At 40.2% G+C, this 144,179-nt stretch overlaps 1 protein-coding gene across 10 annotated transcripts; it reads left to right on the forward strand.

Moving 5' to 3' along the window:
- The first annotated feature begins 14,263 nt into the window (after positions 1-14,263).
- Positions 14,264-115,448, forward strand: NCEH1 (neutral cholesterol ester hydrolase 1). Of its 10 annotated transcripts, none has more exons than XR_016393076.1 (7): positions 14,264-14,684; positions 58,371-58,599; positions 60,580-60,649; positions 73,754-73,925; positions 75,552-78,438; positions 78,566-86,182; positions 86,672-115,448. XR_016393076.1 is itself a non-coding variant. In XM_022572058.3 (5 exons), exons 1-5 carry the CDS (start codon positions 14,547-14,549, stop codon positions 76,167-76,169), a joined length of 1,227 nt encoding a protein of 408 aa, XP_022427766.1. In that variant the 5' UTR covers positions 14,264-14,546; the 3' UTR covers positions 76,170-78,498. The 10 variants fall into 10 exon arrangements, 1 of the variants encoding a protein (XP_022427766.1); XR_016393077.1 differs by having other exon boundaries at positions 78,566-83,954; positions 84,817-115,448; XR_016393074.1 differs by having other exon boundaries at positions 78,566-81,385; positions 83,790-115,448.
- The last annotated feature ends 28,731 nt before the right edge of the window (positions 115,449-144,179 follow it).

Consider the following 144,179-nt stretch of genomic DNA (forward strand, 5'->3'; position numbering starts at 1 on the left):
GTTGTTTGTTGGTGTCAGTTCAGGGCCAAATGGCCCTCTGCAACAACCCCTCCCTCCAGTTTCTGGTTATGACTTTTATTTTAAAAGAATACTCTTTGTTCAAATAATCAGTACAAATTAACAATGCTAAAATAAATAGCTGCACAGTTTCAGGCAATGCTTTCCTGAAGAGTCTCTAAATGTTCACTGATTCATCAAGGGTAGGTTCCCACATCCTCTTTTGAGGGGCTTTAACTTGCTGCAGAAGACCTTGGCAAAGTGATATGTGATGGTTCCCTGCTCTGCCCCTGAGTGTTGGGCTGCAAAAAAGGGCCAGGATCAGGCAAGAGAAACATGGGTTTTAGAGCTGAGCCCCAGCAGAAACTTATTTAGAGTTTGTGTCAGTACTCAATATGGGTGTCTACAGGGCATTCACTGTTCCCTAGGGAAGGGTTATATCACTTCAGCACTGAGACATGAATGGAGTTTCAGTCAGGCCAGTGGTCACTGTCACAAAACAGCTTTGACCACTGTGCCAATCATACTGTCATTCTTGTTGACCTAAAACAAATAGACTGCCAGTTATTTCACCAGCAGAAAGGAAGTGAGTTTATTCAGGATCAGCAGAGAATTGCAGTTTGGGTTCTACAACCATGATGAGCCACGGGCAAGTCGTTGCATGGCAAGGGAAGGAGAACGCTTTGACAAAGGGGTAAAGAAAGTTGGGAGGGCTATAGTAAACAAAGAGTCCATGGCTTTTCATTGGTTGAGTCCTTCCAGGAAACCAGTCTTTTTTTTTCCTGTTGGGCTCTGCTATCATTCAGGGTGTGAGAGCTCCCCCTTCTGGCTTCCCAACTCAATTTTTTTGAGGTTTCTGTTCATTAATATTTTAGTTGTAATAATTGTTATCATTGGATCAATACCTTCAAATGTATATCACTCTTTACAATTTACATTATACTCTCACTTGCATACTCTCAGATTGTTCTCCCAACCATCCTATGATGTGGGTGTTATTATACTCCCATGTGTCAAATGAGGAGACTGAGGTTTAGAGAGATTATCTCACAGCTAAGTCATTGGCATAGCTGGGATTTGAATTGAGAGTCCACGTTCTTTTTTTTTTTTTTTTTGGCCGTGTCACACAGCTTGTGGGATCTTAGTTCCCTGACCAGGGATTGAACCCGCGCCTTCGGCAGTGAAAGCAGGGAGTCCTAACAACGTGCGAGAGTTCATGTTCTTAACTGCTCCACTGCAACCATCTCAGCCAGAGCCTCTCCATCCCCAAAGCTGGTGCCAACCAGACTCTATTTGTTGAAATAGTCTGCTTTAGTGACTCAGCAGTCAGTGCAGTGGAGTGAAATGAGAATGGCTGTGCAGTCAGACCCAGGTTCAAATCCCAGCCATCTATCTGAGTAACCTTGGGCAAATGACCATGTCATTCTCAGCCCCAGCTTCCCGTTGCGAAATGAGGCTATTGAAAGTATGCCTCAGGGAATCGTCATGGGTGATGGGTGTGGGTGGGCAGGGCAGGAAGGGCAGAATTTGCTACTTCTTTTACCTTTATTGTAGCTGTGGCTATGTTGTATGTTGAATGTCACACATATGATCTGGTCCCTAACTTCAAAGAGGGGAGGGCCTTATGTAAAGTGGGAAATGAGTTAGAAAATTCAGAATAGGAATTAATTCTGCCAAAGGAGGCTTCGCCCAGAAGAGAGTATGCAAATACGGCTTTGAGAGAGATGAAGACACTGGCTGGCTACACTCACATCTGCACAGGATATGTGGTTGACAAGGAATCTCATACCTGTTATCCAGTTGATCTCCACAGTAATGCTGGGCTGAGAAGGGTCTTTAGCAGATTACACCTTTGCAGTTGGGGAAACTGAAGCAGACTATATTCAGTCAAGGTCACAAGTCAGCAGGGAGCTTCCTGCCTGTCTTCTGACTCTAGACCAGTGCCCAATGCCTCTGTTCCTCTCATAATAAAGTGACCCCAGGGTACCCGACTATCCCTGACCGGCTTGACAGAGCTTGTGTGCCTTTCTTTGGTCTCTGTTTGTAGAGACCAGGGTTATTCACATCTCCCTGGATTCCCACAGGGGACAGGCCCCACTTACTTCAGAAGGGGAAGGTGCCCAATTTGTGCAGATTCTCCTTCAGTTTCCCATAGTCCACTTCTTCAGTGTCAGTGGAGGGGGTGGTCATGGAAGTAGATGTTTGTGATGCCCACCTTCCTCCCCTCCCTGATGCCCAGCCGCCCAGGTTCCTAGACAAGTTCAGGGGCCCAGCATCTCTGCAGGAAGGAGAGGCCCATTTGGTCTCTGCCCCAAGGGAGGCTGAGTTTGGGCTCCTTCCTACCCCTATTAATGATAAATGTGTCTAATTAAAAATTTGCTACCCCCTGACTTGTCAGCCCTGGGGCAGGCCTGGGCTGGGTGGACTTAGAAAGTCCACATGGACTTAGAAAGAAGAGTGGAAAGGATAACATTTTAAAACAACAAAGAAAGTCGACATGGACTTAGAAAGAGTGGAAAGGATAACATTTTAAAACAACAAAAGTAAAAGAGTTAGCATAAAAGATAACTTTTAAAAACTAGGGAGATGCAGTTATTAAGTAGATGATCAAAGAATTTATAAAATTAATGAGACCTTCATTTAATAGAAATAGACCATTATATACAATAAAAAACTCATTTTATATATGTTTTTCAGGCTAGCCTAGGAAGTAAGTTTCTTCTTGCTTCCTTACTAGGACTAGAAAGAACACAACTTCCTTTGTTGGATCCTGAGATCTCTACCACTGATTATAGAATTGATCTTGTAATTCAATTCATTAAATCTCTATTTATAAAGTAATTAGTAATGAGTTAGTCATAAGTATTGCAAAAACTGAATGATTCATTTTACCTAAGGAAAGGAAAAATAACTTTAGGCCAGTGAGTCTAGAAGAGCTTAATTATGCTCCATGTTTTTTCCCAATGATAGAATTTCTTGCCAAATATACATTTCTGTGGATTATGATCACCTATTGAACTAATACTGTATATTAATGATTCCTTATTTTTTCCCACATAAATTACTTTTTTTGTGTGATAGATTTTGTATTTTTCTTATAAAAGTACATTTTTAGATCCTTAAAGTGCCTTTTGGAATATGATTAGCCTGTATTTGCATTCTCATATGACTGGTAGCTCTTGGAGCTAGAAGAAATCTTAGAGATACTAGGTCCAAACTATTATTTTACAGATGAAGAAACTGAGAGTCAAGAATGATGAGTAATTTTCCCTAGGTCATATAGGTAGCCTGTGATAGAGCCAAGTCAATAACTCCCAGCCAGCTTCCTTTCTATTAGGATAGGCTGTTTGAGGCAAATAAATTATAAAGAATTGTTTTATAAATAGAATTTTAAAACCAGATAAACAGATGTAAATAATGTAACTTTCAATGAAAGTCCAGGTTTATCTGGTCTAAGATGGTTCCAGTACCAATTTTCTTTGGCATCTTTGTGACTTTTTGTTTCTAAGTTATTTTAAAAACATTATAGAGTAATGAATGAAGAAAATAGAAAATTTCAAAGTAGTAAAAAGAAAATAAACGTATTCAAAGTTCTGTTATACAAACACAAATGCATTTGAGGTTTGGGTGTATTTCCCTCCATTTGTTGTATTTGTGGTGTTTTGGTTTTTTTTTGCGGTACACGGGCCTCTCACTGTCGTGGCCTCTCCCGTTGCGGAGCACAGGCTCCGGATGCGCAGGCTCAGCAGCCATGGCTCACGGGCCCAGCCGCTCCGCGGCATGTGGGATCTTCCCAGGCCGGGGCACAAACCCGTGTCCCCTGCATCGGCAGGCGGACTCTCAACCACTGCGCCACCAGGGAAGCCCTGTGTTGTTTTAAACATAATTGTTGCCATAATATATATTCATTCACTTATAACTAAGCAGTTGTTTGTGGTGGTGGTATCCTGTTTTTTAAATTATTTTAAGGAGGTGTTCTATTTACATTTAGATATTTATTTTACTATGTAGAAGAAACATTTTAATATGTAGAAGAAACTTATATGTATTTATTTTAAAATAAATATTTTTCTACAAGAAAACACTTACATAGTTTCCAAGGTGTTTTTTAAGAAAATGTAGATAACTAATCTGTGCTAAAGAATGTTTTCTACATAAAGATTCATAGCATCATTTATAAAAGGAAACTGGATACTGTCTATTTACCTACCTTCCCCAACATCTGTGTAATCTATTCTAACTTTATAATTTTTTGGAGGAAAAACAGGACCCTGGAAATTATTTTACATTCCTTGACTCTTGGAAGGTTAAACATTTTCCTATGTGTCTCTTTACTACCTGTGTTTTCTGCTACATGAATATAAACATTGTTAAAATGTACTTATTTTATCAATGGAGTTTTATATTGATAAAAATTTTTAAATAACAGAAATTTTTAATGTTTAAACAAATGCATCAAAAGTCCACCATATTTTTTACTATGTGTAGCAAATTATCATAGCTGAGTTATAAACTTGAGGGAAAAAAATCCTAAAACAGAGTTGACATGATACAATGCTGCAATAGTTGAATCACTTTTCAGGAGTCTTGAAATTACAACTTGCTGAATTAATTGTAAAACTCCCCCTTTAATGACACACATGCACAAGCAAAAAATAAAATCCTGCACATTTTAACAGTTTTTTCCCTTACCTTTTAATTCTTTGTTTCAAGAGTTTGTTTGTTTGTTTGTAAGGGTGGGGGCACTGATATTAATATGATGGTTCCATAGATATCCCTCATTTCTGTCTTCCCTCCCACCCCAGCAACAAAAAAGTCAGCATCCATCCACGGGCAGAAGTGCCTTTGAGGGGGCTGTGGGTCCCCACATCATATGTCAAGGGACCCAGGAGGAGTCTTGCCTACCCCTGTGTCAGGTAATAGGCAGATAAACCTTGACTACAACTGTGAACCTTGCAGTGACCCATAAACCATTTCCAGCTTTTCTCGGTCAAGATCTGGGAGTCCCTAGAGAACACTGACTTGGACAATCACTCACAAACCAAAGAGCCTTTGTGGAAGTCCATGTTTGCAGAGAAGTTCCCACACTCCACTGGAGAAAAAAAAAGTTGAGACACATTGAACTGAGCATTTAGTAAAGACTAGAGGAAATGAGAAGACAGCAACACAAAAACTCCAAGGAACATGAAAAATCAAGGACACATGATACCACCAAAAAAATCACAATAATCTTCTGGTGACTGAACAGAAAGACATGGAGATCTCTGACTTACTGAACAAACACTGCAAAATAACTATTTTAAGGAAACTCAGTGAGCTACAAGAAAACACAGAAAGACAATTCAGCAAAATCAGGAAAACAATACATGAACAAAATGAAATTAACAAAAAGATAGAAATCATCAGAAAGAACCAAACAAATTCTGGAGCTGAAAAATACAATGAATGAAATTAAAAATGCAATAGAGAACATAAGAGCAGACTTGATCAAACAGAAGAAAGAATCAGTGATTTTGAAGACAGGAGCTTTGAAATTTTCCAGTCAGAAGAGAACAGATAAAAAAGAATGGAAAAGAGGAAAGAAAGCCTATGCGAGTTATGGGATACCATCAAAAGGATCAGTTTGTGATCATTGCTGTTACAGAAGGAGAAGAGAGGGAGAAGGGGGTAGAAAACTTAATTAGAGAAATAATGCTGAGAAGTTCCCAAATTTGGGGAGAGATTTGGATATCCAAGTTCATGAAGCTCATAGGTGACTAAACAAAATCAAAGAAACCCTTCCAAGACACATTAGAATAAAATGTCAAAAATCAGACAAAAAAAATCTTAAAAGCAGAGAGGAAAAAGGGAAACCCTCAAAAGGCTATTAGTAGACTTTTCAGCAGGAGCCTTACCAGCCAGAAGAGAGTAAAATGATATATTAAAAATGCAGAAAGGGCTTCCCTGGTGGCGCAGTGGTTGAGAGTCCGCCCGCCGATGAGGGGGACACGGGTTCGTGCCCCGGTCCGGCAGGGCCCGTGAGCCATGGCCGCTGAGCCTGCACGTCCGGAGCCTGTGCTCCGCAACGGGAGAGGCCACAACAGTGAGAGGCCCGCGTACAGCAAAAAAAAAAACAAACAACCAAACATAAGAGGGGAGGAGTAAAGGGTAGAGTTTTTGTATGCAATCAAAGTTAAGTTGTTACCTGCATAAAATAGACTGTTATGTTTATATTTTATGTAAGCCTAATGGTAACCATGCAGCAAAAACCTAAAGTGGATTCACAAAAGATAAGGAGAAGAGAATAAAAGCATACCAATACAGAAAATCATTAATTCACAAAGGAGGGCAGCAAGAGCGGAAGAAAGGAATAAGGCAACTGCAAAACATCCAGGAAACAATTGATAAGATGGCATATGTAAGTTCTTACCTATTAATGATCTCTTTTTCACAGTCAGGCTTTCAGATCTAAATATTAGACTTTACCAGCTATAACATTTATTGAACTTCAACTATGTGCCTAGAACTGAGAAGAGACCTGGATGTAGGGCTCAGAGCAGGCACCGGAGTAGGTAATAACTTTAATTTTGCATTCAAATTTTTAAAAAGAATAACTTTCTGGGAATATGCTACAGAACTAACAAAAGTAAATGTCCAAAAGATCTAATCAATAGTTTATTTTTCCAAGATGAGTATTTAAAAACCATGAGGCAGTAGAGAAACCTAACTGTATACATAACTCACTTGATTTACTTTTAACATATCTAGTTGCTAAAATTAAAATGTCATTTTGACTACTTCACCAGACATTTTTAATAGCTAGTTATTACAAAGCATATTTTTATCATTATAAATCATTTATTCCTGAGAAGTATACACTGATTATGCTATCATTGATTTACATAAATGCAATTAAATCACTGAAACGAATTATGATTGTAAATCACTAACTCGGGTCCCACCAGTAGTTCAGTTAAAAACAGACTTGTTTATATGATTCATAAAATCAACAGAAGTTGCTCCTTGAAAGTGTCATGCTCTTGCACCCAAACCTTTGATTACACAATATGCTTGCATATGCCTTTCTGCCCTTGTCTGTGTACTTCTACTCAGATATTCTTTCTACACCTCTCCTATAGCACTTAGCAAGTTTTCTTCTGTTTATTTATTTTCTTTCCTACTAGACTGAGAACTCCTTCCCTACATGGATATTATCCCATTCCCAAGAATGAAACAGTGTTCAATACTTAGTAGGTCACCAGTAAATGTCTACAGATTTTGAAAATAAATGACATCTATGTCCAAAGATAATAAGGGAATTGTAACATATTGTGATATTATATAAGTTTAAATATTATCAATTCCTTTCTACATAGTTTCATGCATAGACCATGAAAAGATGTCTGGTTCTTGAATGCACACATAAAATGCAAGGAGCTACTTTATATCAAGAACTATGAAATCATTTTCTCAGGGTTTAAAGGAATATAAGCCTTAAATGTGTTACCCACAGTCGTTTGCGTCAATCTGAAAATCTGAAAAAAAAATGGAAAATGGAGAAAAGATACTTAACCAGAACCCTACTAAAAGGCTAGCTTTTAAGCAGGCAAATATTCAATAATCTTTCCGAAACAAGATTCTGAAATAAGAAAATCATGTTAGTATTTCAGAAATATTGAAAATTACTTTAAAATAGGTTTCTTCAGGATACATAAATCCAATAACATAACTTTCTGTCTAACTCATCCCCTTTACCCAGAGGCAGGTCCTTTAAGTTGGCTTTGTGAGAAAGGTAAGAGTCTTAACTGCTAACTGATCAGATAGCAGTTATAGAAGGTGCTTCTATGACAAGCTTCAAGGTCCAAATGTATTACATGCTTAACATTGTAAGATATTGTCACTCTGAGGAAGTGACATTTAAACAGATACCTAATGGGCCAACTAGGATGAAAAGTAGAGGGCAGAGAGTGCCAGGTAGAGGAAATGGCACAGAATGACACAAATAAAGACCCAGAGGCAGAAGAGCCTTCATAGAAGTGACTTACTGAAAAGAAGCCAGTGTGGCTGCAGCATAGAGGACAGGTGAGGAGGGCACTAGGTGAGTTACAGAGTAGGCAGAAGTGGACCAGCCAAGGTTGGTAGGCTTGGGAAGAACTTTGGAATTTATTTGAAGATTATATTCAAATTCACAGGTGACTGACTGGAACCCTGATTTCCAACTCATCACTTTCCATCAGATACACCCCAGGACCAACAACCATGCCCAGTCATCTACCTGGGTCACACCTTTTCCGGTGGATAGATCCACCAAGGACACCTTAATAACAATCAGTTCCTTGGAGAGCACAGAAGATTTTAGATAATGGAATGTGCCTGACTTTAAATAAGAAATACCTTTGGTCAAAGATCCCACCTTGTATCTTATTGCTGAGTACCTTTCTCCTTTGGGAGTACCTGAGCTAATGCTGACCAGATGCTGGTTTCAAAGAATGGTGTCATGTTTTCTACTGACCTTATTTACCTTCTGATTTTTAAATTTCTATCTTATTTTATTTTATTTTTTTATTTTTTTTAAAATTTTAAAAAAAAAAATTTTTTTTTTTTTTTGCGGTACGCTGCCTCTCACTGTTGTGGCCTCTCCCGTTGCGGAGCACAGGCTCCGGACGCGCAGGCTCAGTGGCCATGGCTCACGGGCCCAGCTGCTCCGCGGCATGCAGGATCCTCCCGGACCGGGGCACAAACCCGCATCCCCTGCATCGGCAGGCGGACTCTCAACCACTGTGCCACCAGGGAAGCCCTCTATCTTATTTTAGAAGGTGTGTGTGTGTGTGTGTGTGTGTGTGCGCGCGTGTGAACGCGCATGCACGCTGTAGATTCTTTGAGAAGTGCCATGGCCATGTTTCTGCAAACAGCCATCACCACTGGCCATAATCCTCCCCACGTATGCTCTTCTTGTATCAGCCTGAAATCTGAACAGGACAGTTTTTTTGTCTTTGTCAATCCAAAGACAAAAGACTGAGCTTCAGAAGATGAGCAAAGGGAACATCACCTGTATAGGAACTGCCCAAACTATCTCAGGAGGCCTGGGAACCACGTGGACAGCCACTGTGGGGGAAGGGGCAGGATGCCTAGCTAATGTGCTTCCATTACTCATCTGACTCTTGGGTACCATACTGGATTGAATAGTGCCACACACCCTTCCCAAATTCTCTTCCTTCCCAGTACCTCAGCATATGACCTCACTTAGAAATAAGGTTGTTGCAGATGTAATTAGTTAACATGAGGTCACACTGAGATAGAAAGGACCCTTAATCCAATATGACTGATGTCCTTATAAGAAGATGAGACACAAAGACCTGTACACAGGGGGATAGTCATGTGAAGACAAGAGGCAGAGATTGGATGCATCTACAATCCAAGGAACGTTGAGGATTGCCAGCAACCACAGAAGGTAGCATGAGCGAGGCAAGGAAGTATTGTCTCCTAGAGCCTTCAGAGAGACCATGGATGTCTGACACCTTGATTTTAGGCTTCTAGACTCCATAACTGTGTGACTGTAACTTTCTGTTGTTTTAAGCCACTCAGTTTGTGCTACTTTATTACAACAGCAATAGGAAGCTAATACATTACTGAGGGCAAGATCCAGGAAACTGGGAGATTGGACGTCACTGCGGTTGCTGAGTTGTGTGTTTATGATGGGAAGAGGAGGCAATATGATGCTCCCAATCAAGGAGCATCACGGCTGTTTTTGTGAAGTTGCCATAGGCTGGTCCATGCTGGGTTTGTGTGTGTGTGTGAAGTCATAGATCTTTGGATGATACCATAATAGGATGGTTGCAAGAAAAAAAAAAAAACTTCCTTTTGTTCTTTGAACACAAGCCAAGGTTTTCTGTCTTAAGAGAGTATAATGTCACAATTGGCAAGATCAAGGATGAGCTTCAAACCATAATCAGTAGAGGGATTATGAAAATTAGGCACATATATTATAAATATAGTAATTCACAAACTAATTTTCTTCAACATATCATGTAGTGGCTTTGACCTTAATCAAATATTTAACACTGAATTTAGATCATATTGATAAGGATGTTGCTGAATATAATTCTTAGTACATCACAGCACTGAACTCATCATCTTACCCTCAGACCTGCTTTGCATTCAATATTTCTTATGTCAGTTGATGACATTACTCAAACCAGAAACTTTGAAGTCATTATTGACTCCATCCTCTCTCTCCCCTTTCAAGAATCCAGTTAGGAAACTCCATAAATTTAACTTCTGAATGAGTTTCTCTCACTTTCACTATCCATCATTACTCAGTTGTCTAGATCAGACAGTCCCCTTTCTGACCACTTCTTCTTGGCCTCTGTTGTCAACTTGTCCTCTTCCTTCTCCTAATCAGTAAATGTCAAGGCCCTCAGGCCTGGCTTTCTTCCTTGCACTTCCCAAGCTCTTAGCTTCTCTCTCTTCCACTGTCAGGGCTTCAGTTATAGGATGAAGACTCCCACACTTACATCTCTAGCTTGGACCTCTCCCATGAGCTCCTGACTTGTTTGTCTAGGAGTCTACTCAATATCTCTTCTTGGATGTTCCATAGAAACCTTAAACCCAAATACTCCCCAGTGAATTTGTCATTTTCCCTCAAATCTTTTACTCTTCCACCATTCTTTATCCAGTTGCTTCAACAAGAAATCTGGGAAATCACCTTTTCCCTCCCTCTCCAAGTCCTTCTGATTCTACCTCTTAGATCTCTTCGGACTCTTCAACCCCATTACCAACACTTCATATAAGTCTGAACTACAATAGCATCATCTTTCTCGGACACCTTGGAAGCAACACACTGCCAGCAGCTTCCCCTGCTCTCCTCCAGACTGCATACCCTCTCCATTGTCACTAGATCTAACATAAATCATCCAGTGCCTCCCCACTGCCTAGGGGATAATGTTCAGACTCCTTGGCACAACCCACCAGGCCCTGCATCTCATGACCTCTGCCTAACTCTTCAGGTTAATCTCTCTACCTTCCTGCATTTGATACCCAAGAAGTACCTGAACTGCTTGCAGCTCATACCACATTTCAGGACTTTTGTGTGTGCTCTCCTCTCTGCTTGGGATGATCTTACCTAATATCCACCTGCACACTCCTGTCCAACCTGCCCAATCTGCTCAGTCATCACCTTTCTTGTAGGTCTTCTTACTCCTCACTCTTCTAGAACAGATCTACTCATGATTTCCTCCTCTCTATAGCTCTGGAATTTGTATATTTCAAATAATAAAAAGTTTATCTGACTTTCTGTCTGACTAGAGTGGACATTGTTTTGTGGGAAAGGGACCATTTTTATCACGACAGCACCTACCACAGTGCTTTGTAGACAGCAGGACTCAGTAAGTGTTTGCTGAACTAAAGTTCTGCTTGTCCTTAGATGAAGAAGCCCACTTCACATGGCATAGTATATGGCATTTGGGGTAAATTATTTCAAGCAATAAAAGTAAAAATTCTGTTAAGCAATGATATTATTATGTCATGTTATTAAGAGATCTTAATAAAAACGAATTTAAGATATTCTATATAAATAGAAACGTCAATTGCCTAAACATCAAATCACACATTATTTCCTTAGAAGCAGAGCATTTTATTGACTATTCTCCTTTTATCACCCTTCACAATCTGTGAGTATGTCCTGTCTCCACTATCTCTAAAATGTATTCTAAATCTGCCCCTTCTCTCTGTCCTACCGTTAACAGTGCCCATCCAGGCCACCATCATCTCTGATCTGGATGACTGAAAAAGCCTCCTGTTCTCTACACTGCAGCTGGAGTGCTTCTTTTCAAATACAGATCAAATTCTCTTGCTCCCCTGCTGCAAAGTCTTCAGTGGCTTCCCATGCCACCTCCTTAAAATGACCCACACAGTCCTAGATGCTCCACCCTTCTGCATCCATGCTACCTCTCTGACTGTGCCTGCTCTACCGCCCCTTGCACATGACCCCTACCTCTCTAGCACTCTCTCTGTTCCCTGACCTCGTTAACACCTCAGGGCCTCTGCACTTGTTCCCCACCCTCTAGATTTCTGCATGGCTGTCTCCTTAGTCATTCAGCTGTCAGCTCAAATGGCATCTCCTTAAAGAAGTCCTCTTCATCACCCAGTTTAAAGCAGCAACCAGCCACAAGGTATCACACTACCCTGTTCTATTTTCTTCCCAATCCTAACCACTCGGCAGCAGAGTTGAGCAGTAAAGCACATGAGCACAAGGGCCAAACTCCATGGGCTCAAATCCCAGCTATACTTCCCACTACCTAGGTGACTTGGGGCAAGCACTTCATCTTTCAGTGCCTCTGTTTTCAGAATAAGAAGAGCACATACTTCACAGGAATTGTTGTGAAGACTAAATGAGTTAATGCATTCAAAGTGTTAACCACAGAACCTGGCTTGTGGTTAGCATTCCATGTCTGTTAATTGTTATCATTTATCTATTGTTTGGCTCTCCTTTCTCTACTTTCCTTACTCTCACCCCACAACTATCATCACTACCAAGCATGCAAAATCAAAAAGAGCAGAGACCTTACTGCCTTGCCCCCACTCCTTTATTTCCTAGTGTGGACCAGGTGTATTTGTGGAATGAATGAAGTATTAGAAACAAGTGATGAAGCTGTTTAAATTTATCTCAGATTGGTTTCATTTTATAAAGACTCTCAGATCTACAGAAGAAGCACTGAGAATCATAGTGGTTTCTTTGTTTTTTCTTGGTTTCTATCTCTTAGTGCACTGCTGAAGGGAAGCTACAGAGCACTGAGAGGCAGGAGTTAATGCATTCAAAGTGTTAACCACAGAACCTGGTTTGTAAGTTCTATCACTTACAAACTAGAAGACTATGAACAAGCTGCTCTGGGCCTCAAAAGACTCATCTATAAACCAAGCTTGTAACTACTGGCTGAAGATGGAAGGATGGGTCAGGTGTGGGGTTGTTGTTGTTTCTTTATTTTGTCATCAGCTCTAAGATCTATGATTTTATGAATATAATCAAAATCCAGGAAGAAAATATTAAAGTCTACAAGGTAAAACTTTGAATTATTTTACAGATTACCTGAAAGAAAATTATGTGAATCATTCCAGTTGTCAATTTGGTTGGTAGCTCTGGGATTGTTTGTAATCACCCGTGGAGATTAGCTTCTAACTTTATGCACATACATTCACTCACAAACTTATATATCTCTTTCTGTTTAGACTTATATGCTTAACTAGTAACTGCAAAGAAAGATAAAATGATGATCTCAAACTTGAATGCTTGAAACATCATTGAAGTGTACCCTTCATATAAATGTTTTATTCCAAACTTTGAATAGGAAGCCAACTTTCTCCCAAGAATCTCATTTTCAGTCCCAAATTTATGATTATTTCATTACTTTGGATTAGGTTAAATTTAAATTACTATATTAAGTTGCAAAAGTATATGTACCAGGTGTTTTAAGGCCTCGATCAATAAGTTTGGAGTTATTCTCTAACCACCTCCTTAAAACAGTTCTTCCAATTTTTTTCTTCTGGATCTCTGGTTGTAATTCTGCTGGTGGAGTTCCTCTCCCTCTCTCTCTCTCTCTCTCTCTCTCTCTCTCCCTCATTCTATATCCCCTCCCCTACTCCCATCTTTAATAGGAAATCTGGATTCAAATGCTTTTTCTGTTACCAGCAACCCACTTGAAAGAATTTTTTTCACGTGATGTTTCCCTATTTATTTATATTAGTATAGACTCCTAGATATTTATTTTATTCAATGGTTTGTAATCCATTATTATTTATTTTGATGCTAAAATTATCCCAGCTTTAGCCATGGGAGACCCTTCAAGCTGCCACCTGTGTCCTTTTGACCAGTTCCCATCATTTTTTAGCACTTCCTTATCTTACAGAGCAACAGGTTCATCCTGTACTTTACCTGTCCCAGACCTATAATCAGGCTTTTCTCCACGGTGCCATGGCAAAGAGTCATGGTTCCTTTTATTGGAGAATGAGATCTGGAAACCAAGATTTGGGTGCTAGATGTACTACTGGCTTAGCATTGCTTGAGCTATAAGAATTTGTTACTTTCTCTCACCACATAACAGCTAGAATTTACATTCCATTGCAAATCTGGCTGAAGACAGTGGATTTTTATCATTATCATTTTATTATCTTTCTCACATGGACTCCATTTTGAGTCAGACTGGCCCACGTAGTTTGGACAGACAGAAACTCATCACACCGAAACTATTCCGGGCGTGTTTCCGTTTGGGAACCTTCAGGAGGGAGCCCTTGGTCACAAGGGTGCAACACACACCTGTGTCCTCCGGAGTGCGCTGTTCTCCGCCCAGCACAGCCCCAGAGCTTTCTCAGACCTGAAGTGTCTGCAACACTTTGCAAGGACACAGTGTAGGGGGCACGTCAGCGCTCCGACTTCCTCCCGACGCCGCCTCTGATTGGCTCCTGGACCTGTAAGAAACCGGTGAATGAGCTGCTGGCCCTTGCAGAAACTTGCTTGAGGTCTTTGGTGGCATTGCCTTTTCCTCGTCAACCCGTCAGGCCAGCCGATCCGGGGGAGGATGAGGTCGTCGTGTGTCCTGCTTACCGCCCTGGTGGCGCTGGCCGCCTATTACATCTACATCCCCCTTCCAAGCTCCGTGTCCGACCCCTGGAAGCTGATGCTGCTGGACGCCACTTTCCGGAGCGCACAGCAAGTGGTGAGACGTAGCCCAGCGCCGATTCTCTCTCCCTTCTCTTAAGCAATGTTTAAAGAGGGAAACAGAATTTCCGGACCTTGTCCCACGAGAATACAAATTTTTCTAACGCAATGATGCTATCGCTTTTTAAGGTGGTTCAGGCTGACATTTTCAGGGTGTCGCATTCGCCTCTTTGCTAGCAGAGGGTTAGGTCTATGTGTGTCTCTTAGTCTGTGTTGGTAATGGAGAAGGTGGAGTTCTTGAATAGAATTTGACGACTGTTTAATCCTTCGTCTTTCCTAAATGTCCCCCTCTTTCTTGGTTTGCAGCGCCAGAAACGGATCTTCCAGCCTTTTATAAACCACCCTCCTCCATTTTTGTTCTCCTATAGAGGGCGGCAGAGAGTGAGTTAAATATTTTAGGAAGGCTCTCGGAAAAACGGCTTCTGGTTCCTGGGAGTGCAGCCACCTTAAAAGCAGACTCGGGCGCGGGTGACCTCCCAATGTCCCCGACAGTGGAGCCCCCCATTCCCGGGGGCAGCAGGCTGGGCTCCTCCAAGTACTTGGGGAACAGCACAGATCTCGCTTTTCATGCGTGGCATCCATCAGCTCAGCCCAAGAAAAGAGGCCAGGAGACCTGGCTGGCTGGAGAGGCAGTGGCAGCCGGTGTTTGCGTGATGCATTTCTTTCCGGCCTGCCCTGCAGAATTTAGTTTGTCTTTAACTGTCGCGGAGATAACCTTTGCCTGAGCCAGGATACCCTGGCTTACCCTGTCAGGGTGACAGTTCTCTCTACTGTGTCACGGGTGTGTATTTCTTTAACCCCGTAGACAGGAAAATGTAACTTTCTGGTTTATTCTATGTAAGAGGCATTATTTTCAGTGCCAGACAATCTAAAATCTAAGCTACAATCTGTAGTCAAGGCTGAGCCCTATGACTGAACAGTATTTCTAAGCATCCTGCTTTATCTAAACTCCTAACACTCCTCCAAAACCGAGTCTCCTCCCTTCCCCCAACCTTGAGCTTTAATCTCGGGTTATTTTGGTAAACTCCTTTCAAGAATGACAACTAGAGAGAAAAAAAAAAACCCATGATTTTCCTAGAGGGTCGATGTTCCTTTTCCCTGTCCGTTCTAATTGTGTGTAGGATTACATAGTCTCTGAAGCTTTGTCCTATCAAAAAGTCCCTTGGGCTTCCCTGGTGGCGCAGTGGTTGAGAGTCCGCCTGACGATGCAGGGGACGCGGGTTCGTGCCCCGGTCCTGGAAGATCCCACATGCCGCGGAGCAGCTGGGCCCGTGAGCCATGGCCACTGAGGCTGCGCGTCCGGAGCCTGTGGTCCGCAACGGGAGAGGCCACAACAGTGAGAGGCCCGCGTACCGCAAAAAAAAAAAAGTCCCTTAACTGGGTATTGTAACACATTCCTAGGACTTTCCTTTTCTTGAATCCAGCATCGTTCTCCACCCCTAAGTCCCCTCTTGTCTCTTAGGTATGATCCATTGAGACTATAGAGCCTCTTCCTTCCCTCCTGCTTACTACAGTGTTGACGTGGTGAAAGAATTACCATTCCCTTCTCTAGCATTGGCTCCAAGAAAGGCAATTTTTGTACAGGAAGCCCTACAATCACTCTCTTCCTCCAGAAATTATGTAGCTGGGGAGTAAAACCCTTTAAAGATTCTCGGGTACAATGGTATTTACCTGGGTGGATTAAATGACCCTCTACAATAAAAAGAATAATGACTAATAACAATAAGAAAAACAGGAAAAAAAAAAGAGTGAAACTACTATGATGGCCACAGAAATTATTCTTCCTTTTCTGGTCACCAAGGAAATCTTCCCTATCAGAAGTAATTTGGGAAAAGCCAGGTTTGGAAAAAAGCTTTTCTTCCCCAACGAAGCAGCCAACCCATTAAGGCCTTTGGACCTTACAGTCCTCTGCAGAGTATGCTCTCAGCTGGTGTTTGGGAATGATAATGTTTGTAATGCCAGGTCACAGAGATAGATAAGGTAACAGAGTGTCCTTACTTGACACTGTGGCCGGAGGTGGGTTAGCACAGAAGTGGCTCTCATCACTTGTCTTCTGAATTGTAAAGTATCAGAAAGATCATTCAGACCACAAGGAAGCATATTCTACCCAGGAAGGCAATTTACCAATGTCACTTCAAATTGTCCTGGGGAAAAGGAAACATGGCTTGACACTTGGTAGTAAATAGAATATGACTGTTAAAGTTAAGAGTCCTGCTTCCCTGAATCCCACCTCAGCCAGGCCACTTGCTGGCTCTGAGGCCAGCCCATTTACTAACCTTCTCTGACCCTCAGCTTTCCTTGTAAAATAGGGCTAATGCTACTTTGTAAGAGTGCTATAATGTATTTAAATGGCTAGAACTGGTTGTAGTTATTCTTCTAAGAGTTGTCCCAAAGGGCCACTATGGGTTGTGGGGAAAATCTGTGGTACTGCCCAACTTTGTTGAAACAATAAAGCAAATGCAATCTGGAAGTAGTTTACCTCCTGGAATGAAACCTGAAATGCTGTCACTAAATTGTATGGCATAACATTTGTTACCCAAATCATTTTAGTTTGAGTTGATTAGCTTAACTACAAAGGCTATCAATACTTCAAAGATAAGGCTTGGCCTACTTCCTAAACACAGCAGGCACCTGCCTAGCATCAAGAAATGTGACTGCTCAGGACTTCCCTGGTGGTCCAGTGGTTAAGACTCTGCCCTTCCACTGCAGGGGGTGCGGGTTCGGTCCCTGGTCTGGGAACTAAGATGCCACACGGCCAAGAAAGTGAATGCTACTCTTATCCTGTTGTCGTTGGCAAATGATTCACCCCTAGCTGCCCCTTCTAATCTCCTTTATCTTCTGCAGATGAGTCAGATTATTGAGATTATGTTCCTTGTACTTCTTCTTCCTTGGCATCCTCCAGTATTATGTAAGAAGAAACTACTTAGGATCTTTCTTAAGTCATCTCAAACACAGATGCTACATTCGAGTCACCTAGGGAGGCTTCAAAAATCCTAAAGCCCAAGTCACACAGTATACCAAATTTATTCAGAATCTTTGGGAGATGAGTCCCAGGCAGCAGTATTTTTAACAGTTCCCAAGGTGATTTCAATGTGCAGCAAAATTGAGAACCACTGCCCTGTAAGTTAAATAAATGCATTGCTGATGTAGATGATATATTTTTGTTAAACTGCTCGAGTTATATTTCACACATGTGGCTGGAAATGAGCCCCTTAACATTAGCATGGATTAGTTTATCAGATTTGTTGGTTGATACTTTGGCTCTAAGAGGCTAAGGGGTTAAAATACTAGCTAGGCAACTTTCAGTGTTATAGCAAAGCCATTGTAAGACTTGAGCAGTGGAAAAGCACAAACAAAAATAGATCTGGAAAGGACAGTGGAGAGAGTTTAGATGAAGATCGGGCAGCAGGAGACTAGAAGAGCAAAAGGAGGGAGTTTGGGGGAGGTTCTGAAGACATTTCAAAGGGCTGTGCAAGCAAAGATTTTTTAAAAAATGGTAATCCCAGTACAGGTAGAGATATTGAGAAGTATACACTGCTGGAGAAAATGTAAATTTTAACAACTTTTTTGAGGGCAGTTTGACAATATCCATCAGAAACTGTAGAAGCATTTATTCTTTGACCCAGAAATCCCTCTGGATGAATTTATTTTAAGTAATTATGCATATAGTCAAAGCTGTAGCTATAAAGATAGAAACATTTCACAGGTGGTACAGAAATCTTTTTAAACTAGTCCAAAAGCACTGCCATTTATGAGAAATATGAGGGAGCATTCAGCAACCTTTCTCTTCTTTTTTCAGCAGTTATTTAAAAGAATGTAAGAACAATAAGAGATTAAGTAAATATGGTAAACCCATATTTTGGAAACTATGCAGTAAAAAAATTTAAGTTGTAAAAATAAAGTTTAATGGTCTACAAATGATTTGTACTGGGTGTTAAGTGGGAAAATGCTACAAAACAGCATATATGCTGTAATCCCATTTAAAATACCTATTTATCAAAACATACAGTTTTATATATCTATATATAGATGTATAGAAAGAGCTAAAGGATATAATTTAAAATATAGTGTTTTTTTTCTGGGCTATAAGATTATATCTTCAGTTTTCCCATCTGTATAGTCTAGTTTTTCTACAATGAACATGGAATAAGAAATTAATTTAAAACTGTTTTGTAGGAGGTTTTCTACTTCTAAAGCAGAATTGATGTGCAATGCATATCAATGTGATTAATATTTTAGTAATTGTTCTATGAAGAAAATAGATTTATTTATTTCTTTTTTTTTTTGGCTGTGCTGCATGGCTTGTGGGATCTTAGTTCCCTGACCAGGAACTGAACCCCGGCCAAGGCAGTGAAAGCACCGAGTCCTAACCACTGGACTGCCAGGGAATTCCCAAAAATATTGGGGAAAAGTTCCTTTGGTTTTTAAGTAAAAATAAAAGACACAGTTTTTATTTTCACCAAGAACTTTATTGAACAATGTATTCACTGTTTTGTTCTACTACCTTCTGTCATTTTTCAGGCAACTTCATAATTCCATCTTCCCAAAACTTTTAATCTTTTTTGAACAAAGAACTGTTCCAGGTGCCTTTTACAGTCTTCCAGGGAATTTTCCATGAAGAGAATTTTGGGGCTTCCCTGGTGGGGCAGTGGTTAAAATCCGCCTGCCAATGCAGGGGACACAGGTTCGAGCCCTGGTCCGGGAAGATCCCACATGCTGCAGAGCAACTTAGCCCGTGAGCCACAGCTACTGAGCCTGCATGCCACAACTACTGAAGCCCGAGCACCTAGAGCCCATGCTTCGCAACAAGAGAAGCCACCGCAATGAGAAGCCCACACACCACAACGAAGAATAGCCCCTGCTTGCCGCAACTAGAGAAAACCTGCACGCAGCAACGAAGACCCAATGCAGCCAAAAATAAATAAATAAAAGATAAATTTATTTTAAAAAAAGAATTGTGTAAAGACCAAAAGAAATGGAAATCCGAAGGTATAATGTCTGGTGAATATGGGGGATGAATCCGAACTTCCCAGCCAAGCTGTAACAGTTTTTGCCTGGTCATCAAAGAAACATACAGTCTTGCTTTATCCTGATGGAAGATTATGTGTTTTCTGTTGACTAATTCTGGACGCTTTTCGTCCAGTGCTGCTTTCAGTTGGTCTAATTGGGAGCAGTACTTGTTGGAATTAATTGTTTGGTTTTCTGGAAGGAGCTCATAATAGAGGACTCCCTTCCAATCCCACCATATACACAACATCACCTTCTTTGGATGAAGACCGGCCTTTGATGTGGTTGGTGGTGGTTCATTTCGCTTGCCCCACGATCTCTTCCATCCCACATTATTGTACAGTATCCACTTTTCATCTCCCGTCACAATTTGTTTTAAAAATGAAACGTTTTCGTTAGGTTTAAGCAGAGAATTGCACGCAGAAATATGGTCAAGAAGGTTCTTTTTCACTTGACTTATGTGGAACCCAAACATCAAAGCAATTAACAAAACCAAGCTGGTGCAAATAATTTTCAGTGCTTGATTTGGATATTTTGAGTATGTTGGCTGTCTCCCATGTGGTATAACATTGATTGTTTTCAATTAATGTCTCGACTTGATTATTATCGACTTCAACTGGTCTGCCTAACCGTGGAGCATCATCCAGTGAGAAATCTCCACCACGAAACTTTGAAAACCACTTTTGACATGTTTTATCAGTCACAGCACCTTCTCCATACACTGCACAGATCTTTTTTTGTGTTTCAGTTGCATATTTACCTTTCTTGAAATAATAAAGCATAATATGCTGAAAGTGTAGCTTTTCTTCTTCCATCTTCAATATTAAAATGAAAATTCACCAATTTTGATAAGTTTTTAAAAAATGCACGCTGATATGACAGCTGTCACAATACAATCTAACAAAATTGTTTCGAGTGAAGTTAAAGACAACTTAGCGCTACTAGAGCCATCTTATGGAAAAACTGAACAAAAGAACCTTTTGGCCAACCCTATATATACATTTCTTTTAAAAACACATCCTGGATCCTTTGACAGCTATCACGATAGCAGGCTTCATGCTCAGTCACTTGGATGTAACACAGATTGAAAGCTTACTGTTTGAGTCTGACCTACAAGAAATTGCAGTCTAGTACGATGAGAAGCCATGTTAATATACAGCTATTAAAAAGGCAAGGGACTTCCCTAGTAGTCCAGTGGTTAAGAGCCCACCTTCCAATGCAGGGGACTCGGGTTTGATCCCTGGTTGGATCTAAGATCCCACATGCTGTGGGGCAACTAAGCTCGTGTGCTGCAACTACTGAGCCCACCCCTCAACTAGAGAGCCTGTGTGCCACAAACTGCAGAGCCCATGCGCTCTGGAGCCCTTGCACCACAACTAGAGAGAAGTCTGCGTGCTGCAACGAAAGATCCTGCGTGTTGCAATGAAGATCCCGTGAACCGCAACTAAGACTCAACACAACCAAAATAAATAAATAAAATAAAATGTAAGAAAAGCAAGAGCTGACAAGTTTTTCAGAAGCTCATAGGAGGGAGTGGTTATGTACAGTTCAGAGGGGTGATAAAGATGGTGACTAAAGGTAATAATGGTATCTCAAAAGGATTCAGAGCCAGAGTGTGGCTTGTCTTACCTCGATCATTTCCTAGCTTTCTAGTTCTTACCGTACGTATCTTTTTGATGACATAATATAAAAGAGAGATTATTGAACCTGGTATTTCTGCTGACTTTATTTATTTCTTATAAATGGCAGTGCTTTTGGACTAGTTGAGCAAGGTTTTTCATCCCGTAAAATATCTCCAAACTTGTTGAAATCTAATGTGACCTCACCTGAATTCTCTGTGCATGTGCCTTTGGACTGTGTGGGTATGGTTTAAATGACAGCTCAGCTGGATGCCATGCAGAATTCCAACTTGGTAACCTTTTTCATAACCATTCATGAACTGGAATGTTTACTACTGTCACGTAAATTTAACTTTAAATTAGAGATTTCACTAAGCACAATTTTTAGCTGATTTAATGGGATTTTCTTTAAACACCTGGCAGCAGAATGGCTTTAAGAATAGCTTAAGGGCACAGTATTTAATCAGCATTAGTTCTGACAGGTGCTCAATGTGAGTTGGTCTCGGTAGACAGTACCTGCCGGTGAATCCAATCAAATATCAAGGTCAGATTGAATCAGCTACAAGTGTGTAAGACAATACCTAATTTATAATTCTCCTTTTTATTTTTCCCAGAACTCTACAAATATGGCCCTGAGCACAGAAATGCCATCATTATTACTTTATTTTAATGGGACATCCTATTTCTAATATGTGGCTTGAGCTTGATATGAAAACATTTCTCTGAGGTGTGAGAGTGTAATAATTGTTCTTAAACATTCTATTAATGTACAATTACTTCTTTTAAATTAGTGAGCATATTTTTATTTTACTGCCAAGTGAAACTATATGGGAACTATCACTTATTTTCTTCTTCATTTATATTTATAAAGAATTAAGACATATAATTAAATTTCCAAGTGGCAAACCTAGCTATATTCCCTACCTAATCTGTCTTATTATGAAATTTTAACAATCTATCTTTCAGTGTTTCCAAAATGAAATTTAAATCCTACTTTAATATTCTGTCCTTAACAAAATTAAAATTCAGAAGTCATCATTAATTCAATGAATATTAACTGAACCCTAATGCTAGGAGTTGGTGAAACAGAATAAGACACACACCTCATCTGGAGAAGTTTACAGTCCAGTGACGGGAGACAAACCTACTGACAGTTACAGATTGTGCACTTGACTGATAGAGGAAGAGTTATGATGGAGGCATTTGGGGGTTGCTATAGGAGCCTTAAAAAGGACATCTAATGTTAACCTGGGCATTAGGAACAGATGTCTCCCTTTCACATTGATTTCTACTGTGAATTATCAAGGTTGAGCATTTATGGTAAAAATAACATCTATTAAGGATATAACTCAGCATTTACTCTGTGCCAGATACTGTGCTATGTGCTTTACATGCAATTCATTTAATCCATGCTATAATTCTATGAGATGGACGTTCTTATTTTCCTTATCTTACAAGGGAGGAAACTGAACTGTAAAGAAAAGTAACTTGCTCATGATAACAAAGCTTGTAAAAGGTGGAGTCACGATATAACTCAAGCCTGTCTTACTGTGAGTTCAAGAGTTCAACCATTGTGCTAGGTTGACTTTCCGTAAGAGCTAGCTGAGTGGAAGAGGTGGGGAAGAGAAGAGGGAGAGAAAGGAGGGTGAAAAAGGCATTCCAGCCAAAGCGATTGTTCCAGTGGGAGAGGATGGTACAAGCTAAGTCTCTGAAAGTGGTTCAGAGTGGCTGGAGCATAAAACTCCGAAGTAAGAGAGATAAGGTAGGAAGGAAGCACAGGCCAGGTAATGAAGGGCTCTGTGGGCCAAGAAAGGAGCCACTGAAAAAGATTTTTAGTAGGGAAATCACATGCTCAGATCTGTGTTTGAGAACAGTCTTTCTCAGTGGCAGTATAGAGACTAGAGTTTAAGAAACCAAACAAGGGCAAAAGACCACTTGGAAGCAATTATCCAGGTAAGAGGGGAGGGCATGAACTAATAAAATGGGACTGGTTTGGAGTGAGGCTGACCAGAGTTGCTGATGGAGGGGGCGTGGGAGGCTAATATGGAGTGAAGGAGAGAAAGGAGTCAAAGATGACTCTTGGGACAGACTCTGGAGTAACTGGGTGAATGGTGATGATGACCCTGATTAGGAAAAGGAGCATATCTGAGGGTGAGGGTAGAGTTTGGCACCTTGCTTTGAAGTGTCCATGGGACTGGTTTAAGGATAGCTGTTCATAAATAGTTTGCATATACAAGACCAGAGCTTGGGAGTGAGAGAGAGACAGCTGGGCTCGAGACATGGATTTGGCAGAGGTCAGTGAAGGGGTGGTGGTGGGAGTGGTGGGAATGAATGTGTGTGGGGTGAGAGGAGGATTGGTGATCCTACCAAGGAAACCCTAGAGGCTCACCAGTAAGAGGAGGAGGAGGCTAACCCTAATAGAAATGAGACCCTAAAGAACATAATTGGGCTTCCCTGGTGGCGCAGTGGTTGGGAGTCCGCCTGCCGATGCAGGGGATGCGGGTTCGTGCCCCGGTCCGGGAAGATCCCACATGCCGCGGAGCAGCTGGGCCCGTGAGCCATGGCCGCTGAGCCTGCGCGTCCGGAGCCTGTGCTTCGCAACGGGAGAGGCCACAGCAGGGAGAGGCCTGCGTACCGCAAAAACAAAAAAACCCCATAATTTTTTGTTATACCTTATATGTATGTAGCACTCCAGGTTTTACAAAGGGTTTCCCTTACATTATCTCATTTTATTTTTACAATGAATAACTGGCTGGCATTAGTTATTTCCATTTTGTCAAGTGAGGAAACAGGTTCAGGAAGGGTCGATGATATCCCCGAGGTCACATGATTAGTTATAGTGGCAAAACAGAGCTAGAATAAAAATTCCTAGACTCTTCATTTCACGTTCTCACTGCTGGGCCTGGGTGACCTGAAAACAAAGTCCTCCATGATGGATTTGCCCATTTTTGTCCCTGCTGCTTGCTCTCTGACAGGCCCCTCATGGCTGTGGCCATGCACTTGGGAACGCTCATGATAAGTTTATCACAACTACACTATATCTTGACTATTTTTTGAGCTCCTACCATTAAATTAATCTACACTGGTGTTTCCCAGTCTTTTTTCATGTCAGAGACTTGATGACTTTTATATGCCAGGAAAAAGTGGAGGAAATACCAGGGGAATCTATAAGGGCTTGAATGACAGAATTCACAAGATTCAGAAAGAAAATTATACAAATGGCTCTCAAAGAGAATGCCAACTCTGATAAATTTTGAATAGTTATAAAAAATGGTTTTAAGTTTTTACCTCTGTAAAACACCTAACCATCAATCTCTTATAGCCCATCTGTAACCCCTTAGCAGCCTACCTGTTGGGAAGCTCTCTTCCTTACAGTTTGTAACTATTTAAATACACGTTTATTATTACTGCTATTAAACACAAAGATATAGTCCCCGAGTTACATATACCTAGGTAGCCACATAATTTATTGTCCAAACCATGACATTTTTGAGAGTGATAGGGGCTGCTGTTAGTAATCATGCCAGGACAACCGTCTTAAACCAGAACTATTCCCAGACAAATCTGGACATATGCTCAGCCTGCATTTATGTGACTTGCATTGATCAGCATAATCAACGCAAAGTTATGGAGTGATTCGTGTGCTCCCTGTTCTGCCCAGATTTGACTGTTAACCCTCCAGGGAACCAGCTCCCATCCATCACCCCCAGGCGGAATTCCTGTTCCCTAGGATAGTGGCCAAATAAAAGTACTAAGTTCCTTAGCTGGCACTTAGGGTCTGCTCCAACCTGGTACCACGCTGCTGAATCTAGCCTCACAGTGTTCCCATGATAATCCTGGCAGTTTTCCTCCTGTTGTCACCTCTGCCTCACATGCCCTCCCACCCTCTTACTTTAGCCAACATCCCACGTCTTTCAACACCTACTCAAAAATCATTTCTTTTGGAAACTTCCTCTTTTTCCCCAGTCAACCCTAATTTGTCTCTCCGTTATACTCTGTTAGCATTTCATTTTTCTTTTATGGCCCTTGTATGTTTCTTTCCTAATGTTGATATTTCTTTATGTACAAGCTCCCCACCAAATCATAAGCTTTCTCACCTATCATAGACGTAATTTTTCTCCTACTATTTTAGGGCTTTTGTTTTTGGGTTTTTGAGAGGGGAGGCTTGAAGATCATTCATGATAGAGGAAATAGGAATTCATAGTTCTGCTTTCTTTCAATCCTCTATGTTACTCCATTTGCCCCAAAGGGCAGACCTGGTGCTTTCTTGTGCTTCTGACTCTGAATTTATCCCCAAATGGCTTTTTGTTGTCCTTTGCAACTTTTTTTTTTTTTTGCGAGCCTTGCTGTTTTCTGATTTTCTAACTTCCTCATAATGTTTTTGTAGATTTATGGCTGTTTTTGAATTTGTAATGAATCATGTGTTTCTAGCTAAACATTAGTTATCATTACAGGCCATCCCCTTAAAAGATCACTAGCAAATTCCCACATTCATTTGGTATCATTCTACTTTTCTCTTTTCCTCCAGAATCGATAATTGATGAATGCCCCCTGAGAAATTAATCTGACCAACACTCTTCTGTGCTTCCTGTACCATAATATTTTCTCTGCCCTAGGTACCTTTTCCTTGACCATTCTAAAGTCTACTTTTCTAAAATGTAAGCTGTTTATTTCACTATTCCTACTTTATGCCATTTCATGGCATAGTTCTTCCCTGTTAGAAGCAAGTCCAGAGCAGCAATAATCCCTGCTTCCTTGACTTTCTTAGCAAAACAAATCAATTTTGCTTTTAAAAGATGATCTGCTTTTAATAGAATAAGATTACTGGCAGATATCTGCATAATAATGGACCCATTTATTGAATAATAAACACAGCCACCTTGTGAAATAGCAGTTAATGCCCTCACTTAACGAGAAGGGAAACAGAAGCTCAGTAAAGTTGGGTAACTGGTTCACAAACACATGACTGCCTGGGAGGCTGGCCGTGAACCAGGTCTGCTGGATTCCACAGCCCTTTCAACTGTATTCCACAGCTTCCTGTTATGACTGTTCAGTCTCCCTTCCTCTCCTTGTCACTTGCCCACTCCATTCTAAAATCTTTTGTGTAATCCACATGGAGCAAGCATCACGAAGGCAAGGAGTGTGTTATGTACTATTTACAAATTTTAGTCCTGGAGGGTTTTAATATATGTTACACATTGAAAAGTGTTCCATGATTAAATAAGACTAGGAAATGCTGAGTTAAAGAAATCAGGATTTCTTTTTTAACTGTGAAACATTTCAGAATTCCTACCATACTAACATGTATTTTGAATTTTAAAGAGAGAATATTTAGTGAGTCCCATATTTAATTGACTATAGATCCTTATTTGAACCTCACGATACTGATGGTATATTTGCTAAATTTGGGGGTCCAGTTTCATAGTGTTTAAGAGCATGGATTTTGGGGTTAAGAAGACCTGTGCTCAAATCCAGGCTTGAGCTATACTAGCTGTGTGACCTTGAAGAGTATATTTAACCTATGCGTGTTTCCTGATCTAGTAAGTGGTCATGATACTTAGCCCATAAAGTTATGGTGAAGATTGCATGTGATAATGTGTACAGAGCTTTATCGTTTGTCATCATCATCACACAGCAGTTAATACGTAAAACACTTGGAACAGTACCTGTCACATAAGAAATATATTTGGTCCAAGTCTGATTTTTGGCAATTGCCTACAGTATACTCCAATAGTAATATGCAGTTTTTTTATTTTTAACTTTCACCATCATTCTTGTCAATCAGCTACTGCTCTCAGGTTTGTGGATTTCTATACAGCTGTAGATCTTTTTCACCTGGACTGCTGTTGGCTACGGCTACTGGGCTTAAATCGTGACTTTAGCACTTACTAGTCGTGAGACTAATTGGGCAAGTTACTTAAACTCTCTAAGCTTTAGTTTCCTTATCTATAAAAGTGGGATAATGACAGTGCCTCCCTCAAGGCTTGTTATGTGGATTAAATGTGATTGTGTATATAAAATTCTTAGCACAGTGACTGGTATACAGCAAGAACTAAAAACCTCTTCTTGCAGTTAAAATTTTGGAGTCCATGGGCTTAGTTTGCTGATGTTCTAACTGGATATATGAGTCATCGTCGTCATAGCTAACACATACGGTCTAACCATTTCACATATATATTAATTCAATCTTTATAACAGCCCTGTGAGGTAAGTACTATTATTCCTATATTAGAAATGAAGAAACTGAGGCACAGAGGGGTTAAGTAACTTGCCCAGATCATACTCCTGGAGCCAGAACGCTAATTCAAGCAGTCTGGCTTTGAAGTTAGTGCTCTAAAAGCTGAAGAAATTGAATGTCTTTTAGACTGTCATTGTCTTATGTCAAAGATCTTCATCAGACTCTGCCAAGGTATCAATTCATTTTAGAATAATATGTGTCACCTGAAAAGAGTTCTTTAGACTTTAGGTACCTAAGATACAGTTGGTGACATGACACTTTGTTATATAAATTAAAGTGCTTTACTTGAATTCTGCCCTGATGGTGAGCTGTGTGCCACAATGTGAAGGTAGTAAAGAAGCACTTTACTTAACGGTTGATGCTTTCCTAAACAAAGGGCTTTGGATTTGCTCAAATGATTGCCATCTGTTGGGCCCAGAGATCTGGCCTATAACCTTGGAAAATATGACATTGACCTCTAAGGATACTAAAGACAGGTGTCTTCAGCTGACCACCATAATAGAAAAAATTCACCATGGCCTCTATCACCTGTTTAATTGAGCAATCATTAATTGCTGGGCACTGAGGTTATAGCAATTCACAAAACAAGTAGCACTTGGCCTTCCTAGAGCTACAACACTGAGCCAAAAATATGTGGCAAATAATTATATAATGGAAAATCCAGGAAATATGGCGAAATTTGTTGGCAGGTCACTGGTAACTGAAATCCCCGAAAGACATGAAAGTCCCCTAAGGAAACAGTGTTGAATAAGAGAATAGTTTTAGAGTTGAGGAGAAGAGGCGGAGCCAGCAGAGGAGATAGAGCAATCAGAGAACAAAGGAAAACTGGGGAAACAAGAGTCAAACAGGGCTCCCCTGGTGGCTCAGTGGTTGAGAAGCTGCCTGCTAATGCAAGGGGACACGGGTTCGAGCCCTGGTCTGGGAGGATCCCACATACCACGGAGCAACTAGGCCTGTGAGCCACAACTACTGAGCCTGCGTGTCTGGAGCTTGTGCTGTGCAACAAGAGAGGCCGCGATAGTGGGAGGCCCACGCACCACGATGAAGAGTGGCCCCCACTTGCCACAACTAGAGAAAGCCCTCTCACAGAAACGAAGACCCAACACAGCAAAACTAAATAAATTAATTAATAAACTCCTACCCCCAACATCTTCTTAAAGGAAAAAAAAAAGAGTGTCAAAGAAACCAAAAACCACCGAAGAGCTCCACTATGAGGGGTGGTCATCTGTGTCGAATTCTCTTGAGAAATGAGGAATCTGAGGATGGAATCAAGCCCATCAGCTCTGCATCCTGACCTCTCAGTGGACGAGCCACAAAATGTGCTTCCAGGCAACAGTGGCTTTTATATTTCAGTGTCTCAACCTGTAGCCTCTTCATTGGAATGGTTTCAAGGATGTCTGTCAAAACTAATGTTTGACTTTGGCAATGTTGTTATTGAGCTATCACTTATGACAGGAGATAGCCAGAATATCCTTTATAACTTGCGATTAAAAAACCTGAGATGGAAGTTACCGATGGATATTACTGAGGTACTAAATAGGTTTATCTATAAATATATATGATAATTATATAACTACTTAGTACATTAAAGAAGTAAATATATATTTAAAAATAAAAATGTATATTTAAAAAATAAAAAACAAGGGGAAAGAAAAAGTCAGAAACACCCCTTCCCCAAATAACTATGTCTAAATTTGTGTTGGTTCATCTATGTGGAAACATATTTTAAAATCTAGACTCTTACAAGCTAAGTAGCTTTTCCTGTCTGCTTCCCAATGAGGTTCACATCAGATGAATATTAAACTTGCTTCCTTGCAGGTTGATGCCTATTAATCCTATAGTTAGCAGTGTACCATTTAAATGCATGTGCTATACTTTTGTCAAGGATAGTGGGCCAGTATTTTACGGGACTCACAGTGTGCCACATTCAGGGCTTACTGGCCCCCTACTGACCAAAACCAATAACTTCTCAGTCTTATTGCCTCACATAGCTAATCCAAATGGCACCGTCCTGCAACTTAAATGAAGATATATCTTGGATGAAAAGAAGAACATTGTTATTGGTTAACATTGTTATTGGTTATGTCTACAGAAGGAACCTGTTTGGAAGTGATTTTCAGTTACTCTAAAAACAGTAACATGATTTCCTGACTCCATAAAAGCGTATTTTGGGGTAAATCATAGAATTTAAACTGCTTAAAAAGTTGGACTTTCATTTAGGTGTTGTCAGTGGTTAAATGTCTTCCACTATTATCTCCCCCACCCTCCTTTTTTGTTTTTGTTTTGTTTCATTTCCATTTTCAGATTTCAGAGAGTGGCAAGCAAACATGGGTAGCATTTTTTAAAGCATCCTTAAAGTTGCTGCACTACAGATTGGTTCCTGTGGTTTTTAGTGCATGTGGGAGAGCCAGGTTTCCTTAGGGTCTTTTTGTAATTATTGAGATTATGCTTAATGTATAGTGTTATGCTGTTTCACCTCTTTCTCTTTCTGTTCATGGAGGAAAATGGTGCATTGTTCATTCTCTAAAGTGCCGATATACTTTCAGCAATTTATTGAAAGGTGTCAGACACTGCAGAGACATTGAGGTGCTCACACTCTATTGTGTTTGGAAAAGCCAAGGAGACACTTCCAACAAAACCTACTAAGTGCTGTGGTTCATGGTACATAGTGGGTGCTGTGGGAACCCAGCAGAAGCCTCTGTGTGCCTGGGGAACTCAGGCAGAGGATCCCAGAGGAAGTGCTGGCTCAGCTGAGTCTGGAAGGATGAGAAGAAACACATCACACAGGTGTAGAAGGAAGGGCATTGCAGGAAGAGAACAGCAGGTGCATATCCCTGAGGTGGGACAGCATGACACATACAGGGAGTTATTTCTATTGCATTTCTGAAAGGTATAAAATGTTTGAAGGAGATCTTTGCATAACTGGGCCATGGGTGGAACTAGTCTCAGTCTTGTGTTGTTAAGCTTAATACATTTCACTGTTTTAATTATGGTAACTTTAAGTAAGCTAATATGATTATGAAAACACACAACCAATATATGATTCTTCAAGAATAAGTACTACTTGGTGAAATAAGCTTTAATCTACTTATTAAAAATATTCTCTGTTATAAACCAGTAGAATAGCATTAAATTCTGGTGCCCAAATACATTTTTTAAAAATTAATTTATTTTTGGCTGTGTTGGGTCTTTGTTGCTGTGCACGAGCTTTCTTTAGTTGCAGCGAGCGGGGGCCCCTCTTGGTTGCGGTCCGAGGGCTTCTCATTGTGGTGGCTTCTCTTGTTGCAGAGCAAGGGTTCTAGGCACGCGGGCTTCAGTAGTTGTGGCACTTGGGCTCAGTAGTTGTGGCTTGTGGGCTCTAGAGCTCAGGCTCAGTAGTTGTGGCGCACGGGCTTAGTTGCTCTGTGGTATGTGGGATCTTCCCAGGCCAGGGCTCGAACCCGTGTCCCTTGCATTGGCAGGCAGATTCTTAACCACTGCACCACCAGGGAGCCCCCAAATACATAATTTGATTGAAAATAAATTATCTTTCTGCTGTTGTTTGGTTTTAGTAGCTTTTTGTCTTAGACTGACTTAACAAAATTGTTTTTCTTGTTGTGTTTCTACTGTGCTGCTTCAGAAAGTCTTTCTTTGTTTAAAGTTTGAAACAGACACCGCAGTTGTTGGCAGCTATGGTGCCTTGAGACAAAAACTTCTTGCATGTTCATCAAAGGAGTTAGGTGTCTGGTTAGAGACCTCTTGTTTTAACCACCCAGTCTAGTTTCTGTCTCACCCCTATTTTCCTCTCTCACTGTACCCTGACTTTTCCCTCCATGGAACATGCCACTATTGGTGATTGTTTCTTTAATTACTCCTAAGTAATTTGTCTTTCTAACTAATCCTGTCTCCCCTGCTAGGTTGGAAGCTCTGTGAGGGGAAGGAGCAGGTCTGTGGGCTTCGCTGCTCCTAAAAGTACCTGGCAGAAAGTAAACGCTCGCATAATTGCGGAGTGAATCGATGATGAGTGATTCAACGTCCCTGGACAGCTTCCACAATAACGAGGGTTGGTGATAACAACCGGCCAGGAAGCTTTCCCTGTACATCCTACTTCTCAAATAAGGCATCATCATCAGTAGGACCAAACAGCAAAACGTATTTGCTTTTACCCTGGATTCCTGTTTCCTTTCCTTGAAGAGCCCAAGTAGGAAATGATAAGGGGTAAGCTGCCTGCTTTTTCTCAGAAAGCAGGAACTTAGAAGCAACAGTGAAGGAAAGCATAGTCAGCAATATAAGCCATTCATTCAGCAATTATACTGAGCACTAATTATGTACCAGGCAGTGTGATAGACCAAGCAGAACAAAGGTGAAGGAGATAGCTCTAGAAATTCATAATGACAATACAGCAAGTATCAAAAATAGGAACTTGAACCAAGTCCTAGAGAGCACTGAGGCAGGAGCAACCGTCTGAGGAGTGAGTTGGACAGGGTGTCACAGAGGAGGGTGCATTTGAGATGGACACTGAAGGAGGAACTGGAATTTGGTCAAGCGGGAGAAATTCCATTAGCAAATGGAGCCCTGCAGTGCAGCCTTCTGTTATCTTTGAGGAAAGTAAATACTTCATGGGCAAGACAGACAAGGTTTATAGGCAAAGGTGTGTACAGGGAAGTAGTGTGTAGGAATATGAATAGGTATAGGGTGTGTTTGAGCAGTAGGTGGATGTCAGACAGTGGAGAGTGTTCTTTAAGTTCTATAATCTCTGGCTATCAGAGCCACTTAAAATTTTTTCCCATAGAAGCATATTTCCTTTAGTAAATTAGAGGACTGGATTATTTTATATACAATAACAGGTACATAATTATGCTATAGAAAATTTAGAAAATAGAAAAATTCACCTACTCTAACTGTAACACAGCTACCATTTGCTTTTTGTTATATTTCCTTTCAGTCTCTCTTTTTGTGTATATGTTGTCTTTTGGTAGATGCTGTCATATTATACAACTTTATGCACAACTTAATTTACTTGTCATTATACCAGAAGGATATACCACATTATTACTGCATAGCATTCCTTTCTCTTTGTAATGGACGTATCAAAGAGCAGGTGCCATTTTTAACATAACTATTTCCCTATTACCAGAAACTTAGACTGTTTAGTTTCTTGCTATTATAAGTAATGTTACAGTGAACATATTTGTGCCTGTAATCTGTTTTGCTTTTAGGATTTTTCCTCAAGAGATTCCCCCAAATTAGAACTACTAGATCAAAGAGTATAAATATTTTTGCAGGTCCTCCTTCTTATTTCCAAGTTATTTTCCTATTTATATGATTAATAGCAATGTGAGAAAATGCCAGTTGTGCTATATTCTTTCCAGCGTGAACTGCTGTAATTGATTTTTTTAAAAACTTGTTAATTTAATAGCTTGCATGGATACCTTGTTTAATTGTAATTTCTTTGAAAACAGTTGACATTAGAATTTTTGTTCATTCCTTCAATGACTATTTATTGCATATGTATTTTGTATCAGCTCTACTCTAGGGAAAAAGTGGTAAACAAGTGTAATTCCTGCTCTCACGCTATATATTCTTACATTTAAAGAAACTTTCATTTAAAAAAAAATACTTGAGAGGTAAAATATTTTTTAAAAACTCATACAGCTGGTAAGCGGCTAAGAAGGAATTTTAACCTAGCCTCTTACTTCAATCCCTTGGTCTTTCCAATCTGCTACGCTACCCTTCGAAGGGAAATATAGTGACTTGTTAGTAGAGTGCCTGTTGCTCCAGGTATCTTCCTCTAAGCTTTAATCTAATGATGATGCCATCGCTAATACTCAGAACTTGTCTAAAATATTCTTTTTAATTTTATTTTTATTTATTTATTTTTGGCTGCGTTGGGTCTTTGTTGCTGCGTGCGGGCTTTCTCTAGTTGCAGCAAGTGGGGGCTACTCTTCGTTGCAGTGCGGGGGCTTCTCATTGCGGTGGCTTCTCTTGTGGAGCATGGGCTCTGGGCGTGCGGGCTCTAGAGTGCAGGCTCAGTAGTTGTGGCACATGGGCTTAGTTGCTCTGCGACATGTGGAATCATCCCGGACCAGGGCTCGAACCCATGTCCCCTGCATTGGCAGGTGGATTCTCAACCACTGTGCCACCAGGGAAGCCCTAAAATGTTTTTTAAGAAATTTCATTCCAAGCCATTTCTTGTGGTGCATGTCAACGTCATTCTCATTACTTTATAATCTCATCTTGTTTATGAACAAAATGTGATCCTCAGCTTCATCACACACCTTGTTATCTAGAGGAACTTTGGCTTTTCCAGAAATCAAATCCAACTTCAGGGAAAGAGGATTTGTCCCCATTAAGGGTATACAGAGGAGTGAACCAAGGTCTCTGAAAGCAGTTATAAAAAAATACTTTAGTCAGTATTCTTAGTCAGTTGGATCACACATGTGAACTCCCTACTTCTTTGCAAGGGTTAACATTTACATGCTATGGAAGCTGCTTTGGTTTTCAGTTTGTGTGAGGACTGTCAGCTTCCACTCCTGCTGGAGTTATAGGGCCCTCCATGTCCAGAGCACCTGTGGGTTATTACCAAGTATTTAACACGTCTGTCAACTTCAAGGAAAAGGGCCAGCGACCCTTAGCACAGTACTGGGCACCTATCATTGTAACACCCAGTTTTAAATAGCCCACTTCCTGGCATCCTTGGGGTGGAGGGGAGAAGAAGGAGGTAGCATTTAGGCAGCTTGGACCTTCTTTCATACTCATATCATATGTCATATCATATTATAGTCTCTTTAACATATTTTCCTTTTATCTTCTTACTCTAACCCAGCTAATTGTCTCAGAAAAATTAGTCTTTACCCCCCATTTCTTTTGTGATCTCTCAAGAATGACCATAATTACCTCTAACAAGACTATAGTCAAATCAAGGAAAAGGAAATCTGTGTGGTTTTAAAGGAAAATAATTTTTTTTTATTAAAGTATAGTTGATTTACAACACTGTATTAGTTTCAGTATACAGCAAAGTGATTTAGTTATATATCTACTATATATATTTTTCAGATTATTTTCCATTATAAGTTATTACAAGAAATTGAATATAGTTCCTTGTGTTATATAGTAAATCCTTGTTGCTTATCTATTTTACATATAGTAGTTTGTATCTGTTAATCCCATATTTCTATTTTATCCTTCCCCCCGCCCTTTCCCCTTTGGTAACCATAAGTTTGTTTGCTATGTCTGTGAGTCTGTTTCTGTTTTGTATATACCTTCATTTGTGTTATTTTTTAGATTCCATATATAAGTGATATCATATATTTATCTGACTTACTTCACTTAGTATGGTAATCTCTACGTCCCTCCATGTTGCTGCAAATGGCAATATTTCATTCTTTTTTATGGCTGAGTAATATTCCATTGTACGTATGTATTACATCTTCTTAAAGCAATCATCTGTTGATGGGCACTTGGGTTGTCTCCATGTCTTAGCTATTATAAACAGTGCTGCTATGAATATTGGGGTGCATGTATCTTTTTGAATTAGAGTTTTTGTCTTTTCTGGATATATGCCCAGGAGTGGGATTAGTGGGATCTCAATTCCCTGACTGGGGATTGAACCTGGGCTACGGCAGTGAAAGCCCAGAATCCTAACTGCTAGGCCACTAGGGAACTCCCTATTTTTAGTTTTTTAAGGAACCTCCATACTGTTGTCCATAGTGGCTGCACCAATTTACATTCCCACCAACAGTGTAAGAGGATTCCCTTTTCTCCACACCCTCTCCAGCATTTATTATTTGTAGACATTTTGGTGATAGCCATTCTGACTTGTGTGAGGTGATACCTCATTGTGGTTTTGATTTACATTTCTCTAATAATTAATGACATTGAGCATCTTTTCATGTGCCTGTTGGCAATCTGTATGTCTTCTCTGGAGAAATGTCTATTCAGGTCTTCTGCCCATTTTTTGATTGGGTTGGTTTTTTTTTGATATTGAGTTGTATAAATGCTTTGTATATTTTAGATATTAACCCCTTGTTGGTTGCATCATTTGCAAATAATTTCTCCCATTCTGTAGGTTGTCTTGTTGATGGTTTCCTCTGTTGTGCAAAAGCGTGTAAGTTTGATTAGGTCCCATTTGTTTCTTGTTTGCTTTTATTTCTTTTTCCTTGGGAGACTCATCTAAGAAAATATTGCTATGATTTATGTCTGAGAATATTTTGTCTATGTTCTCTTCTAGGAGTTTTATGGTGTCATGCCTTATATTCTTGCCTTCTTTGTCATAGATTAACTGACTGTAGGTGTGTGGGTTTATTTCTGGGCTCTCTATTCTGTTCCATTGATCTATATGTCTGTTTTTGTGCCAATATCATGCTGGTTTTTGTTTTTTGTTTTTTTTGTTTTTTTTGTGGTACGTGGGCCTCTCACTGTTGTGGCCTCTCCCGTTGTGGAGCACAGGCTCCAGACGCGCAAGCTCAGCAGCCATGGCTCACTGGCCTAGCCGCTCTGTGGCATGTGCAATCTTCCCAGACCGGGGCACGAACCCATGTCCCCTGCATTGGCAGGCAGACTCTCAACCACTGTGCCACCAGGGAAACCCCACCATGCTGTTTTGATTACTGTAGCTTTGTAATATTGTCTGAAGTCTGGGAGGGTTGTGCCTCCAGCTTCATTCTTTTACCTCAGGATTGCTTTGGCAATTCTGGGTCTTTTGTGGTTCCATATAAATTTTAGGATTATTTGTTCTAGTTCTGTGAAAAATGTCATGGGTATTTTGATAAGGATCACACTTAATCTGTAGGTTGCTTTGGATAGTATGGACATTTTAACAACTTTAATTCTTCCAACGTAAGAGCATGAGATACCTTTAAGGGAAAATAATTTTTAAAAAGAAACAAGTGCATCAACCTGTGCAGTCCTTGGGAGGACCCATAACTCCCACTCAGAGTCTCTATAATCCCCATTGCCATCACCTTCTAATTAAACTGCTTCTATGCATCACTGTAATTTAAAATGTAAAATGAAAACAAAAAAAGCCAAATATTTCTAATTTTATGCCTTAGTTTTGTTATTATTGTCCAGGTTTGGGGATAGAGCATTGTCAATTACACACATTGTCTGTCTAAAAAAGTGATCTGACTTTCTCAAACAGCAAGCGTGAGAGCTACAGATTGACATGCAGATGTTATTTTTGGTCCACACTGCTTATTAAACATTTAAAAATTCATTGCCAACATCTAAAATTCAAAATATCTCACACAATAATCTGGACTTCCTACTTTTTGAAAAATCAGATCATCTGACAGCACTGGGCCAGACTTTCCACATCACAGAATCACCTGGGGAGCCCCACAGCTTCTTCCTTATTCAGGGCATTGTTTTTCCAGTTTGCTGCAAGCCTCCCCACTCCCTGATGTTTACACCTGTTTTACTCATTTGCATGAGCTGCCCTGGCCCCTGAAGGCATGAGTTTATGACCTATGTTCTACAGTTAACATTCATTTAATGTTTCATATAATTGACAAGTATGTTTCATTTTGCACAAGTGTTCCAAAAGGTTCCTATGCTTGAATGGTTCAGAATTTATTTGGGGAAACAAGACATAATTGCATAGCCAATAAAGTCATAACAAGAGCATAAACCTAGAGATATCAGGACTCAGTAAATACATGGGTAATTTTCAAATGGGCAGTGGAGTTAACAAGGCTGTAAACTCCAAGATTGACTGGAATGACCTTGGGAGGGTTAAGATCAAAGCTGTACCTTAAAGAGCGGGTCAGAATAGCATTGCAGGGAGGCTAGGGGAAGGGGATGGGGGGAAGAAAAGAATAAAATATGTACAAAAGCAAGTTGGTAAGAATGAGCATTTGGGGGAACTATAAGCAGGCCTGTGAGTTTAGTTGGATAAAGGAGCTGTTTAGCAGAGTATGGGCTGCCCCTCATCAGTGAATACTATCTGGCATCCATCCTTTAATTCTTCCCATCATTATCTATTCACTTTACAGTTGTTCTGGAAATGCCCACACCAAAGGCAGCAAGCAATTTGTGCAAACACTTGGCCCACCACTGGGCCATGCAAATCTGTTATCCACTCTCTTAAAACTCCTTCTTTGTGTTATTGCTTCCTAGCTCTCCCTCCCTCAAGAAAATATGGAGAGGAAACCTTGATTCCTGGCCTAGTAAGGTCTCTAGAATCAACTGGGAAAACTTGGAGAAAATGAAAAGGAAGCACAGAGAGGAAGGAAGGGCAGTTTGACATGCACCAACAAACTTTTGGAGAGGCCCACGTTCACCTAACTCTTTTACCTAGAGACTAAGGCCCCCATCTGGAGAGTCTTACCCTCAAATTGCCTCCATGACATTTTGCTCAGGACTTGTTCCTCTAATTCCCTAGAAACCCCTGAGAAAAATCCTTAGGATGGCTTTGCGTGCCTGTGTCCCAGTGTTTAGTGTTGCACAGAAGTTGTATAACTGAGGAAACCCAGCACAGTCCTATGTTGAATGGATGTAGGATCAAACTGAAATAATATGATCAAGCATCCACCCTTCTCATCTCCCCCCACAGGCATACACTACATGAACATTTGTAGTCCATCCCGGGACAAAGGGTTGGATCTTGAGTGTGCTGAAGACCAGAAGGAATTGGATCCAGCAGAGGGGAAATAATACTTAAAGAGTAGGCCCTGGCCTGAGACTCAGAGCTGGATTGGAGCCCTGGCTCTGGCCCCAAAATAGAGTAGGACCCTGGTCAGTCATTCAATTGCAGATTCAGTTTTGATTGTAAAACAAGGGGGGGGTGCACTAGGCAAGGCCTTCCCCAATCAGTTTTAAGGGAATTTAATAGGTGGAAAAGATGAATGACTCAGCAGAGTTAAATAAATTTCTCATTTTCTTTTGGGACTTGTCAGTGTCTTTAAAAACCTGATGTGCACTGTGAATCTCTGAGAAAAGAATTGATATGCAGCATATCCTAAGCTTAGTTGATCACAGGATCACAGAACCCTTCACTCTTTGTCCTCTGTGAAATCATCACCTCAGAACTGCTGCTCCATAGAACTCAGTTTGGGAAAATGTGCTCTGTAGTTTTCCTTTCAGATCTCACATGCTAATATTCTAAGTATGTAAAGAGGCAACAAAAGCCTAGAAAGCCAGAGGTATCAAAGAGAGCTCAAGAATCATGTCTTTGGACAGTTCTGTAAAGACTGCAGATGGTGAGGATTTAGGAGGATGCTGTTGAAACAGGGATGCTCTAGCTGTAGTTCTGGGAGGCAGATGGAATGGTAAAGTGGGAGGGTGGAATTAAAACAACAAAAATAAGTGTAGAGTTAAGCAATTTTGCTAAGAAAGGGAAGCAAAAAAAAAGGTTAGGGTCTCAGAAATTTTGAGGTAAATTGAAACTTTTTTCCGTAGAGATGTAGTGAAAGAACCTGGGACTAGGACTCTGTTGACCTGAGTTGTGGTCCAAACACGTCAGTAACTGGATGATTTGGAACTTGTCACCCCACCTCTCTGTGCATCAGTTTCCTCAGTTTTCAAAGAAGACAGTCTATATGCATAGGCCCTTAAGATGTTAAAATTATATGACTTTATTGGCATCTAGTTTAAGTTAGTAAGGATTAAGTCCTTCAGAAAGGGATTTGGCGAGAAAGATGTATGAGTAAATGAGAGCAGAGACCTAGATTAGAGAGAATTAGGTCAACAGAGGCCCTTTACAAGTTCCACAGGGATGGATCTTTAATGGTACTCTGTGAAACAGTGTGTTCCAAGTACTGGCACTTCTCTGCAGCATTACACATAGACTAGATGGTATCTGTTCAGTTGGCTTTTTAATGTTAATGTGGTTTAATTTCCCAGCTAAACCCACCAGACATTTGAACTAGATGAGTTGTCATTAACTCTGCTGAAGAATTGATTTACTTGATTAACTTTCACCCTGATTTATTGAGTTGGCCAAAAAGTTCGTTTGGGGTTTTCCATAAGTTACGGAAAAACCCGAACGAACTTTTTGGCCAACCCAATATGTTTTTTCTGTTAGTAGAGTTTCTGGATAATGACAGTTTAGTGAGCCATTGCCAATTTTCATTGTTTGTAGTCTTGTGACGTTTTCTACATTTGATTTTCTTGGGTATTTGCTAAGGTAAAATTAGTTTTAGTAATTTCATAATTATGAGACATGATAATGCATATCTTGGTAAATAGTTTAGATATATGAGAAGTACCAGTGTATTTCTTTTTCAAGCATTAAACACATACTTCTAAGTGTGGTTATGGACACCCATTTGTTCCACAAGTGTTTGTTGCACATGTACTGAATGCCACGCAATGTACTAGAGATGAAGCAGTGCACAAATACATTGTTATTATCCTTACAACCTGTGTTGACAGGTATCTAGCTTCAAAGAACTGTTGCCTATGCAAACATTCACTCCCTAATTCATTTTTATTTAATGATTCTATTCATTTTGTGTTAGAATGATAAAGTGGCAACTTTCAGGGAAGCATTGACGGAAAGAAAATATGCTTAGTCACCTTATTTATCCAATACTCAGTAAGACAGGAAGAACGTGTTTGACAATACTAGGTTTTATTAATACCACAGTGGTAAATAACCTTATGTTTATGTTTTTTTAAAATAAATTTCTGAGTCACTCACAATTCAAAACCCACAAAGAAGACGGCCTCTCACTGCTGTGGCCTCTCGCGTTGTGGAGCACAGGCTCCGGACGCGCAGGCTCAGCGGCCATGGCTCACGGGCGCAGCCGCTCCGCGGCATGTGGGATCTTCCCGGACCGGGGCACGAACCCGTGCTCGCTGCATCGGCAGGCTGACGCTCAGCCACTGCGCCACCAGGGAAGCCCAGAAGCTGAGTCTTTAAGTTAAATGCACTCTTCCTGAGAATTCTTAGCTGCTGTGTCTATCCTTGAGCAGTAACATTTTATTATCTACCATTCAGTATCTACACAGCAAAATAATGAAGGCACAGCTAATGCAAGCAAACTTAAATCTTTTCTGCTTCTGAGCTGGGGGCGTGGGCACACACTGGGATTGGTGGTTTCCCTGGACTCGTTAACAATAATGTCTTGATCTCCATCCAACACAACCTTCTTCGAATCCATCACTCTCTTCTGAAGTGTAAGGCTGATGATCTCTGGGTTACAAAAGACAACATTTTTCTTGGGTTCTGCTTTTCCACACTAGGAAATTTCAGGGCTGAAGGCGTTGAAGAATTAAGCATCAAAAACATGTTCAGTTTTGGCTTGGTGTTCCATGTGGAGCATGCTGTTATGATGAATGGGTTTCAAAATGAAAATTTTTACCTTGTACCTACTTGACAACCTTTATAAGCCTCAATTTCCAGTCCTCCCAGAAGAGATCACGAAAAGGTCATCTCAAGAGTAAATCTTCTCCCACAGCTTTGGATATATTTATTGTGTTCAAATGAAAGTCAAATTTAAAACTAAGGGGCTGGCCAGGATCTGACTGCTTCCATTTCATATATTTTAGGAATGTCTGACCGGGTTCACGTTGTATTTTAATGAAAAACCTGGGCGTTTCTTAAGTTCACCAATATTTAAAATGCTTTAGTGTTTGTTTTTTTTTCCCTTAGTTTTCTTTCTCCTCTTCAAGCTCTGCCCTTTCTTATTTCTCTGGGTCATCAGACACTTCAGAGTGGGGATCCTGACCATTAAATACACCTCGTTATCATCTTCTTCATCTTCCTCCTCCCACCTCTTCGACCCCTTTAGGGGTTCATCCCTGTCCCTCCATTTCGCCTGTGGGCTCGTAGATCTTGGCAAATGAGACCTTAGAGATGTCATTGTACTTGTTTCCCAGGGACTGAAATTCCTTCATATATGGCTTCTATCTGATCTTGTTGCTTCTGCAGCTTTTGGAGGGCAAGGACTGGGCTTTTCACAGAGAGCATCAAGCTCTCACGGAAGCCATTTCTAGGCCTGGTACATTCTCCTCCGGGGCCTGGGGCTCCTCTTGCAGGTGACCAGTGCACCCTGAGTCCCCACTGTGCTCCGGCTGTTGTGCCACCGCCTCTTCCACCGTCTGGCTCGGCTCTGGGGGTCTCTTGTTCCCTGAGTCTGGGGTGTTAGAGAAGTGGCAAAGGGGAGGGGTGGCATTTGTGAGGGCCCAGCTGCAGGGAGAGAAACTGGGCCATGCCTGGGAGGGGCTGGAGGAGGTGGGAGGGGGCAGGCCTGTGACCGGAGCTCCTGTACAAAAGGAGGCTGGGGAGTAGAAGCCTCCCCTGTCCGGCAGCTTTGAGGCACATCTAACTCCCCCTCTGTATCCATTCATCGAGGCACATCTAACTCCCCCTCTGTATCCATTCATCTCTGCGCACCAGCTGCTTGGATATGCAGATTTCTTCAAATGGGTTCCTACTCTCAAAGAGTTGACGGGAGAGCAGGACACAAACCAACCCTCACACTGAGAAAGGAGAGGTGCAGAAATGGAGATACGTTCAAGCCACAAATTGACACACAGACTGTGACACACAGAACACAAAGAGATCAGTTCTGTGCCGAGGAGGGTACAGTCAGGGGGTCCTTTACAGAGGAGGTGTCTTGAAGGATAAGGGGGAGTTCAGAGGAGGGATCATTCAAGCCTGAAGGAAGCCAGTGTGGTCCTTCAGACATTCCACTGTGGCTTGTCATTGCCAGCCCCGCCCTTAGCAGCATTGTCCCAGGACTTTGACCCATTGCTGTTGCAAAGAAAATCAGTCACAACAAAAACTGCCTAATGAGAGACTGTTTCACACTTTGAAGAGTATAGGCCAGTGTTTCTCAACTCTAATGTGCAAAAGAACCACCTGGAGAGATTCCTGGGTCCCACTCCCAGAGATTCTAATTCAGTAGGCAAAGGTAGGGCACAAGAATTTGTACTCAGATGCTGCCAGTCTGGGGAACACCCTTTGAATAATCTTGGACTGGACAACTTGCCTGATTGTGTAATGGTGATAATAGAAATAAGAGACAAAAGAACTAGTTCTCAATGACTTTCTCTTAAAAACAGGTGAATTTTTAAACCGAATAACTTACTAACCTATTGTTTTGCCAAACTCCTTTAGTGTCTTCATTTGGGATTTATATCTTTTAGTGGAACCAGAGTTTTGCTTCCCTAGGTTTTGTCCCTGGGATTGAAAGGGAGGGGTGCGTGGAGAGGAAGAATAGATGTTCTTAAAAAGTATCATGAAGAGAGATGATTCAAAGTCATATCATAGATATGGACCATTTTCCTTATGATGGGATATCTAACCTATAAGTTCACCTTAGGACAGCAATACAATCAGTCCTCGGTTTCCATCTTTCCTCACCTGGATGGATATTCTATGCTTCAAGCCCTGGATGTAGAGAGCCTACTGCATTACGCCACTTTATATAAGGGGCTTGAGCATCCACGGATTTTTGTATATGCTGGGGGTGGTGGTGCTGGAATCAATCCCCCACTGGTACCAAGGGACCACTGTATAGTTATCTCATCTGTTTTACAGATATTTTGACTTAGACTTAATATGTTATACATTAAACACACTAGATTGTTATGGATCATGATTAAATGTATGTGAGGAGTAAATTGTTTCAATTTCCTGAATCTGTTAAATCGAGAAGCCCCTCCTGGGGTAAAAGTAAAACCTCCATCATTGGGGACTCCAGATTCTATCACAACAGCCCTGCCTTCTGCTTTCCTTCTTGAGCCTGGTGGTCCAGGCTGTCTCCTAATGCCTCAGGCCAAGGAGTGACTGAGCTGTATTAACTTGACACTGCTGGCTGTAGAAATTCTAATTGCTGTAAACACTGGCTTTTGCACTGATGCCAATTTTCTTAGTCACCGTTTACATTGGCAAACTTGTCCTGCTATCCAGCTCAGCAGATCTCCTGGCAAAGAGAGTATGTAGCCGGTTGGGTAGAGTTTGGGATACATTTCATTACCTTCTTCCCCTCTCTACCCTGATTTTACACTTTTTACTCCTAAGTGTTCAAAACCTGTGTGATGGGAGAAACTCAGCTTTAAACAGTGGTTTGATTGTTGATTTTCTTCTGAGCTCTGAGTAATAACATTCAGAGTGATGGGGCAGCCAGTTGGGCTTTTGGGTACCCGTACTCACTTTGTAACTTGGAGCTTTACGATCCTGGGTAAGGCATTTAACTTCTCTAAGCCTCAAATGAGCAAAAAATGAGTGTAATACCTGTTCTTCCTATTTCACAGGTCCTTGTGAAATTCAAACAAGTGAAAGCTCAAATGGTCATAAACTGTAAAGCACTGTACAAAAGAGTAATTATGATAAATATTGTAATTTATTATGTATTTTATATAGTATGTATTAATTTATTATAATCACATTCTGAATGTGCCAAAGGGGTCTTAATTTATTATAATTATTATCTGAATGTGTCTCTTCAGACATGAGTAGATATCTATAAAAATCACTTGCCTTTTATCTTTTGGGTTTATATACCACTTAATAAACATTTTTTCAAAGAGACATCTAATTTGCTGCTTTCTCCACTTTACATAGAGCAGAAGATTAACTCAACTCCTGGAGCATCCTGTGTAACACACTTGTGAAGTCAGGCAGAGGGCATGAGTGGGCAATCTCTGAACTGCCGAAAGCAGAAGGGAGTTTAGGAGGTTTTGTTTAGAAGTTTAATTCTTTTGTGCTGCCTTGATTCAGCTGCTATTTGGAACACTCAGGTGAAGACAAATGCTGCTCGTCCTGACAGTGGAGGCTTTTTGCAGCTTGAGTAGCCTCATGAAGGACATTTGTTTATGACCATGTACATGGGACACTGGAAAAAAATGTGATCTCCAAGCCTCAGACCTTGCCCCAAGGAGCTCACAATCTAGTTATTGCTATTGTAGGTAACAGAGATGTGAGTACAAAAGAACTCTAATTTTTTAAATCAGCTCTCATGTGCGTGTGTATGGAAGGTAAAGGGGAGTAAGATAGGAACAGGACTGAGAAAGGTGTTAGCAGAGAAGGCTTGAGAGAGAAATGTGCTGGTGAGGAAGAGCTGGAGGACAGGGGCAGAGGGGAATGCCTTCTCAGCCCAGAGCCGTCAAGGCTAAGCTGCTGATCCTGGGAGAGTCATGTGTCCATTCTGGGCCTCAGTTTCCCTTTGTGTAATATGGGAGACTAAAGGGTCATTCCAGATGTAAAAATCTTCCAGTTTTCTGAAGTAGGTTTGAGAGTCAATTGACTAGTGAATGGCTATAGAGGATGATGGCTGAAGGTTCTGGAGCCAGAGGGGGTTCAAATCCAGCCCACCACTTTATGCCTATGTGACGTTGGGTGATTCACTGGAGCACTCTTGGTCTGAGGCTCCAGACTAAGAACAGTGACTGGCAGAGAGCAAATGTCAGTACATGTGAGCTCTTATCCCCCTTGAACATAGGAGGCTTTTGGAGCTAAGCAAATATGTTGGCAATACAGAAACCGTCGTCTGTGTGATAGTAAAAAAATAAACAAAAAAGTTTAGGGACTGAAAAGGGACAAGCCTCTCCTTTTTGTGTTCCCCCAGCTTGAATTGCAGTGAGAGAACAAACTGAAGGCTTTAGGGTGAAGGCGTTAGGGTGTCAGATCCCTTTGAGAACTCTTGCCTTTCTCTCTTCTAGATTAACCTTATTAGTGAGTGGTGGTGAGGTTCTCCTCAGGTTTGCTTTGTAACTTATAATAAAATCTTCCATAGAGGACTAAACAAGCGTGAAATTGTAATAGAGCAATCTCGTCAGAGAACCCTACTGTTACATAATCATATTTGTGCTTCACAGGTTGGCTTCATAATTCCCTCCAGTGCTTTGCTCTATGGAGAGAGTGCCCTGCACAGAACTCTTTTGGTCCCTGACTATTCTCAGAGAGTGGGCCAAAAGGTTTACTTTATAAAAATAATGCTGACTAAAGGAAATAAGGGAGAAAGGTCAACTATAGGAAGGGTCCTTAACTGGATGGGGATCTACCAAAGGGCTGAGCAAGAATCCTGCCAATTCTGGGCCTCTGGAGAGAGGGGACAACGATAGATAACGTGGATTTACTCCTCACGTGCACTCTTTTTTACTCCTTTATCTGGGAAACTTGGGCCCAGACAACTGGGGAAGCTTGCCCAGGTCACGTAGCTAATAAATGAGGGAGCCAGGACTTAGCCTTGGGCTCTGTCCAAATTCTGTGCTCTTGTCTCTCTATCATATTTTGTTAAGCCTTTCTGCCCTTGCTCAAAGAATCTCAAGGCAGGATAATGAAAAGTGATTCTTCACAACCTTTTCTTCTGAGGAAGCCTTGAAGATGGGGTTTACGTCACTTAAAGGGCTCTGCTACCCAGAAGTCCTTATATAGCTCTCAGTTTAGGAACATGCAGCTGGTGATTCAGCCTGGCTCCAAGCTACTGTGAGACTTACTTTGTGAGTTACCAGAGCTGAGCTAAGGTAGCAGGACTTCATTACAGGACAGACTGAAGTGCTACGAAGCCCTGACATAAGCAAATAAAAAGAGGTAACATTATGAGAACTTACGTACTAAGTTCTATGCCAGGTATCCTTTACAAATCACTATAAAATATAGGTATTATGATCACCCCAATTTTACAGATGAAGAAACTGAGGCATAGAGAAGTTTGTGACTTGCCCAGAACTACCCAACTAGCAAGTATCAGAGCCAGGATTGAACCTTGGCTGACTGCCTTTATCATCCACACCCTAAAATGCTATGCCATGCTCTGGATGAGTTGGGGATGGGGAAGGATGAAGTAGAGGCAGTGGAGTGCTCTCTGGGGGTGCGGCGTGGGGAAACGCTGATTTGGAGCTATTGCTGATTTCCATGATATAAATACCCACCCTACCCCCATGGTCGCTTTCAAGCTACTGACCTGATGTCAGCTGACTTGTACATTTAACAGTTGGTTTTCGTGACATGGCAAGAGCTGGCTCCAGCACAGAATTGAAGGGTATTGCCAAAGAGAATAGCAGGTACTGAAAAAAATTGAGTTATGCAAGTTATACCTAGATACGTTTGACTCTAGAGAACTAGAAAGCACAAGGGATGGGGTAGTGAGAAATGGAGCTGGAATGTCGAGAGGGACCAGACTGCAATGTCAAGTTCAGATTTTTTTTTTCTGTAGGAAACTGGAAGTCAGTGAAAGTTTTTAAGCAGCCAGGTATTGTGATCAGTCTTTTAGGATAAGAACTCTGACAGCGGTATGGAGCAGGTTATAGAGAAAGAAAGTGCTATCTAGAATTCAAGTTAGTAGGCAAATAATGAGCATCTAATCAAGGCAGCTATGGGAGTTGGGGTAGAGTCTTAGGGTAGAACTAGATTCAGAAAATGTTGGCAGGTAGAGTTGACATGAATTGATGATTGATTAGATATCATGTGAGAGAAGGAAGGAGCTGAAGAAAATATTAAGATTTCTAGCTTGGAAGCTAGATTTACGGTCAGTTCGTTAATTGAGAATTTAATGGAGTGAGTTGCTGAGTCAGGAGTGGAGAAGCAAGTGAGAACATGTTCATTTTGAAGAGCATATAGGCTATAATCCTGGAGATGGTTGGAAAAGTGAACCCAGAGCTTAAGAAAGACAGATCATGGATGGGAGATGTGGAAGTCATCAGCCTATGGATAGAGCTCATAGCCATTTAATTTATCAGGCTGCTAGTAAGCACTTCCTATTTGCCACGCATTATGGCATGGTGGCACATTGGTCTGCTCAGGGAAAGCAGGAATTATGTAGCTGAATAAAATAAAAAATGGAACCTTGGGGAAAACCATCATTTACAGGGCCAAGGGACAGGAAAGGAAGAAACAATCAATTAAAAACCCAAAAGAAAAAAAGGAGGAATTAATTACTAGCATGGCAAGAGACTACAGAAGTTCAGGAGGAAGAGAGCTTCAAGAAAGAGCAAGTTGGGCTTCCCTGGTGGCGCAATGGTTGAGAGTCCGCCTGCCGATGCAGGGGACGCGGGTTCGTGCCCCAGTCCGGGAGGATCCTGCATGCCGCGGAGCGGCTGGGCCCGTGAGCCATGGCCACTGAGCCTGCGCGTCCAGAGCCTGTGCTCCGCAATGGGAGAGGCCACAACAGTGAGAGGTCCACGTACCGCAAAAAAAAAAAAAAAAAAAGAAAGAGCAAGTTATTAAATGCTCGCCAAGTAGGTCATTGGTGTTGGCAGTGGGGGTCACGGTGTCATTGGTGAACCTAATAAGTCCAGTTTCATCAGAGATATGGGGCTGAAAGCCAGATTGTAATGGGTTGCCTTCAAAGAGGGTAGTCTTTGAAAAGTCACTGTCTTCTCTAGGGTAAAGGCAGAACTGACTCAACAGAAATCAAGTTGTATTTAGAGGCAGATCTTCTCTGCTTTCCTCCCTGCTTCCTATACACTCCTCTCTTACAGCTTCCCCCAAGTCTAACCCTTCCTTCTGTTTTCTATATCCTATCTCCCCTTCATCCTCCAGGATCGTAATTCACACATCATTTCTTTTCTCCTCTGTAACCTTTGTTTCTCCTTGTTCACAGGCTCTTTCCCTAGAAGTGTGCTTAAGTGTCTCTCATCTTGGGGGAAAAAAAAAAAGGTTTTTCTTTACTGTTTTCCTCAGGCTGTTGTCCTATTGCCTTCTTTATCTCTACAGTGAAAGTACTGCCTATATTCACCGTATCTATTTCTTCACTCCTATGTACTTTGCAACCCGTTACAATCTGGCTTCCAGGTCCACATCTCTGACTAAACTGTACTTGTTGGGTTCACCAAGATCCCATGACCCCATTGCCAACACCATTGACCTACTTTTCCTCTCTGCTGGCTTTTTTTTTTTTTTTTTGCGGTACGCTGGCCTCTCACTGTTGTGGCCTCTCCCGTTGCGGAGCACAGGCTCCGGACGCGCAGGCTCAGCGGCCATGGCTCACGGGCCCAGCTGCTTGACGGCATGTGGGGTCCTCCCGGACCGCGGCACGAACCCGTGTCCCCTGCATCGGCAGGCAGACTCCCAACCACTGTGCCACCAGGGAAGCCCATGGCATTTTAAAAGAAAATAAATTTATTAATTTATTTATTTTGGCTGCATTGGGTCTTCGTTGCTGTGCACGGGCTTTCTCTAGTTGCAGCGAGCGGGGTGGGCTACTCTTTGTTTTGGTGCGTGGGCTTCTCATTGAGGGGGCTTCTCTTGTTACAGAGCATGGCCTCTAGGTGCACGGGCTTCAGTAGTTGCAGCACGCAGGCTCAGTAGTTGCGATCAGCAGGCTCTAGAGTTCAGGCTCAGTAGTTGTGGTGCACGGGCTTAGTTGCTCTGCGGCATGTGGGATCTTCCTGGACCAGGGCTTGAACCTTTGTCCCCTGCATTGGCAGGCGGATTCTTAACCACTGTACCACCAGGGATGTCCCTCTGCTGGCACTTAACAGCTTGCCCTTTCTTGAAACTCTCTGCCCTGCTGAACTTCTCCAATCTTTGTTTTTTCTTGCCATGATAATAATTACTTCCTTCTCTTTTGGGGGCGGAGGAGGGATCTTTTAATGATCGATTCTTCTCTCCTGCCTGCTATCCCTCTAAAGGATGGTGTTCCCTAAGGTTTCATTTTTATTTTATTCAACTTTAGGATTCCTCCTTTCCCTGAGCAAATTGACTTTCCCTCTTTGGTGCAAGTTACCATGTGGCCTAAAGCCTGCCAGCAGAGCCCCATCCTTTCATCAGAGTTGAGTTAGAGATCCAGCCCCCAGCAAATAAAGGGATGTTTTTATCCTTGTAATCTGGGTGGGACTAGGAAAGAGGACTTTGATGCCTTCTTATCCTTACTGGAGGAGGGTGATGCTGAACACTTGCAAAGCAAAGTAAGATTGACTGGCAGAAGACTGAAGTGTAGCCCACATGTCCCACAACCACAGACATCTGTGTGCCTTTCCCCACCCTCCTCTCCTTCACCAGCCTACTGGTCACTCATTAAACTCATTTCAGTCAGCTGCTACTATCTCCAGGCAACCAGATGGGGCCGACTCTGTCCTCTCCTAAGCTGGTTATACTGATACATACCTTTGTACTTTAAGGTACATATCTCTACTTTTTAAGTTTCTACATCATATCATAATCATCTATTATGTCTAGGATGTTCCCACGTTTATATGTTCCTCAAAAATAGGCCATTGTGCTTTGTTCATCCTTATACCCCCAATACGTAGAACAGTCATGACCAAATAGGTACTTAAATGTTGGTTGAATGAATTTGTTGATTTACATAGTGATTCTTAACTTTGCTAGGTATGCAAGGAATTCCTCTAGGAATTTACCTAGAGAGCTGAAAACAATACCTATGCCTTAGGTCACATTCCCAGACATCATTATATAATAGGTGTGGAATGGGACTCAGGCATTGGTAATTTTTAAAAGTTTCCAGGTGATTCTAATATGCTTCCAGCTTTGAGAACCTCTTCCAGCTTACTCCTATGGCTTAAAGGAGTAAAATAAGATACACCAATGCCTGCTATGTGCCAGATGTTTTAATTACATTCGCACAATAACCAAATGAAAGGGGATGAGGTTTGATTTTGTTAACACACGGGAAAAACCTGAGGCTCGGAATGACATAATAACTTTGCATAAACCACAAAGTTGGTAAGAGGCAGGGCTAGGACCTGATTCTGTTACCTTGCATTACCTTTCCAGCTTCCCAGGCAGCTTTCCTCCAGTGGTGAGGAATCCATTCAATCTCTTATCAATTCTCTCAGAGGTGGAGCATTGGCCAGCTGGCTGAATTGTGTAACATTAGAAGAAATGTGTGATTAGCTCTATTCGACCTCCAAAAGTGAGGTTGGATTGGAATCAGCCCATGTAAGAATTTATCTGTGTCACAACTTCGTGTCTTTCACATTTGTAGGATAGTTATGCCTTTTTTTTCTTTTTTCCCTGGGCTGGGCACTCAATCTTGCCTCTGGGTCTCTTTCTCTGAAGGATGGCCATTCCAGTAGCTTCTTGGTCAACCCTTTACACACCCCCTCTTACCCCTCCCATCTCTGAAATGAGCCTATAGATCTAATTTTTCTTTCTAGGTCACTTGCAATTTCTTTAAAGTTCTGACGCTAACAGTGTTTCTCCTTCTACAAGTTCTATATGATACATATTTATTACAAAGAGAACGAAAAAAATCACTTAGAGTTTTTGGAGAATTTTATAATATCTCAAATTCATTAGAAGATATGCTGGGATCTTACAAGTTAACCATAAATTACAAGTTCACATAAAAGTTACTGATGGCCAAAAGCAAGTCAAGTTGTTCTAAACATTTAATTTGTAAATTTTAATAAATTAAGCAAACATTCTCTAAATACTCTAGTTAGTCTTAATTAACAGCAAGTTAGACCTAAATATTGTCAAGTTTGTTCTGTGGGATAAAAACTAAGTAACACTTTCACAATATTAATTGTGAGTTGGTAATCATCATAATTAATAGTTACGTAGTGTTTGCTATGTGGCAGGCACTGTTCTAAGTGCTTTCTACATGTTAACTCATTTAATCTTCAGAAAAACTCTGTGAGTTAAGTACTATTATTCCCATTTTATTTTTTATTCCCATTTTATAGATGAGGAAATTAAGGCATAGAAACATTAACTAAGACATACAACCAGTATGTAGTAGAAATAAGATTCAAACCTAGGCAGTCAAGCTTCCTAGTCTTTGCTCCTAACCAGTTTTCTAGATTTGCCTAACACAAAGCTTGGAAATTAGACCAGTTTTGCACATGAGTGAGGAAGACTGATATGGTGCTGTAATTCTTGAGTATCACTTAGCCTGGACTGACACTTTTACCACTTGGCTTGAGCAACCGTGAACACAGGAATTCTCTGCAGGTTGGAATGGGAGGCATGAGAAGATCTTGACAAAGCCAAAAGGTTGGTACAGCCATTAAATCTTTAAGGGAGCAGTAGTCGGAATGCAGAGCTAGCAATGACGAGGCTGTTGAAATAATTAGATTATGCCTCCGCAATGTGCCTAAAACTTCTCCTGGCTAGTAGTGATGACTTCCTAATTATGTTAATGGCCATTTTTTTAGTCCATAGCTCCCTCAAATTGCCAAATAATCAGTCTTTTTAAAAAATTCTTCCAAATTTGACTTTTACTTTCTGATTCACTCTCAGTTTTCCTCTTGCCAATCTCTGGATTTCTCCCTCTAGATTCTTCTTTTCAGCCTGTCAAAGAATGTTTTCCTCCCTGGTCTATTTCTTTGTCACTGTGTTCTGTCTCTTCACTAAATCTCCTGAGTCTTACTACTGTCTGAGTTGTTAACAGTTACCTCTGAGCTCTTCCTCCAGGCCTGACCTCCTTGAATCTCTGACCCTGCATTTGCTATCTGTCTTTTGGACCTATCTGCCTAGATGTCCCATTGGCTTTAAATGGAATAATTTTAAAATGGAACTTTTCTTACTTTCCCTGACTGTTCTGCCTGTGTTCTCTGTTTCTCATACTCCAAGTGAGGACCCTCCAGGATCTTTCAATCCTTTCTCTGTGTCCTACCAGCCTGCCTACCTGATCCCATATACTACTCTGTGAGCAGTTACCAAGGCCTATCAACTCCGTCTCAGTGATCTCTCTTGAATATATTCCCTCCTCTATATTCTCCTGGGGCAGACCTTCATTTCTCTCCTGTGGACAATTGCCAAACTATTATAGCTGTTGCCCTCTAGTGTCTTCTCCCACCAATCTACTGTGTACACCTCAGCTGTATAATTTTTCCCAAAGTATAGTCTCATTAAAGAGTGTCCACTGTATAGCACAGGGAATTCTGCTCAGTATTCCGTAACAACCTAACTGAGAAAAGAATTTGAAAAAGAATAAATACATTTATATGTATAACTGAATCACTTTGTTGTACATCTGAAACTAACACAACATTGTTAATCAACTATACTCCAATATAAAATAAAAAGTTAAAAAGAATGTCCAAAATCTTTGTTGTTTAACCATTAACAACTGAGAGCATTTCATTTGCCACCACCTTTCCAGCTGCACCTGCAGTAAGACTGGATCATCCTCTACATCAGAAGTTGCAGCTTGCGCCCCTTAGTCCAGATTTGGCCTGCAGGCAAGTTTTGTTTGGTCTGCAACTTAAAAATAATTTAATCTGAATCAATGCTTTCAAACCAGAGGATTTCCCTTAAAAGTTAAAGTCTTAGAGAAAGTTCAGAGAACTGTGAAAACTTAAGGACAGATGGAAATTTGCGGGAGTCAGGCAAGATTTAAATTCTTAGCTACTTAAGTTCTCAGTCCATCTGTTACCCATCCTTGTATCCTTGTAACATGTAGCAGAATCTTTACATACAGTAGGTGCCTAATTAACACTTGTTGAATTATAGTTACTTGACTTTTGATAGTTCCTTGGCGCAAACATTGAGGTTGTTTGTAGAACAAAAGTGCTGCATTAGTGAATCACAGGTGATCTGTACAGTGGTCTTAAGTGAAGGTCATATAATTTGTGCACCAATAGAAAAAAAATAAATCTGCATTTTAAAGTATACTCAAACTTTACAGTGTTTAAAAAAATGTGACCATAAATTTTCATACAGGTAAGTGTTCTATGAAATTGTTTTCCTGTAATAGGCAGGAATAGAGCAGAATCTGGAGGGGAGAATTTAAAAGCTGCTTGACAGAATGAAATGGCCATCACTGGAAAAGTTGGGAAACCACTGGCATGGAATACAAAACTTTGAATGTGAGAAACGAAGCAGGTAGTGAGTTATAATAGATGCTCTAATTATTTAATGTGGTTGGTTCATGTTGAAATTTGATCACATGCTAAGTTATTGATGTGTATGGAATATCAGAGTACTATGGCTTTTCCCCACCTCTCCCTCCCACTTTGACATGAGCACACAGATGAACTTTTTAGAAATAACTATTTGACATCTTTTTCACCTGTAGTAATTTCAGAACTTGGTGATCATTGGGGTCCTAGTAACAAATGTACACAATGGGAGAAAATGATAGTCTCAACTTCCCTGCAAACATTGAGCTATCTGTCCCTGGGCTCACATTTCTTCATGCAGTGATCTTCCAGATCAGAGGTGTGACAGTAACGATAACCAACTCATAGAAGGCTTGGTATGTGCCAGGCACTGTTCTAGGGGTTTTTACTTTTTTAAGTTTCACAACAGTATTTTGAACCAGTTAGTATGTCATTTCTGTTTTACAGATGAGAAATTGAGGCACAGAGAGGGTGAGGAACGTGCCCAAGACCCCACTGCTGGAAAGCGGGGGAGCTGGGCTTTTAACCAGGTATTCAGTCTGCAGTCTGTGCTACTGACTTTGGCTTCCTACCTGCCTCCTAGACTGAGCCTTTTATTGCCGGCTCCCCCTGCCTACACTTGCCTTACTTAGCTTTTCTTCCCATAGGCATTTGAATTATAACACTTGCCCAACACTTTGGCATCTTGGATTCCTATCCTTTTCCTTGCTACTCGCACTTCGTCTTCTATTAAGGCACAATTCAGAATAGATGCCGTATCGGATTTCATCCCAGAACGAACAGACACAAGTAATTCCTTCCTTCTCTGGGCTTGTGCAACCCTTTATCTAGGCTTCTCTTACTAAGCTTGTATTGCTTAACTAACATCAGCTATCCATTTACAAGTCTTGGCTCTCCTCTGTTTCCCTGAGCTCCAGAAGATGGTCTTTTTCTCCCCCTTAAGTTTCCCTGCCCGTTGAATAGATTTTCTAATTTGTATGGTGAATGAATTAGCAGAGAACAACCCCATTCATAAACTAACAACGAACATATTTTAATAAGCAGAGTATAGATTCTGCTTGGCTGCCTTTGATTTTTGTTTGTCTTCTGACCTTTGGTCATCAGACCTGGGTAGGGAGCCAGTGGCCACCTATTTTGCTGTATCTGGTTCTACTGAGGTGTAATGAGTACCCTTCATCCCTTCCACCTCCTCAGGCAGAATTCCCTTCTAGAGCCTGAAATGGTTATGGGGCAAGTTTTAAGACCTCTAGTACTGCCCTGGAGTACTACATCTAGCCAAGACTGGGTCAGTTCACAACCTGTGAAATTCTTAACACTTGGCTTGCTTCTTTGTGCTACTGGAGTTTTCCAGCTACTTCTAAATAGGTTTCAGGAAACTTTGTTAACTAGAGAATGTTCCTTGGGTGGATCTGAATCTCATTTCACAAACTCAAGGATGCAAGAAATATAACTTGATCTATATTTTGAGCCTTCATTCTTTAGGTAGAACTTAATTCCAGTGAATTTAGGTATTCCTCCATCACTGTTTTCTTTTAGGTTTTGAAGTGTCTCATGTGATGTTGATGCATAATGCATGGGGGAAGCCATGTGGGTACTCATCCTTAGCCCACATTCATGTTCCACCTGGTCCATGGTGTTTGGCTTCTACAAGTTGCCCTGGGATATCCTTTGTTCTTATTAATAAGAGCCCTTCAGGTCCATTAGTGCTCTCTTCTATTCCTGTTGGACCCTTGAGAACATGTAGTGGGCCACGGATAACGGAGAAGTTGTCTCAGACCCATCTGCAAGACACTCATGCAGCCTTCCTGTTTTTATGCCTTTTTGGACACATGGAGTCATTCTGCTGCTCCTGCACAAGCTAGAGCCTGAGGGGGGCTCTCTGAGACCTTTTGAGGCACCACCTTCCTAAACATACCTTGCGGTCACTCTTCCCTAGAGTCTTGCCTTTTTCCACGGTTCTGTCTGGGCATGGGGTACATGTCTGTTGCTCTCAGATTCCATAGACATATCTGAGGGTTGCTGTGTCCCAAGGTTCTTTTTCCATTGGATCTCAGATATCAATCCGTTCATTCTTCATTTGATCTCTAATAATTTCTCCTCCCCTCTTCCACCACCTAGCTCGGAGAATCACTTCCTATTCTAGGAGACTTCTTATTCATCGTGTAATCTCCTAAATCAATGTCTTTTTTAATTCTCCAAAAGATATAGGCTTTTGAAAATCAAAAGCAGGAAGACATTTCTGTTTCTTTGCTATTTGTTCTCATATCCCTTCCCTGAAGTAACAACTACATAAAGGCTTGGCTACTGATTTTACCTGTTGGACAGTAGGGATGGGAGGGGAGTAGTGAGAGGAGCTAAGGGAAACAGATATTAGGGAAAAAAGTTAGATACCATTCACAGTTTTATCATGCCACATGACAGCACATACACATATGAATGTCATCCTATCCTGGATAGGACTCAGAGCAGCTTCCTGGGCCCACACTGTTCTCAACCAGCATCTCTAGGGTAATTCTGTATGTCCTGCAGCCCTCGCATAATTCCAGGAATCCAGCTTCTATACTGGTTACTTAGTCTCTAAACTTCTCTTCTCTCTTCTTCACAAGGAGGAAAATAACAGAATTGTAGCCAGAATTCAACAACCTCTCCTCATACTGTAGGCACTCAAGCAGTGATAACTATTATTATTAATAATAGTAACGATAAATTGGCTAATGACAGATTACTGCTTGATTCTCTTCATTTTCAAATTTTGAAACAAAGTCAGTATTGTCTGTAGGATAATGATTTTTCATTCTCTAACTTATCAATACAATTCCAAACATTAGCACAATTTTATTTTAACACCTTTCTGGATTCTTCTTTTCCCACCCATCCAGCCTTTCTTACACCCATCTGCTTATCTTTTTCTCCTTCATAAACAAACTGTCCCTTCTCCAATCAGCACTTCTGCTCCCACACCACCCTGTCAGTGTTGTGAACAATGCAGACAGTTGTTCAGAAATTCTATTAATGCAAGTGCTCATAAGCTAATACAGCAGAGGTGCTTCTGGAAAGGTATGGGCAGATTGAGGCAAGTCTGCATGCACTCAGGGCATGCAGTACACATAAAGGAAACCCGGGGTGGATTCTATGAAAATGAATACTCTTCTCTAATCTGCCTTGTAAAGACAACTCACTTGTTTTACAGCTTTCCTTTAGTTGAAGAAACTCATATGATTTGTCTTATATATTCAATGAAGTCTTCATTTAACTAAAAACAAAAAATGTAGTTCAAAAAGTAACAGAGCCAAGCCTGCCATGTCTTTGTTCATAGTTTATTATTTGATGCCTATCAAGCTACTTGGCCTGTGAGAAATGGAATGGATCTTGCGTGTTCTCTGTTCATTGACAAGGGTTTATTGTGTGAACTCTAGAAATCTTAGTGAGTACATTCTCGGCCATGCCCTGGCAGATCTCCATATTCCCCAAGTTAGACTGACGTGTTACCACAAAACTTAAGTGATGATTGCTTTTTCCCAATTTGCCAAAGACCTTAAACCCTTAAACTTGTGGTTAGGGTGCGCGCACACACTCACATTTGTTTGTTTTGTATCGAGAACGTTAACAGTTGTTTTAACTTTTTCAATAAATCGGTCAATTGTACATATAGAAATTGAATTATTTTCTTAATATTCATTTGCTTTCCTGTTGCTTATATTTCCAGCAAATGAATATTAATAGAATTATTGGAAAAGCTGTTCATGGTTATATAAATTGCCTCTTGTTCTTGTTTTTCATGAACACTCGCTAATGGTTTTATAATGCAGTCTTTCCAACTCTTCACAGCAGGGCATATGTATACAATTTTATATGGGACACTGGGGTAAACAGCTCAGGAACTTGGCTGCCCAGGGGCTGAGGGGATCAGTGTCACAGCACATCTGTATCCTCTTCAGGGCATACCAGTGTGCCCCATGTACATGCTGGGAAGCTGTATTATGGTGTATTGCAGACTGCACACAGTTCTCATTTCTATTAGGAACATTGTTTTCTTGATCCTATGAAGGCATTAAATATTTCACTGATCATCAGCGTTCTGTTTCATATTCTACAGAAGGGCACTGTTACTCTCCAACTGCTCCCCGTCAAGGTTTGAGAGCCACTAGGCGATACAAGTATCTGAGTTCACGCGCCTGTACCGGGAAGGTTTCTAATTGCTCTGTGACACTTCTGGGCCTCTCTACCTTAACTAGTCACTGGCTTCCAGGTGGCTTCTAATTTTCTGACTTTGAAACATGGCCAGTAGGTCTTGCAGGGAGGTCAGTTTTATGAGCGTACTCAATAGGAAGAGCTTGTATAAGAAGTAGAAAGAGGGAATACACTCCACAGGGTCTTTGCTGGGTGGATGGCCTGGGTCTCCTCTCCAACCAGATAACTTCCTGTGAACACTTAATGCAGAGCTCAATGCCCTCAGGGCTCAGAAGGGAAGAGACAACAGGCTGCATGTTCTTTGTACATTTCTGCAAAGCTCCTGGTTGTGTCTGAGCTGTTCTGCCAGGACTGCAGTTGACTCTGCTCCTTCCCTCTCACACACTCATTCCTTTCTCTTACTCTCAAAACAACCAGACACACTTCAATATATAAGCTTAAAAACACTTTAAAAATACTTATAGTAAATATAAAACTCTCTTCTCTTCTATTTGTATTCAAATAAAGTATTCTTCCTCCGTTCCTAGTATGTTATTGGAACTGTGATGTGCTGATTTAGGGTGGGCAGGGGTCGGGTGAACGGACTGAATCCTGGAATTCACAGTTCCTAGGTTTGAGTCGCAGAACTGCCATTTATCCAGCGAAATGGGCAAGTTCAGCTAATTTCTAAACCTTCTTGGTAAAATGAGACTGATGACACATTTCCCTCTCAGAGACTATCTGAAGATCAAAGGAGATGTACTCTGATATTTTCAGATGAAAATACTCTCGAAGTTCTGAAAACGAAAGGTAAATATGATTTGTTATTGTATTAAAAGTAGCCAGTGAGTCCTCAAGGGCAGCGGCAATTGCTTGTAAGAATTTGAATACTGAAAGGTTGGTGAGTGTGGCTCAGGTGATAACTTAGCTGACACACGCTCTCCCTCATTCCCCCCTCATCCTGCAGAGTAACCTGATACACTACTTGGGCCTCAGCCATCATCTGCTCGTGCTGAACTTCATCATCATTTCTTTTGGCAAGAAAAGCGCATGGTCATCTGCTCAGGTGAAAGTAACAGACACTGACTTTGACGGTGTGGAAGTCAGAGTGTTTGAAGGCTCTGCAAAGCCAGAAGAGCCGCTGAAACGCAGCGTTGTTTACATTCACGGAGGAGGCTGGGCCTTGGCAAGTGCAAGTATGTCCTGGTCACGTTCAGGTTGTTTGGGGTTGTAGCTGGCCCACAGAGATGTGTGATTGAAATGACTTTCTTACTGGGTAAGGAGAAGGGAGCCATTGGACTTGGTTCCCCTGGCAGTCCCAGTTATCCCTATTGTCTCAGCAAAATTATTCATAGTGCCCCCCCTTTCCATTCTTGAAAGGGTCCTGGTTTGGATGATTGATTATATAGCTACCCTATATGATTATATAGCTACCCTACATCAAGGGTTTTGCCTGTTTGTTTGTTGATTCAGGCAGACTGTTTTGAAAATATTTCCTGTAACCTAAATCCTAGACTAACTTACTGTGAAGTACTGAAGTTGCTTTCTGCACCAAAACAAGGTAAAGTTTCCCTGAGCCAGAATATGAGGCAATTATCTGTAGCTCTATGCCAACTTGTGTTTTGAAGACACCTTTCTATGAAATAGAACAAGTATTTCTGAATGCACGCTAACTCATCAATATTTCATCTGCTTGTGAAAACAAAGATGAAAATATAAAACATATGCCACAGTTAAAAGGAAACGACCTTGCAAAATTCAAGAACATTCTCTTTGGTATTGGAAAACTTTCATGAACAGATCACACATTAAAAATGTCAGGCAAAAAAAATAAAAAAGTCAGGCAGCCAAGGGGAGCAGCCTAGTGAAAAGCATACTAAGGAGGAAATAAGGGCCTTATCTCTGCTTGTAATTATTATGGCGCTACTTTCTCATCTTCAGCCCAGAGCTTTTGGCATCCCCTAAGTTTAAAGGCGATGGCAGCTTGTTCTAGTTTGTCTTTTTTTTTTTTTTTTTAATGCAGCAAAGGCCAAAAAGTATAACTTTTTCTAGTAATCTCATTTCATTTAACTCCATATTCATCATTTATTCTTTTATTCATTGATTTGTTCACATTTCCATAAGATGATTACTGAATATGTAGGTTTGCCCAGGACTGAGTAGTTTCCCAGGGTGCAGGACTTTCAGTACAAAAACTCAAAGAGTTGTATGCAAACCTGGACCTCTGGTCACCCTAATGTGTGCTTGGTGATGGGGATACAAAACTGAGTAAGACAGAGTCTCTGCCCTAGAAAAGGTTGCATCTGTAGCACTGGACACTTGCCAGGTGAGATAGTATCAATACATCAGAGGCCAGGAAGTATAAGTGCCAGGAATGGTATGGATTATGAGTCAGCCTGGCCTTTTCCACATAATTTTGGCTGATCACTTCTGCCAGAGGAAGAGCTGGAGGTAGGTGTGCAGGTGTTTATGTAGTTATTGAACTTCTGGTTCTTAGACTGCCTTGGAAAACCTATAAATAAGGTAGTATTTGGCTTTCTGTTGACGCAATCCAGCTCTTAATATATTATAAAAACATTAATATATTAAAAGAACAGCCTAAGGGATTAAATTTTTACATATTAAAATTGCTTCTGTCACTGCAAACCTGTGGATTCTCTTTCTAAGAAATGCTAAGACTTCCTAAAATTCTATTTGTTCTGTGTTGGTTTAAACAGAATACCATATTCTTCAGATTGGTGACTTTTCTGAATCACAGCAAATGATGGTGTTAAAAGAGAAAAATTTTTTGGTTCTAAGGAGGAAACTGCTTATTTTCTGTGATTTCTGGAAAGGCATACATTTGAAGAACTACAAAATCAGAATGAATCTGATGCACTTCATATCATCCATTATGAAATAAATTTTTAGTCAGTTAAAAACACATTCAAAGGTAATCTAATATGGATTTCCTGTTATTTTATAGTAATTGTATTTTATGGGAAACCAGATTAATTTTTTACATTGGTACATGTAGCTCTGTTAATGAGGTATATGTTCATATTTACTTTTTATTGTTTTTATTATTAATAACTTAAGTCCAAGTCTAAAAACAATCCATAGTTAGCAGAATTTAAGAACGGACAGTATTAAATAAACTGCTTTATAGTGAGTGTTTGCTCCTTTGTCTCTTTCAGAAATCAGGTATTACGATGAACTGTGTAAAGCAATGGCTGAGGAATTGAATGCTGTCATTGTCTCCATTGAGTAAGTAATTAATAATAGTCATAGAAAAACATTTAAGAAGGAATCCTAGATAACCATCTAGTTATTTTATTTTACAAGTACTAGAGTGTAAAATGAAAGTCCAGAGAGGTGAAGTGATTTTCCCAAAGTCACAGAAAATGATTTCTGATGTAACTTAGAATTTCTTGAACTAGCTTTATAATGCCTCAAACTATCTTCTTATTTTAGTTTTGGAATCTTCTGGAAATGGAATTAGCTGAAATTGAGAGAAATATATAATCAGTTATTTATAGTATATAGTTTGATTACTGCCTTTTTTTTTTACTTTAGTATAGCTCTGTATTATTAGACTATTGAAGTGTAAGAAAGCCATGCAATGCCTTTCAAGAGGAATTAAAGCATAGCTAACTAAGTTTAATAAGTTATAGTTGAATCATTAACCTTGTGAACTGCAAGGTCAGACAGTGCTCATAGAATTTCAGGAGAAAAACCCTAAAGGGAAAGATTATTTTGTTATGCTGTTATGTGGAAATAAACTATGATAAAAGCATAAAAGAGAAGGGATTTTTTTCCATCAGGTTTTTTCTTAGCCAAGTAAAAGCATATTCTAAAAATTACCACTATAAATTTCAACTAATGTTGAAGTTAAAAAAATTCCTGTATAGTGTGACTGTTTTCTGTGTTAATTCTCTCACTTTACCTTCACAAGTGCTGAGAAAGCAAAGGAAGTTTGGACATACCAGATAATTCCTACTATTCCATCAGATCCACTCATTTAAAATTAAGTGGAAATACAGTTAAGTCCCCTACAGCAAGTCTCAGAACGAACAAGCTCTGTTCCGAGAGTGCATTCCTAAGTCCAATTTGTTCGTAAGTCCAACAAACACAATCGTTATCACTTGGTGCTTCTTAGCAGTGTACCAGCTACTTCACCGCTGCTTTTACACTTGCTTCCGGACACCCTGGGCTTGAAATAAAGATACTGTACTACTGTACTCCATACAGTACTGTACATGATTACTGCCTTTTTAAATCTAAAAACCAATCAGCATTTTAAGAGAATCTCTCCTACACCAAGAGTTGGAGAAGTTATCCTCCTGGAGTTAGGTTCTGTAATTCAGACCTTGTAAATAATAGTGTGTTCAACCAATCTTAGTTAATGTAGCTATTATTATCACTATTAGTATTAATATTAATATCAGTGTTTTGAGTTGTTTCTACCAGTTCTATATTAGCTATTTTTCTGGGACACTAAGAAGAAAGTGAATAATAATTATAATGATTGCGGTGATGGTAATACAAAAATCATGGCACCTATTCCATGGCAGGCATTGTGCAGGTGCTATGTATACATTGTTTCTCCTCCTTCAGATCTCTGTTCAAGTATCATCCTTTCACCAAGGCCTTCCTTGAAACCCCTAAAATTGCAGTCCACTTTTCTTCTGCTTTATTTTTCTCCAAAATTATCATCAACGTCTGACAGACCATATATATAACTTCTTACGTATTTATTGTATTGAATATAAACAGACAATGTAAGTTTTATGAAGGCAGAGATTTTAGGGATTTTTGTCTGTTTTGTTCATTGCTGATCATTAGTGTCTGGAAACGTCCCTGGCAGATAGTGGAAATTTATGATATTGTGATTTGTAGGAAATATATATTTGGTCATTCAGATGACCAAAGTGTATTTTTCACGCGTACTTGGTCTTCGTCCAAAGTTCCTGGCTCACAGCTCCCCAAATCCTTCAAATTTCCTAAGTGTTCAGAGAGTTAAAGGAGTCTTTTGTGGGACTTCTCTGGCAGTCCAGTGGTTAAGACTTCACCCTTCCACTGCAGGGGGCAAGGGTTCAATCCCTGGTCAGGGAACTATCCCGCCCCTGCCCCCCTTGCCAAAAAAAAAAGGTGTTTTTTGTTATGTGAATGAGGTGACTTTTGGAAGCACCTAAGGATGGGGGCTGGTTGCCAGGAGAACCAACCATGTGATTAGAGGGTTGGGACTTTCCCACCCTGCTGGCCTCTGGGGAGGAGAGATGGGCTGGAGGTTTTATCAATCACCATTGGCCAATGATTAAATCAATCATAACTAGGTAATGAAGCCTCCATAAAAACCCAAAGGACAGAGTTCAGAAAGCTTCCAGTTGGTGAACACATGCAGATTTGGGGAGAGTAGTGCACCTCCAGAAGGCATGGAAGCTCTGCACCCCTTCCCACCTACACTGACTTTCGTATCTCTTCCATCTGGCTGTTCCTGAGTTGTATTCTTTTTATAATAAATCAGTAATCTAGTAAGTAAAATATTTCTCTGAGTTCTTTGAGCCACTCTAGCAAATTAATTGAACCAGAGGAGGAGGTTTTGGGAACCTCTGATTTATAGCCAGGTGGTCAGAAGTACAGTAACAACCATTGGCATCCTGAGTTGGAGGGGATTGTTGGAACCTCCAATCTATAGCTTGGGGAAAAGCATAGGTGACAACCTGGGTTTGCGTCTGGTGTCTGAGGTTGGGGGTGATCCTACAGTTTTGCAGGACTGAACCCTTAATCTGTGGAATCCGCTGCTATCTCCAGGTAGATATTGTCAGAATTGAGTTGAACTGTAGGACACCCAGCTGGTGTCCAGAGCATTGCTTGTTGGAGGTGTGGGGCACCTCCCCCATCACACACACGTTGAAAATTAGCCACAGAACACCAAAAGAGCATTTAATACATATTTATGGAATGAATGAATGAAGAGTCTTGCTTAACTTTCGTATAAGTCATCCAAAGTAAGTGTTTTGATATTTTCCTCATAGATGAGGAAATTGAGGTCCAAAAAGTTAAGTAGCCTGCAAGAGGTCACATAGCTACTTAGTCACATATGTGGAGTGGGGAATTGAGCCAGGTGGAATCACTCCCCAGGCTTCTATGCTTCTTTGACCCAGTATCAAACTAATATATATATATTTTTTTAATTTTTTTTGCGGTACTCGGGCCTCTCACTGTTGTGGCCTCTCCCGTTGCGGAGCACAGGCTCCGGACGCGCAGGCTCAGCGGCCATGGCTCACGGGCCCAGCCGCTCCGCGGCATGTGGGATCCTCCCGGACCGGGGCACGAACCCGTGTCCCTGCATCGGCAGGCGGACTCTCAACCACTGCGCCACCAGGGAAGCCCTAAACTAATATTGAAGGAAGCTGATGATGCTGAGTGACAGGGTTATGGCAACATCAGCCACTTTGCATGCCCTGAGCTTATGTAGCTCTCCCCTTCCCTCTGCCTCTCTCTGCCAGCTGCACTCCCATTCATAACTCATCTCCTTCTTGCCCCTACTCCAGATCGCAGACCTAAGAGAATCCTTGCTTCTCCAGTTCCTTGGAAGGGTTGGTCTCCTAAGTCATTTAGGCAGCTCTGACCCTGTGAATGGGAGCCTTAGAATCAGAGTGATGCTGTGGCTTCCTCCTCTGCAAATGTGGCACTGGACAACTCTGGACAGCTCCCCGGCCTCCCTGGATCCTCAGCTGGGCCTCCCAGATCACTCAAGGGCCCTTGATACAGTTTTATAATGCAGGAACCTTCAAGTAAACGATTGTATCATCTGGCCTGGGTAGCTGGCCAGAGGAAGGCAGGGCTGTTTAAGCAGCTGAACTCCATTATGGAGCAAGGCCCTGCAGCTTGGTGCTGGTGAGCTGGTCTCAGGGCCTCTTCAGTGGTTTCCTGTGTAGCTCCAGCTCCTCAAAGGCCTGAGGAAAGGAGAGAAGGTGGACTTGTTTTACTTGGTACCATAAGGATTCTCCACACAAGCCTTATCCTCCAGGGCTAATGTAAGCAACTGGCAATATGCCTAAGCTCTTCCTACATGCCCTTCTCCACCTGTTAGCATCTGTCTCCAGTGAAACAGGTGTTCTTTTAAGTCTGTGCTTATCATAAAACAAAGAAGGATGGATAGGGTGTTTTTTTTTAATAAATTTATTTATTCTATTTATTTATTTTTGGCTGCATTGGGTCTTCGTTGTGGCACGTGGGCTTTTCATTGTGGTGGCTTCTCTTGTTGCAGAGCACGGGCTCTAGGCGCACGGGCTTCAGTAGTTGTGGCTCATGGGCTCTAGAGCGTAGGCTCAGTAGTTGTGGTGCATGGGCTTAGTTGCTCTGCAGCATGTGGGATCTTCCCGGACCAGGGCTTGAACCTGTGTCCCCTGCATTGGCAGGCAGATTCTTAACCACTGCTCCACTGGATAGGGTGTTTTTAAGAAGATTTTTTTTTAAAAAAGAACTAAAATATAGAGGGGCCATGCTTTCATCTTCACTTTCCACTGCGCCAAATCTGTTCAATGTAGCATCCGGTTTATCAGCAGATAAGCATCACAGCAGTGGGCAATTACTATTACTCAAGGCTGTGTAATCTCAGGCAAGTCACTTAACCTCACGTGCAAAATGGGGTTAGGAATCTTTCCTGTGTATGTCAACGTGAGCTACTGGGAACAAGAATCATGTCCTCTTTTCTTTGGGCCTACCGCACCCAGTATATGGCTTAAACATGTATGCTAATAAGTAGATACACTTTGAGTTAGGTTAATGATTTCAGGGAGTTGTTATGAGAATCAGTTTGGACATTTGAGATAAAAGGGCTTCTGATATTCTAAATCACTAGACAAGACTGAAGGGTTATTGCTCTAGCCCATAGGACAGAAAGGTCATAGGACAGAAAGGTCCAACTTAACTAATTTATTTATCAACGTGTTTGGAACTCACAGTACTTTTCTTTGCAGAAATAATGAGCTAAGGTGATTAGGATCCATCCAGGCGAGCCAGCCCACAAAGAGCCACATAACCTATGTTCTAGTTGAGGTATAGCCAACATCATATGACCGTGATGTTTCTCTTGGAAAGTATGTTCAGAGGTCTAACTTGGGACCTCTTCTCACTGCTCACCTCTTTCTTTTATTCCATAAACGCCTATTGAATTCCTGTTATGTGCCAGCTACTGTGTTAAATTCTGGTGGCATAACAGTGTGAGTAAGAGAGGCATAATTTCTGTCCTCATGGAGTTTACAATCTAGATGAGAAATCAAACCTTGAACAAGTAATATTAAATGTGATAAGTGATGTGAAGTAGCAATGGAGGCATCGAGTAGGTAAGATCTTACCTAGTTTGAAGGGTTTGAATCGAGCTCCTAGGGATGAGCAGAACCTAGTTAGACAGAATGAATTGGTCATGGAAGTCCAAAGTGGTGTAATGAGAGGGCTTGGGAGGATGGGAGGAGGCAGAGAGCATTAAGGGAATGAAATATGAGAGAAGACAGATGAGGGGACCTATGCTTCTGGCAATGACTAAGGAAAATAAGAAATAAGGGTGGATAATCCTGAGAGCCTTCACAAGGATGGTGGACTCTTGGTTCTCTTGGAATTCCTTCTCCTAGCAGGGAGGTTGTCTGCAGACAGCTTCTCCTTATCCTTGAGGCCAACAGGAGTGGGTAGTGGTGTCATGGCTTTACTTCATGTAGGGAGTGGCCTTGTGGAAGGTTAGATATAATCTGAGGAAGCTGGTAGGCAGGGGTTGGGGGCAGCCCTGGTGATGGAATCACTTCACATGAAGCAACACTAGGAGCTGGAATTTCTGAGTTTACATCACTGCTATTGGCTCAAGATTCTGGGAACAGATCCAACAACTGAGGTAGACAAAGATCTCAAGGTATAAAAATAGGCCATGACTTCTATTTAGTAGCTTCTACAACACTATGCTATTTTTACACATAATTGCACAGTAAGTATTTATGAAATAAATGGAAGAGTTCATCTTATCATACCCAAGATACATGGATGTATCCTCATTTACATAATCTGGGAAGGAAGTTTATATTCATAAGTTTATTTTCATAAACCTCATTGCAGTTTAACTATAATATGGTACCTTTTTACCTGTAGTTTATATAATAAAACACAATACTAGAACCATAAGACATCAGGAAAAAGAAAGATTTAATTTCTTTCTTCTTTTTTTTAAAATTAATTAATTTATTTTTATTTTTTTGGCTGTGCCGGGTCTTAGTTGCAGCATGCCAGGTCTTCGTTGAGGCATGCAGGATCTTTTGTTGCGGCGTGAGGGCTCTTCGTTGTGGCGCACAGGTTTTCTCTTCTCTAGTTGTGGCATGTGGGCTCCAGAACGTGTGGGCTCTGTAGTTTGCCGCCCGTGGCCTCTCTAGTTGAGGTGTGTGGGCAAAGTAGTTGTGGCGTGCAGGCTTAGTTGCCCCGCAGCATGTGGGATCTTAGTTCCCCGACCAGGGATCGAACCCATGTCCCCTGCATTGGAAGGCTGATTCTTTACCACTGGACCACCAGGGAAGTCCCTAATTTCTTTTTTTTTAAATTTATTTATTTTATTTATTTAATTTTGGCTGTGTTGGGTCTTCGTTGCTGCGCGTGGGCTTTCTCTAGTTGAGGCGAGCAGGGGCTGTTCTTCGTTGCGGTGCTCGGGCTTCTTATTGCGGTGGCTTCTCTTGTTTTGGAGCACAGGCTCTAGGTGCGCAGGCTTCAGTAGTTGTGTCACATGGGCTCAGTAGTTGTGGCTCGCGGGCTCTAGAGCACAGGCTCAGTAGCTCTGGCGCACAGGCTTAGTTGCTCCGTGGCATGTGGGATCTTCCTGAAGCAGGGCTTGAACCCATGTCCCCTGCATTGGCAGGCGAATTCTTAACCACTGCGCCAGCAGGGAAGCCCCCTAATTTCTTTTTTTTTAAAGATAAAATGCTAATGTACAGCATGGGGAGTATAGTCAGTAATATTGTATTAACTATGTATGGTGACAAATGGTAACGACTTATTGTGGCAATCATGTCATAATGTAACATAGTGCCATAGATCATGGCACTATGTTGTGCCCCTGAAACTAATATAATATTGTATGGCAATTATACTTCAATTACAAAAAGATAAAATGTGAGATAATAACAAAGTAGGCATGTCAGATATTATTAAATTCTACAAGGCATTTACATTGCTTTTTTTGGTTGTCAAAAACGGTTTCAAGTTGTGTTTTGCTTTTAACTAAGTCTGTATGACACTAAAACTCTCTATTTTGTGTCAGTGGAGACCTATTCCCATCCACCAAATATCAGGTGGCACTATGCACAGAGAACTTAAAACTTGACAGAGCTGTAAAGAAGAACGTTGCTCACATAGACAGAATAGAAGCTGGACCACGTATCTTAGTCTGCTGCTAACAGAGTTATAAGCAATGGGACTTTTATGACTCTGTCCTGCTCATCCATAAAATTAGAGGAGTACAAGCTGACAAAATCACAGAGCTTCTAAAGGCACAATACAACACACATCTCGATAAATAGTTGTTCAAACAAGATACTCTGGAAGACACGAGCCACGGTGACCTAGCTGTGACTCTCCCTCTGCTCCTTTTCCTTCTCTTCTTCCCAGACCAGCACACAGAAATCCTCATGCCTCACCCCAACCTGGGCAGCCCTGGGAGATGGGCAGACTGAATTCCTCAGGGTTCCTCTCCAAGAAAGGGAAAATTTGTCCAAAACTTTCCTTTTACTCAGTCCAGGCTACCTTATTAGCAAACCCAAAGGCCAGTGTTACAAATAATTTATTAATGCTACAGAAAGGTAATATTGAGGCTTCTTTTAAGAAGTAGGTTGTTTTAGTTCCTTCACTATCGTTAACTAATGAATCTCCTTTTTAGACATATTAAGCTAATGTCTTCTTGGCTCTGTTTTCTACTAACATTAAAAAAAAATCTACTGGTTTCTCTCTTGTGGTTTAGGTCTTTTAGAATTTGGGGGGAGGGGGGCTTGGAGCTGTACAGAAAGCCTGTGCTGCACACTGCAGCGAGGTTGGGAAGCCTAGTTCCACCCACACCTGAGCCCAGAGCTCTGTTTAGCTTCTGAAATCACACAGAGAAAGGAGGTCCGACGGACATGGACCCAAGCCTGCTTGGGATTCTGTAGCCACCTGAGGGAATGTTTGGCTCTCTATTCCCCCATGAGGTTAAAGGCGAGGTTTATATCTGAATTGGGGAGGGGAGGCCTGGGGAGCTCCCTGCCGTGTCCATAGAGACGTCTCAGGAAGTCTTAACTCGTAAACAGCGTCAGCATCATATCATTTACACGGATCACAATTCTAGGTTCAATCAGTCCTAGGATTTTGGTGACACATCCTGACATCTGTCAGTTCTTTTGAATGTACTTATTATCCATTCAGCCAAGCCTTTGTTAAGCTGGGCTCTGCCTTGCTGAATGACTGGTAGTCAAAGCTATTTCGAGAGCCAATTTTGAGAGTAGAAACAGAAAGGAAGACCCTTCCTCAATCTTTATGCACAAACCTCATTGCACAAATGGAAAGAGAAACAATTATCCATTCACAGTCTTTCCACTTTTATGTAATTTTATTATATATTCTTTTAATGGAAAGGAAGCTTCTACCTATTAGAGGAATAAATAGATTCTTCCCCTGGAGTTGTCCCTCTCAAATAACACAATATGACTGTAATTGTTGATTTGTTTCAGATAACTCCTACTGATATGGGTTCTTTAAGACTGAGGAGAATGTTAACCTTTTTATGTTCTGAAGGTGAATCTACTGAGCTCTTCTTGGGAGACAGTGAAAAAGGAAAAGAAAAACAAAAGAAGGCCAAAATGGAATGTGATTTTATCTCACTCCTGAATCAAATAGGAGTATAATTTCATTCCGGAATATCACATGTACCTTTCACCTAACTGGCACTACGTGAAGAGAACTCAGTGTCCTTGCCCGCTGCAGAAGACTGTCTCAGTGTTTCCAGGCTAGGTTATTTTAAGGGAGAATGCACTTTACAGCACTCTTAGAACACTAGTATTATTCAGGGCTTCCACATCCATAGTCTTGGAAGCAGCTCACATTTTCCTTCAACTCTGGGCTTGTGTATCTGCCTTTGACTTAAGGAAGAATTTGTCAATCTTTCTGAGCATTGCTCCATCTCCCTGGTCACTAACAAAGTAGATAATAAAGTAATAGGTTGTAGAAATGGTGCTGCTTATTTCAGGTGGGTATACATCGAAATCTAGTACATAGCTGTGTGACTTTCCGTCTACTCCTAGAGGAAGTTGACATGTCTGTTATGACCTATTGTAAGAGAGACTTTGAGGGCTTAAAGAAAGGAGAGTTACTTTTGGCTGGGCTGTTAGAAGATTTCATGGAGGAAGTGGCATTTGAGATGAGACTTAAAGAATGGCAACATTTGATGAGAAATTGCTGGGGGAAGGGCATAGGGGATGGAGAGAAGGACCAATGCATTGGGAACAGGAACAGGGAGTTGTGTTCAGAGGAGAGTGACAGTATGGTTGGATTCAGTAATATTTCTAAACCCTGGCTGCACATTAGAATTACTTGGGGGAATTTTTCTTCAAATATAGTTATGCTGGGCCCCACCTCAGATCAAATAAATTGGAATGTTTTGTAGAGGAGCTCAAACCTCAGTGTTTTTTTATAAAGTTCCCAAGATTATCCTAAGGTGCATATAGAGTTGAGAAACTCTCAGCTATGCAGAGCATACAGGCAGGCAGTCCTTGGAGATGTGCCCGAAGAGTAGGTGGGTTAGGAACAATTTCTTTTTTAAAATGTTTTTTAAAGGCGCATAGCTTATTACTTTTCCCACCATAAGAGTATGTAATAAAATATGACATATTTTATATGTAAAAAGTATAAAATAAATCTCTAAAATTTTGTTTGGGACAAATAAAAATATCTTATTAAAGATGTACCATGTGCCAGGTACTCTGCCAGGTGGTTTGTTTTAAGAATATTGCAAAAACATTGAAATCATGAGAGAAGTTATGGGATGTCAGAAGTCTACAGTTTTGAGAACTTACTGCTTTGGTGAGGTAATGAAAACACACACACATACATTTAAAGGCTGTGGGTTTGGAAGAATGAGAATATTTTAAAAGGGGGCGGCATGTGGATTTTGAAGTCAGTTGTGAATTCAGATCACAGCTTTGCCACTTACTAGCTGTTGTAGACTAGTTATGCATCCCCCTTGAGCCTCATGTTTTCATCCTTAAACCCACAGGTTTGCTCTGAGATTTGAGTACCTGGTGAGTACCTGGTGAGGTACCTCACCTAGCAGGAAAAAGATAATTTTTATAGAGTGTACATATTTATTAAATTGAGTAAACCTCATTCCTGAATTTACACCAAATTTTGTTCTTCTAGTGGGAGGCACCTGCAGTAATAGGTAGGTAGAAGCTGACACTGCAGAGTCATGTGTCCTGCACTGAGCTGGGCAAATTGAGACTGTATGTGCCACAAATTCATCAGGTGCTTTCACTCAAGATCTACAATTAAAAAAAAGAAAAGGCAGAATCCTCTTTCAGTACTTCGCAGGGACACAGCCTTGAACAAAAGCATCAGATAAATGTATTTATGCATGCTTTCTTTGACTATACCGCTCATAAATCACCTCCTGACTCTCAGTTTTCTGTGTCTATAATGATATTACAGAACTTTCGTGATACTTCTCAGGTCAATTTCAAGCTACTTTGAAGGCTCATCTTAAAAATATCTAGGGCTTCCCTGGTGGCGCAGTGGTTGAGAGTCCGCTTGCCGATGCAGGGGACACGGGTTCGTGCCCCGGTCTGGGAAGATCCCACATGCCGTGGAGGGGCTGGGCCCGTAAGCCATGGCCGCTGAGCCTGCGCATCCGGAGCCTGTGCTCCGCAACGGAAGAAGCCACAACAGTGAGAGGCCCACGTACCGTAAAAAAAAAAAAAAAAAATCTAGTTTCACTACATCCTTCAGTCCATGAAAATAGTATCCCTTCTTAATGTATAAAACTAGAGAATGTTTCCAGAATGAACAAAGATAAGGGGAGGAGGGCTTAGGAGATAGATCTTCAAGGGCACCAGAAGGACTAGGATGTTTACTCTGTTATCTGAGCCAGTTATTAATCAGCTCATAAGATTTGAAGTAGTAGCATATTTTTTAGATTACCAGTTCCTCTTTTTTTTTTTTTTTTTTTTGCAGTACACGGGCCTCTCACTGTTGTGGCCTCTCCCGTTGCGGAGTTCCTCTTGATTCAAAGTCATTAAGACCTTTTGTGAAACAACACCTGAAAATTTGATTCACGTATGTGTTCTAGCAAAATATGTTCTGACCTCTTGGGCCACTAGCAAGATAGTCTATCATGCTATCTGGAATCTTCCTGAGACAAAATAGCCTTTATTTTCACACCTTGAGTCATGAAGTGCATTTGTTCTTATTTCATTGAAATAATTAAGAATTCAGCTTGGTAATATTGAAAGTAACAAATTGAGACCTCATCCCAGAACTGAGGGTAAATAGAATCATATGAGATGACTCCACCTATTGGACAAAATGGTGTACTCCTACTCCTTTTACCCATTATTAATGAATGAAATAAAGTAGCAGCAGCTTCACTAAGACATTGTGAAAGTCAGCTGGAGAAAAAATATTTCAGATGATTACTTGATCATCACAGATGGAAAAAAAAGAAATTAGAAAACTTATTTTATCTGTTATAGGGCAACCACTAAGGGAATTTCTTATTGCATTTTGTGTTTTAAAAATGTAGTCATTCCTGAAAGAGCAGATCTACATTCACTACTTATCAAAGTATTTCACAAATACTTGTCGATTTGATTGTATCTACACAGAATGTCAAGATTTTTTTTTTGGCTGCGCTGTGCAGCTTTTGGGATCTTAGTTCCCTAACCAGAGATCAAACCCGTGCCGCCTGCAGTGGAAGCACGGCGTCCTAACCACCGGACCGCCAGGGAATTCCCAGAATGTGAAGATATTTAATTAACTGTCTGGAATTTAGATGGGGGAAATGAATGACCTTATATAGAGTAGTATAGAAAAAACTAGTTTCTGAGAATAAATATGCTCATTACAAATTGGAAATCAAAAGACTTGAGTATTAGCTGACTATTATTAGGTTTTAATTAATTAGTTCCTATCCTACCTTGTTTTGATTTGTGTTTGGCTTATTTTACAAATCAAGTAGTTTTTCTATGCCTCAGTTTCTTCACTTGCAAAATGAAGGTATGTTAATACTCAGAAAAGTTTTACTAGATGCATGATTATGTGCTCAGCACATTGATAGATATACACTGGAAACACATAGTCCCTGATATCGGAGAACACACTCTTAAGAGGAAATACGGAAAGAAATCATGTTACTATGAGGCAATATGAACAATATACCCCAGCACATAGAAGTATCAAGGAATGGTAGCCAGCTGAGCCCCAGAAGCAAGTGGAGTTGTAGTCAAGGAGAGCTTCCTGGAGAAGGCAAACCCTCAAGTAAAGCTTAAAGGATGAGTGAGAAGTAAGGAGTGTGGAGGATGAGAGGGCACCTCAAGCCGAGACTACCAATGGATTTGTAAGGTGATATTATATATAGGTGGGGCATTTGACAAAACCAGGGCTCTTGGGGCTCTTAAGGGAATCTGAATCCTACTAAGTGTACAGAGCAGGATCCCAGAGGGACTCTAATCTTGCAAAGTGGGGCAGTAGGAGAAGCCCCAGAAGTGTCCCAGCAGGCCTGCCATGGGCCATCTGGAAACTTGGTTTCCCTTTTGCTGGTTGACAGCTGACGTTTTAGTTCCAGCCTTCCAGGGAGCAGATACATTGCTTGGGTTTAATGTCGGGCTGGCATGACCTCTTCAATGGAGTACAGTTTTACTATATTTATCAAGTAAATCATGAAGAATACCATATGCACTCATTAAACTTGAGACCAATGAAGTGGTTAGTGCTGCCGAGTCACCTTCTAACCCAGAGGTGGTGTGAATGGAACACTGACTTCCAGAAATAAAATTCCAGAACCTTTTGTGGGTCTGTCTATATTTTAATAATCAACGTCTGCCTTTTACTTCAAAGTTTTCTTTTTGCCTTGGTGGTGGTTGTAGGTTTTTGTTTTTGTTTGTTTTGTTTGGTGGCCCACAGTAAAAATTACTATGACAAAATCACGACTTTTTAGAAGTATTTGAATTGCAAGAAAATGGTTTATTTTTATATTTATTATAATTCCTTACCTGTTTGTTTCTGGCTTCAAAAGAACCAGTTTCCCCTTAAACTTTAAGTGGCCTCTAAAGACTTGGTGAAGTCCTTAAATGAATACAACTTTTGTCTTCACAGATACAGGCTAGTTCCAAAGGTTTATTTTCCTGAGCAAATTCATGATGTTATACGTGCCACAAAGTACTTCCTGCAGCCAGAAGTCTTACACAAGTATTCAGTTGACCCAGGCAGAATCGGAGTTTCTGGTGACAGTGCTGGTGGGAATTTGGCGGCTGCCCTGGGCCAACAGGTAACAGAGAGCCCTGAGGTGCTGGTGGAAGGAGAGCATGTGATAATGTTCAACAGATCGTCCACTAGGCATTGCAAAGGCCTAGCTGGGTGGGCTGGTCACTTGGGGGCCAAGTAATTCAGATGACTGCACTTGGCAAGCTCTCAGAGATCTTTTGAAGTAGGAAGAGGGGTCATTGAAAGAATTGTAATCTCTGAGTCCTTGGAAGGGCCCTGATTACAATTAAGGTGAGTAATGTGAGAGGAGGGCTAACATTTTAGAGGGCTCCCTTACTCCTCAGGGCTATGCATGGAAATTAAGTATCTTCTGCTCCTTTTCCATGTTGGACTTACAAAACAAGATAATTTTGCTTAAATTCCAATTGCTAAGGTTGTTTCCTTAAACTTTGATCCAAATTAAAAAATTTTAAAGTGTTTCCCAAAGGTTTTTTTTTTAATATAAAAGAAAGAGTTAAATGGTTCATCCACTTTATTTTTTTTATTTTTATTTTTTTTAACATCTTTATTGGGGTATAATTGCTTTACAATGGTGTGTTAGTTTCTGCTTTATAACAAAGTGAATCAGTTATACATATACATATGTTCCCATATGTCTTCCCTCTTGCGTCTCCCTCCCTCCCACCCTCCCTACATCCACTTTAAATGTTACAATACAAGTTAGTCTGAGCTTTAGCTGGTTAAATTCTTTGAAAACTGTCTAGCTTTAGTAACATCTCCAATTTTGGGCAGCTGTGTAGACTCAAAGATAAGTACATTTTCTTCCTTTTCTGGGTTAAATAATTTAAGAATAGCATCTCTGTCTTCTTACCTCCAAATTTCTTTTGGCATTCTCAGATAGCATCTGCCTTTTCATTTGTGTCGTGTCCTGATTTCTTCTCTTTTGCTATAAATAAAGAACTTTGTCCTCCGCTTGGCATTGGTGGGTTTGCTATCCACACGTCCAAAGCGGTAAGAAGAAAGTCCTGGTACAGTGGGGAGAGCCTCATGGGCTTTAAAACTGGCCACAACCAGGATGGAACCCAGGCCCCGCTGTGAGAGCTGTGGGGCTTTGGCAAGTCCTCTCACCTCTCTGAGCCTCAGGAAAATGAGGCTCATGCCATTTGATTGCAGGGCTGTTGCCAGGATTTAGTGATATGAGGTATATACAGTTCTTGGCACACATTAATAATACTATTAACTGATCATTTCCTCCTGCTTTTACAGAGCAGTTGCATCTTCCCTCGGGATGGGTTCTAAAGTGCGGTGTGAAACAAAATTGTATGGCTAACGTTACCTTGAAGATTGTTTAGCTGCTTGTGAAACACAGTGACCTAGTTAGCTGCCTTTTAGATGGGGGTTTAAGGACCTAAGAGATCATGTACCTTTGAAGTGTTCACTCAGAACTATGAGTTGCAAACATCACACCTTTCTCAGTAAATATCCAGCAGCTTGAAGGGTGCTGGTAGTGGTGGCGATGGGGAAGTATTTATTTTTTAAACTACATTCCTTAATACCATGCCTGGTAGAAATGTAACACTTATACCCCTTTGATTGAGTCAAGGTAAAGCACTGGGCTACTTTAAAAGGTATGGTTTCTGTAAAAGAAGCCATTCAAAATGAAATAATGTGTTCGCTTTTTCTTCTCCAGTTTAATCAAGATGCCAACCTAAAAAACAAGCTCAAAGTGCAAGCTTTAATTTATCCAGTTCTTCAAGCTTTAGATTTTAACACACCCTCTTATCAGCAAAATGTGAACACCCCCATCCTGCCCCGTTATGTCATGGTGAAGTACTGGGTGGACTACTTCCACGGCAACTATGACTTTGTCCAGGCAATGGTAGTTAACAATCACACTTCACTTGATGTGGAAGAGGCTGCTGCCCTCAGGGCCCATCTAAACTGGACATCCCTCTTGCCCGCATCCATCACAAAGAACTACAAGCCTGTCATGCAGACCACCGGCAACACCAGGATCGTCCAGGAGATCCCTCAGCTGCTGGATGCCCGCTCAGCCCCACTCATCGCAGACCAGAAAGTCCTGCGGCACCTCCCAAAGACCTATATTCTAACCTGTGAGCACGATGTCCTAAGAGACGATGGAATCATGTATGCAAAGCGTTTGGAGAGTGCAGGTGTGGAGGTGACCCTTGATCACTTTGAGGATGGCTTCCACGGATGCATGATTTTCACCAGCTGGCCTACCAACTTCTCAGTGGGAATTCGGACTAGGAATAGTTACATCAAGTGGCTGGATCAAAACCTGTAAAGGAGTGAAATTTCTAAGAGGCTTGAGCCCCTCTTGATCTCCTGCACCTGCTCTGGAAAGACATTCACTCTTTAGGTGACTAATTTCCCCTTGTTACTTGAGTTATGGAATCTCTATTCCCTGCAGACTTTATGTTAATTTAATTTTAAAAAATGCTTTTGAGTAACGTAAGTGCAAAAACATCTGAACCTGGTTCTCTAAGTGAGCCAGTCTCTGTTCTTGTTTTAACCAAATTTCTACTAACACCCACAGCTGCAGAAAGCAGGGCTAGGAGCTGGAAATAGCTTTGGGTCTTGCCTCCCTCAAGAAGTTCTTTGTGAAGAAATTCTACCAGCTGCGGATGACCTTTAATGAGTAAAAAGAAAATGTGGGCTCTTCAACTTGCTAGAGTTTACTTTGAATTAAGAACAGTGTTAAATGTGTTCACTTCAAGGTCAGTGCTGGCTACCAAGTGCCCTCTGTTCTTTATGGATGGATGGCTTTGTTTCCTGTGGGAATTTTGGCAGAGCTGTTCTAGCAAGGACAAGTTTCTCAAATGACTTTCCTCCTTTAGAGTGTTAATTTTATGTGATAGCTGTCTCTAAGTCCAGTTGGATTATGATAATACTTGAAAGTTACTTTCTACCACTATTATTAGAAAATATGAGGTTGCATGCACTGGATACCTGTACATCATTAAGTTTTTTGGTTATGCTATCTCCCTGGTGGAGATCTTTTGGGAGCAGATTAATTTAGATTTAGAATAAATTTTCCTTTACAGAACAAGTAAAAACAGACAAATGAACCAACCTATTGTTTTCATAATGAATACTTCTCACATAAATTACCAAGAGTAGTGTGTATATATTTGGCATAGTCAGAAAAGAAGATACATTTAATATTAAAATTATGAAAAATACCTTTAGAGGGTCTAGTTTATTCTTGAAAACTCAACTTTTTCACTTACATGGCTTTAAAATGGGGCTATTTTGGTATATATAATGTACTGTATTATTTATTTTTTTAAGTTATTTAATGTTAATATATATAGCTAGAAAAGATTTTTCAGAATAAAGTCAGTAATGAATATTAAAAATAATGATTTTTTTAAAAAACTACCTTAGGGTTTAAAAAAAACAACTTTAGAATTATATCCACATGTAATTTTATGGAAAGAGGTAAAATACCTATTAATATTACTATATATAAGGCCTAAATATTTTGATGTTTATATGCATATATAAATCACAATAATTAGAAACTATGACTACACCTAGTAAAGTCATCTAAGTTTATAGTTCAATAGCTTAGACAAGACACACATTGGTCATTTCTGCTCTCTGTGGTCGGAGGAACTACTTCATACTCTTCTGGGTGACACCCTTCATTATCGCCTTCCAAGTAGGTCTAAAGTTACAATAGACCAGGCTTAATTTCATGTGAAGCCTTCACTGCCTGTGGGACATCTTTGGCATAGAAGGAAGCTCCAATTCTGATTTGACTTGTGTACCTTCGCCCTCCTTCCTGCCACTCTTCGTACTGCTGCAATCTGTGCTACTTTCAGGGACTGCAGAGAGCAGCTACACAGCCAAGTCATGATACAATAAATTTATCAGTGGAAAGAAAGTAGAGCCTTTTCACTCATTTGAAAGATGGGTATTTCCTACTTATGAGGATGAAATAACAAATGAATATATATGTGAAAGTGACTTGCACTATATCCCACCTCAGACCTTTCTTGAAGGTCTTCCTTGAAATTTTCCTTGGTATAATAATTGGGAATCATGATACACAAAAACCACTAGATACAAGAGAGGCTAAACCAACCAAAAATCTGAGTGCTAAGAATTCCTTTGGGAAGCATACAGAGTTTATATTGAAGATATTTTGGCTTGGAATCAGTTTATTTTGTTTTAATTTTTGTTCTTATAAAAAATGTTTATGCTCTGCAGATTGATTTTTTTTAAGTGTTATGGCTTTGTTTTGTTTTCCTATTTTAAGAAAAAATGGATAGTCTTTTTATAATATCGTTGTTTGTGAAATGTGACCATAAATATATGAAGAAAAAATCTTGAAGTGCTACAAAATATAGTGAAGTGTAAATTAGTTACTGTTTTATCATTGATTTGTGAGGAAGTTAAGACTGTTGCATATCTTGGTGGATATAATATTTATGCATGACCTTTTAACCTTTGACTTTTTGCTTATTTCTCACTGCAAAGGGCAAGGCAGATTTTATGAAGGATTTTGGTAGCCAGTCTATTTTGTAAGATGAAAATCCACTGTGGAGGTAGGAAAGTATAAGTCTGTTTTGATTCATGTTTGTAAATAAAATGTCTCCATCTGGAAATGTGCCTCTTTCACTTCCCCTCATCTCATTTTCTGGTTCCCCCCCTCTCTTTCTCTTGGTATCCTAGATCCCTAGCCACAATTCAGCCCAAATCTTCTGCCCCCTGGAGTCCTCCAGCTGCCTTTCAATTACTGAGAGGTGACTCAGTGGCCTCTCTGATGACATCCATTTCATGTCTGGATACAGTATGTGCTGCTCGTACTGGAAACCTGCCTTGGACTGGCTAGAATATTCATAAAAGTTAGGCAGTTAGGCAGGCCATGAGACAATTTGGGGACTTTCCATACACATATTAGGAAGGGTTGATCACAGTGCAAATGAATTTGGATTTGAACTAGTTCAGGCAAAGAAGTATTGATACCACTGAAGGCAAGTTTTCACATTGACTCTGTCATTACAAGCAAAGCTAATAATTTCACGCTTGAGTTCATTATACTTAGTTCACTTCAATATCATAGGAATTTGCAAAACTTTTTTTTTCAAAGTAAATTGTTTGTGTTGGTTCTAAATGGTCACATATGTGTGGATAAATTAGATTTTCCTATTCAATTAGAGTTATTTTCATCTTCTCCAGCAAAACCTCTGGTGCGTGGCTATATTTTGCTGAAGGGATCCACTAATGGTTCCAACAATTCTCCTTTAGGGCATTTAAAATGTACTCTCTGTGTTTTAATATTGTTTTTTCTTGTGATTTTCATTCTTTTTTAATCCCCCATTTTTTTTAAAAAAACTAACATCTCATATTTTCCAGTGGATCCCCTATTTAAACATCTAGAAGATACTGATATTAGCATCATATTCGCCAAATTTGAGATTGATAATGTAAATATGATTTCCAGTAGGCATACATGTATTGTTCAGCCCTGTCACTCAGCATTTTGTGTCATTAGAGAGAGAGGCTGGTGACATTTTGTGTCTTGTTAGAAATGTCCCTACCAGATTTTCTCACCACTGGTATTTCAGATTGAGAGCTCCATCTTCTCACATAGGCTGCCTACCCAGACTAGCTATTTGTTACTGTTTTTCTGTCGTAAGTGTAGAGTGGAGTTTTCCAGCTGCTACTTGACATGTGGTGTTGTAGTAGGTGGGCTGTAGAGGCAGATATGAGAATCCAGATGGCTCCTGTTAAGCCAGACATTAAAGAGTTGCAAACACGTAAAACAATGCCACACTTCTCACTCGTTTGTGTCTGGAAAATTTAGTGATTTTTTTCCACCATAGAATATAGCTTAAGGTAACATGTAATTAAGTACATGAATAACTATGTTTACAATTTCTCAGTTTTAATTCCTAATACAGTAAACATCAATAAAGTTCATATGAACAGAAGCTATTTGGGGTCCTCAATAATTTTTCAGAATGTAAGGTCCTGAGACCAAAACAGTCAAGAAGTGCTGTTGTACATCATCTATGGCAAGCCCTGTATTCTGTGCTAGGCTATATAGCCAGCCAACGCTGACCTTATCATCATGGGAGACACATGCCATATTTCTCTTACCTAATACTCTTCCCTCCACCCCGATGGCCTTTCTTTGCCCTTCCTTGTCTTCCTTTGCCAGCCTGCTCCAGGAAGCCCTTCCTAACTCCTCCCTCCTCAGGATATTTAGGTGTCCCTCCTCTGGTCCCACATTGCACTCAACACATGGCACGTAATTGGCTATTAGTGGGTCTGACTCCCTCACAAGACGGTGCGATCCTTGATGTGGGGTCATGTCAGCATCACTTTTGTGACCCCAGTGCCTGACACAGTGCCTCTCACAGAATAATCGCTCAATAAGTCTTTGCTGAACAAATGTTCTTATGTTGTTGCAATTAAAGCATAGTGTCCTTTTCAATGGCATGTAAAACTATGCCTGGTGCTATTGTATATATTTGCTTATTTATATTCTTAAGACACAAATCTCTGTTTGTTTTGATTGTTTTCCCCCAGCAGATGTTTTCTTTCTACTCATGCATTAAAGACTTATTTGGTCAACAAATGAAATCCCGGAGCCCACAGAGTATTTTTAAAATTCAAGGCAACTGCCAGCAGAGGGCACTCTTGAAAGTAGATGGCGTTAGACATCCTCTACGCTGCTGCTTATGTTTCACCTGGAATTTAAAAAGAAGATTTCCCAACAGCTTATAAAAGGTAAATAAAAAGACATGCTATATTTAATCACAGAATAAATTAAACTGAGTATTTTTTTTAAAATAGACTTTAAAATCCTCATAAGTACCTAGAGAAAAAAAGACTGCATTTTCAAAACAAAGAAAAACAAAACTAAAAAGCACTCACATTGATTCTTTGTTAAAGCATGACTCACCTCTCTGCCCACCAAAGTGCTTTGTCTTTTTTTTTTTACATGTTTTTATTCAAGGTAGGTATTTGCCATCCATTTGGAAAAAGGCTGACAGAAAAATGGTGTTCTACATTTTTGAAGGACCATTTAGTACAGTGGGAAATACAGGAACTTCATCTTTTGTTGTGCGCACCGGCCAAACCCAGCACCCAGCACCAGATGAATCCTTAGTTGGGAAGAAACTACCTTTGAAAACAATAAGTAAGGTAGAGCTAGATGGCCTTCAAAAGCTAAAGCACATTTTCAATTCAAACAACATTCAGCAGTGACATTTTCAGTATTGCCATACTTTTTTTTTTAATATTTAAATTTATTTCTTTATACAGCAGGTTCTTATTAGTTATCCATTTTATACGTATTAGTGTATATATGTCAATCCCAATCTAGTATTGCCATACTTTTAAAAACAGATATAATATGTTCCATGGTTAAGGGAAAAAACCTTGCCACTCAGCTCACGTGGAACAGAGGAAATGGAATGAACTAGAATTTAGGAAACCACAATTCCAGTTCCAGCTCTGCCAGAAATTTCTCAGTGAATTTAGGTAAGTCTTTATTGGTACCTTGGTTTCCCCATTTTAAATTTATATTTATCTAAACTTTTTTTTTAACCTCTTTATTGGAGTATAATTGCTTTACAATGTTGTGTTAGTTTCTGCTGTATAACAAAGTGAATCAGCTATACGTATACATATATCCCATATCCCTTCCCTCTTGCATCTTCCTCCCACCCTCCCTATCCCACCCCACTAGGTGGTCACACAGCACCGAGCTGATCTCCCTGTGCGATGCAGCTGCTTCCCACTAGCTATCTATTTTACATTTGGTATCTAAATTCTCTTACTCCATGAAAATACTTGAAGCAGCTTATAAGGTAAAAATACAGTGAAATAGAGATATAGAAATAGGAGCTTATAGCCAAGGAAAAGAACAAAAATATGCCAAATAGAAAAATCAGTTGTGGTTAACTTCTGGTTTGGCTGAGTCCCCTGGCAGTTGAGGAAAAAAGTAAAAAAACATGATTAGTGATTTGGCATTTCTGTCACTGTTTCTGAGGCATTCCAGTTTCTTAGGGTTGATGGTCTTTCCCTAAGACTGAATTCTAAAAGAAAATCCCTCCATGTGACTTAATGGAAAATCTCCTCAATTGTTTTAAAGCAAATACAATAGGAACTCTTACATAGCTATTTATTTAGTCAATTTCAATGAAAACTGAGGACATGGTTTTAAACCTCAGTGTATCCATATGTTCACTCAATGAAAGTTAATAGTGCTTACCTTACTGCCTGCCTCAAAGGACTATTTAAAAAATAAAGCTAAAGAAGGAGATTTTTTTTTTAAGTCATGAGTTTGTTAACCTGAAACAAATAGGCTGCCAGATATTTCTCCAGCAATGATGGGTTTATTCGGGATCAGCAGAGAATTGCAATTCAGGGTCTGCGGCTATGGTGATCCACATGCAAGTCCCAGTATGGCAGGGAAAGGAGAATACTTTTACAGAGAGGAAAAGGAAACTTGGGAGGACTTTTTAGTAAACAACGAGTCCAGTGGCTTTCCACTGGTTGAGTCCTTGTGGGGAAGAAAAAGAGGCTGTCTTCTTTTTGGGCTCTACTATCGCCCCAGGGCACAAGAGCGCCCTCTTCTGGTCTCCCAACTCTATTTGATTGAGGTTTCTGTTCATTCATTTTTTACAAGTTAAATGTTAGATATTGTTAAATGTATCCCTCTAGGTATAGTAATAATAAGATGATCAGCTTTCTGTTCTTTTATTGATGCCAAGAGGGAAAATATCAGGGGCCATTATAGGTAAGGTACATAGGGAAATGATTAAAGGTTATACAAGACACTTAACTGGTTACCTCTGGGGAGTGAAGATAAGGGTCCTAGGGAAAGATCTTTTTGTCTACCTTGCTTCCCTCTGAAATTTTTGAATTTTTTATAATGACTATGCATTATTTAATATTTAAAAAGCATAAAAGAAAAGGCAATCTGCTCATAAATAATATCTATACAATCTAGAGTATGCAAAATAATGCCAAATATCTATATTTCCTTTTAGTGGTGATTTAGTTCATCTCTTTGCAAGTCATCTCTTGCAAGAAACAGATACTCATTCAAGCTAGCTTAAGTAAAAAAGGGAGGTTTATTATAAGGATACAACCAGAAATCTTCTGTACATCCAAGATAAAAAATGAAAGAAAGCCTGCTCTCACGGAGCTTGGTACAGAAAATTCAAGGAGCCAGTCTTCTTCCTCTGTCTCTCAGTGTATCTAATTTCTTCTTCTTTCTTCTTATCTTTCTAAATAACTAACTTCTCTCAGCAGATAGGCTTTCTTGGCTTGCTTTATGAATCCATCATAACTTTGTATGATCAAAAGTGACCATCAATTCTGGATAGGGTTAAAGCACCGACTACTGACTTTCTAAAATGTTTATGCCTCTTAAGCCAGCACTTGTCAAATGTTAATCTGCATTGGAACCACCTGAGGATCTTGTTACAACACAGATCCTAATTCAGTAGGTCTATGTGGGTCCTGAGAACCCTAGGTGATCCCCTGATGCTGCTGGTAGGCAGACCACACTCTGAGTAGCAAGGCCTACTAAAAATAGCAAGTGCACATTTCTGAGAGAAGGAATCTGATTGGTGGCTAGCCAGCCAATGCTTTGGGTTGGATGCAATCACCTGGCCTGGGGTAACTATATGACATGTCCGCTTAGCATGAGCTATGGATGGAAGTAGAGCCTCGGAGAAAGTGGGGAGGCACCTCAAAACACAGACATTTTACTCTTGTCTGCATCTAAACTTGCCACAAACATGACCCAGCTACATACAATAGAAAAACCCTCTCTCCCTGTTCCCAGTAGGTAGCAATCTAAATAAAGTCAGGTCCAAAGGTAACTCTGGTTTCTTCAGAGCTCACAACTTCATGATGAACATTCTTCCTTCAGGTTTGTTGCTGTCGGTTCCAGCTGTGGTTTCTCACCATTTTGAACTGATGGCATGATCAGTGGTTCCCAAACTTGAGATTCTGATTCAGTGAATCCGATGTGGGACCTGGGCATCAGGATTTTGAACAAGCTTCACGGGTCATTCTGATGCATCATTGCACTCTGGTATGAGACCACTAAACTGAGAAAAAAAAAAGTCCTTTCCAGTGGAGTGGAGGGTGGGGGAGTGGAGGATAGTGTCCCTAACATTAAAATGCATGGGTAACCATATGTTACATCAGTGGTTTTCAAACTTTAGCATGTATTAGAATCCTTTGGAAGGCTTGTTAAAACACAGACTCTTGCCCAGATTGCTGGCTCCCAAGTTTCTGATTCAGTAGGTCTGGGACTAAGCCCAATAATTTATATTTTTTACAAGGTCCCAGGTGACACTGTTGCTGCTGAGGCTGCACACATTGTGAGGGCCTCTGTGTTATATGATACCACTACTGATGATCACCTACCTCACAATCCTATGAGTATAGGATTGGTGGCAAGAGTGCATGAAAAAATTTACAGAATAACTTAGAGCTATAAAAATGTCCCTTAGTTGTCAGTGAATAACAGAGGAATGGATAGAAGATGGTTTCCATTCAGCTACTGGCTAATTTTTAAGGACCTAAGATAGAAAGGCTAAAGCTCACAGATGCATTATATTCTCCCTGCACATGAGGTGTATCAGTCAGAGTCCTGGCACGTGAGAGATAGCACACTTAAACTGGTTCATTTGAGAAGCATTTAACAAAGTGACTCTATGCAAAGATGTGGGTAGGGTTTAAGGAAACCAACAAGAGACAGGGCAGTACTCTGGGGCTGGTAGCAACAGGGAGCTGTTATCTAGCCCTAGAAACACAAAGGAAGGAAGTAATCCCCCATTCTAAGAGAGGGTGGCTGTGTGAAGAAAGCCTGGCATCCACTGTGTCTTTTTTTGTGTGTGTGTGGTACGTGGGCCTCTCACTGTTGTGGCCTCTCCCGTTGCGGAACACAGGCTCCGGACACGCAGGCTCAGCGGCCATGGCTCACGGGCCCAGCCGCTCCGCGGCATGTGGGATCTTCCCAGACCGGGGCACGAACCTACGCCCCCTACCTCGGCAGGCGGACTCTCAACCACTGCGCCACCAGGGAAGCCCTCCACTGTGTCTTTTGGTGGACCATCAGAGAAGGAACCAGGGAAGTAAATTCCCAAAACGTCATTCTTCTTCGGCCCTCCGTTCGCCTGCCCGTGCCTTCCCTGTTCTGAACTGGAAATGAGGGAGCCCATTCACGCAGTCCATATCAGTCAGACTCTGTGGGCCCCCAGCAGGATAGAGAAGGGTAGAGAATGGATCTGCAAATAGAAGACACCCAACACACAGGTTCTGTAGACTGAACCCCACATCTAGTGCTTTTGTAGCCCAGGGTTTAGTAGCAGATATAAAAAGGAGAGGTAGATGTTTTCCATGTCAGTTTCACACAGGCAGATTTTAGCTCTTTATGCTCTCTGAAGTAACTATACTTAAAAAAATAGTAGAAGTGATATTTAATTTAGGATGGCACTTAGCAGAAGTAATAGGTGTAGCTGTATTATGACATCTAGCCCTAGTGGTTACCCTGGCTCAAAATTTGTAAGCACAGTAACTAACAAAAAATACACTACTAGCCTTTCCTTTTAAGTATGAGTTTTAGGAGCAAATGATTTTTCCTGCCTACTTCAGAGAAATAGCTTTGGCTTGTAGTAGGCAACAAAAGGACCTCATAAACTGTAATTCCAACATTCATAGGGATGAAGACTTCACTTAAACTGTCAGTTTACTGGTCAGTCAAGAAAGAGAATTGTGCTTCTCTTCTATGGCCAATGAGGACTGTTCAGGCACAGAAGGGACACAAGGATGGTACATTCAGCAAAATATTGGGTCTTAAAATACCCTCTTCTCCTGTGGTCTCTCATTGATTCATTCATTCATTTAATAACTGCTGTTTCATCCCTCCTAAATGCCTGGCCCAGTTCCAACCTCTAGGGATCACTGGTAAACAAAGCACCTCCAGGCTCTCGAGGAACTTGCAATCCTGTGACGGAAATGCAAAAGTTAATGATATTCATCTAATTGTGAAAATAACTAAACATGTTCATAATAATCCATGGTTTACCAAAGCAGTTTTTTTACAGATGTTATCTTACTTAAGCCTCATTCAACTTGGGAAGTAATTTTAATTGTCCTGATTTTACAGGTAAATAACTGAGACTCTGAAAAGATGGGTACCGACCAGCGATTGGCGGAGATGGAACTGAATCCCAAGTCGTAGGACATACACCTCTGTGCTGGGCATTGCTCTGTAATTGCCATCTTTGTTTAAAAGCCAAATACACAGGAAAGGTAAAGTGTCAAGACAATTCCAAAATATAAGTCAACTTTAAGCGTGACAGGAATAGAGCACCTTGAGAGAACACAGAAAAGAAATAAGTATGTAATGAAAGTTGGCCTGGAAAAGAGGAAAACAGCATAAAAATAGAAGATGAAGGTCACCAACAGGCAACAGTCTCTGCGTTATAACTTCACTCAGCTCTGGCCCTGTTACCTACACAGTCTCCATGACTGCTGCCCCCAAGGTTCATTTCCAGTCTTGAGTCTATAACCAGGTCAATTATAATTAAGCTGAATTACTTGTCTAGCTTTGCTGAGAGGGAGTGGGATACCAGGTTAATGTGATAAGCAATGTTCTATCTGTCCTTGTGGTCAGCATTTGTTCTTTTCCTTGGGGCCATAATGAGTTTGTGCCCCAAACAGCACATGAAGTTCTATGTAGCCAATTAAAATGCCCTGTAAGTAGTCCCAACAGCATGTTTTGTTTTGTTTTTTTCCCAGTTTCCAAATTGGCATGGCCTAAAAGGGAGAGTTTTGAAAACAAGTGGGAACACTTTGTTGTCCATCAATGGAGACGTGCTCTATTTCCTCCATGGCTTACCTTACCAAGTTTGGTACATGAGACACCCAGTGAAGATTCAGGATGTATCAAAATCAAAGCACATGATAGAGGAACATGGAACATACTAAGTATTAACATCATGGTCTGGTTTGATTTTCAAGACTTTACTAAAAGTTGTGGATACATTTTGGTGATTTTAAAAGAACACTGAACATACCTTAAAAAATACTACATTCAAGCTACTCTGATTCATCTTCCATCTACAAACTATTTTCTATTTTACCTAAAGTACGAAGTGCAGAATAATTATTTTTTGGAACAATGCTATATAAACCTGAGGGAAACACTAATAATAGATACGATGTGCTGAATGCTTACGTATGTGATAAGCACATTGCAATATTTTTCCCTAACAATCTGCGATATCTTGTGCCTTGGGGATGAGGAAATTGAGAGGTTAATTAGCTTATCCAAGATCACATAGCTACAAAGTGGCTGAGATCAGGGACTTGAATCCAGATCAATTTAACTCTAAATCTGTGCTCTTTCATCACATCACTCTACCCCAAGGAGGTGAGTTTTCTTTTCTTCTTTTTTTTTTTTTGTGGTACGCGGGCCTCTCACTGTTGTGGCCTCTCCCGTTGTGGAGCACAGGCTCCGGATGCGCAGGCTCAGCGGCCATGGCTCACGGGCCCAGCCGCCCCGCGGCATGTGGGATCTTCCCGGACCGGGGCACAAACCCGCGTCCCCTGCATCGGCAGGCAGACTCTCAACCACTGCGCCACCAGGGCAGCCCTGGGAGGTGAGTTTTCTGATCCCAAGCTCTGACTTTAAAGTCTTAAGAGCTGCATTGATTGTTTTGGACAGTGGGGGAGATCCTGTTAGAACAACTCGTGATGGTTAATTTTATGTGTCAACTTGACTGGGCCACGAGGTGCCCAGATATTTGGTCCAACATTACTCTGAGTGTGTTTGTGAGGGTGTTCTTGGATGATATTAACATTTGAATTGGGAGACTGAGTAAAGCAGATTGCCCTCCCTAATGCGGGTAGGCCTCATCTAAACAATTGAAGGCCTGAATAGAACCAAAAGGCTGACTGCCTGTGAATAAAAAGGAACTTCTGTCTGCCTGACTGTCTTTGGGCTGGAACATTGGTCTTCTCTGCTTTTGAACTTGGACTTGGACTAGAACTTACTCCATTGGCTTTCCTGGTTCTCAGGCCTTTGAAATTGAACTAGAAATATACCACCACCTCTCCTGGGTCTCAGCTTGCAGACTGTAGATCTTGGGAGGCCTCAGCATCCATAATGACATGAGCCCATTCCTTATTATAAATATCTGAATATATATATATATACATATAAATATATATATATACATATATATATGTATGTATATATTCAGTTGACCCTTGAACAACACAAATTTGGACTGTGCAGGTCCACTTATAAGATACGTGGAGTTTTTTCAATAAATATAGTGCCTGTGTTTTCATTTTACAGATCTTTACATTAACAAAGTGTGGAGGAAAATTTGTGTTCGATTAGAGAGAACAATATGTGGAATCAACAGAACTAAGGTTTGAGTCCTGATTTTATTCAAACTGTTTCAGCTTCCTGTCGTTGGGTGTCACTGATCAATTCCTTGTTTTTGAGGAAGAGATAGCAGTACACAGATTTTTGATCGGGAGGGGCGGGGGTTGGCACTCCTAATTGCCCCGCATTGTTCAAGGGTCAGCTGCATATATGTGTTTGTGTGTGTGTGTGTGTGTGTGTGTGCGTGCGTGCATATATGCATATATATCTCCTATCTCCTATTGGTTTTGTTTCTCTGGAGGACTCAAACTAATACACAGTTCTTCTCATCATATATTCTGAGGTCAGCCAGTTGGCCAGCTGTTATTTAAGTTTCATTTGGCCCATCTCCAAGCCTCTGATACATTCATCTCTGGTAATATTCTGGAAATTCCCACTACACTTCCCTGATGGCAAAATCCACACCCACTTACCCTTGATGTTACTGAGATTTTCAGGAGATAAAAGTGACTCACCATCCAAAAAGAACTAAAACCTTCTATTTTTTCAATTAAGTTTGTAAACATAAAATTTATTTTTTAAAAGGTCAAGTTCTTTGGTTCAAAGTAGAAATCTATTTTATATTGAAGTTTGCATATTCAGTTCAACATTCTTTTTTCTTTGGCTGCATTGGGTCTTTGTTGCTGTGTGCGGGCTTTCTCTAGTTGCGGCGAGCGGGGGCTACTCTTCATTGCGGTGCACGGGCTTCTCACTGCAGTGGCTTCTCTTGTTGCGGAGCTTGTGCTCTAGGCACACAGGCTTCAGTAGTTGTGGCACGCGGGCTCAGTAGTTGTGGCTCGCAGGCTCTAGAGTGCAGGCTCAGTGGCCATGGCTCACGGGCTTAGTTGCTCCGCTGTATATGGGATCTTCCTGGACCAGGGCTTGAACCCGTGTCCCCTGTACTGGCAGGTGGATTCTCAACCACTGTTCCACCAGGGAAAGCCCCTCAACATTCTTAATTGATAAAATATACTGCCTAAACTACTTCAAGTATATCTCAAGCCATATGAAACTCATCTTTGGGTCAGAAAGGGGGACATTAAAAACTTGAAATGCATAAAACTCAAAATGGATAATTCACCCAATTTCTAAGACCACATTTTGAATTAGATAGTATAATCAACTGTGCCATACCTAAGAGAGTTTTCCAACCAGTCGCCTAAAGTGTATTGAGGAGTCTGTGAAACAAACCAGTTGAATAGGATGTTGCCCTGGGCAGGAGCATCCTGACCCACCTGGGAAAATGTTGGCTGCCTATCTGCCACCAACGGGCCCTGGCCTCGGCTCTCTGACCTATTTGACATTCAGGGGATTTTCTGTGACTGCCCTATCTCTGTGGCTGTAAGAGTAAATGTGCACACAAAGGAGAGCAAATTCATTTCCAGGATATTAATGAGATCAGACCCAAGGACAAGTGAGAAAGAATCCTATTTTTAAAAGCTCAAAAAATTGTTCATGAGTGAAATACAAGCTGAATCTGCAAGTCACTGGCTACATTCAAATATCCCAACAAGGGGAGGTGTTTCTGCGCATTATGATGTATTCCCCCAAGCTCATTTTGTAAATATAGATTAAAAATGTGTACCTATTTGCCTGCTACATCATTAACTCATTTATTTATTATTCATTTATTCAATACACATCCATTAGGTATCTTCCATTTTTGAGCCATTATGCTGGGTACTATAAGAGGTTTTAAGATAAATAATAGAAGCGTAGGGGGAAGACAATTAGCCAAATAACTGAAATGCAAAACAGCTTTATATGTATAGGCGTATGAGGGAGAACAAATGGTTATCAGGATTCAAAACAGGCTAAAATTTAAACAACGTACTGCATGAAGTAAATTAAGATATACTATATGAAAGATGAAGAATGTGATTTTAGCATTGAAGGTTGGCAGACACTTCAGCAAAGGGCCACTATGAGCACACATGTGTAAGTGGGAAAGTTCACTGACCAGCACAGTTGGTTGATGGGAAAAGCATGGACAATTGGAATGGGATGATGGACCCAGCCCTGATCAAAGGAGAAACCAGAGAAGCATATAGGAATTAAAGGTTAAATTTGACCAGAAAGAAATTGCCCTGTGCATACCATGGCCAGTATGACACGGTGGAGCAGGTGCTGCCATGTCTGTGAGTCAGAAAAATCTCAACTCTGGGCTCTTCCTTGTCTTCTGGGGGCTCCTTTCCCCTCTTTGGGTCTCAGTGTCAATATATGTGAAATGGGAGTACTACTCTGCCTACTTCACAGAGTCCTTATGAGGATTAGACAATGCAGGTGATTACTGATTTCCAGTGTAGAGTGGAAGATCACTTGGTTAGCACTATGCTACTCAATTTTTGAGAGCTCAGAACACTAATTCATTTTTAATGTAAAAACATCCCTCAAAATTCTGCTTGGGGGCTTCCCTGGTGGCACAGTGGTTGAGAATCTGCCTGCCAATGGAGGGGACATGGGTTTGAGCCCTGGTCTGGGAAGATCCCACAGGCCGCGGAGCAGCTAGGCCTGTGAGCCACAACTACTGAGCCTGCGCGTCTGGAGCCTGTGCTCCGCAACAAGAGAGGCCGCGATAGTGAGAGGCCCGTGCACCATGATGAAGAGTGGCCCTCGCTTGCCACAACTAGAGAAAGCCCTCGCACAGAAACGAAGACCCAACACAGCAAAAATAAATAAATAAATTAATAAACTCCTACCCCCAACATCTTCTTTAAAAAAAAAAAAATTCTGCTTAAACAATATAACTACTAGATGTAGAGCAAAAACAATCTAATCATATTATAGCAATGATGATAAAATTTACTTTGATTTTTTAAATAACCCTCTTGATATGGATACTATTATCACCCCTAATTCAGAGGAAACTGAAAATTAAAGAGAGTAAATCAGTTGCCTACAGTCAATGGACTAGAAAATGGCAGAGTTGAGTCTACAAACTCAAGCAGTCAGTCATGAGCCCACACCAAGCTACACTACTTTCACGTAAAGCAAGAAAGACACAAACTTGCACATGGTTTTAATAAAAAGTATATAACTTCAGTGTCTATTGCCCAAAGGAGTATTAGCCCAAAGAGACCTAATATTCAATTCTCTCCTTTATTAAAAAAAGTACACAAAAGAACCTTATTTAATGTTAATACTATAACTCAATGAATTGGAATTAAATGAGATACTACTTTAGTTAACATAGCAGATCCTTTAAAAATCATTTGCATATATTTTTCTGATTTTAAATTGACAGGCTCATCATAGAAAATTGAAAAAATATTGAAAAGTATAAAGAAGGCCATAAAAATAACACACAATCCCATTATTAACATTTTCTTTTGTTTTTTTTGGCCATGCCGCACGGCTTGTGGGATCTTAGTTCCCCAACCAGGGATTGAACCTGAGCTCTCTGCAGCAAAAGCATGAAGTCCTACCCACTGGACCGCCAGGGAATTCCCTAACATTTTGTTAAATGTCTTTTCAGCCTTTTTTAAATCCAAAGATAATATTTTTAGGCTTTTCTGTCCCTAGTGAAATATAGATACTTTGTTAAAATTTAAAAATATTTGCATCTGAAGATCTAGGTTCCTTAGCAACAAAATTTTCACTCACTGCTAGCTTTTTCCTTTATTATATATAGTTATATGTATATGTAAAATATAACATGTATAACATATAAATTACACCTATGTTTAATTTACACACAAAGTGTACACATCTTAAGAGTCTAGATCAGTTAATTTTTACATACACCCATGTAACCACCACCCATGTCAAAATATAAAACACTTCCAACATTCCAGGAGGCTCACTTTTGTCACCTCCCTGTCAATTCTGTCCCCCAACCTGGGATAACTATTGTTCTCATCTCTCAACCTTCCCAGCTTGGCTTGAATGACTATCCTTGATCAACCAGTCAAAATTTTACAGTCTGTCTCTTACTTATTATATAACATCTTATAAACATCTGACAATGCAAAGCAACTAGGTGGCAAAATGAAACTGCAATTCTTGCAAAAGCAGAATTTCATGACATTGATAAAAGTGAAGTTGGAGAACTGTTCCAATCTCATGTATATTCACGTATCAAGAGACTAGGTAAAAACTGAAGAATAAAAGAAGAGAAAATGGGTAAGGATGATGACACAATAAATGATTCCAAAAGGTACTGGCTTAAATACCAAAGAATTTTAAAAAATCTCTTTGGAAGATTGATTAAAATCCTTGATTTTTAAAAATTCTTAATTTTAAATTATTTTGTAAAAATGATCCCCTTTGATAGTGTTGCACAGGGTAACACGAACTAAAGGATATTGCATTGTGCCATTCTACAATTTTGTCCAAGAAAATATGCCTTCTCTCTCCATGCCAAATCAGCTCCCTAACATTCTTTGGACTAAGAATTTGTGCATTGTTGCAATTAATCATAAATTCTGTTAACTTTAAGATAACTATTTTTATTATATACTTTGAAATTTGCTCCTTATTATAAGAAAGTTAATTCACTTTGACCCCTTTGCTGCTACCATTTATCCTTGGATGACAAGTGTTTCTTGTAACTCTGGTCTCTGTGATGAAGTTTAGAGATGTAATTTATTTATTGCATCCACACTGTCCTCACTTGGCCAACAGAATAGAAGCATAGAGCAGATAAGTGATCTGCAAGGGCCACAGTGATGGTGTTTCCATCCATGTCTGTCTGACTCCAGAGTCTATTCTCTTTAGGTCAGAATTCCTCCCAGGACCTCAAAAGTGGAGGCAGCCGGAAACCCAGGGTGATTCCTTTTACTTTCCAATCCTCAGTCCTTTGAATGAGAAAATGATGTCTGTATTCTTACTCTTATTACTAATACCCATGCTTTATGACTGCAAGGGCAAACCACCTCCACACACATCTCATTTGGTCCTTACTACCACCCAAGAGGTGGCGGAGAAACAGGCGAGCAGGAAGCTGAATGACTGCCCCCAGGACCCCCAGCTCACAAGCAGCAGTGCTGTAACTGGAATGAACACCTTTAGACTTAGAGAAGAGCAGTACTCTTTTCTCTTTACAACTGTCTCCTGGCATGAAAAGAGGTCTGGGAAAGCTAGAAAAGAAGTTCACTGACCAAGTTAACATCTAAGCAACCTTCTATTGTGACATTTTCCAGGTGAACAACCATGCTGTCTCCCCCTAAGGGCAGTGCCTGCAACCCCAGCAAGAGGGCTTTGAAGTCACAATTCTCACCTTGGAGGCTCAAGAAGTTTCTAGCATTTGAATTCTGTACAAGTAAGAAAACCAACAAAAGGACCCCTCAGGATCTCTGTCCCACCCAGTGCACTATCCAGGGGAGCCCACGGAGGGCAGTGACCCAACACAGATCCTGTGAAAATCAACCCTCGAGTCGTTTTCTTTCAAACAGCTTTAACAGTTTTACTTTCTATTTCTTGAACTAACTTCTCAATTTCCATTCTTGTCAGGGAAAGGCTGAAGACCACAGCAGCAACACACCAGGATTTATAAATCCTGTTTAGCCCTTATTTCCCATAGAACTCTCAGCTCTTCAGACCTATAAGATTTATTCTAAAAAGCCTTGATCAACGTACACTCCCGCCCCTCTGGATATAACTGGTAATAACATAAAAAGCAACAGGGTCAAATTTGGGGACCCAACATTGCAGGGCGGGGAAAAAGCACAAAACCAACCGTTTGGTACTGCACAGCCTATGAGAGGAAGCAGCAGCTTGAAATAGAAACAAACACATTTTGAAATAAAAACAAAAACATACACATTCTGAGCTCATCTACATCTAAAGCTAGTTTTAAAAAGTTATTATTCCTTTTTCCTTCTCTATCATGTTTATCAGGATTTTCTCTCTATCTAGGGAAAGGTAGGGAAAGGTTTTCTTTTCTTTTCTTTTTTAGATTAGTAAAGCTTTTGCTCAGTTTTCCAGTTGAAAAAGAACATGAACTTTCATATCATCTTGGAGTTCTTATCTAAGAACTCCACCCAGTCCTTGGCAAATTCCAGATTAACTTCCGCTAGTTCTAGTTAATCAGTTAAGCCGTGTGTTAGCTACTCAGGGGAGCAGTTTCTAGATGACTGAAACTGCTTAGCTGAATTCAAATGTCTTCATGTCCGCTGAACTGGCACACACATTCTCTACCTGAGGAATAAAGTGTAAGGGTCAAAGTGAATTAACTCTCTTATAATAAGGAGCAAATTTCAAAGTATATAATAAAAATAATTATCTTAAAGTTAACAGAATTTATGATTAATTGCAACAATGCACAAGTTCTTAGTCCAAAGAATGTTAGGGAGCTGATTTGGCATGGAGAGAGAAGACACATTTTCTTGGACAAAATTGTAGAATGGCACAATGCAAGATCCTTTAGTTCGTGTTACTCTGTGCAACATTATCAAAGGGGATCATTTCTCCAAAATAATTTAAAATTAAGAATTTTTAAAAATCAAGGGTTTTAATCAATCTTCCAAAGATATTTTTTAAATTCTTTGGTATTTAAGCCAGTATGTTTTGGAATCATTTATTGTGTCATTATCCTTACCACAAGATAGACAAGACATTTCAACAGCTTTCAGGATATATATGTGCAAACTATATATATTCATTTGATATATATGAATATAGACAATATGCAACATCTATCTGTCTATCTATCTATCGTCTATATTGATAGCTAGTTGTTAAAGTAATAATAATTCTTTACCTCTGGAGAACTCAAAGTGTAATTACAGCTATTATTCTGTCTGCATTGTCTTTGGGAGGGAGGGAGGGAAGGCGGGAACGAGAGAGGAAAGAGGGAGGGAGAAATCAAAACTGAGATTCCCCCTCAGAACACCAATGTGTCCTGAGGACCAGCCCGGCCCACCAGCCGGCCTCGGTGTACCCAGCCTGGGAAAGGACAGTTACGCATGGAGCCGCCCTCTGACTGGCTCCCAAGACCAAGGCAGGAGCCTGAGGCCGAGGGCGGCTCCCGCTGTGGTCGGATGCCCAGGACTCAGGGCAGTTGTATCCCCTTAACCACATTTAAAACATCATACTACAAAAAAAAAAAAGTTGAGCAGCTCTGGAGAAGGGACCCTAGGGAGGCGGTATATGGTTCCCTGGCTCCTTCCTCCAGGGCTTTTCTAGGCTTTGGTGGCTGCCACGTCCCCATTCACATAGTTGGGTTCCCCGCCGTGTTCGTCTGGGCTTCCTACAGGGGAGGAAGGTGCCTCCCTCGGGACTGGCTCCACGACTCTCACTGTTGGATGTAAGCTGAGTTCCGATAATCCTCAGAGCCCTCGTTCCCTTGGGGAATTTCGCCTAGTTTGAACAAACAGGAACACCTGCCTGTTAGACTTTGACGCTTGTGGGAAAACTTCCAAAGCACATACACACTGGTCTTGATTGCCTTAAGTGGCTTAGAGTGGATTTGCCTGGGTTGAGTTCTGGAGTCTCCAGAATTTTAAGGAGAAACAATAAATTATTTCTTGGTCTTTGCTGTGTTTACAACAAAGCCAGCATGACAGTCACATCCTCAGGGACATGTGGAGGAAGCTTTTTTAGGACTCTGAAGCTCTGCTTCTACTCCAGCACACATCACCATACACACATTATGGCTCAGAACTGTGTCTTCAAGGGGCCTAAAATTGCTGGGCAGGAAAGGGAACAAAACAGCCTATCTCTGGCCTCTGGACCTCTGCCCATCTTTCTACCTGCCACCCTAAACTAGGAGAGGCAAAAGCGTTAAGGAAAGTTCACCAGTGGAGATCCCAGTGTTAAAGAAAATCCACTGGGATATTTTGGACTGAACTGACGTTTCCTTTCCTTTCATACAATTGTATGGCTGGAAGTCCAAGAGTCTCAGAGAAGCCTTACCAAAGGTGAGTGTGAGAGAGGCAGCTGGACCCAGGAAAGGTATTGACTAACTCTTCCCTCATCCTATCCTAGCAAATGCAAAAAAACAAATTAAATCTTCTTTTAACTGAATGCCTCACCTGTCAATATTTAGCTTATCCTGCTTTTAGAAAGAAAAAAAAGTCACAATAATAAGGATCTGGCATCGGGCTCTGTGTAAAAGCTGATGTCCTTAAACCCCAAGGGTCTCTCCAAAGAATTATCATTATTTCAAAGAAAAAAAATGCATTGGGGAAAATAAACATACATACTTGTATATTTAATTTGTAAGAAGAATACGTTTTCCTCCTCTTTTCTTTAGGAAATGACTCCACTGATTCTTTATAATGTTTCTTCTTACAGTAAACACATTAAAGGATATTTTTCTTATGCTCAGACCTAAATCCTTTTCCTGTGTTTTCTTTTTTTCTCTCTTCTTCCTTTCTCCACTCTCCTTTTCTGATCTCTACTCTCTTTGATTTTCTTCTGTTTCTGAAGATAAAATCAGGAAAAGAGAAGAAGGAAAAAATTTAGGCGTGTATTTACCACACTGGCAAGACTTCCATACGTATTTGTACTGGAGTAAACAAAGAGATGAGCCTGAGTATACCTAGATTAGCTGGCAAAATTTGCCTTAAATGTTCTCAGTTTAGCCTGAGAAGGACCAGTGTACTATAGTTCCATATCCCAGAAGTAAATAAATGCCTGTAACACTATCTCATGAATCCACTCACACGTTTTTTGAGCTTAAATAAAATAAGGTGCTTTCATGAGATACTTTTTTCATAGCTTGTGTCTGGGTGTTCATGTGGAAGAGTGACTGTAGGTATGTGTTTGAATGTGTAGGTGTTTATTCATGTCAAGTGTTCTTGCCAGATTTTGAGCTGATGCCTTATTTCCTCGAGTTAGCCCAGTTATAAATATGTTTCTTTTTGCTTAGCTTTCACTTTTGCTTACGCTTACCTCAGATGAACTGTAGAGGCTTTTGGTTTCTTAGAAAATAAGCTTGGAGTTTCTCTTCTATTAGCCTCTGCTGATTTACATTTGTTCAGTTCCACAGATCTTGATGAATTACGGTTCTGGAATCAAGAGCTAAATCTGAGGCATTCTGTCATACAGCAACAGGTTCTAGAGCTTTATCCATTCTGTAAGTTTTCAGCATTCAACCTGGCAGTGGAAAACTATAGCCCTGTACCCTGGTTGGAGAAGAACAATTCCCCTTCCCCTTACCCCACGTTCCACGTCATGGAATGGTTTTTACAGTGGGGGTAATTGTCATCTTTGTCAATAAAAAGAACCCAAAAAGATGTGTTAGGAGCTGAAGAATCAGACTTCTCCAGGTCTCCATCTTATGTCCAACCACATCTCCCTTTATTTGCTTTCCCTGACTTTAGTTTGGTGCAAAGAATCCAGCTTTTTAACTCTGCAAAGCTCAAGTCTATCCATCATTCAACCATATTGGATTTATGGTCATAGGCAAAATGTATCTTTCTTAGAAAAGCTGTATTTCCTTCTTCTCTGCCTTTCAGGGAGGCCACACTTGATAGAAACTTCTCACTTGTATGATTTTACTAAAGTTTTCAGGACGTAGTCAACACATCCTAACATCCTGATATTGTCCCATCAAGCCCCCCAAAATCAAGGCTTGGTACCAGGCTGTGCTATGATTTTATTTTTAAAAAACAGGTGGGGAGAAAATATTTGCAAAAGGTATATCTGATAAAAGATTGTTATCCAAATTTTATAAAGAACTCTTAAAACCCAACATAAGAAAACAAACAACCTGTTTGGAAAATGGGCAAAGGACCTGAACAGACACCTCATCAAAGAAGATATATGGATACCAAATAAGCATATGAAAAGATGTTTAATGTCATGTCATTAGGAAATTGAAAATTAAAATAACAATGAGATACCACTACACACTTATTAGAATGACCAAAATCCAAAATACTGAAAGCACCACAGGTTGAGGAGGATGTGGAGCAACAGGAACTCTCATTCATTGCTGGTGGGAATACAAAGTGGTGCAGTCATTTTGGAAGTCAGCTTGGCAATTCCTCACAATACTAAACATACTCTTACCATGTGATCCAGCAATTCCACTACTTGTTATTTACCCAAGTGAACTGAAAATGTATGTCCACAAAAATCCTGCACACAGCTGTTCATAGCAGCTTTATTCATAATTGCCAGAAGTTGAAAGCCACCAAGGTGTCCTTCAGTAGGTGAACGAATAAACTGTGGTATATCCAGACAATGGAATATTTCAGCACTAAAAGGAATGAGATCTCAAGCCATGAAAAAACATAGAGGAAACTTAAATGCATATAACTAAGTGAAAGAAGTCAATCTGAAAAGGCTACATACTGTATGATTCCAAATATTATGACATCCTGGAAGAGGCAAAGCTACAGAGACAGTTCGGTGGTTGCCAAGGGTTAGAGAGGAGGGAGGGATGAATAGGCAGAGCACAGAGGATTTTTAGGGCAGTGAAAGTACTTTGTTTGATGCTATAATGGTGTGCACACATCATTATACATTTGTCAAAACCCACACAATGTCCAACACCAAGTTTACATATACCCTAATGTAAACTATGGACTTTGGGTGATAAGGATGTGTCAGTGTAGGTTTGTCAATTGTAGCAAATGTACCATTATGGTGTGGGATATTGATAGTGGTGGAATTTGTGTATGTATGGGAGTAGGGGGTATATGGGAACTCTTTCCACTTTCTTTTTCTGGCCTTTGAGTCGTACAGAAACCCAACTTAAACTGGCTTATTCAAAAATGAGAATGTATCAAGTATATAACTGAAAAGTGCTGGGATGAGACTGGATTCAGGTTTAACTAAATCCAAGTGGTTAAAAGATAACAGTCAGATTCCCCTCACCTCCCCCCCTGCCACCCAGTCCAGTGAGGGCTGGCTCTCTCCATGTGGTGGCCATATGGACACTGGCACCTCTGGACTCATGTTACACTGGTTAATCCATAGTTAGAAGAAACAATGCTCCTTTCTCAGTAAAATTTAATCTGCTATCTCATTGGAAAGCTACTTGCTGAAACAACTTTAGTCCACTCTTTCCAAAAGTGTGTATGCATGTCACTAGTGCTCTATGAGATGATTCAGTGGTAAGCAATCATCTTTCTTAACTTCAAGAATTACATTAATTTTCATGTATATAAAAAATAACTAGTACAACAAAATTTCTTTTATGCTTTGGGTGAAGCTGAAATATTATAGAAAGGAAGGTAGTAAGCCACTTTTCATGGCTAGGATGAGTGTCAAGTAAGATGTTCAGGCATGTTCATGAACATTTCAAACCGTTGGTAATCTGAATCACTCAACAAGTCTTCATCTTTTCCATGAAGGCAAAGTGCTGCACAGGCAGAAAAATCTAGGCACGTTGTATATTGAGGGGAAAAGTTTAGGATAATTTAAGTCAAGGATTCTGGAAAGATCCTTATGATCCATGCAATTATTCATCAGACAACTTTTGAAATGAAGTCAATAGGCCACAAATATTTAGTATTTGATGGTGTCACATTCCATATTACAGTTGATAAATGAAAGATTTACTTCTGTGGAATGTCATAATATCATGTATGACCTAGGGGAGTTTGAATTAATGAGGTATGTCGGCCCATAAGTGTACCTTTGAAAAGTTTTACCCCACTTGAGAATAGTGTCATTTTAGTGTAAAGCAAGATTAATTACGTGATTGACTCACCCACAGTTAAGTTCCTTATCAACAAACATTACATAACTAATTTTTGTTCCTTCTGATTTATTTTCATGCAGTTTGATTTCCGAGATAAAGCAAGCTTCCTTCTTAAGTTTAATTTGGATTCTATTCTAGGAACAAACACAAGCTGTTTCTTTTTACATTTTCTTTTAAGGTATCACTTTTGTTTCTCTGTTGTTTCACTATGAGAAATAACCCAAGGAGGAAGAAGGCTGTTATAATATGTTCGTATTTCTATATGTGAGTGAGTTCTTAAAAATTCCTTCAGGTAAGTAGAGTATGTAGTTAAAATGTAATTTCATGAATTTACAATAATAAAAGTTTATAAGGATTCATCTACCACAAAAATACAAAATAAGCTTTCATTGCTCTATATAAATGATTATTCTACATGATGACCAATATACCAAACCTAAATTGTCTATATCCTTCCTATGGTCATTGTTTCTTTTTATTCGTTTTGTCACGAAAGAACTCATTGAACCCATACCCACAATCAGGGCAAAACAAATCTGAGGATACATCTAAACAATGGTCAAAACAGAAACAGGAAAGAAGTGAAAATTAAAAAGAAGCACTTGTAAACTAAGGAATGGAAGGAAATAGATATTTACTAAGCACTTTATTACACGTTATTTATATAGTACTCACATGTGGAATATTATTTCTGTATATATACACATATATATATATACATATTTTTTAAGAGGTTAAATAATTTTCTCCAGTTCATCTGGCTTGTAAGTGGTATTTTGTTTGACTCCAAAGACGTTGCTTTACCATTCAGCCTCAGGAGGAAAATCTCACAGGCAAAATTAATGTAACTTATTTAAAACTCTTTGGAATTTCTTTTGTGCATTCTAATATTTCCTGCCACATTAGAAGGTGATTTCTCTAATAAAATAGATTGGAGGCCAGAAAAAACACTATTTGGCTAACCTGCTTCTTGAGCACAGCAAGGGTGAAAGGTCTTGCTCAATAGTAGGAGAGGCAGACACCTGAGAACCCATAAGGATCACTCAAAGCATGGGGGAAGCAGCTCAGAAAACTGTAAAGGCCTTGCAAATACCATTATCCATGTACAATTTGCTCTTGCCCAAGTACCCTCTAAGCAACAAGTAGTGAAACCCCACGTTTCCAGTGTGGGGGAGGGGAGGGGACATTCTGAGGCCTTCTGTCTTAAGTGGAGAGTAGAAAGCAACTACCAGTTGAAATTCTACGGTGAAGCCAGGCCCACACGGACAGGCCATAGTAACAAGGAGTAGCCAGTGAACCAGGAAACAAAGAGGGACTGTTTAAAACGTAGGTGTGGCCTTATTGCCAGTCATAGGAGCCACACAGATCTACCACGCTCTGCTATTGTGATAATAACAGTAACAGTAATATATATTTTTTAAATGTACTTATTTTATTTTTGGCTGCATTGGGTCTACGTTGCTCTGCATGGACTTTCTCTAGTTGTGGGGAGCGGCAGCTACTCTTTGTTGTGTGTGCGGGCTTCTCATTGCAATGGCTTCCCTTGTTGCGGAACACGGGCTCTAGGTGTGTGGGCTTCAGTAGTTGTGGCACACGGGCTTAGTTGCTCCACGGCACGTGGGATCTTCCCAGACCAGGGCTCGGACCCATGTCCCCTGCATTGGCAGGCGGGTTCTTAACCACTGCGCCACCACAGAAGTCCCAACAGTAACAGTAATATTAATAATACTTTATCATAGGTGCTATAGATATATTATTTCTTATTCTCAAAACAGCACTGCAAGGTTGGCATTAGCATTTTGCTGTGAGGTACAATAAAGTTCAGAAATGCAAACCCACCCAGCAAGGGTGGAGCTGGAGCCCTCCCAGGTCCTGGGCTACTTGATTTCTCCAAGTTCCTGCTTGTTACACAGTCATACCAAGCAGAACACATGTGTTAAACGTGTAGCCTTTCACTTAGTACATGCTAGGGCACTCAATAAATTTTAGCTCTCTTCTTGCCTGTGACTTGCCTGTTGGAAAGAAACTTCTGATCTTGTTTCATCTTTGGGTCTGATTGTTGGCTGTCTTTATTAAGCATCCTATTGCTGCTACAAATTTAATGTCTTTAAACAACACAAATTTATTATCTTACATTTCTGGAGGTCAGAAGTTCAAAATCAATCTCACTGGCCTAAAATCAAGATGGTGGCAGGACCGGTTCTTTCTTGAGGCTACAGGAGGGAATATGTTGCCTTTTCCAACAGCCAGAGGCTACCTGCATTCCTTGACTTGTGGCCTCTTATCACATCTCCTTTTCCTCTCTGTGCCTGTCATCACATCTTCACAACTCTCACCCTTTTGCCTCTCTCTTGTTAAACCTGTGATTGCAGTGGACCCACCTGTATAATCCAGGAGTGTCTCCTTAACTCAAGATCCTTAATTTAACCCCACAGCAAAGTCCCTTTTACCGTGTAAAGTAACATAGTCACAGTTTCTGGGGATTAGGGCACGAACATCTTTGAGGGGCCATTATTCAGGCTATCACACCATGTGGGTGACCACTGGGTGGTCAGGCTGTGCTACAGGATAGAGTGTAACATGAGTGGGGCCCAGGCTAAAGGGCAGGCATGTCACCCAGGGAAGAAACAAGTACATGATTTGAGGTCACTGAGAACAAACAACGCACACACCAAGCTCAAGTGGCACAGCATTTATTCATAGCAAGAGGAGAGAAAGCGTGCATAAGATCCAGCTCCTTGCAGAGGTTGGGCCCCCAGGGCCAGCTGATCCACTTAACTACCAATTCAGGTAGCGTGGTTGCACGTACTCTATTTTGTGCTGCAGTCAAACGACCCAGACTCCAGCCCCACACCTGTGGGCTCTGACTTACAGAAAGCTGGGAGTGTGCCTGAGGGCACTGACACATGCACACAGTCCGGTCATGTGCATGCACACGGTCGTGCACAGTCTTAAGCAAAACAAAGGAGCACACTGTGAGTCTGAAACAAGGAAAGCTATTCCCACACAAGGCGATAAACCCGGCACAGGTGTGTGGGTTCTAGGGAAAGCCCATTCTTTTTTCACTGTCACGGCCTCTCCCGCCGCGGAGCACAGGCTCCAGACGCGCAGGCTCAGCGGCCATGGCTCACGGGCCCAGCCGCTCCACGGTATGTGGGATCTTCCCGGACCGGGGCACGAACCCGCGTCCCCTGCATCGGCAGGAGGACTCTCAACCACGGCGCCACCAGGTAAGCCCGGAAAGCCCATTCTTATGTGGCTGAAAGACTGCATGCTTGAGACTGCCTTTCCCAACACTTTTTTTAATCCCCTTCACTGGGAGCTGGTTTGGGAACTGCAACCGGGAAGTATAGGAAGAGGAGAGGACAAGATGGTGGGGTAGGAAGACTCTGAGCTCGCCTGCTCCCACGGGAACACCCAAATCACAACTATTTACAGAGCAACTATGGATGAGAATAACCTGAAGACTAGCAGAAAAGATCTACAACTAAAGATATAAAGAAGGAGCCACAATAAGATGGTAGGAGGAGCAAAGGCACAATGTAGTCAAGACTCACACCCCCAGGTAGGTGACCCGCAAACAGGAGGATAATCACAATTGTAAATGTCCTCCCGAAGGAGCCAGGGGTCCGAGCCCCACATTGGGCTCCCCAGCCCGGGGGTCCTGCACGGGGAAGACGAGCCCGCAGAACACCTGGCTTTGAAGGCCAGGAGGGCGTACTTTCAGGAGGGCCAGAGGGCTGCAGGAAACAGAGACTTCACTCTGAAAAGGAGCTCACATGCTCTGAGACCCAGGGCAGAAGCAGTCATTTGAAAGGAGCCTGGGGCTTCCCTGGTGGCGCAGTGGTTGGGAGTCCGCCTGCCGGTGCAGGGCACACGGGTTTGTGCCCTGGTCCGGGAAGATCCCACATGCCGCGGAGCGGCTGGGCCCGTGAGCCATGGCTACTGAGCCTGCACGTCCGGAGCCTGTGCTCCGCAACGGGAGAGGCCACAACAGTGAGAGACCCGCATACCGCAAAAATAAATAAATAAATAAATAAAAATGGAGCCTGGTCAGACCCACCTGCTGATCTTGGAGAGCCTCCTGGAGAGGCAGGGGGTAATTAAAACTCACCCTGGGGACACAGATGCTGGCAGCAGCCTTTTGCGGAGCTCGGAACTCATTCTACCGTAAGGACACAGGTGCTGGCTGGCACCGTTTTGGAGTCCTTCCTCCAGCTTTTTAGCAGCTGGGACCCGTCCCCATCCACCAGCTGGTCTGCACCAGTTCTGGGAAGCCCCCAGGCCAAGCAGCCAGCAGGCTGTCAGCTGCCATAGGTTCCTGTGAGCCCACCTACGGACCCCGCCTTGCCCACCACTGAGCCAACACTAGCCACAGACTAGCCTCACCCACCAGCAGGTGGGCAACAGCCCCAGGACCCACCCGGGGCCCTGCCTACCTGGGGGTGCCATTCACAGAGCACACATTATAGATCTGTATATTTATTACATCAATTTTCCAACAGATAGAAGTAAAATGTCTTGAGAAAAGATTTCTTTTATTAATCTGCACAATGGTGTAGCGCTGGCAAGCGCTGGTCCTGCTCTGCCCTGAGAAGAAGAAAAAGCAACTCTGGGGCTGGGGGGAAGGGGAAAGAAAGGCTTATCACAAAGAAGGCTGGTTCTCATGAAGAGTTCCTTAACCACCTGCTCAAGGAACTCAGCTTAAGGATGTTTAAAAGAACAGTTATCACTTGAAGATACCAAGTAGACTAGCAAGTTAAGTCACCCCCTTATTCTGAAATTTTGACTTGATGGTCTTAATTTTCACAACATTTTACAATTTGTTTTAGTCTTGGGAGATTTGGAGCAATTCCTATGAAAATCCAGCTGAAGTCATTGCCGGATGAGAAACAGTGACGAGGTAAAGTCTTTTTTTAAAAAATAGATTTATTTATTTTATTTTTGGCTGTGTTGGGTCTTTGTTGCTGCGCGCGGGCTTTCTCTAGTTGCGGCGAGGGGGTGGCTACTCTTCGTTGCGGCGTGCGGGCTTCTCATTGCAGTGGCTTCTCTTGTTGCAGAGCACGGGCTCTAGGCGTGTGGGCTTCAGTAGTTGCGGCATGCGGGCTCTAGAGCACAGGCTCAGTAGTTGTGGCGCACGGGCTTAGCTGCTCCGTGGCATGTGGGATCTTCCCGGACCAGGGCTCGAACCCGTTTCCCCTGCATTGGCAGGTGGGTTCTTAACCACTGCGCCACCAGGGAAGCCCCAAGGTAAAGTCTTGCTTGTGTTTTTTGCTTCCTTTCCACCCTCCAGGGCTGCCTTAGCTGGGCTCAAATCCTGAACCATATTCAGGAAAAAGTTCTGTTATCTACAGGAGGGAAAAAAATGGCTGCCCATCCATTTAACCTCTATATTACTCTGCCTCATGTGTGTTCTGTAAGATCTGTAAAAAGAATGGTGTCCAGCTTGCATCTCTGGAGTAAAACTACTTACTGTGGACATACCCAGTGCACAAATTACACGGGGAACTATAGTCAATATCTTGAAATAACGTATAATGGAAAAGAAGCTGAAAAAGAATACATATGTTCACTTTGTTGTACATTTGAAACTAACACAATATTGTAAGTTAACTACACTTCAGTAAAAAAAATTTTTAAAATGGAGCCCTACCTATGCTCATCTATGCTGGATGATTATGGTCACCAATATGTGAAATATTTTAAAATTTGGTATAGATAAACAGAAATAATCTCAAACTGTAGTTTTCCTTCAATAGATCTTGAAACATCTAAGGAAAATCATGGAATGGAATCATGCCTTTTTTGCCTATATGGATTGATGGTGTGTGTGTGTGTGTGTGTGTGTGTGTGTGTGTGTGTGTGTGTGTGTGTTTGTGTGTGTAGTTGGGGGAGATGAAACTTACTACCAAATACCCAAGATCTCATTGAGGACCTCAAGGAAAAAATCTCAGTGGATACCTCCTCAAGTAATTGTAAAATCCTTCTGGAAAATGGCCCCCAAGACTGTCCTCTGGTCTCCACCCCACCCTACACTTGACAGGAGTATAAGTCTGCTCAGTTAGGCTTCTCTCTTCCTCTGCTCCCCAAGTCCCCTAGACCCTCTCTGCTCTGAATCCTCAGGAGCCTCCCAGTAAACCATCCCCTGAGACTCTGTGATCCCATACATCAGGTTGCATCAGAATAAGGTTAAGCCTTCAAGGCATTATCTCTAAAATCTTGAAACAGTTAGGAAGATCCACTCTGGAAATAATGGACTCAGTATCTGGGACATTTGATCTTCACAGCTGGAAACTGGAAAGAGTCAACGTGAAGTAGCTCTATCCTCAGAGTAAGCCTAGATTGCAAAAGGCAGAGGATAGAGCAATGGCTTGTATCAAAGAATCTGAATCTAGCAAGCAGCATTGATCCTGAGATTTGAATAAGTATAACTGGAAGCAACTTGGCCTTTACATGTGAAGTAATTTTGTTTTATGGATTTAAAAAATATTTCCACAGGAGCTTAGATATAGATATAATATTAACATACCTTATAATTATAGGATATTAAAGGCAGAATTGGTTTGCCCAGCAGGGACTCATGCATTTGAATTTTACACATACCATTCATTTAGTTACTGATGATGAACCAAATGGTGGTTTAAATGAAATTTATACACAGAACTCTGACGATTCAGTGGCTGACTTTTTCCCTCCTATCTGTTAAGGGACTTTTGTTTTCCTCTGAAGTAAAACTTAAAATCTTCTAAAACCTGAGAAGGGTCACCATAAGAATATGAACAACCTCAAATTGAAAAAGAACAAACAATCGCACATTAGGTAAGTGTTTCTATAACATGTAGAAATGAAGGATCGTGAATGACTGTAGACCAAAGTAAGTTGACAATACATCCATAATGAGATGTATTCTAAGGACAAAAACAAGTGAAAGAAAATTTCGAACTTCATCCTATCATCTTCTAGTTTGTATTAATGGTGTTTTTGTTTTGGAGTTATTTTCTTTTTATTGTTAGGTAAAAACTAATCAGCAATAATATTTATTTTGTTAAAAATCAAGATTTTTTTCCAGCATAAAAGAAGTGGAGGTACAATTATAGAAAATAATTTAAGTAATAGCACAATAGCATTAGAACTGAATGAGAAAAATCCATATAAACTCACGCGTTAAGAGGAAAAAAATGTGTCTTTACTAGAACTATCCACTAAAATTGTTTTCTAACAATGGCATCCCAGGTGGAATACAATGACTAAGTATGTTTAGTATACATATTATGGTTTATAATACCATATTTCCACAAAAACAAACCAGGACTCCTTGGAAAGATAGCCAATTCCATGTCTGGGTCTAGAAAGGTGTAAGACAGAAGACAGGAAAACTTTCCAAGAACAATCTGCATAGGTGCTTTAAAAAAATTTTTTTTTCATTTTGATAGAATTTCTGTCTTACAGAGAAGTTGCAATGTTATTACAAAGAATTCCTGAATGCTCTTCGTTCAGATTTCCCAAATGTTAACATTTTAGTGCATTTGTTTCATTTTTTCTCCCTCAATATACATTCTGAAATATTTGAAAATAAATTGCAGGCACGCTAGCCATTACCACTAAATACCTTTGTACATTCTTTTATATAATCACACAACAATAATCAAAATCAGGAAATTAACACTGATATAATTCTTATCTAATATCAGCTCTTATTCCAATACAGCAAATTATTCCAATAATGTCTTTTATAACACATGAAAATCTTGGATCACGCATTGCATTCAATTATCATGTCTTTTAAGTCTCCGTTAATCTGAAATAGTTCCTCAGATCTCCTGTGTTTTATGACACTAACATTTTTGAAGCACACAGGCCAGCTATTTTGTAGAATGTCTTTCAGTTTGGATTTGTCTGACATTGTCTAACCATTAGATTAGGATTATTTGTCTTTGTCAGGAATATCACTCAAGTGTTGCTGTGTTCTCACTGCCTCACACCAGGAGATACATGATGTTGATTTGTCCCTTTACTAATGATGTTGACTTTGGCCAGTTGCTTAAAGTGGTGTGATAAAGGTTCTTTTCTGTATATTTCTTCTATATGTTTCAGTTTGCTTTGTTGGAGGTTATAAAGGAGACAACTAAGTCATATTTGTTAGCAACTAAAAGTAAAAACATCAGAAAGTATTTCAGCAGAGATTATATTTGAGAAACTATTATATCAATATACACTGGGAAAGCACTTAAATGAATATAAAGGATTGTTATTATTTTTAATAATTATTCTACTTTTAACATTTCCTAAGAAAAAAGTTATTTAATATGTGAAAGGGTAAGCCACTCAGCTTTTTTATCTGGATTTTGTCAAGTAAAACCATCACATAAAAGTAGTATCAATCCAAAGTCAAATGCCCTAGAACTCTTGATGAAGGATGACTTCTGTGTTTCTCAAAGTCTTACGATCTCAGCTCATTCTCCTACACTTGGATAAATTACCTAGAGTCTCCACGTTTTAACTTCTTCTTCTAGAAAAGAGGGGGTGGGGGGAGAGAGAGAGAGAGAAACCCTTAGTTTCCAGAATAGTTGGGAGGAACATATATAAAGTACAAGGCACTTAGAGTAATGCATAATGCTTGGCAAGTCACTGTGAAAAAGAAGACATATTATTGTGGAAGTTGTCCCTATCCTTATGCCCTGTGGGTCCCCATGAAATAGGTAGGAAGCATTTGTTATTATCTCCATTTTAGATGTGGTAACTGTCTCCAAGATGACCTAAATCAAACTAGATGTGGGGCTGGTGCCTGCTTTTGGGTTACTATTTTATTGTTGTTTCTTCTACATTATGGCCATGACCTTGTGTTTGTGCTTAAAGAATTCGTTTCACGTTTAATGCATATACAGTTTTGCTTACACTTTTCATAGATTTCATGCAGATCAAAAAGTGATCATGCAGGGAATTCCCTGGCTGTCCAGTGGTTAGGACTTGGTGCTTTCACTGCTGTGGCCCAGGTTCAATCCCTGGTCAGGGAACTAAGATCCCACAAGCTATGCAGTGCGGCCAAAAAAAAATGATCACGCAAAAGATAATAATAGCCTCTATTTAATATCAATTAAATCATTTTGTTCACTTATCTCTTGTGTTGAAAAGAAAGTTCTCAATAGAATGAAAGGTGACCTGAGTATGACTGCAAAACCAAGTCATATATCAGTGTTGGAGGCAACAGCTGTAAACATTTCTCTAATCTGAATTCAGGGGCAGTCTCACCAATCATGCTGGCAGAAAGCAAAGCAACATTGCTTTTACCCAGAGCAAGCTTCCATCTGACTAGTAACCATAAAAACATGTGATACATTCTGCTGAAAATATATTACCTTGAAACCTCACCCAGGAAAGACCAATAAGTCTGTTTCTGTGGTATTCAGTTTTCTAATTGCAACTTTGCTTTTATCAAACTGTTTCTCAGATCTAGATCTTTAGCTAATAAATACAGTTGCCAAAATGTGAAGAAAAAATTATTAGTTTTCTTTGGTTGGCCATATTCTTTGGTTTGGTGTTATATAATCCAGAAATGAAAGAGAATCAGAACACTGCTAAATAGTTAAACAACTTCAATTGCTTAATAATTTGAAAAAGGTCCAATTAGTAGGAAAAAATGCTAATAGGAGGCTCCCAAGACAGTGTCTATTCCTGGAACTTTCCCCACCTCAGGGAACCCAGGAGCAGGGTAGCAAATCCACCCAAGCATAACCACCTTACTCCTATTCCCCAGATCATATTCTCCCCCTTACCCACCCACCACCTCTCTCTCTCTCTCCCTTTCTCTCTCTCTCTCTCTCTCTCCCCCCCCCTTTCTGTTTCCCAACTCATACCTTTTCTGTGAAAACAATCTAACATTAATTTAAAAAGTAAAGACTGGATGCTGACAATCTTAAAACAAATTTTGAGAGAAAACCTCTTTGGTCTTCTTCTTATATGTAAATGCAGATAATATTGTGATGGTTTTGTTCTTCTTTACCAAACTGTAAAATGGGTAAAGTTTTGTTTCATTTCCCCCCTCTCAAAAATATGTTTTCCATTTGACCTTGATGATTATGGGTATTCAGGTTGTGTAGATGTTTTTAGTCAATTGTGAAAGCACTCAGACAAACCCATTCCAGATCCAGGAAGCCTAGAGAGTTCCAAATAAGATGACTAAGATTAATCCAAAGAAATCTACACTGAGACACATTATAATTAAATTGTCAAAAGTTAGAGACAGGGAGAGAATCTTAAAAGCAGCAAGAGAAAGACAGCTCATATGTACAAGGGAATCAAGTTTTTTAGCAGAAATTTTGCAGGCCAGAAGGGAGTGGCACACTATATTCAGAGTGTTGAAAAAAAGAAACTGCCAACCAAGAATACTATAATCAGCAAAACGTTTTTCATGCTTTTTTCAAAAGTGCAGAAGAGATAGACCTTCCCAGATAAACAAAAGCTGAGGAAGTTCATCACCATTAGACCTGCCTTACAAGAAATACTAATGGGAGTTCTTCAAGTTGAAATAAAAAGATGTTAAGGGCTTCCCTGGTGGCGCAGTGGTTGAGAGTCCACCTGCCGATGCAGGGGACACGGGTTCGTGCCCCGGTCTGGGAAGATCCCACATGCTGCGGAGTGGCTAGGCCCGTGAGCCATGGCTGCTGAGCCTGCACATCTGGAGCCTGTGCTCCACAACGGGAGAGGCCCATGTACTGCAAAAAAAAAAAAAAAAAAAGATGTTAAACAGCAACATGATAGCATAAGAAAGTATAAGATTTTTGATAAAGATAAATATATGGATAGATACAGAATATTGTAGTGATGGTGGGTAAGTCACTTCTAATTCAGCTTAAAAGTTAAAAGACAAAAGTATTAAAAATAATTATAACTTTAAAGATGTTAATGGGTACCCAGTACAAATAGATATAAATTGTGACATAACAAAGTGCATGTGGTAGAGGGAGAAGTAAAAGTGTAGAGTTTTTATATGTGATTGAAAATAAGTTCTCATCAGCTTAAAATAGACTTATAACTGTAGGAAAATTTATGTAAGCCCTATGGTAACTACAAAGAAAATACCTATAGAAGTTACACAACAGAAAAAGAGAAAGAAATCAAAGCATATTAATATAAAAAATAAATGAAACATGAAGATAGCAAGAGAAAAAAAGAGATGAACAAAGTACAATACAAACAGAAAACAGCAAAATGGCGATATTAAATCCTTCCCTAACAGTAATTACATTAAATGTAAGTGAATTAAACTCCCTAATCAAAAGACACAGAGTGGCTGAATGGATTTAAAAAACAAGGTCCAACTATGTACTATCAACAAGGAACTCACTTTGGATCGAAAGACAGACAGACTGAAAGTGAAGAGTTGCGAAAAGATAGTCCATGAAAATTGTAACCAGAAAACAGCATGAGTGGCTATACTTTTATCAGACAAAATAGACACTAAGTCAAAAACTGTCACAAGAGACAAAGAAGGATGTTATATAATGATAAAAGATCAATTCAACAGGAAGACACAACAATGATAAATATATATCCATTCAACATCAGAGCACCTATATATATGAAGAAAACATTGACAGAACTAGAGAAGAAATAGACAGCAATACAATAATATTAGGAGATTTATTGCCTCACTTTTAATAATGGCTAGAACAGCTAGACAGAAAATCAACAAAGAAACAGTGGACTTGAAGAACACTACAGAGCAAATAGACTTAACAGATGGATATAGAACATCCCTCCCACCCAACAGCAGCAGCATATGCATTCTTCTCTAGTGTTCACAAAACATTCTCAAGAATAAATCCCATATTAGTCACAAAACAAGCAGACAACTTATCTGATTCCACAGGTTCACAGCTGGAGAGGAATTTTGCTTCAGGATGAATCATACCTCGTCTCACGCATACTTGATTTAGATATTTAGATGAGATTTGGGACTTAGAGTTGATGCTTAGAGTCAAGACTTTGGGGCTATTGGGACTGGGTGTGTGTGTGAATGTATTTTGCATGTAAAAGAACATGTATTGAAGGAGACAGGATATTATGAGCTGGATTGTGTGCCCCCCCCCAATTCATATGTTGAAGTCCTAACACCTAGTGCCTCAGAATGTAACTGTATATGGAGATAGGGCTTTTAAAGATTAAGTTAAAATGAGACCATCAGACTGTGCCCTAATTCAATCTGACTGGTGTCCCTATGAGAAGAGAAAATTTAGATGCACAGAGACACCAGAGATGTGTATGCACAGAGGAAAGACCATGTGAGGACATAGCAAAAAGGCAGCCATCTGCAAACCCAGGATAGAAGCCTCAGAAAAAAATCAAACCTGCCAACATCTTGATCTTTGAGTTCTAGTCTCCAGAACTGTGAGGAAATAAATTTCTATTGTTTAAGCCACCCAGTCCATGGTGTTTTGTTAAGGTAGCCCTGGTGGACTAATACAGGAGTCCACTGTTGACCACTGTCTCACCAGTTGACCTTAGCAGGACCCTCCTGCTCTCCGGGCTCTGGATTCCACATCTGAAAATGACAGTTCAGATTAGATGGTATATGAAGGTCCCATATGTTTTTATGGTCAACCATTCCAGAATTATCATTGACTTTGATCTGACAGATTTTACTGTGAGAGGATAATCCCTAGAACAGGTGTGCTTTTGTTTTTTAACTTCCCATTGTTCCTCATCTCTAAAAGAGGGGAGGTTATAATTAGGCACAGGTGCCTCAGCATCTGTACTAGTTTGCCAGGGCTGCTACAACAGAGTATCACAAAGTAGGTAGCAAAAACAACAGAAATTTTTTGTCTCACAGTTCTGGAGGCTGGATGTCTGAGGTGTCAGCAGGGTTGGCTCCTTCTGAGAGCTGTGAGAAAGAATCTGCTGCTGCGTCTCCCCTAGCTTCTGGTGTTTTGCGGGCCACCTTTGGCATTCCTTGGTGTACAGAAGCATCATCCCGATCTCTGGTCTCTGCCTTTGTCTTCACATCTTCACTCTTCTGTGTGCATGTCTGTGACCAAATGCCCTGAGCACTAGTCATATTGGATTAGGGCCCACTCTAGTGACCTTATATTAACTTAATTACCTCTGTAGAGACCCTGTCTCCAAATAAGGTCACATTCTGAGGTGCTGGGTATTAGGACTGCCCCATAGGAACTTGCGGGGGACACAATTCAACCCATAAATAACAGCATCCCTAAAGGCTCACCTCCCACCTTCCAAAGAAACGATCACAGCAATCTTCCAGGTCAGCCTCCTGTCATAGTTTGTCTCACACCCACATGCTCATCCTGGGTTCTCTTGTCTGCTGCTTTGTGTCTATTACCTGGTTCTCTCTCTCTGGAAGCTCCAGAGCTGACAACAACTTAGAGAATCTGTTTGGTAATCACCTTCACCTTCCATTGGAGGTTACAACAGTGTAGGTGCATATTTTCCCAGCCTCCCTTAGATCCATATTCTCAAGCCCATGGCCACGCCCATTTTCAAAAACCCATGCGGGCCAAAAATCCCCACCTGAGTCAAAACCCTAGATCCCATCCCCCAACCCTACAGTCGTCTGAGAGGGGAGTGTGAACAAGAAAACTCACAGATCCTGAGATGGTAGATTAAAAATGATCTCTAAAACAATAAGCAGAAGAAGAAAAAGGGCAATAGGGCAAGGAGTACCACCCCAATTTGTAAAAACATTTATTTTGCCACACCCCATCTCCTTCCTAGCAGACTGCTTTCATGTTCTCAGAACTTCTGCAGGTCAACAGCAGCCTCCCTGCTTTCGTAAACAGTAAGAAGTGTCACCCAGGACCGGGCAAGAAGACCAATTCACATGCTCTCAACCCTTTGGAAACCCTGGTTTAAGAATTAATTCACTCCACTGGGAAAGCACAATTATCATTTGTCAGTTAAGGATGTTGGTACACCGAAGGAGAGTAATTAAATAACATATGTTAAAAAGATGATTCCTTAAAAAAAATTGATCCCTGCAGAAATGTTCCTTGAGCCTCGGCGTACAAAACACAATTAGAAATGGCATTTTCCACAGCCAGCACTGAGGTTGCCATGGTAAGAACAATTTTTTAGAGCTACCTAGGAATAAAAAATCAGAAACATATACAGTTTGTTATGTTCTAAACACTAGCATAGAGATGTTTTTCTTTTTCTAAAAAGGCGAATTTAATGGAAGATAAAACTTTCTATTCTAGAAATTTTCTATTCTATTCTAGACCATGATTCCCCACAAAGCTTCCTATTTCAAGGAGAACTGTAAACATATTTGAATGCTGCATTGTATGAAATGTCAGTAAGGGAGCAGCTAGGTTCCTTGAGTATGTCCTGAGGTGCTGGAGAAAACACCACCTCCCTGTCAGGGTTGTTCCAGACACGTGCAGTCATCGGCTATCTTCTTTTCCCTTGGCCCTTGTGTCTGTTACGTGTCATCTCTATTTCATGCTGGGCTGAGCTGGTCTCACAGTTTAACGCCTCTCAACTCTTTGAAATTGCTAAAGAGAATTCACTTACACAAAAGTATGTAGACTTTCTGAAAATGTCAAAGGGTAAATGAAGAAGACAGTTTCACATTGCACAACTCCCCTCTCTTCCCATCCCAATTTTTAAAAAAAATCTCTACTTGGTACTTTTTTCTCTAATGTTTCTTCTTTGGCTGTTTTAGCCACTAAAAACGGGCTACCTACACACACTGCTCACTGGCCCAGGCTTACCACCCACACTTTCTGTTTCTCCCAAATCCCTCCTCACCATTGTCCCTCCTCCCTTCTATTTTGCTGAAGAATTCAGTCTGTCTTTACTCCTAAGTCCAGAGTTGCACAATCCAAACCATTACAAGATTCAGGAAAAGCCCTCTGTTACGTAAGGATAGAAACACCCCATGTTAGGGACTATGCACTCTCCCCAGCCCATGGTAGGCCCTCAGAAGCCTAGGGTTAGTATAACTCTCATCCTGTCCTTGAAATTCAGCCTCTTCTCACTTCTTCAGCTGTTTTCCTACCTTACAATGTTCCCTGCAGCTCCTGGAATGAAAGACTGCTAAAAGCTTAAAGCTGAAAAAGACTTCAGAAGCAAATTTCACACTCTCACTTGACAGAGAAGATCAGTAAAACCCAGAGAAGGAAGGAGATTTACTTGCCCAGGTCACAGGGGAATGATAGTGACAGAACTGTGATTATAGCCCAGATCTCCAGGTTCCTCACATCTCCCAACACTCTTTCCACAGCATCAGTGACATTCAAAATATTTTTGACCACAACCTGCAGTCACAAATACACTTTACATTAGATCCCTGAATATCCATATGTGTGTAAATATATGATGTAAGATGCTTAGCCATACTACATGTGATGCATGTCGATATTTTCTATTTTGTTCTATTGAATCTCACTTTTTACTTTTTTGTCTTTTATTTTTTAACATCGGGTATAATTGCTTTACAATGGTGTGTTAGTTTCTGCTGTATCACAAAGTGAATCAGCTATACATATACATATATCCCCATATCCCCTCCCTCTTGCGTCTCCATCCCACCCTCCCTATCCCACCCCTCTAGGTGGTCGCAAAGCACCGAGCTGACCTCCCTGTGCTATGTGGCTGCTTCCCACTAGCTATCTACTTTACATTTGGTAGTATATATATGTCAATGCTACTCTCTCACTTCATCCCAGTTTACCCTTCCCCCTCCCCATGTCCTCAAGTCCAATCTCTACGTCTGCATCTTTATTCCTATCCTGACCCTAGGTTCCTCAGAACCTTTTTTTTTTTAGATTCCATATATATGTGTTAGCATACAGTATTTGTTTTTCTCTTTCTGACTTACTTCACTCTGCATGTCAGACTCTAGGTCTATCCACCTCACTACAAATAACTCGACTTCATTTCTTTTTATGGCTGAGTAATATTCCATTATATATATGTGCCACATCTTCTTTATCCATTCATCTGATGATGGACACTTAGGTTGCTTCCATGTCCTGGCTATTGTAAATAGTGCTGCAATGAACATTGTGGTACATGACCCTTTTGAATTATGCCTCTCTCCAGGTATATGCCCAATAGTGGGATTGCTGGGTCATATGGTAGTTTTATTTGTAGTTTTTTAAGGAACCTCTATACTGTTCTCCATAGTGGCTCTATCAGTTTACATTCCCACCAACAGTGGAAGAGGGTCCCCTTTTCTCCACACCCTCTCCAGCATTTATTGTTTGTAGACTTCTTGATGATGGCCATTCTGACTGGTGTGACGTGATACCTCATTGTAGTTTTGATTTGCATTTCTCTAATGATTAGTGATGTTGAGCATCCTTTCATGTGTTTGTTGGAAATCTGTATATCTTCTTTGGAGAAATGTCTATTTAGGCCTTCTGCCCATTTTGGGGTTGGGTTGTTTGTTTTTTTGATATGGAGCTGCATGAGCTGCTTGTATATTTTGGAGATTAATCCTTTGTCAGTTGCTTCATTGGCAAGTATTTTCTTCCATTCTGAGTGTTGTCTTTTCATCTTGTTTATGGTTTCCTTTGCTGTGCAAAAGCTTTGAAGTTTCATTATGTCCCATTTGTTTATTTTTGGTTTTATTTCCCTTTCCCTAGGAGGTGGGTCAAAAAGGATCTTGCTGTGATTTATGTCATAGAGTGTTCTGCCTATGTTTTCCTCTAAGAGTTTTATAATGTCTGGCCTTACATTTAGGTCTTTTATCAATTTTGAGTTTATTTTTGTGTGTGGTGTTAGGGAGTGTTCTAATTTCATTCTTTTACATGTAGCTGTCCAGTTTTCCCACCACCACTTATTGAGGAGACTGTCTTTTCTCCATTGTATATTCTTGCCTCCTTTATCAAAAATAAGTTAACCGTATATGCGTGGGTTTGTCTCTGGGCTTTCTATCCTGTTCCATTGATCTATATTTCTGTTTTTGTGTCAGTACCATACTGTCTTGATTACTGTAGCTTTGTAGTATAGTCTGAAACCAGGGAGCCTGATTCCTCAAGCTCCGTTTTTCTTTCCCAAGATTACTCTGGCTATTCGGGGTCTTTTGTGTTTTCATACAAATTGTGAAATTTTTTGTTCTAGTTCTGTGAAAAATGCCATTGGTAGTTTGATAGGGATTGCATTGAATCTGTAGATTGCTTTGGGTAGTAGAGTCATTTTCACAGTGTTGATTCTTCCAATCCAAGAACATGGTATATCTCTCCATCTGTTGGTATTACCTTTAGTTTCTTTCATCAGTGTCTTATAGTTTTCTGCATACAGGTCTTTTGTCTGCTTAGGTAGGTTTATTCCTAGGTATTTTATTCTTTTTGTTGCAGTGGTAAATGGGAGTGTTTCCTTAATTTCTCTGTCAGATTTTTCGTCATTAGTGTATAGGAATGCAAGAGATTACTTTGCATTAATTTTGTATCCTGCTACTTTACCAAATTCATTGATTAGCTCTAGTAGTTTTCTGGTAGCATCTTTAGGATTCTCTATGTATAGTGTCATTTCATCTGCAAACAGTGACAGCTTTACTTCATCTTTTCTGATTTGTATTCCTTTTATTTCTTTTTCTTCTCTGATTGCTGTGGCTAAAACTTCCAAAACTATGTTGAATAATAGCGGTGACAGTCAGCAACCTTGTCTTGTTCCTGATCTTAGTGGAAATGGTTTCAGTTTTTCACCATTGAGAACGATGTTGGCTGTGGGTTTGTCATATATGGCTTTTATTATGTTAGGGTTAAGTTCCCTCTGTGCCTACTTTCTGGAGGGTTTTTATCATAAATGGTGTTGAATTTTGTTGAAAGATTTTTCTGGATCTATTAAGATGATCATATGGTTTTTCTCCTTCAGTTTGTTAATATGGTGTATCACATTGAACAATTTGTGCATACTGAAGAATCCTTGCATTCCTGGGATAAACCCCACTTGATCATGGTGTATGATCCGTTTAATGTGCTGTTGGGTTCTGTTTGCTAGTACTTCGTTGAGGATTTTTGCATCTATGTTAATCAGTGATATTGGCCTGTAGTTTTCTTTTTTTGTGAGATCTTTTTCTGGTTTTGGTATCAGGGTGATGCTGGCCTTGTAGAATGAGTTTGGGAGTGTTCCTCCCTCTGCTATATTTTGGAAGAGTTTGAGAAGGATAGGTGTTAAGTCTTCTCTAAATGTTTGATAGAATTTGCCTGTGAAGCCATCTGGTCCTGGGCTTTTGTTTATTGGAAGATTTTTAATCACAATCTCAATTTCAGTGCTTGTGCTTGGTCTGTTTATATTTTCTTTTTCTTCCTGGTTCAGTCTCAGAAGGTTGTGCTTTTCTAAGAATTTGTCCATTTCTTCCAGGTTGTCCATATTATTGGCATATAGTTGCTTGTAGTAATCTCTCATGATCCTTTGTATTTCTGCAGTGTCAGTTGTTACTTTTCCTTTTTCATTTCTAATTCTATTGATTTGAGTCTTTTCCCCTTTTTTTCTTGATGAGTCTGGCTAATGGTTTATCAATTTTGTTTATCTTCTCCAAGAACCAACTTTTAGTTTTCTTGATCTTTGCTTTGATTTCCTTCATTTCTTTTCATTTATTTCTGATCTGATCCTTATGATTTCTTTCCTACTGCTAACTTTGGGTGTTTTTTGTTCTTCTTCCTCTAATTGCTTTAGGTGCGAGGTTAGGTTCTTTATTTGAGATTTTTCTTGTTTCTTGAGGTAGGATTGTATTGCTATAAACTTCCCTATTAGAACTGCTTTTGCTGCATCCCATAGATTTTGGGTCATCGTGTTTTCATTGTCAGTTGTTTCTAGGTATTTTTTGATTTCCTCCTTGATTTCTTCAGTGATTTCTTGGTTATTTAGAAGCGTATTTTTTAGCCTCCATGTGTTTGTATTTTTTACAGATCTTTTCCTGTAATTGATATCTAGTCTCATAGTGTTGTGGTTGGAAAAGATACTTGATACAATTTTAATTTTCTTAAATTTACCAAGGCTTGATTTGTGACCCAAGATCTGATCTACCCTGGAGAATGTTCCATGAGCACTTGAGAAGAAAGTGTATTCTGTTGTTTTTGGATGGAATGTCCTATAAATATCAATTAAGTCCTTGTTGTTTAATGTATCATTTAAAGCTTGTGTTTCCTTATTTATTTCCATTTTGGATGATCTGTCCACTGGTGAAAGTGGGGTGTTAAAGTCCCTTACTATGATTGTGTTACTGTTGATTTCCCCTTTTATGGCTGTTAGTATTTGCCTTATGTATTGAGGTGCTCCTATATTGGGTGCATAAATATTTACAATTGTTATATCTTCTTCTTGGATTGATCCCTTGATCATTATGTAGTGTCCTTCTTTGTCTCTTGTAATAGTCTTTATTTTAAAGTCTATTTTGTCTGATATGAGAATTGCTACTCCAGCTTTCTTTTGATTTCCATGTGCATGGAATATCTTTTTCCATCCCCTTACTTTCAGTCTGTATGTGTCTCTAGGTCTGAAGTGGGTCTCTTGTAGACAGCATATGTATGGGTCTTGTTTTTGTATCCATTCAGCCAGTCTATGTCTTTAGGTTGGAGAATTTAATCCATTTACATTTAAGGTAATTATTGATATGTATGTTCCTATTACCATTTTCTTAATTATTTTGGTTTGTTATTGTAGGTGTTTTCCTTCTCTTGTGTTTCCTGCCCAGAGTAGTTCCTTTAGCATTTGTTGTAAAGCTGGTTTGGTGGTGCTGAATTCTCTTAACTTTTGCTTGTCTGTGAAGGTTTTAATATCTCCATCAAATCTGAATGAGATCCTTGCTGGGTAGAGTAATCTTGGTTGTAGGTTTTTCCCTTTCATCACTTTAACTACATCCTGCCACTCCCTTCTGGCTTGCAGAGTTTCTGCTGAGAGATCAGCTGTTAACCTTATGGGGATTCCCTTGTGTGTTATTTCTTGCTTTTCCCTTGCTGCTTTTAATATGTTTTCTTTGTATTTAATTTTTGATAGTTTGATTAATATGCGTCCTTGGATTTATCCTATATGGGACTCTCTTTGCTTCCTGGAGTTGATTGACTATTTCCTTTCCTATGTTAGGGAAGTTTTCAACTATAATCTCTTCAAATATTTTCTCAGTCCCTTTCTTTTTCTCTTCTTCTGGGACTCCTATAATTCGAATGTTGGTGCGTTTAACGTTGTCCCAGAGGTCTCTGAGACTGTCCTAAATTCTTTTCATTCTTCTTTCTTTATTCTGCTCTGTGGTAGTTATTTCCACTATTTTATCTTCCATGTCACTTATCCATTCTTCTGCCTCAGTTATTCTGCTATTGATTTCTTCTAGAGAATTTTTAATTTCATTTATTGTGTTGTTCATCCTTGTTTGTTTACTCTTTAATTCTTCTCTGTCTTTGTTAAACGTTTCTTGTGTTTTCTCCATTCTATTTCCAAGATTTCGGATCATCTTTACTATCATTACTCTGAATTCGTTTTCAGTAGACTGCCTACTTCCTCTTCATTTGTTTGGTCGGGTGGGGTTTTACCTTGCTCCTTCATCTGCTGTGTATTTTTCTTTCTTCTTATTTTGCTTAAGTTACTGTGTTTGGTGTCTCCTTTTCACAGGCTGCAGGTTCATAGTTCCCATTGTTTTTGGTGTCTGCCCCCAGTGGGTAAAGTTGGTTGAGTGGGTTGTGTAAGCTTCCTGGTGGAGGAGACTGGTGCCTGTGTTCTGATGGATGAGGCTGGATCTTGTCTTCCTGGGGCAGTTCCGCATCCAGTGGTGTGTTTTGGGGTGTCTGTGGACTTATTATGATTTTAGGCAGCCTCTCTGCTAATGGGTGGGATTGTGTTCCTGTCTTGCTAGTTGTTTGGCGTGGGGTATCAAGCACTGTAGCTTGCTGGTCAATGAGTGGAGCTGGGTCTTAGCGTTGAGACAGGATCTCCGGGAGAGCTCTCGCTGATTGATGTTACAAGGTGCCAGGAGGTCTCTGTTGGACCAATGTCCTGAACTCAGCTCTCCCACCTCAGAGGTTCAGGCCTGACACCTAGTCAGAGCACCAAGACCCTGTCAGCCACACAGCAGATGAGTGGTTTATTACTGAGGATATTAAAGCACAGGAACCAACAGCCAGATGAAGAGATTAATAGTGTGAGGTTGAGAAACTTCAGTCCTCTTGGAGTTTGGAGCCCAGCATGGTGACATGTGGAGGCATTCTGCTTCACCAACCTGGAAGCTCTCTGAAATCCCTCCTTTTGGATTTTAATGGTCGAATCTCACTTTTTAAAACGTTGATCCTAACTCTCCAACTTGATTTCAAACTCCAGTAGCGGTTGTAACAAAGAGATTGAAAAGTGCTGTACTAAACCCACGATCAATGTCATTTGAAGTGAGGGAAGTTTCCATAGAAAAGTTAAGGCTTGTGTTGGAACTCAATATATGGACTGAATAAGTCGAGATGAGCAGATGAGATAGAACAAGGATGAGGAAATGTGGTGGCTAAATAGACGTATGTAAATATCTCCTTAGATAAAACAATTTGAAGAAATGAAGAGAATAACTTAGGAAGCAGCATGTAGTAAATTCTAGTAACAAGTCTATCAATGACAATTAATAAAAGATGGAATAGTTCAAAAATAAAACAATTTTATACTATAGAGAAAATCTTAGTTGTAAAAGCTATGTACAACTGTATACAAATGAGATGAGTTACAACCACAGGATTTCATGTAATTCACAAACATGTCATAGATTTAAAGCATGGAGCACTGCTTTACTGTCTTCACTGACCTTGCCTGCAGAAGCAGCCTCCATCTTCCTATTTTCCTCCCTATTCTAGATGAAGCCAAGGTTTCTCTCAGCTGCCTATATCTCTTCGGATTAGGGTTCTTTAATGACAAGGTCTCAGGAGGGTCTTTCTTGGTTCAGAACTCTCTCTCTAGACATGTTTATCCCAGCACATGACTGCTGGACACTTCCCACAGAAATGTCCAGCCAAGCCTTACTCTTAGCTCTGCACCCTCAGCCTCCAACTCCTCCTCCTGTACAGAGCCTCCAATCTGCAGCTTCTTTCCTTCCCCAGTCTCTAAATATGCTCCTCTTTTGTTCTTTTTTTTTTTTTTTTTTTTTTTGCGGTACGTGGGCCTCTCACTGTTGTGGCCTCTCCCGCCATGGAGCACTGGCTCCGGACACGCAGGCTCAGCGGCCATGGCTCACGGGCCCAGCCGCTCCGCGGCATGTGGGATCTTCCCAGACTGGGGCATGAACCCATGTCCCCTGCATCAGCAGGCGGACTCTCAACCACTGCGCCACCAGGGAAGCCCTCCTCTGTTGTTCTTGATGGTTCCCAATGGGTTGCATACACAGCCTACTCCTCTTTTAATCCACTCATTTAACCCCTCTTGACTTTTGAGCTCCCAGAATTCACTAAAGGACTATGTTCCTTCACAGCTCACTACCCCATTCTAGATCCCTTGCATCAACTGCTTAGTTCAGCCTCCATTTTGGCCCATCTTCCTACCCCAGCCCTCATTAGGAGGCCCCTGGAAGGCCCAAAGCTCACATCTGCAAGCTCAGATTTAAAACTCATTTGACTGCCTCAACCTGTCTTTGGATATTCCAGCATTAATCCTGCCCTTAAAATGGTAGTAGACACTCTACAGCTTAACTCTGCCCAAGATATTTCTCCATCCTGATTAGAATTTAAGCCCCTTATAGAAGCAAGACAGGAGTCCTAAACTAAGGTCTGGGATATGAGGAAGCTCTGGTTTTGATAGCTTTTCTCTTTATTGACAGACAAAGTCCATTCTGGTCTGTTTAGCCAGAGTTTCCTTCCTCCCTCCTTCTCACTATGCTCCAGGTGCATCCTTCCCAGAGCTTTGAGCTCCATGGAGGAAAACCTTCTGACATAGATGAAGGGGAAGTTGCTGCTGGTGGTGGGGTGGGGGGCATGGAGTGGGAACAAGTCATAGACTTACTGGTGTCCAGGGGGCCCATAGAAGGGCCTTTTCATGTCTTTCTGGGGACAGTGGCATAGAGATCCCTGCAGAAGCAAACCTAGGAGTTCTCAGAATGAAAGAATCCTAGAGCCAGAATCAGGAGTAGAGAAAGAGCAGAGGGGACCACAGAACAAAAGCCCTAAGACTCTATGGCAGCCAGGTGGGAAAAATTCTGAACACATCTGCCTTTCCTTCATATGCCTTCCTTCTAATCTCACCCCATCACTCCAGCTGAAATTAATTGTTGCATTTCTGCAACATTGCCTCTGTACTAAACCACTTCTTTCACTTAAATTTTAATTACAGATATTTAGGTTTATATCTCAATGCCTATATATGTCCCTATGGCCATCAGGGCCTGGCCCCATGCTATATACATAGCAGGGATGTAATCAATGACTGTCGAATTGCAGCTATGACCCCATACACATCCTGGGTTGGTGCTACACTCTACTCAGTGTCTCTGACATAGCCTAACCCACATTTCCCTAGATAATGCTCTTTCCAAGATGAAAGGAACCAAATTTCCCAAATAAGATTGATCAGTGGTCTCTTTCTGGACATTTTCCATGATACATAACTCAAGGAATATTCTACCAAACCCAGAAATGTGATCACTCTGCCTTTTAGGAAACTTTACAGCATCATAAGTTTGTGAGGTAATGAGGTGAAAAGAGAATGTTGGATAACTATGATATTAAATGGAATTTATACACCTACCTAGACTATGCAAATGTTATTTCTAAGTGTACTTGCTTTACATTCTTCAATAGATAATGCCAATGCATTTGGTATACTATTTAGTGCTTACTATTTTTCTTATGAGTTTTTAATTCTCAAGCATATTTATAATTACTATTTGAAAGTCCTTATATATTAATTTAATTTCACTATTATTATTTTTAATTTTAGATTTTTCTCCTCCACATAGCTTATATTTTCCATCTTCACATGTCTAGTAAATCTTTTATTGTATGTTAGATATTGTCAGTAATATTGTTGAGGGGGTCAACTTTGTTTTTCCCTTTAAAGAGTTATTTTGTTCTTGTGAGCACTTAGTATTCCTGCAGATCAGCCTGAATTTTTTGAGATTCTTTTTAAGCTTTGTTATGGAGGCTCCTGAGTTGCATTTACTCTAGAGCTCGATTAGCCCTGTTCCTAGGGCATCACATTTCTAGGGTCTCCACTGAATGCCCAGAGGGTACAGATGTCCCTTCACTCAGGGTAGTTGGAACAGAGACATTTTCCAGCCCTCTGGAAACTATAGTAGCTGTTTAGCTCACAGTTCCCTGGTAGTTTTTCTTTCCTCAGTAGTTCTTCATTGTCTAGCCTCATGAAGTTGCATCCAGGGAATGAGCCGATAAGTAGTAGGCAAAGACCAAGGGACCACTGTGTTGGTTTTTCCATGCAGCTCCCTTCTCCCTGGTACTCAGCTCAGGAAGATGGCCATGCTATGCTTGGGTTCTCCCTCCTTGTGCCACAGTCTCAAAAGTGCCTCCAGGCAGAAAGCCGGGTGATCACCAAGCTCACCTTGTTTGTTCCCCTTCTTTCAGGGATCACTACAACTGCCTGTTGTTCAACATCTGAAAACAATCATGCATACATACATCCAATTGTTTAATGGTGGGAAGACTGGTCCATGTCAAGTTACCCCATTGTGGTTGGAATAGAAAGTTATGTTAATTTAAATCTACACTCAATCTGAATTAAGAATACACTCCTGGGATTTATAGTAACATTTAAAAACCTACGACAGTTGGGTGGGATGGGGGCGGGAGAGAGGTCCAAGAGGGAGGGAATGTGTGTATGCGAATGGCTGATTCGCTTTGCCGTGAGGCAGAAACTAACACAACGTTGTAAAGCAACTCTACTCCTATATATATATATATATATATATATATATATATATATATATATATATATATACTCAAAAAAACAAAACAAAACAAAAACTTACGACAAGTTCTTCTGCTGTCTCTCTTTTAGATCAAAAAAAGAGGTCCGGTTAAGTTGCCTAATTAACTTGTAGAAATAAATTTTTCTTTGGTGGAACAAGTGGTGTGGTCAAGATGTTCAGGCTCTCTGGGGATTTAGTACCTGCATTTCTGTGCCAGTCTGAACAAGGTTTAAATATTGAGGCCAGTAGTCCACACCCTTTGTAATGGCCCCTTAGGTTTAGGATCCCAGCGTACTCCTTGTTCAGTAGGTTTCCCTAAGGATTATTGTTCATTTACTCTCACTAGGAAGTTAGGCTGAATTCTGTTGCTAGAATTTATTGCTTTTACCTGAAGTGAGCCTTTTATGAAAGATGTGTGTTGGGCACATGATAGAACAGAGTTTGGACTTCATCAAGCTAACAAGGGCATGTTCTATGACCATAGCTGATAAGTGTTTGCGTAGCAGAATGCTAACTGACCCTTGAGTTCATCGTTACGTGGAAGTCAGGTTATGAGAGGAGAAGAGTTCTAGCTCTTAACTCCTTCTAAATATTGGAGGTTCCCCAAAAGAATCTGATTTCTATAAGCAACCAAATATGCTTAAATCACTGCCATAATAAGCTACCATTACTGATAAGAGCATATTGTATTTCTCACTGTGATGAGAAAAGAAAAATTAATGACTAGTGATGTAGAAGACAAAGGAATACTGAGATATTGAGAGCAAACTTTGTTTACTATGTTCAATTATTACAGTGCTTTATGTATTGTTTCCCCTTTGTTTACTATGTTCAGTTACTACAGTGCTTTATGTATTTCAACTAATTTAGTTTTCACAATAATCCAACAAGGGGGTTATTTATTATTACTACTACCATTTCATAGAGAAACTGAGACAGAGAGAGGTTAGGTAACTTGATTAGGTCACACAGCCAATGAATGGCCATGCTGGTATGTAAAGCCAGGCAGCGTGGCTCTGAAGTTGGTGCTATTATTAGTTGCTGAGTACAGAAATTATTAGTTAAAATGATACTCATTTATGTTATAATACATGCCCACATGAACTACTTAGTAAATCACTTGTGTTTTTCTCTATTCCTTGTTTTATAAAACCATAGGAAAAAACTCCCTTCATTATCATTGAAATAGGAATTCTGAAATCCTGGGTGGATCCAGCAGTTTATCTGGAGGGCCCTAGCAAAGAACTATCTTGTTTTAGTCTTGCCACATGAAGTAACTTGCCAAATGACAAAGTAACTAAATTTATGCTTTGAGATGTCACATGTATTGAAACAAGTATGGACTTATTCATATTTGTAATCATTTACCCTAATGTTTTGACATGTTTTTACAGTCTCCAGTGAATTATGGAATTTAGTCCAAATAGATTTCTCAACAACTGGATCTGAACATAAGTACTCAGGGGAATACCAAGATCTTTCTCTAATTCACCCCTCATATCCCCAAATGAAGCTATTAGAGAGTCATTGCTCTTGTTTTTTTTTTAAATTAATTTTATTGGAGTATAGTTGTTTTACAGTGTTGTGTTAGTTTCTACTGCACAGCAAAGTGAATCAGCTATACGTATTCATATATCCCCTCTTTTTTGGATTTCCTTCCCATTTAGGTCACCACAGAGCACTGAGTAGAGTTCCCTGTGCTATACAGTAGATTCTCATTAGTTATCTATTTTATACATAGTATCAATAGTGTATATATGTCAATCCCAGTCTCCCAGTTCATCCCACCCCCCCTTCCCCCTTGGTATCCATACATTTGTTCTCTACATCTGTGTCTCTATTTCTGCTTTGCAAATAAGATCATCTGTACCATTTTTCTAGATTCCACATATATGCATTAATATACGATATTCATTTTTCTCTTTCTGACTTCACTCTTCTTCTTTTTATCTTCTTATTTTTCTATTGCTCTTCTGTGATATAGAGTAGGTCTGCAGTGGCACCAACCTATTCTTTTTGTTTTTTTTTTAACACTTTTTAAAAAAAGTTAATTAATTAATTTATTTTTGGTTGTGTTGGGTATTCATTGCTGCACAAGGGCTTTCTCTGGTTGCCGCAAGCAGGCGCTACTCTTCGTTGAGGCACACAGGCTCGGTAGTGTGGCCTGTGGGCTCTAGAGCGCAGGCTCAGTAGTTATAGCGCGCAGGCTTAGCTGCTCCTCGGCATGTGGGATCTTCCCGGACCGGGGCTCAAACCCGTGTCACCTGCATTGGCAGGCAGAGTCTTAACCACTGCACCGCCAGGGAAGTCCCAGCACCAACCTATTCTTTCTTCAGCCTTCCCTGCCCTGCCCCATGTACTGCTCTCACATTGGCCTTGACTACTCAGCCATTATGCACCAGCTCCATGCCCTTCCCCCAACTTAATGAGAATTTTACATCTCGGAGAAGAAGGCTGTCCTGAAAACTTTTCCTCTGTTAAAGATATTTCAGCCATCTCAGAAGCACAGGGAATGTTTTTTTCTGAAGGCACATCTCCCCTCTCTGAATTAACTGTCTAAACTGAAAGTCAACCTTGATTTAAGGGTAGACAATAAATTGTTTTACATCCATGATGGTCTGCCTAGTTGCAGATGAAAATGGACCGATGACAAGAATTTTGGAAAACTGTGAGGGAAAGCAGAGTGCAGAGCTAAAATGGCATGGAAATATACTGCCATATTTTTTTACTGATGTGTATGTTTGTAGTATTTAGTGTATGTTTATGATTTCAAAAACAATACATAATTACCACAGCTATTTGGAAAACAAAGTCACAAAGGTGAATGTAAAATAATCCATAGTTCCACAGCCAGAGATAAATACATGTTAATCATGTTAATTCATAGATGTATATCAATCCAGTCACTAAAAGGACATGTCCTGTTCACAGTTTTTTTATGATTTTTTTCTCTAATCAGTATGTTGTGATGTTTTTCACATCATTAAGTGTTCTTTTACTACATGATTCTTTATTGATATATCTGGTCTAAAATCAGACCTACCATAGTATCTTTAATATATATTTAAGTTGAAATACATAAAATTGCCATTTTTGCAAGTCATAATAGTTGAATATCATCAACTTTATGTGTTTCAACCTAATGTTTTACTCTTCCTGGATTCCTAGGTTATTTCCAATTTTTTATTTAATAAATATTGATGCAATGGATATTTTGCAGATAAATCTTTTGCAAAATTATGACTGTTTTCTTAGGATAAGTTCCTAGTAATGAAATTGCTAGATCAAGATGGATGAACATTTTTTGGCCTTTGATAGATGTTGCCAACTTTTCCTCTAGATAGTGCTGATTTTGTAATTTCTTTGGCATTCTCACTGCTTTTTTTTTTTAAGCTATTCTGTTATTGTGTTCAGCTAATCCTCATACTAATACTGTGAAATCATGTGACTATTAGTCACCTTCCCAGCATAGTCTTCTAGTTTAAATTTTAGGAAACAATATTTTTGCGTGTCCAGAACCTTTGTAATTCCTTAGTTAATGTAGGTGTGAGGATAAAGCTTGCTCAAATCCAGTCACTCGGCTGTTTAGTTCATGAGAGCCTAGTTAAAGAACTGGAAAACTGACCTACCTTCCCTTCAAGTCACTTCCTGTAGACTGTATTACTGGGTATGATTCTAAGCACAGTGTCCAATGCTTAATTTATGGTTATCAGGTTAACCTGCACTGGAAGATGCAGAAGTCATACTTTTGGCTTGTTTCTTGGATGTCTTAAATGGAGAGTAATGATACAGTGAAGGAAGGCTGAGTGGGACATGGTGTGAGGACATGTGTGCACATATATATGTGTATGAGTGTATATTAGGGAATCCTGAAGTTCATTCTTCTATAGGTAACAATTGATTGGGTATAAAGGAAAGATGTTATTCTCTCTAAAGTACCAAGTTCTAAAAAAATTTTTTTGAAGTGTGAACCTGCCATAGTTAGTCAAATGCTTGGGTGACGAAACCTGTGTCTAAAAGGTTCTTGCTTTAAAATTTCATGGCAGTTTGGAAATTATAGTAAGAGACTTAAGGGACATGGTTGTACTTGACTTGAAAAATGTTATAAAAAACATTCTTACTGTGTGGACATCCAGACAATTTAGAATCAGCATCTTTGTAAAGAAAGGAAATCAAAAGCAATTTCTTTTCCACATGCTGTCTGGGTTAGTGGTACTTTAGTTGCCACTTGCGGAGATTTCTGAAATCCTTTTCTACACCACTCACATAACTTATCAGCCCCAAACGTCTTATTTTGCCTGTGGACCTTATCTAGTAATTGCAAGTTTTATAGCTTTCAGTTGATTTGCAGGAAATTGCTTTTTGGAGACAAGAAAAACTGTTATGATCTTTAGACTCAAATTAAACTACATAAGTTTGAAAGAGACACTTTACTGCAATAGACACTTTACAACCTGATACAATATTTATCTATATAATCTACTCATACAGAAAATAGACAATATGCACATGGAGTTACCCAGTCACACAAAGGAATTAGTCAACAGAGTCTTTCTCCTTTCCTAGAACAGGCTAACTCACATTAGATATTTTTCTGATAAAGAATATGTTTTTAACATCATCTGTACCTCTCTCCCAACAAGCTGTGCATTTGTAAGTCTGAAATAAAAGATGAGTGACAGCTCTGATCATCAAAGCAGAAACAGAATTTATATCTTAAAGTTGGTTAAATCATCATTGAGATGATAACAAGTCAGTAAAGGTTTTTAAAAACTGCAATATTGAGATTGGATTGGTACTCTTATGCAATGCTGGTGAGACTATGAATTAGTATAACCTTTCTGAAAATAATTTGACAATATGTTTTAATAATTTCACTTAAAATTTTTCTATCTCTTAACCTAGTAGTTCTGCTATGAAGCAATTTGGTACAGGGGAAAGATTCATGAGTAAATGAAACATTCACAATATTATTTTAGTTGTAGCATTTGGAAGCAATCCAAATGTTGTTAGAGAAATGTATAAAAAGTTAAATCATATGATAGAATATTATGTAATAAAAATGATGTCTTCAAATAGCTTTATAAAATGGAAAATAAAAATATTAAGTGGGTAAAACAAAATATACCATATACATATTATTATATATACATATATTGTATATACATAAATCTTTCCCTACATTGTTAATTCCTTATCACAATTTGGTTACTATAGACTTAAATGAACAGGAAAAAAGTCTTGAAGGAAATATACCAAAGAAACAAAAACAAAAGACCTATGGCAAGTACAGTTACTGATTATTGCTTTCTGTTTTACATTTTTTGCCTGTTCTAATTCCTTTAAAAAGAATATATATTAAATTTCATAAAATAAAGGTTATAAAAGAAAAAAATGAAGAATGAAAGGAAGAAAGGGAGGAAGGGAGGGAGGGATGGAAGGAGGGAGGAAGGAAATATTGATTTCAGAGTGGTTTGGAAGAAAATATCTTTTTAAAGAAAATTATATTCTGGAAAAGAAGAAAACATGAAAATTTTGATTGAACTGCTAAATGTGGCAATACAGATATGATTATTTCTCCTTTTCAAACTGTTTCACAGTATGAGGAGGAAAGGCACATGAATTTAAATGAAATGAGAACCAATAGATGGACTTTGGTCCATGGAGTTTACAAAAAAAAGATAATGGGGGCAAATATAGTGCCAGTGTTTTTTCTTAACTTCAGTAACAAGATATTGGCTACCTTGAACATAGTCAAGTCTCCTCCCTTTAATGAGGCCCTTCCCTACCTGGCCAGGTTATGTGAACGCCTGTCACATGGATTCACCTACTTACACTATCTTGGCTTGGTATTTCCCTTTCTAAATGTCATGGTTTATATTTTTCTGTGTCTGTTACTTAGCACTATCTACCCTACCAGTTGCTTCATTGATGCTAACAAGGGAGTGGATGTTAGTCCTGATTCTTGCAAAACCAGAAACTGATTCTGGATAACTTAGTAAGAAAAGGGAATCATTGAAAGAGTCTGGGTTGCTGAGAGCATTGGAGAGAAGGCCAAAGATCCAGATCCCAGCAAAACCAAGGGAAGAAAGTACAGCCAAGACCTTTTCACAGGAACTGCCTCGTAGGACATCATCTCTATGGTTGTTGCTGTGGATACACACTGCTGGCCAACTCTGATCTCAGCATTGCTGCACTGCAGGACTCTTCCACCCCTGGCCTCTGCAATCTAGACTCTGTGGCTATAGCCACAGTGACTGATAGCTGTCTGAGCCTACCTTGAGAGTCAAGAACTGGTAGAGGCATCTGCTCAGCTGCTCTAGCTGCCAGGGCCAGGCTTCTGTAGCCGGAGTTGAAGCCTGAGCTCTCACTATTGTTGACAGCCCCCTCAAATAAGAAGAGTGTTTGGATAGTGGGCAGACAAAATATCAACGGTCCATTGTGAACCGTGATGATGATGAACACAGACCATAGCATTTGCTATTGTAAAATAATATTGTCTGACTTAAGATGGTATGAAAAAGATACACAAGGATGTGGTGGTTGGATCATCAGAGTATTAGAAAGAGAGTGGAGGGGGAACATCCTTCTGATGGGCAGGGATCCAGAACCCTTGCTCCTGGTCACAAACCTTGTGTGAAGAGAAAAATGATGTGGATTAAGAATATACACAAAATAAAAAAAAAAAAGAATATACACAAACTGACTGGGAATATCAAATGGCTTAACTAGTTGTTAGGAACCTGGAAGAAGCAAGAATGTAAAGTCAAGAATAAAGTCCAGAGAAGAAGCACGTGGATGGATCTGTGGGAGGATGAGGACTTTTGTGCCATGGGTTAATGTCCACCAGAGAACATCCACCACAGAGGAAGCACTAAACAAACAAGTGGACGAGATGACTGAGCCAGTGAATGTCAGCCAGCAACTGTCTCAGCCATCCCAGCTGTGCAGTGGGCTCATGAAGGAAGTAGCCATGATGGCAGAGAGGGAGTTATGCATGTGCCCAAATGCATGGACTCCCTTTCATCAAACAGACCACTGCTGAATATCCATCCTGTTAACACAGAGATGAATGCTGAGCCCCTGACCGGGCACCATTCCTTGAAGGGGACCACCAGTCACTTGGTGGCAAGTTGATCACATCATTTTTGCTTATGATATTTCAATCAGCACCACCACTCAAGGACTAATCTACCAACATGGGATCCCATATAATATCACCTCAGACCAAAGATCTCTGTTATAGCACAGGGGGTGAATTGGGTGACTCTACCACATAATGCTCCATCTAGAAGATGCTGACCACTAACAGGGTGGTAGGATGGCTTCTTGAGCCACCAGCTTGGAGGTGACACCCCCCACAATGATGAGGCACTAAACTTCAAGGTGCATTATATACCCTAAATCAATGGCCAGTATGTGATGCTGAACTCAACAAGTAGAATACACTAGTCTGGGAAACAAGAGGTAGAAGTAGGAAAGGTCCCACTTAGCATCACTTCCAGACTCACTTGGGAAATTTATACTTCCTATCCCTGCAACTTTAGTCTCTGTGGGTCTGAATGTCCTGGTTCCCAAAAGGAGGTCAATTATACCGTTCACATAGTAAGAGTACCACTAAATTTAAAGCTACAGCTGGGCCCTGGTCGTTTTAGGCTTCTTTCACCAATGAAGCAGCTGGCACAAAAAGAGTTAGCACACTGGCAGGAGTAATTGACTGATACTCCTGAGGAGGCAGAGTTTATACTACATAATGGGAATCTATATGGCTCTCAGGTGTTCCACTGGGGCATATATTAGCACTCCATGCCCAGTTTTAGCTGTATGTGGGCAAGGTCAGCAACCACATCTTGTTTTGGCCATAGTCACCAGTGGCTCAGATCACCCCAGAGATGATGGTCTGGGACACTTAACCAGACCAGCCTAAGTACTAATAGACACGGATGGTAATCTAAAATCAGTGGGGGAGGAAGGTAATTGAGCATCAGTTACTGCCCTGGGACCAACCACAACAGTGGGTACTATAGTCCATCCTACCAAATCTTTTTGTAAATTTCTCCAGGAATTGTGATCAATGAAGATCCTGAAGAATCTATGCCTAGACAGAGTGAACTTAATATAAGGATCAAGTGGATTTGACCAGTAAGTGGGGAGGACAGAGTGGGTGCTATTGATGTCTCATTTAGAGCCCCTCTGTGGAGCTGGTGCGCCAGTCATCGCCCAGCTGCCTTATTGGCTGCTCAATCTTCAGAGCATTTTCTTTAGCCAATAGGAGCTGCCTCAAGAAGCTATGCCCTCCCACCCCTCCTTTCCATAGGAGCAGTGTGAAACCAGTGGCTGACCAACACACAGTACAAAAAGGCAGTCCCCTTGTCTTAGTGTGAGATAAACGATGTGGTGAAATTCATGTTCCAGAGCTCCTCTTGGGAACAGCTCAAAGCTAGGCCCCTGCTGAGGCCTCATCCTTGCCTAGCTTTCCTCTCCTGTTCTATCCTGCATGGTCAGGGCAACCTCCCTGCCCCAACCCCGAGGACACACCCTCAATAAATTCCTTGCCCAAGAATCCCCATCTCAAGCTCTGCTTCTAGAGCTTCCAAACAGTCACCATTAAGCATTACTTTAAAAAGACTTTCTTATTACAAAGAATTGGATGTCTCAGGTGGCACTTTAATTGTACTTCTATAAAAAGATGCTTGTCACCAATTAAAACTGGTATATTTGCATCATTTTTTCTCCATTTTAAAATTTTTCCAGGGTGTGCTTCATGGAAAACAAGTTTTTCAGGATAATTTGCCACTGAAGAAAGAAAAAAATTGGTAAAAGATTTTGTATTAAATGGCAGATTTGTGTTCAAATCCTAATTCCGCCACTAATCATTAGTTAGGATCATCACTTAACTTTTCTGATTCCAAGTTTCTTACACATAAAATTGATTAGCACATGACTCATAACTGCATTGCAAGAATTAGATGATAGAATGCATAAAAGTGCCAGGCACAAAGTAATCTTCAATCAGTCATAACAAGTACATAAATAAAATAAGTGCCTTGGGTTGCAGGTGCAAGAGAGAGGACTGTTTACTATTCTTGACCACAGAAACCTTTTTCTTTTTATATACGACCCAGAGAAAATCCATGAGTTGCATTTTACAAAATGCTGATTTGGTGAAATTGAACCATGCTTACTCATCACGAAGTGGAGAGCATTATATAAGGAATTTGAACTGGGTAAACAGTTAAGCAAGATGACTTCGGGCAAACATCCCTATTGACAATCCAGAGATCTCTGCATGAAAAGAAAAAAGAGAGAGAGAGAGTCATTATTTTAATTCTAAGAAAATTAGCATCTGCCTTGCTAATATTTTCCACATTAACATCAATTTTCCTCCTTGACCACATGATATTTTGGCAAAAAATACTCTTGACATTTGTTTACTTAATAACATTTATGTGTTGACTTGAAAAACTGCAGTCCTCCTGCATCTCAGGTCTGGGTGACCCTACTTTTACAGCATCACTTGAACTCCTGAGAGGAATCCCAGAGGGAATGAGGACATTCCACTCTCAGACGGAAGAGTTTGGCCCAAGATTCAACCTCGGGAAAAGCAGCTAGCCAGAGACAAAAACAGGTCAAGGTGCCTGTGCTTTGTTTAGTAGAGAAGGGAAACCTCAGACAGAATATTTTTACAGAATTAAGACAATGAAACATTTAGAAGAATTATGAGTAATTTTCAAAAAGGAGATTCAATATATATTGTATTCATTTCTTAGGGCTGCCATAACAAAACATCCCAGACTGGGTGGCTTAAACAACAGAATTTTATATTTATATGTAAATTTGTATTCTCATAGCTCTGGAGGCTAGACATCTAAGATATTAGCAGGCTTGGTTTCTCCTGAGGCCTCTCTCCTTGGCTTGCAGATGGCTGCCTTCCCATTGTGTCTTCACATGGCCTTTTTTCTGTGTGTGCCCATCCCTGGGGTTTCTTCCTTTTCTTTTAAGGACACCAGGCATATTGGATTAGGGCTCCATTCTTATAAGCTTCATTTAACTTTAATTACCTCCTTAAAGCTCCCATCTCCAAAAATAGTCACTTTCTAAGGTACTGGAGATTAGGTTTCAACATACGATTTTGGTGGGAACACAGTTCAGCCCATAACAGGTATTAATTTAGATCAAATGTATTTTTTGACATACTGCCAAAAATTCTATCTCCTGAAAAATATTTATTAACCTTGAACTCAGACTATGAATATTTACTTCTGTGGTGTACTGCAAGGCATGATTTCCCTCTCTGCACCCCAAGGAAAATGCTATCTGCATTTGGAATAATCATTTTAAAATCATTTAGGAGAGAGTGCATCTCCTCTCTCACAAAGCCTTCCCCAAAATACAATATGGATCAGATTTATACTTTTCTATGTGGAGGAAGAGCCGATCTGGAAATCAGAATTGTAATCATGGTTTTACCTCTATCTAGTTGTATAATCTAAGGAAAATTACCTTGCCTTTTTAGGGCAAGGCAAATTCACCCTGCAGCATTCACTGGGGAAAGAGGTTCCCTTTCAGCCTTTTTTACTTAGGTTCAAAATATGTCAAAGATCATTTGTGCATTACTGTTTTCATGCAGTTTCTTTGTCATCATAGCTAACATTTGGATGGCATACAAAGTAGCAAACGGATCACTTTGGCAAGAGTCCAGAGTCCCTCATTAAACAAGATAAACAACTTAATATAGACTCTGATTTCAAGGGAGAGAAGAAGAGAACACAAAGATGTTTTTTTTTAATTGGCACAGATGTTGTGGGTTATTTTTCCACTTCCTAATTAAATGTTTCTTTAAAGAAGAGGGTACCTCTTCCAAGTTGCGTTTTGTTTTGTTTTTTTCCCTGAACGAGTCACTTTGCAGATTATCTGGGGGTTTTTGTTGTTGTTGGTGGTGGTGGTGGTGGGTTTTTTTTCTTTTGTTTTTTTGTTTTTTTAATCTTAAACAATGAACATTTATTTCTCACAGTTCTGGAGGCTGGGAAGTCCAAGATCAAGGTACTGGCTGACTTGGTGTCTGGTGAGGGTGTTCTTCCTGGTTTGCAGACAGACATCCGCTTGCTGTGTCCTCACATAGTACAGAGAAAGAGCATCTTTCTCGTGCCTCTTCCTTTTTTTGGTTGCAGTATAGTTGATTTACAATATTGTGTTTCAGCTGTACAGCAAAGTGATTCATTTATATCAATACATATATATTTTTTCTGATTCTTTTCCATTATACATTATTATAAGATATTGAATATAGTTCCCTGTACTATACAGTAAATCCTTGTTGTATATCTATTTTGTATATAGTGGTGTGCATCTGTTAATCCCATACTCCTAATTTATCTCTCCCCACCTCTTTCCCCTTTGGTAACTACAAGTTTGTTTTCTACATTTGTGAGTCTGTTTCTGTTTTGTATATTCACTTGTAAAATTTTTTAGGTTCCACATGTCACACAATATTTGTATTTCTCTGTCTGACTTATTTCACTTAGTATGGTAATCTCTAGGTCCATCTATGTTGCTGGAAATGGCATTATTTCGTTCTTTTTTTAATGGCTGAGTAATATTCCATTGTGTATATGTACCACATCTTCTTTAACCATTCTTCTGTTGATGGACACTTAGCCTGCTTCCATGTCTTGGCTATTGTGAATAGTGGTGCAGTGAGCATTGGCGTGCATGTATCTTTTCAAATTAGAGTGCTCATCTTTTCTGGATATGTGCCCAGGGGTGAGATTGCTGTATCATATGGTAACGCTTTTTAGTTTTTTAAGGAACCTCCATATTGTTCTCTATAGTGGCTGCACCAATTTACTTTCCCACCAACAGTGTAGGAGGGTTCCCTTTTCTCCACACCCTCTCCAGGATTCATTATTTGTAGACTGTTTAATGATGGTCATTCTGACTGGTGTGAGGTGGCATCTCATTGTAGTTTTGATTTGCATTTGTCTAATAACTAGCAATGTTGAGCATCTTTTAATATGTCTGTTGGCCATCTGTATGTCTTCTTTGGAGAAATATCTATTTAGCTCTTCTGCCCATTTTTTAATTGGGTTGTTTGGTTTTTTTGATGTTAAGTTGTATGAGCTGTCTGTATATTTTGGAAATTAAGCCCTTGTTGTCTGCATCATTTGCAAATATTTTCTCTCATTCTGTAGATTTTCTTTTCATTTTGTTTATGGTTTCCTTTGCTGTTCATTTAAGATTTTTCTTATTTTTTGAGGAAGGCCTGTGGCTATGAACACCCCTCTTAGGACTCCTTTTACTGCATCCCATAGATTTTGTATGGTTGTGTTTTCATTGTCATTTGTCTTGAGGTGTCTTCTGATTTCCTCATTGACCCATTGGTTTTTTAGTAGCATGTTGTTTAGTTTCCATGTAATCTTTTTTTGTTGTTGTTGTTCATTTTTCCTTCTGTGGTGGATTTCTTGTTTCACACTGTTGTGGTCAGAAAAGATACTTGATATAATTTCTATCCTCTCAAATTTTCAGGCTTGTTTTGTGCCCTAGTATGTGGTCTATCCTAGAGAATGTTCTATGTGTGCTTGAAAAGAATGTGTATTCTGAGTTTTTTGGATGTAGTGTCCTGTAGATATCAATTAAGTCCAACTGTTTTATTTTTCATTTAGGGTCTCTGTTGCCTTATTGATTTTCTGTCTGGAAGCTTTTTCCATTGAGGTCATCAGGATATTAAAGTCTCCTCCTACTATTATTGTATTCATGTCAATTTCTCCCTTTATGTCTGTTAGTATTTGTTTTATGCAGTTAGGTACTCCTATACTTGGTGCATATATGTTAGCGAGTATAATATCCTCTTCTTATATTGACCCCTTTATCATTATATGCTATCCTTCTTTATCTTTCTTTATGGCCTTTGTTTTAAAGTCTATTTTGTCTGATACAAGTATAGCTACCCCTTCTTTCTTGTCATTTCCATTTGCATGAAACATCTTTCTCCATCCTCTCACTTTCAATCTATGTGTGTCTTTCACCCTAAAGAGGGTCTCTTGTAGGCAGCATAGTGTGGGTTCTTGTTTTAGTATCCAATCTGCCACTCTGTCTTTTGATCAGAGTGTTTAGTCCATTGACATTTCAAGTAATTATTGATAAGTATGTACTTATTACCATTTGAAACCTTGTTTTCCAGTTGATTTTGTAGTTCTTTGTTCCTTTCTTCTTTGTATTTTTCCTTTTGTAGTTTGATGGTTTTCTTTTGTATTATGCTTGAGTTCCTTTCTTTTTGATTTTTGTGAATCTATTGTATGTTTTTGATTTGTGGTTACCCTGGTTTTCAAGTATGTGAGCCCATAACTATATCTACTTGCTTTAGACTGATAGTCGTATAAGTTCAAGCACATTCTCAGAGATCTACATTTTCTCACTCTCTTCCACCACATTTTGTGATTTTGATGTCCTATTTTATATCTGCATGTTTATCATTTTGCTGTTCATTGTAGTTATAATTGCTTTCAGAAAAAAAATTTAATTGTTTTTTAATCTGTGTACTGGCTTATTTAAGTGATCTTCAATCCTTTTGTGTATTTGCCTTTCCTATTGTGATTTGCCCTTTCCTATAGATTCTTGCTTCTTTTCCATTTAGAGAGGATCTTTCAATATTTCTTTTAGTTTAGGTTTAATATTGCTGTATTCTTTTAGTTTTTGCTTGTCTGAGAAATTCTTTCTCTCTTTTCTATTCTAAATGATAATCTTGCTGGGTAAAGTGTCCTAGGTTGCATATTTTTCCCTTTCAGTACTTTGACTATATATTGCCACTCACTTCTGGCCTTCAATGTTTCTATAGAGAAATCAGCTGATAGCCTTATGGGAGTTCCCTTGTAATTAACTGTTTTCCTCTTGCTGCCTTTAGCATCCTCTTTATATCTTTAACTTTCGACATCTTAATTATAATATATCTTGGTGTAGGTCTGTTTAGGTTCATCTTGTTTGGGACCCTCTGTGTCCTGTACCTGGGTATCTGTTTCCTTCTTTAGGTTTGGGAAGTTTTCAGCCATAATTTCTTCATATACTTTTTTGATCCCCTTTTCTCTCCTCCTTCTGGAATCCCTATTATGTGTAGGTTGGCATGCTTTTTTAAAAATTGAGGCATAGTTGATATATAATATTATATTTATAAGTTTCAGGAGGTTATCTGTGTTTTGACAGCCTTCTTATGTGCAGGGTATAGAGAGAGGTGTTGTATGGCAATTCTTCAAATATTAGAACCTAAAAAAGGGCCTTCATTTTTTATAAAGGACAAACACAAAAACCTGATGTCCTGAAAATTTGCTGACCAAATCCAGATATAGTCAAAGATAGTACTAGGTCATTGCCATGTCTCCCCAGCTAAAGTATGTGCTATTTCCCATCAGAGACAGTAATTGAGTGAAAGAAGCAAGTCACAAAAGAACATTTACTATATGATCCCATGTACATAGAATTCAGGCAGTAAAACTATATATTTTTTAAAGCAAGAAACTAAGGATCACAAAAGTCAAGATAGTTCTTTTCTCTGGGAGCAATGAGAGTACACAGGGAGTGTCCAAGTTACTAGACAAGGTAATTTATAGAAAAATGCTTAATACCCAGAAGACTTACTTATATGAGAAATAGGCTCCTACATCTTTCTACAAACTATCTGCACAATGGGAGAAAAGACAACATTTCTGGGAAAACAACCGAGACAGGGAATCCATCCAGTTGTTTAAAACTACTGATCAAATCCAAATTGACAAACACTTTTTTAACAGAAACAATTTTGAAGTTAAAATATTATATTAAATGGAATCATAAACTAAAGATATTTTGGGGAGAAATGCAAATGAGAAAAATTATTAATACCAAGTTGCTGTTTTTTCCTAACACCCTTCCACGATGTTGCTGTCTCTCTCTCATTGCTGAGGGCAAAGCTGACATGGTCTTGGTTCATTCCTTTCCTTTATCCTCCTTTGTTTCTTATTTGGTCAACATATAAGATTACCTTCAGTAAGTTTGGAAAGGACCTGTGTAACGCCACCAATAGCCCTTGTCTTTGAAGAATGGAGAAACAAGCTGATTAGCTCAGTTATAAATACACTTTCCAACAAAAACAAATGTGTGTTCCATTTCTTGTTTAGCAGGAATTGTTTTTGTTTCATAAAATGTAGTTTTATGACATCCAATTTTTTTCCAGCTTTATTGAGAAATAATTGACATACTTCACTGTATAAATTTAAGGCATACAGCATGATGGTTTGATTTACATATACTGTAAAATGACTACCATAATAGGTTCTGGTGACATACATCTTGTCATATAGATACAAAGAAAAGAAAAGAAAGGGAAAAAGAAAAAAGTTTTCTCCTTGTGATGAGAACTCTTAGGATTTACTCTCTTGACAGCTTTCCAATTTATCATACAGCAGTGTTAGCTGTAGTCATCATGTTGCACATTTCTTCCCTAGTACTTATTTATCCTATAACTGGAAGTTTATACTTTTCAACTACCTTCTCCCAATTCCCCCTCCCCACACCCTCCTCCTCTCGTAACCACAAATCTGATCTCAATTCTCTATGAGCTTCTTTTTTTAAGATTCCACATATATGTGAAATCATACAGTATTTTTCTTTCTATATATGACATTCAATTTCAATTAAAATAGAAATTTATTAAAGTGGACTGATCAGTTCTAAAAATAATGTGGATAAAATATAGACCTTTTACGTTGTTTTTAAAATAAATTAGCATTTATGCATTCATAAGTGAAATAAAATATAGTAATACTGTGGTATGTTTTACTCCTTGATACAGTTTGTATAGAACGTGATTTTCTTCCACTAAACATGTAGGGTAAATTGACCATTTCTGTCTATATAAAGGCGAGAATATTGAATAATCTCCTCTGAACTGAGAAGGGACTTTGAGACTGAAATATGAAGCGGGCAACTACATAAAGTGCAATTATGAAGTTTATTGTGGGTAACTTACATACAGGCAGGATCAGGTGGAAGATGATCTAGAGGCATTCCATGCCTCTGAAGGGGATACGGGGGGATTCAAAGGGGCCAAAACTAAAGATGGAATCTAACTACCAGTGGGAGTCAGGAGCACCAACATGAAATGGGAGTTTTTCCTCCCACCCTGGGGGGGTCTCATAACCGTTAATTATCTGCATCAGCTATAGGTATTTTTCCAGTTTTCATATCAGATGAAAGCAGGGGTAAAAGTTGATAGGCAACTTCCCTGTGGGCACATTCCTTGTGACTAGGCTAAAGCTGTCATGCAAAGAGGGAGGGGGTAGGACTTTGGGCCTAACGTGGAGCTAACAAAATGGGGTTGTCACCCGTACATATCCCAGGGAGGTGAAAGGTCTCTGTTTTAACCTATTACTAGTCTTGTTCCAAAACACCTGATGTTTGTCAAAGATGTTTATCAGTTACACCTCAAAGGAAACTCAAGAGTCAACTGCCCTGAATGGTTCCAACCTAACTGAAAGAGCAGTTCCTATGCAGAGGAAACCTACAAGTCTCCTCAAGGGGCCCTTGCTTCATTATCACGCTAAGATCTCTGACCAAAGTGGGGACTTGTACTTTTCTAGGCACAATGAGTGCTGGGTGCAAGGGAGCCTGAGGGACTGAGATGCTCCCCAGCTGTTCATGGAAACCTCTGCCCTTTTCCTCAGTTTCTGATGATGGATGTGCCTCTCAACCCTCAGAAGTCCCCCACTTCCCTCCCTTCGGGGAGAAGATGTCTAAGATGTCTTTAGAGCACAAGCTCTCCCTTCTCCATCCTTGATCAATGAATAAATTTTCCACTCCGCTTTGTTGAAGCTGGTCTCATTTAACTGGCATGAGCTACTCCAGGCAAGGGAAGGACCCAGCTGGGGTCCACATGATCCAAGAGGGTCGGTAACAGAGCCAGTGTGGTTCGGCCACATACTGTCTTTCCAGACAGTGCATTCTTCAGTAATGGCATAGTCTTGATATTGCCAAAAGAAATGGATTTTTCCTGTCTTTAGAGCTATTTTACTACTATACCTAGAAACTTTTTGATTTTACAATCACTGTATTATGTGCATGGGTGATATGTTCATCGTATTCCAGCAGTATTGGAAATCAACATACTTCTTTTTAAAGGAACTCATTCGTCTATTATTAAAAAAAGATGACTGAAAAGTAATAAAAATCACACTCAGCTATTACAGAAATTTACTCCAGTTTCTTTCATTGAGAGATTAACTATTGGTTTGGCCGCAAAGTTCATTCGGTTTTTTTCCATAAGCTGGCTCTAGTAGCGCTTAGCTATCTTTAACTTCATTTGAACCAATTTTGTTAGATTGTATTGTGACAGCTGTCATATCAGAATGCAATTTTTAAAAACTTATCAAAATTGGTGAATTTTCGTGTAGCCATTTTAATATTGAAGATGGAAGGAAAAAAGCAACATTTTGGCATATAATGCTTTATTATTTCAGGAAAGATAAAAACGCAACTGAAACACACAAAAAAGATTTGTGCAGTGTATGGAGAAGGTGCTGTGACTGATCAGATGTGTCAAAAGTGGTTTGCAAAGTTTCATGCTAGAGATTTCTCACTGGAAATCGATGCTCCATGGTTGGGTAGACCAGTTGAAGTTGATAGCGATCAAATTGAGACATTAACTGAGAACTATCAACGTTATAGCACGTGGGAGATAGCTGACATACTCAAAATATTCAACTCAGGCGTTGAAAATCATTTGCACCAGCTTGGTTATGTGAATCGCTTTGATGTTTGGGTTCCACATAAGTTAAGCGCAAAAAACCTTCTTGACCATATTTCGACATGTGATTCTCTACTTAAACGTAATGAGAATGTTTCGTTTTTAAAACAAATTGTGACGCGTGATGAGAAGTCGATACTGTACAATAATGTGGCACAGAAGAGATTGTGGGGCAAGCAAAATGAACCACCAACAACCACACCAAACGCTGGTCTTCATCCAAAGAAGGTGATGTTGTGAATACAGTGGGATTGGAAGGGAGTCCTCTATTACGAGCTCCTTCCAGAAAACCAAACAATGAATTCCAACAAGTACTGCTCCCAATTAGACCAACTGAAAGGAGCACTCGATGAAAAGCGTCCAGAATTAGTCAACAGAAAATGCAGAATCTTCCATCAGGATAACGCAAGACTGCATGTTTATTTGATGACCAGGCAAAAACTGTTACAGCTTGGCTGGGAAGTTCTGATTCATCCACTGTATTCACCAGACATTGCACCTTCAGATTTCCGTTTATTTCGTCTTTACAAAATTCTCTTAATGGAAAAAATTTCAATTCCCTGGAAGACTGTAGAAGACACCTGGAAAAGTTCTTTGCTCAAAAAGATAAAAAGTTTTGGGAAGATGGAATTATGAAGTTGCCTGAAAAATGGCAGAAGGTAGTGGAACAAAACAGTGAATACGTTGTTCAATAAAGTTCTTGGTGAAAATGAAAAATGTGTCTTTTATTTTTACTTGAAAACAGAAGGAACCTTTTTGGCCAACCCAATACACCTCGGTCTGGAAAGGACTCAGTCACAACCTTGCCATTTTGTTTTACCTCTACTTTACTGTGGAGCCTCCTGCTACTATCACAAATATGACTGCTAACTGCCTGACTTGCATTATGACTTTCCTGGGCCCCAGGTAATTTTGCTTTCCCAGACTCCTTATTTTATTAAAAAAAAATTATGGTTTATGACTATATTGGTAAAAAGACAATTATAAGCCAGGTTGGATTCATTATTATTACAATCATATTTTTCCTTCTGATTCTAAAAGAAATTAAAGTTAAAACATTTTCCTGGGCCCCTAAAAGTTTTGTGGTCCTTAGGCACTGTGCCTGTTGTGATTGGTGGCTAAGTCAGCCCTGCTAAAAGCAGCCAATCCTTGTAAGAGCAGGCATTGTGTTAACTCAGCAACATGCTTTGTCTTATTTAACCTCCACACAAATCATATGACGTAAATGTTAGTGCTATTCCCACTTTACAGATGAGAAAACCACAGCCTAAAGAAGTTCCAGAGAAGTAACCACAGTGCCCTGAATCAAATCCAGGCCCTCCTTTTTAGGAAGCCGAAGGCCTTTATCACTACACCAGAGGACCTTCCAGGGATTGAAAGCTCAATAGTTTACTAACCCAGAGAGTGACCTGGCTAGACCAATAGTGAGGCACCAAATAGGCTGTTTATTCACTTCTGATATCAACCTCTATGTCAGCTTCTTCACCAGCTATAAAACCCTGCAATAACAAAACACAGACTGACTACCAGTGATTCAGACACTGGATATGATTCAAGTGCGATCCACCTGGCTTTTCACACACCAGAAGTCTTCCTTGAGAGACAAAGCCTAGAGTTGCTGGATTTTAAAATAATCTTAGAATTGTTACTATCTTACAAATAAAT

This window comes from Delphinapterus leucas, chromosome 4, assembly GCF_059928025.1.
Source record: "Delphinapterus leucas isolate spDelLeu-1000000601 "Yukka" chromosome 4, BTC_Dleu_Yukka2, whole genome shotgun sequence".
In the NCBI taxonomy this organism is placed as follows: domain Eukaryota; kingdom Metazoa; phylum Chordata; class Mammalia; order Artiodactyla; family Monodontidae; genus Delphinapterus; species Delphinapterus leucas.

Bases quoted from the DNA above. Each gene is read 5' to 3' on its own strand.
- NCEH1 (XM_022572058.3), top strand. From the start codon at position 14,547: ATGAGGTCGTCGTGTGTCCTGCTTACCGCCCTGGTGGCGCTGGCCGCC. The intron at 14,685-58,370 runs GTGAGACGTAGC...CTCATCCTGCAG, and splicing joins TCCGGAGCGCACAGCAAGTG to AGTAACCTGATACACTACTT. The intron at 60,650-73,753 runs GTAAGTAATTAA...TTGTCTTCACAG, and splicing joins GCTGTCATTGTCTCCATTGA to ATACAGGCTAGTTCCAAAGG.